This window comes from Plectropomus leopardus, chromosome 12, assembly GCF_026936395.1.
Source record: "Plectropomus leopardus strain MGB_pleo_1.0 chromosome 12, ASM2693639v1, whole genome shotgun sequence".
Classification (NCBI taxonomy): Eukaryota; Metazoa; Chordata; class Actinopteri; order Perciformes; family Serranidae; genus Plectropomus; species Plectropomus leopardus.
Genome location: NC_142187.1, coordinates 31884619 through 32001254, shown reverse-complemented (window position 1 = coordinate 32001254; position 116636 = coordinate 31884619). Strand labels below are relative to the sequence as shown.

At 39.1% G+C, this 116636-nt stretch overlaps 1 protein-coding gene and 1 long non-coding RNA gene across 3 annotated transcripts; both read left to right on the top strand.

Annotated features, from left to right (window-relative positions):
- Positions 1 to 13229: 13229 nt before the first annotated feature.
- LOC121950978 (uncharacterized) lies at positions 13230 to 19936 on the top strand. Of its 2 annotated transcripts, XR_015778138.1 has the most exons (7): positions 13230 to 14415; positions 14528 to 14582; positions 14804 to 14925; positions 15022 to 15086; positions 15323 to 15624; positions 19220 to 19328; positions 19558 to 19936. It is a non-coding gene; the product is annotated as an uncharacterized LOC121950978 (long non-coding RNA). The 2 variants fall into 2 exon arrangements; XR_015778137.1 differs by having other exon boundaries at positions 19220 to 19936.
- A 16578-nt stretch (positions 19937 to 36514) lies between these two features.
- Positions 36515 to 116435, top strand: st6galnac5a (ST6 (alpha-N-acetyl-neuraminyl-2,3-beta-galactosyl-1,3)-N-acetylgalactosaminide alpha-2,6-sialyltransferase 5a). The gene is made up of 5 exons (XM_042498198.2): positions 36515 to 36958; positions 38372 to 38581; positions 76042 to 76454; positions 88949 to 89056; positions 113756 to 116435. The coding sequence occupies exons 1-5, from the start codon at positions 36944 to 36946 to the stop codon at positions 114012 to 114014; spliced, it is 1005 nt and encodes a 334-aa protein (XP_042354132.1). The 5' UTR covers positions 36515 to 36943; the 3' UTR covers positions 114015 to 116435.
- The last annotated feature ends 201 nt before the right edge of the window (positions 116436 to 116636 follow it).

Here is a 116636-nt window from a genome sequence, read left to right as displayed (position 1 = left end):
CTCACACAAATTAAAGATGTCAGCTTATTCTCTCTTTTTTTATAATGCTGTGAAATTTTAAGAGACATATTTTGGCTTGACGTCCAGATAGGTTGCTAATTTATTCCGCAGAGATAGAAGCTCCTGACGCTCTTTAACAGTGTGCCATTGACGATGTGAGCATCACAGCACATAGAGCAATGTGCAATTAGAAACTCCACTCTCACAGAAGGAGTTAAATCATTTGTGACCCCGCAGAGGGAGAGATTTATGTGTGCAGTGAAACCATTTGAAGTTAATTGTATTCTATTATCATTTTGTGCCTGCAATATACTCTGCAGTTCATTGTATGGAGACAGAGGCGGATGCTCTCTCTCCCGCTCGCTCATATTCTCATCCAGCTTTGTGCCTCTTTGTGTACAGTATCACTGTGTGAACACATCTTCCCATTTGTCTTTGAAAGCAGCGCGCGTGTCTCCCGGTTCAGGTCATTACATTTGAATGCATCTGTTCCAGGACAGTGGAGAATAATCAGTGAAGTGCTGAGGTGTGTAGGCTGGCTGGTAGCTGTGGAGGGCTGAAGCACTCTGGCTGTGACCGTGACTCCCCCCCCCCTCGAGGCTGTGATTAGTGTCCCGGTCAGAGCCGCGGCCCAGAGGGGAGGACTGGAAAGATTCAAAGACTTCTAATTTAGGCGCCTTGATGCACAGGGTCCCTGACGACTGTAATAAACTGCAGCTGAGCTTCACAATCTCACTCCTGCTGCAGAGAGCTGTTTACTATCACACATGGCCACTCCACGTCTCTCAGTAAGCAGCATCGATTTGGTGATTTACAGGTCAAAAGACACGAGGGTTAAAACTGGCTTTTGGATGTCTTTGCAGGGACGTAGCTGAAGTCATGTCCTCTGTATTTTTGAACACTGGGGTTTTAGCTACTTGGGAGTTTACATAAAGTAGTGTGGTGGGATTTATAAGCCAATTACAGCAGTGGTATGTTTGAATTTGACTACAGTGTTAAGGCAACTGAATAAATAAAGTTTTCACCATTTATCCCGAAAAAAGCAGTTCATGGCAGCGTGAAGGAGGCTTTACAAAGGGATTTAGATCTTTATGTCGGGAAGGAAAATTCAACTGAACCGTTAAAGGAGCTGTATGCGACATTCAGAGCATTTCTAAAGCCCTTTCTGCACAGAGATCCCACGATAGGGCTGCAGTCAAGTCTTATTTGCTCTTTTATTAAGATGCATAATGCCGCCACAGTGTGTGATTTTAGACAGCATGCCAGCATTCTGGAAGCAAAGGAGACTTGTCTGGTAACACAACAGCTCTAGATTTTTATGTTTTTGTACTTTCCATTTTTTCTCAGCAGCAGTTTGTGGAGTTTGAGTGGCGTCGTAGAAGAAAGGAAAGGGAGATGCGAGGCAAGGGATTGCAAACTTTTAGACTGGCATTCTGCTGCTCCACCTGTGCCCAGAGTACACTCTGTGCTCCAAGAACATGGTGCCAGATGTTCTATGGCAGCTAATCTCATCCTTTGCTCAGAGTGTAAGGAGCTCCCGGACCTCATTGTTTCCCCAATTTGTGGATGCTTTCCGCTGTTCTTGTTTTTGTTGGCCACCACCTGCTGAAAGCTGCTCTTTAAATCTCCAGCGGGGGGTCACACACAAAACACGTCATCAAAACTTCACACCCGTCCTGTACATAGTCCTGTTCTGCTGTCTGTCCCTTTTACACAGATATTAATTTGATCCTGTTGCTATCCCGCCTCAAAGGCGAGACAACTCTGTCTCCCCGTTCTGTGATTGTACCTTTTATACAGAACGGTAATGCAGAATAAATATGTGACATTCCCGCCTTGAATAGGTTCTGTAAAACGGGCCAAAGATTCAGACTCTGAGGCGGGATTGTCTGCACACAAACATGGAGGTGGCTGAGCTGAACGTGCACGCGCGACTGCACCATCTACCACAAAAGAAAAGCTCCGATTACAGCACACACTCAGAGGAAGTGTGACTTCATTCTCTGCTCAGGACGCCATCGCTCTGTGAAATCTTTACACAGCAGATAACAGTCTGCGATTATATTAATGCTCCGAATGTTGTACACAGCTCCTTTAGATAACACTATGATACCCTGTTTTTGGTTTTTCGGTCAGAGTTATCTGAGGGTGGTGGGGTGTATTTTGGGGAACTCATGACTTCAGTGCCTCTAAAATTTTGGCTGCAGCCCTGTGTTTACATTACACATATCTATTGTTGCTATGCAGTCAAATGACTATGAGTTCTAGTCCACAATTTGATGCAAACCAGGTCCTAACTACACAAATACAAATATAGTGAAATGTGTTTCTTGAACTGCTTTTGAGAAAACGATTATACGCAACACAGACAACTACAAAAAACTAGCCTCTTTCCACTGTGCATACTTTTTTAAAGACCCTGGGAACTTTTTTAGGAACTCATGGTCAACATTTAGTTCTCAGACCCCTAAAAAGAACTGACCCTGTGGATAGCACTCTCAGATGGCCCAGGAGTTATTAGGCTGGAGTTTGTTGTACTGTAAGTGTGCCTCATTGGTCAAACACAAGCCTCAGGTGGCTTCAACTTGTGTACAAAAATCATTCAGAAAGAAAGCAAACCGTCACTGCTAGTATTAATATTAGAGCTGGCAATGGAAATTTCTTCTAGCATTATGCTCTCAGGCGTTTTCAGGTTTCACCTCATGTTGCACGTCTCTTGCAACATCATTTCAAAAAGCACGATCATGCATCTGCAAAGAACAACATAATGACTCTTTGTTGTTGTTGTTGTTGCATTGTGTGTGAAAACTGCATCTTAAACAGTGCCGTCATTTGTTGATCCATCATCAGTCCAATCTCAATCTTCACTTTTCTTCACTTGCTACAGAAGCACAAACAGAAATGTACAGTTCATTTTGTTCCTGAGTTTAGTTTTTGGGATGCTTATTGCCTAAAACTATTTGGTTGGAAAGAGGCTAATTAACATTTCAAGCTCATTTAGTTTCTGTTTTAATTTGTTTTGCCAAATCACTATTTCCGAGATCAAGAATGAACTTTTATCCACACGGGAGAGAAGTAATAACACTCATAACTCATAATTCTCCTGTTGAAGATTGTGAGACACAAAAAAAGTTAATAATGTGGACTAGGGGTGGGGGAAAAAAATTATACAGCATAGTATTGCAATATTTTTTGCATGGCAATACTGTATCAATGCACAGATGCCAACTATGATTTTTTTAAAATTATATAAATGATTAACATTTCAAATACATATGAAACCTTTGGTAGCCTACTAGAATAAATAGTCTGTTATTTTTTTTCAGTCCAATTGATACAAGTTGCTGCTATAAAAGTGAGTGAAGTGTGCTGAAGTTGTCCTTTGAGGACATAGCAGATGGACAAAAGGGTAAAAAAATCACAATATATGGCAATATATGTTATACTGCAATACGCAGCATGTTGTAAAACATGTAAGATTGATAATATTGCATCATGAGTAACAAGGTTCCCGCACATTTTATGGACAAAATTTTAAAACTTTTCCATGACAAATAATACAATATGGACAAATATGAATTCACTTCGTTACAGTTTTAACCCATTCTACTATTTTGACCTGCAAACAACCCAAACGCTGCTGCTCTCTGGGTTATCGTGTGTCAGCTGCATGTTTAGTAACATTTCTCAGGAAAAGGGAAATAAAATCTGATCTCTCTCAGCCGAGTAAGAATCCCAAGAACTTACCGAAAATGACCTACAACTCAAAACTCATTGTAAGTCCGCCTGGCTGACAAGAGCATCAGCAAAATGTAAAACTGCCCTATTTTACATTCCACCCGTTGTAGCACAGCGTATAGGCGATGACCGTAACACAGACGGGGTCACGGTTCAGATTTCCTCTGGGATGACTCGTGCTCGAGAGATGCGCAGTATCCCAGCAGCTGCGGATCAAAGTATCCTCCACACGATGTAAAGCAGAAACGTCCTACTGCATTATTTCTCCTGTTCGGGAACGATAAGATCTGGGCCTCGGGAAGACATTCTCTCTGCTCTTTGCAGAAACACAGCCCTTGATACTGGAGTCATACAGTACGTCATGCATGTTACATGATTAATGCACATTTTATATATTTCCACTCAGCCTGTGATTGTGCAGTCATCTGGCAGCTCTCCACGACTCAGTTTTACCTCTGCTGTACAGAATATACACCGTAAATTGTAAAGCGCTTCACACCAAGATGAGATTTTAACTCCTGTTCTGTCGTCCCGTGATTTTTAAGATTTATACTGTTTACTCACAACCAGAAGAAAAGCACCGCATTTCTTCTGTTCATCTTCCATCCCTTCTCTTGTTGTTTTTATTTTAATGGTTGCTTTTATTTTTCGTAGATGCAGTGGTTTGTGTGCAGCTTTTTTTTTTTTTGTTTCTGCTGCAGGTTGCGTGTTGCCAACATTTTCTGCTGCTTCAGGCTGTGCTCTCGGTTATTTTCTGATCAACAAACGCTCCATTGTTCTCAGCCAGAACACACTGGAAGAATAACCACAGATGTATTATACTGGATATTATGGAGAATACGCCCTTATATAGGCTCCCATGAATCATCTGCGGCTCACAGGAAGAGGACCGCAGACAAATACTAAAATCATGAATAAAAATGTGAGCAGAGTGGGAGGCCAGATATATCTACTTTTACTTATTTATATTTTTCCTCAGTAAGATTTATCTTTAAAGGAATATTTCAACATTTTGGAGGAAAAACAAAACGGTTATTCGTGTTCTCAGAGGGAGTCAGATGAGCAGTTTGATGATGTAACTCTCTCATGTCTGTGCAGTCATGAAGCTGCAGCCAGCAGTTTACTTTTGCTTAGTTTAGCTATGTTAAGAAGCCTTTCTAAAGCAATTAAACCATAAAAGCAAATTTTTTTAGTTGGATTTTTTTAAAAACACACAGGGAAAAGAGGCAATCAGCACCTTGACATGAACCGTCCCACAAATTGCAAAATAAATTTGAAAGGAGACAAAATTTTAAAAAGGAGAGTCATAACTAGGGTAAAATATTAAGAAAATTGTATATATTATAATTGTCATGATTTTATATTTAAAATCGGCCACAGAAAAAGTATATATATATTTGTTGTTGTATTTTATTCCTGTTTATATTATTTTACTTTTCTTTTCTGCAAATAGAGTTGTTTTTTTGGTTGGTTGTTTTTTTTTCTTTTTTTTTACTAATTTCTGTCTATTTTTGGCTAATTCCTTGTCAAGTTGCTCATTGCCTTTTGACAAAGTGCAGGTGGAGTTCTCCTTGAGTTCTTTTTTCCTCAGCAGCAGTTTGTAACTCATGGGATATATAATTGATCTGTTGATCCATTCAGAGCTGATCAGATTACAGATTTTAGACCTAACAGAATTAATGCTCTCCTGCTCCGTCTGTGCCCAGAGTACGCTCTGCGCTCCGAGAGTGTGATGCAATGAATAACCGAACAATATATACTGTATATTTCAACAGTGCTCCTAATAAACGAACAAAAAGAAAATCTATACACGTGTTTTAATCGTGGTGAGCCATCACAGATGACTATGTGGGAAACCCTGAGAGTATTATCAATCTTCTTATCTAACCCTCCAGCACAGCGATTAAGCGTATTTCCAAAAATGTTGACCTATTCCTTATATAACTTTCTCTTGTTAATTTCTAATTCTGGCTCTTTTGTTTTCAACCACAGCTTGAACTAATTATTTCAGTTTGCTTGGAAATGGTTTCATCCATCCTCTCAAACTTGAAGCAGACTCTTCTCTTCTTTGTACCTCGCTGTATATATATGCTAATGAAAAAAACAAAAAACACATTGCTTGTCCCCAGCTTCTCAGCAGCAGAAGTGGCGGTGGTATGAGCCCCGATTGTTCGCTCGCTGTATAATGCAAAGTTAAAAAGCAAACTGAAGGTCACTACCGTTAAAACAGCCGGCTTTAAAAATCCTGATTAAAAGGTCTCGGTCTGAAGGTCTGTGGAACAAAGATGTGAACTTCATTATTCCTCACCGCTTATTATTTTTGTCTCAGTTTCCTGCTGTGATCAGTCGAGATAATTACTGTTTTTTTCCAGATTTTAAAGATTGTCTGACTCAAAAACCTAAGTTTGTAGCATTTTCCCTCCTGACTGTTGTACTTGTTGCCATTTTCTCAAATGCCTCAAGTGCTTTCTTACAATGAACTTATTTTCTCTTTCCCGTGTGCATGTCTTAAATATTTTTTGTGTGTGTTGTGAAGCACTTTCCTCTTTTTTTTTATTTTCAGGTCAAGTGTCCTTGTGAAATGTGTAACTTTGGGTGTGTGTTGAGTTACATAGAATGTAATAAAACACTAAAGTTGTTATAATGAAAGTTGTTTTTGCTAACACAGCTAACACACTTCTTTTTTATCGGTGGTTAAATAACATCCAAATGCTGCATGGACTATTGCAGGTTATTGAAATGTACATTTTGTTAAAAAAAATGTAGTGATTATATGTATTATTCTGTCATTTGCTGTCTACGTATTAGCCCAAATTAGATATATTGTGAATGTTCTTATTTTTACAGACGTGTCCTCTGTGTCTTTTGTTCTCTGTGGGGATTAAAGAAAACCGAAAAACCCTGTTATACAATTAAAGTCCTTTCTAAACATAACAGAATGTAAAAAAAATGTCTTCATGTTATATGAATGGAGCCCGAGCTGAGCTGTCATCTCAAATCTGGCGTCTCATGAGATTTTTAAAACATCAGTGAGGGAGCGGAGATGTGCTGGGTTCAGACAGGTCTCAGGAGTTTCGGTGAGCAAGAGAGTTTTTTTATGTAACCTCTGCATAAATAAAGAAGTCGAGTTTTTTAAATATAATGCTCACATTCATGGTTTTTATGCTACAGTGATGAATAAAGTATAAAAGAAAGAAGAGTGGTCCGAAGCAAAGCAGCAGGCTGAGATAGCCGGACTTGTTATTCCCACCTGCCGTGTAAACACTAATATCTTTCAAATTCCACCAATTTGTACCACAGGCTTATAAATGTTAATTCTCCTTAAAATGATTTTCATATGATTTACAACAACAAAGGTTTTGCAACAAACTTAAAGCTGCCCGGATTATTATTTAATCCTCATAATTAGGTTTTTATTGAATTTATCTGCAAAGCCACAAAATGTATCTGCAAAACATTTGTATTCAGACAAATTATTTTGTTTGTCTTCCCTTAAATATCTGCTACTAAAACATGAGGTTTAACTCAATGCATTGGTTGAGATTAAAGAGAGATGCAAGCCTTGTTAAAAAAATGTGTAAATGACAAGAGAAAGGGCTTATTTATACTCCCTTTATGTACAAGAATAAATACGCCCGTTTCGAACGTAAATGTCACTGCCTGCATACTTCAGTGTGTCCTTTATGATAGCATAGATCCACCAACAGATGGAACAAGAGGGCACAGTCAAACGACAGCAGCACACTGAAGTGACGGTGGAGGACGCTCTAATCTTTTAGGGACTCTTAAAAAAGCGGGGTTTCACCTGGGGGCGGAGCCTTATACTCTGCATCACACAGCATGGTGTGTGCCTGATGCGCGTTATTGTCAGCTCGTATTGAGACCGTCTCCTCGCTTGTCGGTTAAACTCACAAGCCGTAACCTAAAAAGTTGCTCATTAACTGGATATTTGCCTTAACAGCATGATAAAACTTACAGGAGACATCGTGCCAGAGATGATTTTGCAATATATGATAATCAATTCACAAAGAATGAGTTGGTTTTTGCTCCTCGTCGATGTACCTGAGCTGTAGAAGGTCCTCTATAAGGTACCGTTATCATGCTAACAGGCCAGAATCACTTTGACTAATACAAACAACCACCATCTGCTGGTTTGAAGGGTTATTTCCTTTCCCGCAGTCACTAAAGGTATGTGCTAGCTGTAGTCTTCGAGGTGCGTTCAAGCACGACTTTCTGGCCGACACACAGGCGACGTGAGAAAATGCAACTGTTGGCCTATTTTGCCGCCAGGTCGTTGATGTTGGTGTGGTGTGTCTGGGCCTTTAAACTGCAAATCATTGCAAAGAACACTTAAAGAGAAATAGAAACTGAGATTTTTGAGATTATAACTTTTATTTTACCTTTACCAACAGTTTTCTATTCTTAATAAGGTGAATTTAGGTCTCGTGCCAATATCTCAACCACAAGAGGAAAAAGACATTTTAAACTGTTTTCAAACTAAGAAGTACTTCGTGTGATTAATAAACGGACACATTAATGTGCTTTATGGGTTGAGTTCCCCTTTACAAATGAGTTGCTGGACGTTTGCATTTTCAAGACTGTTCGAGACATGGCTTTTAATAATGCATCATTTCACTCCCATTTAAAAAAAACCACTAATCCCTAATTGTCATGCTGTTCCCAAAATGATGCCAAGTCTCGCCTTTTGTTGTATTTATCCACACACAAAGTAAGCCTGGGTAATGTTACAGCCACCCCTTCTTTTGGCTGTACTTGAATTAATTGACATTTTGCTGTTTGCCTGAGCTGTCCAACACCGACACAACGTCTCCAGCCCTGCAAGAGTGAGTCAGGTACAACAGCAGTCAAAAACAGCAGAAGTAAAACAGATAAACTGACAGTATGGAAAAGTATGTGCAATATATGTAACTGTTTTTAAAAATAAGCCTAAAAGTTAATGCAGGAAAAGTTGACAGTGTAAAGAGAGTAAAAAACTTAATAGCTGGGAGCATGGCCTCCAGTGTGAGTTATGGGAGTTTTGGACATGATGTAATTTGCACAAGGTTACACCAACAGAGAGACTAATGAGCCGTCAAGTAAAAAAAAAAACAACTTTTTGAGTCTACCTTACCTTAAAGAGAAAAAGAAACAGCCCTCCATTTTCACTTCTGTTACCTTGACTGTGTTAGACCTCAATTACATTCCAGCCCATATTTACTTGATTTTTTTTCGTTCTGCTTTTTTTTGTTTGTTTTGCTGGCAGCTGGCATGCGTTAGTATTTTCTGTTCTGTGCACAGCTTAACTGAGCAAGGTCAACGAGACAACTGGAATCTTTTCAATTCAGTGTTTGCAAATTTGTTCTTGCAGAGTGTTTGACCTCTGGAACATATTTGCAGAAGGATGTGCTCTCCGGGGCCAGATGGCGCTGCAATATGTAGCATTAGCGTGGCTCAGGGACGTGTACGGTGGTAATTATAAAATGTAAGGGAGGAAAGGAAGGAAGAAAAGCAAGATGAAGGATTTTATTTTTGCTTTCAATAGACTTTCCTGTTAGAAGCATTTTTCTGCTGCTTCTCAGATCAATAAAAACTCACATTGACATATTCTTTAAGTTAAAAAGAAACATCAGCTACAGTATGCCCCATTTCCACACCGTGGCAGGCTTTCAAATAAGTCAGTATGTGTACTAGAAAATGCTAGATTTCATGTTCTGTACATTATTGACCCACAGTGTGATAGAAAAAAACGGCGGAGCTGTCCACAGTTTGAAAGTATTTAAACAATCTGTTAATGTTAGCAAAAAAAGTTAATAAACCACCTAAATCTTTGGAAAATACCTTAAAGTTGCAGTTTTGCTGTCAGTTGTTGCTCATATTGCACCACTTCCTGTTAGAATAAGATTGTACTTTGTGCATTAATTTCTTGTGTACTGGTACAGGTTTAAAGCATATTATGACAATTAGTATACAGTACATCCGTTTACAGTTATTTTGTTGTAATTGAGAGAATCTGTTAACACGAACAGCAGCTACGTTTCTTGTTTTTTAAGAGGCACTTAACCCCCCACACATCCTCCTTACACTTAGCCCCCATTTGTAGTTTTGTTTTGTAGCTACCCATCTGTGTTTCCCAGCAGCTTTTTTGACACCACAGAAGGGTGTTTGGTAGCAGTTTGTGTTTTCCTGTGACTTTTCAGAGACCAAAAGTGGCTGTTTTGTAGAGATTTTTCTGTTTTACTAGCGACTTTTTAGACACTAAAAGTGGATGTTTTGTAGAAGCCCATGTGTACCCAGCTGGCTTTTTAAGCTTCAAATGTAGGTGTTTTGTAGCGACCCATCTATGTTCTCCCAGTTGCTTTTTTGGTTCCCAACATGGGTGTTTTGTAGCTACCTGTCTGTGTTTTCCCAGTTCTTTTTAGGCACAAAATGTGTTTTTTGTAGTGACTCATCTGTTTTTCCCCAGTGTCTTTTTAACCTCTACATGTGGTTGTTTTGTAACCATCGATTAGTTTTTTCCCATTGGCTTTTTGACACCAATTGTGGGTGTTTTGTAGCGACCCGTCAGTGTTTTTTTCAGCGGCTTAACACCAAACACGAGTGTTTTTTTATAGCACAAAAAGCAGCCCTTTTTCCCCATTTTTACAGAAACAATAATTCCTACGGGAATTGTGCTCCTAAAACAAGTTTTTAGGCACACACATGATCTTATCCTTTCAATAACCATGTTTTTTTTCCTTTTGTCTAAACCTCATCACATGTAAAACACAGCATGTTTGAATCTGTGTCTGCTGTATAATAACGTGCAAATAGAACATATTCATGGTTTGCAGAAATGTACAATACCAAAGTGTTTTATGGCGACTGGGTCGACTGATATATTAAATGAGATGTACTGAATAAAACGCCAAATGCCTCAGTGATACGCAGTTGGCTAATGCGTAGAACGCAGTACAGCAACATAAATAAATGAAGGCATTCATTTTTATATGATATAAAAGAAATTCTCAGCATTCTCAGCCTTGATGTCTAAACACATCATTCAAGGTATGTTTCTTAGTATATTTTATAACCAGCAGTTTTCTAATGAATGTTGAGAATGCAGTCAGATTTCAAAAGATGGAGATAATATGTACTGATAATAAATTTAAAAAAAAAAAAAAAGCCATCATTCCAGACGTCATTCTCTGGTGAAGTATTGCTGTTTTTTTCTTTTGTTCGTGTTTCAGACTTGCAGTCAACTGTAGCTATTCTCTATAAAGTTCTATCATTCAGCCCAATTAGGCTATTTGTATAAATCTCCATTTGCATCACATGACTTTTTGCACCCTTAAAGTTGTTTTTCAATAAACAATTGGACCTAATATCCGTTTCTGATGTTTCATTTCGGTCCAAGTCATCTGCTCTCTTTAACAAAAACACCTCTTACGTCTCCCACGTGTTTTACTGATCTGTTGCACTAATGACCGCTTTGTTGTGTGTTGACAGATGCAGCCAATTAGTCAGGTGTGTGTGGGATACATCAGGTCCAAACACATCATATCACCTTCCCGGGAGCAATGATCTGCAGCTGTGTGCGAGGCTCAGACTGTGTTTGTTTGTTTGTTTGCGCCTTTGAATGTTTGCGTCCCTGTTTCCACTCATTTGCATGTTTCATGAGGACCGTGGATGAAAATGAGCACCGACATCACACTTTTTGGACTCTGTCCTGTCCACTTGGCACAGCACTCGCGTTGCCAGATTCTGTTAATTGGTGTATTTCGCTGCTTTCAAAGTGGCCGTCCAGTCCAGAAATTGTGTCCGCTCTCAGTTTGCAGTGGAAATATATGAGAGGATTCACGTGGGAGTGTGCAAGTCCTATTTTCCTTCCCCGTCTGCTAACTCTGTAAATTATCTATAACACTGTAAAAGTGGATGAAAGATGGAGGGGCGCATTGTGTTTTAATTAATTCCATGCAGTCTTCTTAAAGGCTCTTTAACAAAATATCCCTGTAGTCACTGTGTTGCCTCATTAATGACTTGCATGAAGCAGGCATCACTTTGATTGCCACGATTTTACACCCACCTCCCCAAAGAAATATGAGTGCTACACTAATTGCCTCATGTTTATATTGATTACATCCCCCTCCTCCAGTAGTCGCTCATCCTCCCATCTTCAGTTTCTCGGAGCATATCGAGCCTGTCAGGAATCAGGAGCGTTCGAAGGATAAAGTGTACGGGCTGGCACTAAATGTCAACAATTTTCAGATTATCAGAGGCAACAGAAAACATTCAGCTGTGACTAATGAGCAGCCGTAGCTCCTACAAAATAAATCTCTGCGCTGTTGTGGATAGCTACAGTCTGTATTTGTATTCCACGGAAATTGTCGACACCAATTTAATAGCACAAATGAGTGTTTTGCAGCAACTTTGAGTCGAATTGTGCAATATATATGACCACAAGCTAAATAATATCTCAGTTAATGTGCCTGTTTGCAACCATCTCTTCCCATCCTTTCATCAACCTTGATGTAATCAAAGTTTATAACATCCTACATTTCCTGTGGGCCTGGAAGTAATTGAATTGCTCTAAAAGGTCTTATCAGTGGAAAGCCTCCCTCCGCTCATCACGATCAATCATCCTCCTCTGATGCCTATTTATATTCCTCCATATACATCATGCACCTTTTTTTTCTTTATTCAATTTCAGTGCATTTTTCTAGTTTTTATGCCGATGACGTCCTGGTTTGTGTGACAGCAGGCAGAAGTGATTGAGTGCTCTGTCAAACACTCTGCTGGGAGGTGTCAGCTGCTTTCAAGGTGCATGAGGATCAAGGGGAGTGCACTCAAGTGACTGGGAAATGTGTCCTGGAAATAAACGCTGCTTCACATTCATACAGTTACACACACACACACACACACACAGTCTCCCCTGGGAGCTTCCCAGTACACGGCAAATCTTCCAGTGTTACACGGTGTCAGCTTTTGGGAGTGGAGTGCCTCTGAGTGCACTGGTGTCCAAAGGGCCAATGTTTCTTCACTAAAGTAGTTGATTTGCTATTTCAGAGTTAACCGAACATCTCAGCTTTGCGAGCTCCACTTGGGAATTCATCAGGTGCAACTGGAGCTTTGATTCTGACTTTTCAAGACCTCAAGAATGTTTTTATTAGTGTATGTGTACAGACTACATGTAACAGTGGATGTTTCCCAGCTTTTAGGCTCCAAATGTGTGTTTTGTAGTGATCTGCTGGTGGTTTCGCAACATTATTTAGGGGCCGTTTACATGGCAACGGTTCTTGCATGAAACATTGAACTTTTGTTGCAGTTAGTTCGCACAACAGTGGCATTTTGGGGGCCTGAAAACACAAGCATTTGAAACCAGGTTCTAGAGTGTATTTTTTGGGAAATCCTTCCATTGCAGCGTAAACTGGCAACGCATGGATCCTGATAGAATAGTGGTTCTTATGTCAACTAGAATTGTACAAAAATAATACTGGAAATAATATTGTGTTTGAGTTACAGAGGAACTATAGAGACAAAAATTCCCCAAAATGTCAGGAAGCAGCACAGCTACAGAACAGTCCCTAAGTAACGGCTCTGCTGTGATCTCTGCAGATTTACATGTTGTTCTGCTTGTTGTTGGAAGGAATCAAACATCAGATATCAGTTTATTCTTTCAGCATAACCGAGCTGGAAACTCACTACAACTGAACACAAACTGCATCCAGCGTGTCCTCTCATCATGTCCTCTCATCATGTCCTCTCATCATGTCCCTGTCACACACAAACATAGGAGACACTGGCGAAAAATGAGAGCAAGTGGACATTCGGAGACACCGGTGGAGACACCGGCGGAGACACTGGCGGAGACACCAACGGAGGATGAGAACGGAGTGGACATTCGGAGACAATGACGGAGGATGAGAGGAATGCGTTCTATTGACATTCCATTGACTACATCTCATATTTCAATCGAGGAAAAGTTATATCGTGATTGATACCTTTATTGTTTTATCGCTCAGGCCTACCTTCACTCTGATTAGTTTCACCTGTCCCTCGTTACCTTCCTGTGTCTATCTAGTTTGTTTCATTCCCAATTTCTCTGGGCCAGTTTGTCTGTTTCAAGCAATTTTCTTTGTGTCTTTCTAGTGTTATTTGACCTTTTACTATATTTGTGACTTAGTGTCTTGCCTAGGGTTTTAGGAACCCTTTGTCCTTATGTTTTTGGACTCCTGAGCACCAAACTCTAACTCCAAGACTTTAACTTTTCATTGTGTCCTTGAGTGCCTCCATTGTTGCTGCCTGTTTGGAGTCCAGCGAAAGGAGCCATGGGGTACTAGAAATCCGCTGGGTCATGGTTCCCGATTAGGTTTTTGAAATCAATATCACAGGAGGAGCACCTGCGATACTAACACGGAGGCAGGATTTCTAGCTTGGCGGCTGAAAACAAGCTCAAGAGGTCAGCGAGTCCACCCTCGGCATCAAGCCCTGAACAACCAGGACTAAAACTTGCAGCTGCTACACAGACACCGCAGCTTGAGGAGGAAGCCTGTAGGGAGGTTATGAATCCTTGTTCACACAAGTGACGAAGCAAGTGTGCTTTGCAAGATGAAGACGTTCCAACATCGCCCAGACCTGGCATGCAACCCACTGATGTCCTCACCGTCCCTCCAAGACTCTCTTTGGATCTTGAAAGGCATGGTGAGTTCTTGAATTAATTCATGTCAAAATTTCTGTCAATTGGTATGTTTTCAATAAGCTTCACTCAAACTTCCACTAATAAGTTTGTTTTTTGTATGTTTGATAAATGAAGACTTCCTGCTGATGTTTGGTGCTGACATCCTCAATTACCATTTGTTTTGTCAGTGGTAAGAAACTTTTTTAATAATTCATGTAATAAATATCGATTTTTGATCATGTGTAAAGTGTAATATGGTTTTGATAATAACCGCAGTCCATGTATAGTGACCTAGATTAAATATAAAATATAAAGAAATATAATATGTAATATATATAAAAAATATATTAATAAAATGGACCTCTTGCTTAAATGCTCTTAATATTAAAATGCAACCTGTTTTCTTTGTAGCTTCCATGATGTTTCCACTTAACAACCTCAAAGTACATGAAAAGAACAAAGTCAGAAACTTCTCAACACGGAAACTATGACCTTCAGAAATCATGTCAACTCACAAGATGACTTTAAAAGCGGTAAGGGTACTCGCAATACACATCTTCAAAGTTTAAAGGTGCTTCTTGCTGCAGATGCTCTGTTTAACTCTGTGTGTCTTCTTTATTTCCTGACAGACAGAGACATAATTTGTCCCCCTGCAGCCCCACTGATGCTGTGGACAAACATGCAATTTCACAAGGTAAATTTTGAAACTCTCCCAAAGCTCTTTATGTCTTGACTGTTGGGACTCATAACTAACACTGAGCCAACATCCTGGGAATTGTAAGATTTTGAAATGTTCTGCAATAGGATACGGTGTAGAGATATTTAAATGTACGCATCACTGAACAGAAAAGTATGAAGGGTGTACTTTCATGCTCCACTCCTATGAAATGGTCTCATTACTGTCTCATTGTGAGATTTTGTGCTTTGCAGTCATGCAGCAGCATTGATGACCACCTGAGGGGGAAGAGAGGATCAGCAGCTGTAGCTCCTCGCTGTAGGCCGAGCGAAGAATAGGACTGACATTTACTGCACCGCACTGGACAAACAGCTCGTCCCCTGCCAGGAAACCAGCTCCCCAGCTGCATTTGATGAATTGTTTAAATCCTACTGCCTGCTCAACCTGTCCTATAAAGAGTCCCAAGATGTACATCTTTGTGCAGACGACCGTGAATAACATCAACGTTGGAGCATCCGAGACCTCGAGTGTTTGTGAACTGCGGGCAAAACTAAAAGTAAGGATTTAAATTTCAGGATACTTTGGTGTTTCATCTGTCAGGCCTTGAAATGCAGCATTCAGTCATCTCAATTAAAAAGTTTCTATCACAGCTGAAGGCTGGAGCTTGTCTGAGCAAAAGTTTGTCAGTGTTAAATATTCTCTGGTTTTAAAAATAAAAGATATGACAGAAGTGTTTCACCCGAAAGGTGGTGCAGCTACTGTTGAGTCATTTAAGAACTATCTTCTATCCCAGTTTAAGGCTGTCAACAACCACAGACTGTATCAATAATGGATGTAGCTACTGTGACATCACCCTTCGGTTTGTCGCATTTTGGCTGTTGCCATCTTTTTTTTGAGCCAGAAGTGACCAGCTTTAGATGAGAGGTTAGGAGTGAGAGGTGGATCTGACACACAGACAGCCTGTTTCTTAAAGCAGCCACGCCCTTAAATATGAATAACTTTACACCTTAATAGAAAAATACTCTGAAACTACGGCCTTCTGACATCACAAGCATGCAGCATAAGCGTAACAACAGCTCGATAACAGCACTAGTCCTGCCCTTGGCATTGATTGGATAATTGGTTCCCTCCACAGCGCTTTAAGCCAAGAAACTGTTTCATGTCATTACGTCACACGAATCAGTCAACTCAAACTCAGTGAAATGGGTGCATTCGTATCCAGATCATGTTATTACCACTTTTACTTGAGATCTGCGTACTTTCTTTACCAGCACATCAACAAAACTCCAATTTAAGAGGACACAAAGAACATAAGGTAGCCACTAGGGTTGTACATTTCAAGCACTTTCCTTGACCAATTATTGGTAAATTTAACAACAGATCAATCGTTTTTGAAAAAACATAAAAACATATTCTTATTTTGCTTATTTCAAAGAATGCCAACCTCACAGCAACATATTTCATACACTTTGTAAGCATTACATCTATTAATCGCTTAAATTTAGCATGTCTGATTAAATTCTTATCATCCCTGGTAGCCACTTCTTACATCTGTTGGTCCCGAATCGATCAGCGCTCATTATCTGCGTCAGGTTTAAAAGCTGGATGCCTGTTGCACACTGAGGAAGGCATACACTCCAAACGTCTGTGCTTTTTAATTTCCTGTGCTAAAGTTAGAAACTGGAAACCCGCACTTGCTCGACCTCTAAATCTAAATTTAAATAATTTTTTTCACCACGGCCTAAACTGGTGAACACTTGCTCTGGTCTCGGGCACCTCAGCAGGGAATTCTGAGGCGGTGAAGACCAGTTCTCATACAGTGGAATATATTTACTGGCAGCGCTCCAACTTCACAGGCCAGTTTTGCTAACCATTATACCACAGCCAGTCACGGTCAATCTTAAACTGCCTCCCATCATCTGAGTGATAAGTATGATTTTTACAGGCAGCGAGAGGAGATGTTCACAGTGCATTTGCAGCCATGCCAGGCAGCTGAAGACATGAAAGATTTGACTGGCTGTGCTCGCCAGCTTGGTGAAATTTTGGAATCCATTGACAGTTTGATGAATACCTCCTCTGCTGGAAATGTGCCACCAACTACAGCAGCTTTTTCAGCCCTGAAGCAAAGTAAAAATTGCTGCACAGCCTCACACAGCCGTTGTTCTCCTCCTAACCAAACATTGCATGAGCGCAGTTATCATTCCTGCCTCAGAAACACAGGATGTATGTTGAGCAGTTCATCTGTCCAATCCTCTGAGGCGGTGCTGTTCTCACACAGGGATTCTCGCGCTGCAGAGACAGAGAAGCTTTCAAAAGCCTTCTGAAAATTAGATCTGTCCAAACTGATCACATACCACGAAAGACTACTTCCACAAAAAGACTTGTGCATGAACGATGAAAGGATTTCGTGGTTCTTCAGTGGCGGGGCTGTCTATTTGTCCCAAACCTCTGCGCAGACATCTGAAAACTCATGAACTGTGATCCTGCACGGCACAACTGAGGAAACAAGGCTGGTGATTGACAGAGACTTGTTTTTTCATTGTTAGCATCAGTGAGATGTTAAAAGGCGGTGTTGTAAGGGTTGAGTCACCCAAATAACTAAACATATTTTCTCTTTTTCTTCTAAAGGAATGTGGACATACAGATAGTTTTGATTTTTAAGGACAGTGCTGTATTAAGAAAGTAAAGTTTGCAATTTGTCCTTGGACCTACTTTCTGCTGAGGAAATAGTCACAATGTGAAAACTGTCTGCATAGTGGGGACAATGTTTCTGTAATATTTCAGGTCTCATATTGTAAGAAGTCAGATTTTGGTGTCTTTATGCCTCCACATCGGCCATAGCTGTGGCTTATTATTTTGTGTTGTCCATCTGTCTGTACATGCATATGTCCACACATCCGTCCATCTGTCTGTCCACACATCTGCCCCATTCTTGCGAACACAATACCTCAAACGCACCTTGAGGGAATTTCCTCAAATTTGGCACAAACGTTCACTCAGACTCACTGTTGAACTGATTATATTTTGTTGGTCAAAGATCGAGGTCACTTTGACCTCCACTGTCTCATCCTTGTACATAGGGATAACTTGAGGTATTTTTTTTTCCCCCAAATTTGGCACAAACATCCACTTGGACTAAAGAATGAACTGATTAGAATTTGGTCATCAAAGATCGAGGTCACTGTGACCTCATAAAACATGTTTTTGGCCAAAACTTACACAAATTATGACAAAATTTCAAGTTTTCAAGTTTAATAAGATAAAATGATGAAATGATGATATTTTATGTCCTAAAAGTCAAAGGTCAACTTCACTGTGACCCAGCAGAAGGTTGATACAGGTATATTTTTTGTTTAAGTGACAGTTTAAGAAGAATCGTCTCTTTTGAACATTAACGCATGTCAACATGTTCTAGTAGAAACCCCAAATACAATAATAAACCTGGAAATTAGCTTGATATGGAACCTTTAAACAAATAAAAATCTGTGTTATTGTTCTGTAGTGACGCTTCAAAAATGAATGATAACAGTTGAAAGAGTAGAAATTAGCAATCCCTTGTTTAAAACAGGAAAACTCTTTTGTCTCTTTTTTTAAGTGGTGATTGTTTGAACAAATCACTGTCGGAGTCTTTGCAGCTGTGTTTATTAAAATACAGGTCTGTGCTACCACCAAACAAGAATTTGGACTTTTACTGACGTGCTTTATTGGTACTTCAAAGATTGTTGTCTGCAATTGGAAGAGTCAGACTAAAGTCTGATTTTGCTGAATGGCTCAAATTAATGACAGATATTTCCTCTCTCATCACCCTGATTTGCAAGAGCCAATAATTATCCAACAAGTTCTTCAAATTAAACAGCAAAATTGTTTGTGACTTCCCTCTGGAACGACACACTGAGGCGTTCTCTCTGCAGGACGACGCCATTTCTTTGATTCAAAAACTATTACAAATTGCTTTTGCAAAAAAAAAAAGGGGGGGTTAAAGGTGTAAAGGTTTAAATGCAAAAACAATTTGGTGTCATGATCCTGAATATTTGTTTGTAGTCTTGTTTCTGGTTTTATTTTGAATGGGTTTATTAGTTCCACCTGTTTCTAATCACTCTGCTCTGTGTTTTTACACCATGTGTTCACATTTTCTTTTGTCAATTTGTCAGCTTTTCTTGACAGCTGCAGCAACGTTCAGTCTGAAGTCTCCAGGACTCAACCCCGACAAACCACGCCCACTGGTGATGTGCAGGTCAACCAATAGCCAGCGCTCGTCAGGTAAACCTGATAGAAAATATTTGTGGCAAACGGGTCAAAAAGGGCATTCCCAGTAAGTTATTAAAACATTGTGTAAAAGTCCACCTTCTCTTCTTTTCTCTCACACAGCAAGCAGCTTCATCATCACTGCTGCTGTGCTCAGGCTTTCTGTTAAAATGTTCAAATATGTTGAAGTCATATATATTTAAATCTCTGCAGTCTTAATGTTCTTCTAATTGTGGCAGTATAGAGACCTGTGGGTGAGCCTGCCTAATTAGCAACACCACAGCCAACCACCAGAGGCGCACCCTCCGATAAAAGGGGCCGATCCCTCCCTGCCGGTTCTCTCTCGCTGGTCCTGACGGTGACGTCACTTCCGGGGCGGACCTTTGTGCTTGGACAGGTAACGCGGTTTGTCTGCTCACCTGCTGCTTTCGGCTCATGTGGCCCAGAGCTAATGTTTGTGTGTCATGCAGAGCGGCTGACTTGGGGCTTCCGGAGACTCCTGTGTGTGTGTGTGTGTGTGTGTGTGTGTGTGTGTGTGTGTGTGTGTGTGTGTGTGTGTGTGTGTGTGTGTGTGTGTGTGTGTGTGTGTGTGTGTGTGTGTGTGTGTGTGTGTGTGTGTGTGTGTGTCACCTGGATGGCCTGCTGCAGTGAGTTTCTCCTCTCTGTAAACTGTTGTCATGACCGCGGCTAACAAGTGCGTGATTGTAGGTGAACGCCAGCAGCTGCGCGATTCTCTCCCTCTTCCTCCGGTGTGTCATACACAGCCGACCCTGCTAACCGATCCCAGCCGACCCTGCTAACCGATCCCAGCCGACCCTGCTAACCGATCCCAGCCGACCCTGCTAACCGATCCCAGCCGACCCTGCTAACCGATCCCAGCCGCCGAGTGTGTGTGAGCGTCAGCTGCCAAACAGTGCGCGAGTGACGTCGGCATCAGCTGATCGGGTGCGGCGGGTTTAAAGCGACACATCGCCACAGCTACAGGGGCCGCTGCTGCTTTGTCTTACCGCTGCTGCTTTTGACCGCTGCTGCTTTTCTTGCTGCTTTTGACCGCTGCTGCTTGTCTTACCGCTACTTTGTTTGCAGCTTTGCTTTGCTTTGTCTTACCGCTGCTGCTTTGTCCTTGTTTTAGGTGCTGCTTTTGGTGCTATGCTTTCTGTTTTTGCTTTTCCTGATTTTCTTTGCTTCTGCACCAAGGTTTTAATCACCATTAATTCACCCATTTTAATGTAGTGATTGAATAGTGGGGTTAGATCCCACCCCACATTTGTTTATTTCTTTTATTTTTGTTCTCATCAGTTACTTATTTAGATTCTCGGCCGTTTGCCTAATTTGTTATCTAATTTCTTTGGTTTTGATATTTTGGTTGGGCAGAGGGTTATTCTTTCAGTATTTGTCTTTATTTCTTTCAATTGTGGTTGGTAGTTTGTATTGATTAGTTTCTGATTTGTATATAAGTTTTGGATATTTCTGTTGGTTGAATTTTGTTGCGACCCCACTAATTTCCTTTTGTTTTCCTCTTTAGTTGCTGAGGTCCGGTGGTGGTGGTGGTGGTGACCTGGTGGCCCCCCCCCCCTCTCGTGTGCTGTGCTCCCCTGGGTTCTGGGTTTTCCTCACTGAGTGTGTGCTGTGTGTGACTGTCATGTCTGTTTGGGTGTTTATATTTTTGGTTGGGGATTCTCCGCATCAGTCAGTAGCCCACGCACCCCGGTAAGCCTCAGCTTTAATTTAGTTCCCGCCGTTGATTTGTTCCTGTGTGAATGGTGTTTTTAGTGTTTTAACTCGATTGTTAAAATAAAGGATGCTTGTTTGAACGGAGCCGTGTCTACTCTGCCTTGAGTAAAACGAACTGCGTGCCTTAAAGGTGACATTGGTTTAAAACTAGGTTCTGGGGCGAAACTCCCCAGGTGGCGTTGTTGGCAACAATATAGTTGAAGTGTACAATCTGACCAAAAACTCTTATACTCTCACCCCTGTCTCTCGCCTCATAATCTTTATTAGTTTGTCTTGTTTCACTTGCACGAGTTACATTTTTGTGCTGAGATTTTTTATTTTTATTTTTTTCTGTTTTTCAAAGATTTACTGTTAGATGTTATTTCTGTAAGCTGTTGCATTGCGGTCTTTATGTTTTGGAAAAGTTTATGAAAAACTTGAATTCTAAATGAACTATTTGGGGTGCCCGGTAGCTCATCCTGTAGAGCAGGTGCCACATGTGCAGAAGCTGTGTCCGAACTGCAGCAGCTGCAGGTTCGACTCCAAACAGCAGCCCTTTGCTGCATGTCGTCCTCTCTCTCTGCCCATTTACACCTGTGCTGTCCTATGTAATAAAGCTAAGAAAAAAGTCATAAATATATAACGTATTCACCTTGATTGTGTCAGACTGGAAGCAGAAATCTTGGAGGCAGTTATTCAATTTCAAGTTCAAGGTTATTTATAAAGTGCCTTCTGTGCAAAATTGCAATACAAGATGCTTGACAATAAAAAGAGACTATAACTATAAGAATAACCACAATGCAAATACAATATGATTAAAATATGACAAATAAGAACATAAGAAATAAAAAGAGCAGGGGAAGGAGGTTTATGAAAATGCTAAACTAAAAAGGTAAGTTTTAAAATGTCTTTTAAAGGTGTTTAGTGGTCTCAGGCGTCCTCAGTTGCTCCAGAGGCGAGGACCATAGACACTACTATCTATCTTATCTTAAAACCTTGGACAAATAAAACCAAACATATTGGTGTTATTATATATCACTATTAGTATGACAAGGTTTTTTAAATGTAATTTAGGCTCGTTGGATTTTGATGAGAAAAATGTGGACATACCGTCCCCAAATCACAAAAAGAAAACTGACGCGCACAGATTTAGGACTTCATCCAGGTGAAGGTTGTGTCATGCTCATTGCTGAACCTCCTGCTGTAACAAAGAAATTAATAAAAAGCTGCACTGACGATTCAAAGCACATCGCTCATGATGTCTTTTTATACCTTAATATTAAATTTTTTTTTAAATTGCATTAAAAAAAACACTGAATGTGAGATTTGAGCTCTATATATTCTAGTAAGAACATACTGCCGTTTTAAAAAAGCAGCACTACCTTGGCTTCTGCACTCTCAGACAGCAGTACAAATGATTTCACACTCCCTGTTTCGCAGTCCTTCACTCTCCTGACCTCCAATAGCTCCCTCGCCACCTAGGAAGCCTTCCCCCAGCATCTGGCCCACTTGCTCCCCCCCGCGAGAGCGAGCATGTCGGGGCAGACGAGTGTGCCTCCCCGCGGGGGGGATGATGAGACAGTGCATTTACATTAGCCTAGTGAAGCAGGAGCGGTGGCGCGCTGCCAGCACTAAAGCACCGAGCATGCAGCCAGAGCATCTGGTGGGTTTGTGCTAACGTCAGGAGCGGGCACGCTCAGCCTTCACACAGACTCACCGACGACGCACACGCAGGCAGACAAACTGGCACACAGTCAGATCATAAAGTCAGATAAACAGTCATATTCAGGAAGCTAATTAGCCATTACTCATTCAGCCAAAGCATTTGTCAGCCAAAGAGGGAGGCAGACTTCTGGCCTGCACCTCAGTCTGTTTTAACCAGGGAATAGGATTAGAGAGAAGAGGGGGGGCGGTTTCATAAGGGAGTCTGGCCTCCAGTCTCTTGGCTTGGACAGCGAGGAGACCAGGTTGTTTTGTTCAGGGGGGAAATTAGACTGGAGAGAAAGTCACTTACTGTTGAAATTACCTTGGACACACAAACGGTAATCCACCTCTCAACCAAAGGGGAATTTTCCTTGGATTTCAGCGTGACTTTCAATAAAGATTCAAATGGAAGGGGCTGAGAATGGGACATTAGAGCGGCACTTTGTGAGAGGCACTTAGGTACACCAAATGTGAATTTCCATTAGCTGAAATGGAGGATGGACACGCTAATGGCAGCAAGCACGGCAACACTTTCAAACGGTTGCACTACACTGAGATTTGCTGATAACAGAGAGCAGAAATAATGCAGTTCTTTACTTAGATTGGGTTAAAAATTGTTGTAGCACTATAGCTGAAATAAGCAATAAAAGTAGCACCAATAAGCATTTATTACACCTCGCAATGATGCCCAAGCAGCAAAAATGCAGCACAATCAATTACAAAGCAGAACAGAGAAGGATTTTGGATAATGTAGAGCAGCAGCTTGTAACCCCTCAACACAACTCGGGACTGGAATCAAATACTGGTCTGTCAAACACTGCAGCCTACATACACACAAACGCAAAAGAAAAACATACTGAACCATTCAATACACAATAAATAAAGTTACAGTAAAAAAATACACTTTATTTAAAGGAATACTTCACTGACAAAATGGCCATTTTATCAATGAGACATGACATGTTAGTTTTAATTCATTAAGAAAACAGTGAACATATTGATTTATTTATTGATTTGGGGCCACTTTTAAAGGTATAGTTTGGATTTTTTGAAGTGGGGCTGCAGACAGTGTGTTACAAACAGTAAATGTCAGTCAGCACGCCCCCAGTTCAGAGAAACAGGCCGCAGTCTGACATTTAGAAACTGAGGATGGATGCATGTATTCACGCCACCTAAAAAAAGTCCCATCCAAAAAAAAAAATCAATATCAGTTTAGGTGTGTGATATATTGAGTCTTTTCGCACGTTTACCTTCCCATCAGACAACTCGTGTCCACAGGGAAGCTGCTGACAGCTTTACTTTCTCCACTGACAAAAATGTCATTGTAGCTCACTGCACACTGGAGCTCCAGGTTAAAAGCTGCCTCGATTAGTAAGTTTGACTTTGGTAATTCTAAAGAAACCCTTTTAAACCCTTTTAAACCTGGTTGACCATCCATTTTCTTGTGCTGCCTTCAGGCACCTTTCACAAGCCATTTAACTTTTGAAAAATGAGCAAATTGTTAAAAAAAAAATTTCAAAAACATGGGGAAAAATGTAATTACCAACTTGGCTAGAAATGTGACAAATAAAATGACCCAAAAATTAATTGAAAATAGTTTTATTAAAGGAGTGACAAATATTTAACTCAGGGAGATGTCTGTAGAAAACAAAAAATGTATAGGCATTGTAATTATACACGTAAAATTATGCTACAGAAAAAAAATACATTTTTTGATTTTATGCATTTCTTGCATTTTTTTCCAGGCCAAGTCTTATTTTCTCTTTTTTGTGTGTTTTTTTTTTTGGTTAATTAAAACTTATTACTTTTTTACTCTCTTTTTTGCAATTTTTTGGGCCATGTATTAAGTTGCTCCCTTCCTTCTTCTCCTGTTTTTGAAAGAAATAAACCAATGACGCTCAGGTTTCAGAGGGTTAAATGCCAAAGTCATGCATTAACACAAACTAACTCACTGACTGAAGCAGCAGCAGACCAGCAGCTTCTGTGTTCAGTGACGGTAAATCACTGTTTTTCTTAATGGAGTCTGGCTGTGAAGAGTGTTATTACAGTTTCATTTTCCTGATGAAAATTACTGTCTGACATTGAGGTAAAACAGTTAAAATACTCTCAATTTAACATATACTTAAACATTTTTTTTCTCAGGTAAATACAGTACATTTTGTAGCTGACCCCTCCCTGACGTCCACAGTTTGTAATATACTGACTCTGGTACTTAAAACAACCCCAATTTTAAAAAAACAGAACAATCCCTTTAAGAACAGTAAAACTTATGAAGTCATTTGCTCAACACTTCCCAAACATATTCACCTTCACTAAAACATCACAATTTAAAACCTGAAAGTTAAACTTAGTAATGCTTTCTTCTATATTTGGGCTTTCAGCAAAAAAAAGTTTTCTTTATGAATTCAAGTTAACATGACATGACTAACTGACAGCTAAAAACAGCTATTTCTTCAGGAGTAAAGTTGTTTTGTTTTTTTTCAAGTAGCCCACGACTAAATGACTGATCCCCCTTTAAAAACTCAACATATTGGGCTTCTTGAGAGATTGGGCAGTAGGGAGATCTTTGTTGCTCCATGTCCAAAGATTTTAATTGCGCAGTCATTTTAAAAGACCACTTCAGTGATTTTGCAAGGTTAGTTCACTTGTCATGGTTAAATAAACTTGTAAAAAAAGCAGCACAACGTCTTCTGTGTCCAGGAGGAGATTTTCAAAGTTTCTGTGTGTTACAAACCGAAGGTGTGTTGTTCGATAGAAGTGGCCTTTCAGGATGAAGTTTTGGGTTTAACAAACTCAAGGCTGTTAAGTAAAGGCTGTGTTCATGTGATGTCCAAATAATCAGAATGATGACTTTTCCACAGGGAAAATTTGCATAAACGGCCGACTTTATGTCATAAAAACAACTCACCAACTCGGACGTAATTGTAGGTTGCCGACTTTATGTCATAAATGAAAAAACATGATGGGTAAAAGTCGGTCTTTGGTCAATGGTAAAAAACTTTTCTATTAATTCACATATTTAATATAAATTTTAATCACATTTTAAGCGTAATATTGTATTAATGTTAACTGTTGTCCATGTAGAGTGACCAAAAGTAGTTAGAAACTTTCATTTTTTTAGCACAAACCCTGATAACAAATCAGATAAAGCTTTTTAAGCTATATTTTAGTGGTTTAAAATACATATCTTTGGAATTAAAGCTCACCATATCAGTTTCCTTTGCTCTTTATCATTATGAATACACTTTTAAACAGCTATCAACCTCTTGTTGAAACATTTGAACATATTTCCTTACTTGAAAAAAAAAACAATTCCAAATGTACCAATTTCTTGCAATTTGCAGAACATTTCTTGCCAAGTTACTCAGTAGCTTTTTTCCTCCATGTTTTTTTTAAAAAAGAAAACCAATTTGCTGAGGGTCTGAACACAGCACAAGAAAAGTGCTGTCAGTCCAGTTTCCAAAGAGTTATTGACTTTAAAAAAAGAAGTAGTATCAAATAGTTTACAAGAAATGGCAAAAAAGTTTCTCTTAATTTGCCATTTTTCCAGATAAGAAAGATGGAACGAATTCATATAGAGAAACAAACAGCACAAACTATCGATGTGTGCCTTGAGGTTAGTTGGTTGGATAAGTGGTCGGAGGACATTGATGCATCACCACTGAGCTGCGTTCCCATTTGCCGAAGACAGACTGTGAGTACTTGTCTCACCTCCACCACAACAAAGCGCCGGGTCTCCCTCTGTACTCATGGCCCAGTCACCCCTGAAACTAGATCCCCTCTTCCATCATGCCTCAGGGAACAATTTAATTAAAAGCCAGCCCAGAGCAAAGGACACCCATCACCCCTATTCTTGACGTGTCCACAGTCAACAAACATCGAGAGCAAATAAATCCTCCTGTGGACAATGTCCTGGCCCTGCTACACTAACTGTAAATACACACCAAGTGAACAGATTGTGGTGTAATGACTTTAATTTACTGGGTAAAAGGGCAGGATTAAATATTGTTTGGGCTTCGGGTTATTTTCATGAGAATGGTCCCGATGATTGACGTCATTTAATTGAATCCTGTCCTAGAAAACCTATCTTGTTTTCTAATTTAGTCCAACCTGAATGGGCTTCATTTTTTCATCCCATCTGGTAATGCAATCCATTCATTTCGCCTGTAATGACCTGTCAGCTGTTATTATCTTGTTAACAATGTGTTTATCACATAAAGAGTCAACCCGACGTTCCTGCAGAGATTTAAGTGGTCAAACTTTAGCTGAATGTTCAGTTTCAACTGCCACAATAGACAGTTTCCAGTAATTAATGGACCATACCACAGTTTTTGCATTATTAACTCCTTAAAGGGAAACTAAGCCAATTTTACTCACCAAAGTCTGTGGATAGGTCTCAAAGAACATCACTGCCCATGAGAAAATGTTTTTTAACCCTTAAAGCAAATTGGCTTGATTTCTTGCAAAAAAACACAGGGAGAAGGCAATGAACAACTTAACAAGACTAGCCCAAATTTAGCAAGAAATCTGTAAAAAATAAAAAAATAAAAAAAATTCAAGAAAACTACTCAAAAATAAGCAAAAAGAGTAAGAGAAGAAAAAACAAGATAATTATCTGAGAACAGTGCAGAAAATAGAAAAAAGGCATAGTCTTTTTTTAAATACATTTGAAAAAAAAATTAAATATATTATTATAGTAATTATTAGCATATTCCCTGGACAGTTTCCCCCTTTTTTCTATATTCCTAAACATTTTAGTTACATATTTTAAATTAAGTTTCAGAGAAAAATAATATACATATGTTTTTCATTTTCACCAAATTAACTTAAAAAATAAGCAAGAGATAACTCTATAATTGAAAGACTTTTTTGAGCATGTAAGTTCATTTAATTTTCAGATTCTACATAAAATAATCTCAACACAAAAGTCCCCTTACCACCTTGGAAGCGCTGAAAGTCACTGACCAGGTTTGCATTTCCTAGGATAGCGGAGGAATAACCTGCCTTAACCTTCCTTACTCAGCCTCTGATTCACCCTGACATTCTCACACATAGCCTAAAAACCTCTCACTCCTCTAGCCTAAAACAAACAAATCCAAACAACAAAGACAATGACTACTAACCAGTCATAGAGAGAGCAGAGTGGGTCAGTCCTTTACTATCCTAGGAGCTGGAGAAAGATCATGAAAGATAATTACATCTTACATCAGAGACCGTCTTTTGTGAAGGACAAGTCATCACAGCCTCATGAACAACAACCTGCTTTCAAGTGATTTAATTCCCACTTTTGGCTCTCACAATGACACTTGAAGAGCACTGTCATATGTGGTTAAAAGCCTCAAGAAAAGCTACTAAGTTGACCTTTGAGTTGTTATTTTTTTCTTTTCTTAAGTTAATGGAGGCATTAGTGAACATGGTTTTTGAATAAACAAGTCTGAAAACCAGCATTACATTATGTTTATATATATGATCAGTCATCACATTCATTTTCATCAGTTGAAACCCTAAAATGTTGTTAATTTTATTTGTGTCTGTGTTTGAGTAATGCTGCTTTCTAAATCTGTTTTTCTACCTTTCTTGCTGCCATTTTTTTTCCATTAATTTTGTCACAATGTGAAAATCAATTAGCTGACACAAAACCTTTTAATATAGCTTGAGTTGTGAATATGTTGCTCCCATTAATTTCGTGGGGGTTATAATTCTTTGAATGGTAATGGAGGTGTAAGTGCAGCCTGATGTAAAAAGTCAGCACTGCATTACCTCTTAATGACAATGTCACTTCATCCTTTCTTTCAACTTGCATTAATTGATTATTTTGGGCTACTTCAGAGCAGCAAAACAAGCTGTAAACACAACAGTGATAAATGATCACCTGGTATTTGTTGTTTTGATTATTAATATTAATGAACAATAAGAAAAGTGCTAAGAGAAGCAATAGGTCTTCACTGCCCACACCTCTCCATTAAATTACACTGAAGCAAGTTTTTATCAATTTTAAAAAGTAAAAAAATCTAGTCATAAAGATGTGGTGGGGCAGAATACTGATAAACCCGAACAAAGGCCATACAAGAGTTGAGAAAGAATTAAACAGGAGACTAGAGGTGGAAACATGTTATAAAAATATTGTAGCAAAATAAATTACTTTAACAGCAGTGTAGCTGCAGTTTCTACCTTTACATAGTACAGTTGTGACATCACAACTTCACAGAAGTCCTGACGGCTCGTTTTAAGGTTCGTTTATGAACACAGACCTTCTGTATTTCTCTTTAATCACGTGTTTTGATACTTTCACAGTATTTGCATAGCACCTATACCTGCTTTATAATGAAAAAAGACACAAAAATCAAAATGGGACCTTTAAAAAATGTTTTAATGTAATTTTTGGTGTCTATTGTGGTCCTTTAAATCTCCCTGTGCTTTCAGTCCCAATGGTGACGCATAAGAGTACTTTCCAAGAGGCATACACACACACATTTTCTGTAAAATGATAACTGAACTTCCTCGAGATTGTGTCTCCCATCCTCTCATACGCGCTGTTGCTCATTCACCCCGAACGGGACAGTGAGCCTGCATTAAAACAGGCGTCCTCATCATTTGTCACCGGGCCCAGGGGTAATGAACGGGGTGAATTGGATGTACTCTCTAATTATGGAAAGGACAAAAAGCCAGTCAGATTCCCTTGTCAAGGTCCTCCTCCTGCAGCACCACAGGGAGCAGCCATCACTCATAAATCAGATCTGTGGAGGATTAGAGAGAACATAAAAGGGAGAAATATAGCACCATGCGGACCCTAGACAATCAACCATGTAACGGCCTACGACAGGCAATAAGTAGGTGCCGAGGCCCCTCCTGCGTGTTATAGGCATCGTAAACACCTGCTGATCAGCATCCGACTGCCACGTGCTTGGCAGTAGCAGCCATCTTTCACAGTAACCTCACCCTTAACACCATCATCATCATCATCGAGCTGGCCCTGGCGATCAGACGCAGCTCCGTGAGCGCAGTAACCTCTGTGTTACGAGGCCCATTAACATCGATCAACATGCTGCTGGTGCTGCAGCTGTGTTCGCTCGTTCGCATGGCGATTGCATTTTAAATTTGTATGACTGCTCACGGCCTCATCGTCATGCTAAGAGTAGAGAGCGCCAAGCCGCCCACACACAGCAGTGATCGGCGCCTGCCCCTGATGAATACTCATAGTGAAACTTGTTTTTAAAAAATGACTTGAGTTTAAGTTCACTAAAACTGTAGTTATTTTGAGATTTTGTGCACATTTTTTTTCCTGAATGCTTCCCCCCTCGGGTGTCTCTGTGTTTGAAAGGCAGCGGTAAAGCGAGATTACTCCAGCAGAATTACAAGCACAGTCTTTTAACATCACATAGAAAAGAAACAAGCAGGGTTACTTCTTTAGCTCTGACTTCTCTGTCTGTGGCTTTACAACAGTTTCCAGAAACTCACACTGGAGGTTTGATCCCTTTATCTTACAGCAGAGTCATGTATAATGTATAAACACCCGCATACCATTCGGGCTGTGGTAATCATAGTATTTGCTTTCATTTAAATCCTTTTTGAAGTACTAAATACCACAATAAACCACATGAATTATTAGAATTTAAAGCATTTGGTAAATCCCTGTGTATGAGGACGCATCAGGCACTTTGTGTTCATATTATACTGAACATAAAATGTAAACACTTTTGACTTTGCTCCCATTTTTCACAGGTTTAAATGAACCCTTTGAAACCTGGGTCGACATCAGTTTTCTTGTGTTGCATTCAGACGCCTTTCACAAGCTATTTAACCCTTTGAAATCTGAGCAGATTGTTTTCTTTCTAAAACATACAGATAAAAGGCAATTTGGAAAGAAATATCCCAGAAATTGCAAGACATTAGTAAAAGGTACCTAAAAATAAGTTTGAAACAATAATGAAGCATTATTTGAAAATTACCCAAAAAAGGGAAAAATGTCCAGAAAACTATATTTATAATTATAATAATTTTATATTTAAAATTTTGCAGCTGAAAAAAACAGTTTTCAGCATTTTTAAAGGTAATTTTCTTGTTTTCTTTATCTTCTTCTTTCTCTTTATTTTTCTTCCTCTTTTTGTTTATAATCAGATAATCTTCTTGTAACTTTCTTTTACTACTACTTTGTGCCATGTTTGTTAAGCTGCTCGTTGCCTTCGCTCTATGTTTTTGGAAGAAATCAAACCAATTTGCTCAGTTTTCAAAAGGTTAAAAATCTTTGACTGTCGCCAATGTCGTTTCTGTGTATTTGGCAGTACATCCAACCGGCCTCATTACCACAGACCAGTAGATCTTTAACTTGTGAATTATGGGAGCAAAAACAAATGTGTTGCATTAAAATTTTGTATATATTATATGAAAGATTTGGGTTAATCTCCAGTTTTCTCTTTTATCCTTTACTCCCACCGAGGGACTGTAGATAAAAAGCAGCAGTTTCATAACTCTGTTGCCATATAGGTTTCCTGTTTTCTACTAAGTGGTGGTTGAACTTTTGCTACACTTCTGTCCTGTTTCCCTAGAGGACTTATTAGCATAAAAAAACAGGTTCTCTTTTAAGCTGTACACTGAAGGGTCCGGTCATTGTGCAGTATTACAGTTTTATGTCACAAATATTATCTTGCTCTACAGTGTAACCGCAGCCACAAAGTAAATGCATAAACACATGGAGGCTTATGCAACAGTTACCTCTAAAAGTGCCTTTTATTGCCTGTTTACAAAATTTCATAAATTTCCCCATTAAGGCGCAGAGATCCAGTTGCCCTTTCGCTGCCCTTCAGTAAGTGCACACTTCAAAGACGGCCTTCGATGAAACGATTTTTCTGATGTGCTGTTGTTGTTGTTACTGTTGTTGTCAAGCCTTCCAACCTTACGCTGTGTTATCACACATTATTCCCCCGTGACTCTGATGGCGACACTGATGTGGATTATTGCCTCTGGGAAGTCTCTCCTGTATCTCCCATGAGGACCTGTTTTTTTTTTCATAAGCAGATTACACACAATCGCTGGCAAATGGGGGTGAAACACACAGCAGACTACAGATTTAATGCATTCTTATATGAGCTTTAACTGTTTGTTCTGCGCTGGCTTAATGTGTGGAGGCCACAGACTGTCTAAATAATGGATGTATGTACATTGACGTCACCTAATGGTTTTTGGACTGCCGTTTTGAAGCTGTGAGTTTGGCATTTTGTTATCTAATAAAATATAAAAGGGTATATTACAAAAAGATCACCACACATAGAGCTGTCATAAATCTTGAAATAAGCTATCAAGACCAGGCTGTAAACATTAGCAAACAACAGCGTCTTTAGAGAACCTCAGTAATGAGTCCTAAAACACAGAAATACGTTTTAGCACCTCTGATTCCCTTGTCTCGAAGTCAATAGTTTTTAGGGATTTTTTTTTGTTAGAAGTCTGAAATAAGGCCGATGGGTAACACAAGCTAAAGAGACTTTAATGTTTTGCTGTAAAACATAAAATTCATCAGTAAATACCCCACTTACATACTTTTAAGCTTTTATGTGTCTTTAAAAAAAGACTAAACAATAAGAGACTATAATTATTAATTATTATTAATAACTATTAATGTTAGCTTTTTACTTCTGGCGATTCCTTTATACCTCAAAAATCCTGAAAGCCATGTTAATTTTTGGAGATTATCTTGCTAAAAAAAGTGTAGGTATCATAAATGTTTGTGTGCCACACAGTTTTTTTTTTTTGTTGCTATAATCCAAAATCCGGGGGATAGGGAGGGCTTGGGCACCGGCTCTTGAAAACATCTGGGCACGGCCCTGAATTTGCACGTAGTTATTCGCTAAAATGCATGATAAAGTCATTTTATCCTTATTAATATAAGGATATTAGAATTATTTATAATCTCTCATTTATTTTCGTGTGTCTACAGTATAGCTGCCCAGAACTTATTTCTTTCATCCTCATTTCTTCTTTATGAACCAGAAAAGTTTTACCAAGAGTTTTTCATCCTGACCTGGTTAAGGTGAAACCTGCTTTTATATCACCTCTTTTTAAAGAAAAATTGTAATTCTCCATACTTCTGTCTGAATCAGAATTCCCTCTCCTCTCTACATGTATTCAGACTGCAATAACGAGACTTCTAACTAAACCGACAAGACGTGGCTGCGTTTCTTCTGTTTTTATTTTCGCTCCGCTGGTCTATGTTTCAGTATCATCATTTTGAACATTTCATTGATCACCTTTCAAGTCTTGTGCTTGACGTATAGCAAACATCTCCAGTCAAATTCCATCATGAGACCTTCAGGCAGTACAGGGAGCTTTTAGTTAATCGAGAGGCCGGGCTGTAAAAGAGGCGATCTGACCTTCTCTGTGAGTTTAACATCTGTAGTATAGATGAAACTGTCAGGCTGTAGCTCCATCATTGTCTTGTTTTGAATCACGCTTTTACAAACATGGTATCACTTCATTTTTCTTTATCTTCTTTTCTTATTTCATGGTTCTAGGATCACTGTTTTTGACTTCATGTTCTCTTTTTTGTTTTAAATTTGAATGTTTTGTCTCTAAGAGAGGCTGCATCACTACAATCTTTAACACTGTAAAATATTATCGATTGGTTATGATTCATTACTTAAATCAACAGTCACTTCATAAGTTATATGACCTTCTCTGAAAAGAACTATGCGATTTGGCACTAATTACATTAACACCAACAGGCTATAACACTGTTATTTTCTTGTTTTAAATCATTTTTTTACAAACATAGTATTTCATTTTTGTTTGTGTCTCTTTTTTTTCTTGTGGTTCTATTATTAGTCCACTTGACTACATTTTCTCTTTATTTATTTTTCTTTTTATTTAGATTTGTTATTTTGTTTTGTGTTGTTTTTCAGAGAGGCTGCATCACTACAATCTTTAATACTGTAAAATATTATCAGTTGGTTATGATTCATTATTGAAATCAACAGCTACTTCCCAACTGACAGGCTATAGCTCCATTAGTGTCTTGTTAATTCCGCTTTTGCAAACATGGTTCTTAATTTTCATTCCTCCCTCTTTTTCTTATTTTATGGTCTTATTATAAGTGCATTTGCCTTAATTTTCTCTTTTTTCATTTTAATTTGTTTTATTTTCAGAGAGACTGCATCACTATGACCTAAATTGTTGTAAAATATTATCAGTTGCTAATGATTTATTACCTAAATTAATTATAATTTCCGAATAAGTTCCTTTCTTGTGTTCTGAAAATCAACATGCAATTTGGCGCTAATTACATTCAAACTGACAGGCTATACCTCCATTAGTGTCTTGTTTTAAATCCCTTTTTTACAAACATGTCACTTCATTTTTATTCCTCTCTTTTTCTTATTGTATGACCCTATTATCAATACTTTTGCTGTAATTTTCTCTTTTTTCATTTTAATTTGTTTTATTTTCCGAGAGACTGCATCACTATGACCTAAATTATTGTAAAATATTATTGATTGATTATGATTCATTACTTCAATAAACTGCAATTTCCTAAAGGATGCTCTATGATGTGTTCTGAAAAGAGCAATGTAATTTGACACTAATTAAGTTAAAAATGTGCACCTCTTAATGATTCATATGAATTAATTGACCTAGTCTTGTAATCAGTGCCTAGCAGGTATATGCAAAATATATACCTGCAAAAATGTGCTGTTTTCTACAGGCAAGCATACAGTTCAACATAGAGTTACAAAAAAAAAATAATGATTAATACATTGAACAAAAAAATTTAAACACAGCACTTTTGTTTTTGCTCCAATTTTTCACATGTTGGTGTTAAAGTTGTTAGACTTTATTCATGCACTGAATAGAGATTTTTCTGTAAAATGTTTGTCACAAGTTTGTTAAAATCCATGTTACTGAGCACTTCTCTTTTTCCTAGATAATCCATCCTCCACACGGGTGTGCCTTTTGATGAGTCAGAATAAAATGTGTCTCTAAATTGTGCAGTTTGATCATGCAGCATAAAGCCACAGGTGTCTCACGTTGTGAGGAAGCGTGCCATTGGCTGCTTACTGCAAGAATGACAACCAGAGCTGTTGCCTGTGAACTGCTTTTATGTATTTTACGATAAATAAAATGTCACCAGTGTCTTTTTAGTGAACTTGGCAGTACATCCAACCATTCAGAAACGAAAGTGTTGCATTTAAAATTTTTTAAAAAATCAGTATACAATTTACTTGGTTTCAGTAGAGCAGTTCCTTCAAGGAACTTTCTCTGAAAATCCACAGCTGCTGGTAAACTAAGCAAAAACAAAACAAAACAAAAAAACCCCTAAAAACTCCAATCAATCACACAGTTAGTACAATTTCTAGAAATTATAGAAAGTAACACACCATAAATTAAAGTGTTATAAAACTAGCAGCGGTATAATGAATATATTGAGCTAAAAACCTTCTGCAGAGCTGTTTAGAGCTGTCTCAACACAAGCAGTTGTGAATTCTAATCAAAAAGTCCCCAAAATGTGTCTTTGCATGTTCCCGCTGTGTTTTGGTTTGGAAGTTTTCTCTCTTTGCCGCTGCTCTGTGAAGCCTTTTGAACTTTGTTTTGAAAAGTATTCAGCAGCTTACATAAAGTTTATTAATATTTATGCAAAACTGCTTTTGCTTCTGCTTGAAACATTAAATGCATCATTCTCAGGGCTCCACATAGAGTTTAGGGTTTTAGTTTTTAGTTTTGAAGTGGTAGCTGTTTCAGTATAGCTTTACAATACAAATAGCCACTTATTGTACACAGTTACAGTGGCCACAGCACACACACACACACACACACACACACACACACACACACACACACACACACACAGACACACACAGCATGGACATGTATGCACTACTGAGAACCAACAAGGAAAATATGTGCGCTTTAGATTCAGCACCAGAACTGTATGTGTATAATGTTGATGCAAAATATTTTTGCTGACTTTTGTTTTAAAGCTGAAACATATATTGTGTGTTTTAGGTCTTGAATGCAGCTAAATCAAATTAATCTGTAAGAGAAAAGAAAATATTTTCAGATTAGCGTTTAAGAATGCATATTACATAAAAACATAGAAAAGATGCCTCAGTGGTTTTTAGGTTGTGTGACACCTTATTCGTGTAGCATATTTTAATTAAATCAATAGAAGACAGCTAGTGATTTAAGTAAACCAAATATACTGTGCTATGTCTGTATGCTATCTGTGTGCTTGCAAACTAGTCAACCCTTTGAAACCTGAGCAAATTGTTTTTATTAATTTCAAAAACAAGGGGTGAAGGCAACACGCAACTTAACAAGACGTTGCCCAAAAGTTTGCAAAAAATTAGTAAAAAAGTTACACAAAAATTAACTGAAAATAATGACCTATTGACATATGACCTTTTTTCTGACATGGTTTTTATATAAATTTATTATAATTGTAAATATGAATATAAGTTTTTAGAACATTTCCTCATTATTTTGGATAAATTCCCAATAATGCTGCTCCTAGGAGAGACTTAAAATCTTGAACTGAAGATGAAGAAAAGTTGAATTTCATGACCTTAGGACAACTTTAATGTTAATTAACACACGTATATTTGAGTTTAAATTGCACACTATAATTAGTTTACACAACTCATCGAAATTATGTTTGCATCTTGATCAAATTAGAATTTTTATCCTGCAACCATGCATTTAATTAGGCGGTGGAGACAGGTCTCCTGCATTACTTTTTAGAGTGCTGACGAACAGACTCGGTGCGCTTGCTCTGCAGGATTATAATCTGCTGTTTAACTCCTCGTGCATCCACCTCATGTTTCCCACAGCAGACGTCAGGAGATGACATGGCGTGGGCTCACTGCTCTCCAGAGTAATCCGAGCAGAGATTCCCATCAAACGCTGCTCAGCAGGAAATAACCATTAAACAAAACGGCCTTATCGCCCTCTTGCAGGTAGTCTCTTTAATTAACTGCGCTGCGCCTCCGCCGCTCTCCAGACCCGCGAACTCGCGGGGCTTTAAGACCCAGCAGAGGTACAATAGTGAACATCTGTCGCCTCGGTCTCCACAGTATGAATTGCGCCTGGGCTCCGCGCTGAAGACACACAGGCAGCAGCGGCAGCAGGCACAGCGCGGACGGACCGGAGTGGATCCGGGATGCGAACAGATGCCGCTGGACGATGAGAGAAAGTGGAGTGACTGAGCCGCAGCGATAAGACGCCGCAAAATGAAGACACCCATGGTAAAGATTTCTGTCATGTAGACATGTAGACAAAGTGTCAGCGCTCGCTTTTACATCCAGCATTGTTCTGCGAAAGTGCGCTCGGATCGCCATCGCGCCGCTGTGTGCGCTCTGTCGGATCAAAAGATTAGGATCTGAACAATGGACATCCAGCTGTGCGCTCTGTTCGGCACTAAGCCCCGGCTTTTTTCTCTCCTTATAATAAACACTACCGCATGGAGCACAGCGCGCTGGCTGTTTGTTTTTCCTGCGTGTAATGCAGATGCTTAAATCTAAAAAAAGTGCATTAATATTTTTTGAAGCTTTAACATTTCTTGCATTAATGTACGTTGAGAAAAAGAGGTGCACATATAAAAGATAAAAGTATCACGAGCTGCATATGCATTTGTAATTTGTTCGGGGTTTTTTTACACACGGTCAGAATATGAACTTTTACTTTATTGCTTTGCTGTAAACGATGTGCTCCTGAGAATTACATGCAAACTAAGTAAACATTATCTTTAATAACTTGACATTTTGTCAGTGCCATGGTTCCGCCTGTGCCCTTAACCCTTTGAAACCTGGAGCAGCATCACTTTCCTTGTGCTGCTTTCTGTGGCGTTTCCCAAATTAGCCTATTTAAAGTTTTTAACCCCGAACTAGGGAAAATGTAAAGGGGGAAAAAGGAAAAAACCTAGAGAAATTACGATAGTGACATTTAAAAAAAAAAATCTTAAAATAAAATCTTTTTTTAAACTTTAAATGTTTTTTAGTTGTTTTGAACTAATTTTCAAGTAATTTCTCTGTTTTTTTTAACTAATTCCGCGCAAATTTTTGGGTCATTTCTTTTTTTCAGTGCCTTTTCCCCACGTTTTTGATAGAAATCAAGCCAATTTGCTCGGGTTTCAAATGTTTAAAAAAATAATAGTGCTTTTAAAAGGTTTTAGTCCCACATGACTTCTTGACATCGTTTAATCATTTAATGTTTACAATTATATGGTACATTACATCTAAAATTGTGTTGCATTACTATAATAATCATTAGCACAATAATGGCATAATTACACGCACTTTTTCCCCACGTCATTTCCTGTAAAAAACAAACAAACAAACAAACAAACAAACAAACAAGTGTCTTTCTTTTTTTTCTTTCTTTTCTAATTTTCAGATGATATTCTTGTGCTTTGGTACTAATTTCTCGTTGATTTGGGGGTTATTTCCTCTTTCGTTGCACTTCTCCGCAAGTTTTTGAAAGAAATCAAGCCGATTTTGGTCGCACGTGACTTCCGGGAAGTTGTTGTGTTGACAGATCAGCTGGGACTAATGGCGGTGCAGACTACCTGTCAGCTGTCACGGAGCTTTTGGCTGCAGCCTAAACTCAGTCCGGTGCAAGAGGAATAATTAGTCAGCATCTGTTTGTGTCTTTTGTGACAGCGCCATGGGATAGCTGTGCTCCTCGTGCTCCTCCTGTGCGCCAGCTTGTTCCTCGTGTACAACGGCAGCTTCAACGGCGCTTCCAGAGACGCGAACGACACGCGCACCCGGCAGCATGAACAGGTGCGGCGGCCCACTGAAGCCCCCGTCAGGGTGGCCAAGCCTTACCCCCCGGTCCTCCAGGGATACAGCGGCATCATCGACCATAAGGTAAGCAGATGTTTTGGCTGCAAAGTGATCACCAAAGGCTTTGAGACAGTGGCGTGTCCAGACTTTTTACTGGGGTGGCCCAGGGGACTTGTGCAGAGGTGGGTTGAAGTATGAGCGCTGCTGTAAGTGCACATGTTGGCATAGCTTTAATTTACCATATTTGTCCAAGTATACCTACTTTAACTAACATTGCAGTGTCTTACATTCCTGTTTATAGTTTTTTAAACCATAAATAAACCTTCCAATCTCAACACAACAGAGTGACATCACACACATGTAAAATATAACTTCCATACTTTAGTAAGAAATTGTACCTCCAAAAGTAAACAGTACAGTTGTAAACAAAATTGCCAAAAAATTAGAATAAATAAGCCTGTTTGAACCATAGACTGTATATAAAGATGGACAATGTGTCCCCACTTACCCACGCTATGTTTAAGTGAAGCTAAAATATCTCCAATACGGCTGCTGCCATCTTGTGCTGGTGATGTCATTCAAAGCCGGAGTCTGTGCAGTAGTGTTATCTATGGCGAGGGAATTCCTGCCAAAACACCAATCCGACCAATCGCAAGCAGCTCCATTGAATGCGAACGCACGGATCTGCTGTGACAGCTGTCAATTTTGGTGGAAAATGCCCTTATTGTAGTATTGAATAACTCATTAAAACTGAACTTATCATAAAAACAAACACTTGAACAAACATCAGGGTGATGAGAACTACCCCCAGCGACAGAAACCATCTTTAGGAACAATTTATTTTGCGTGTACTTTGAGTTTTTAGTTTGTCCCATTCTAATTTTATTGATCAAGTCTCTTCTGTAGTGGAATTAACATTTTGTGCATACTCTTGTCTTGATGGCCCACCAGCAGGTGGATACATAAAAAAACAATTTCAGTGTGTGTAATCAGAAAAATACTGAAACTTAGGGTGGATGTTTTGCATTTTTTTTTACTTTTTCAGCTAAAAAAAAGGAAAGAATTTAATTTTAAAGCCAATATCTGCTAATACCGATGATGTGCAGATATTATTGTTCATCCCTAAGCACAACATTTATTTAAACAGAAGCTGTGGTGCCCTGAACACCCTGTTGTGTTACGCAGGCGCACTGCATGCTGATACTGCAGGATGTATTCAGTTTAATTCAAAAGGGCTCATTTGCATGGAAAAGTTATATCTACATTGCCAAAGCAAGTGTGGAGTAAGAACAAAAAAATCTATGTGCAATAACAAAAGATTTACCAGAAATCGTTTCATATTAACGTTGTTTTGATTGAGTACACCTCTGACACATGCATCAAATAGGAGAAAACGTAACTCAAAGCCTGCTGTTAAGCGTTTTTGCGAAAAACACGTCTTTCAAAGACTATAGCGAAGTGGTGCACACTGTTTAATCATCAAACAGTTCAAACCGACTGAGCAGATAGCAAATCATAAGGGGGTGGCACCTTGAGTGTCCCGGCCACCACAGGCCACTTTCTAGACACACCCCTGCTTTGAAAGTGAATCCCCTTTATGAAACCATTTTTTCGCAGCATCTTCTCTAAAACACACCTTTTCTGGTGTCTAATGACCAGCACTCGTCTATCTGCTCAGCTCTGTAGAGAGCGCCTCCCTCCTCCTGTCATTTATCACAATTTTCTCCAGCACAGTGTTGCGGCACACTCAATACCCACCTGTCGTTACTAATAACAGCTTAGGCTACAAATGAAATCCTTGGCTGCATTCTTGTGCTCTAATTGGTAAACCCAGGAGACCTGCAGCTAGGTGAACCCTGACGTCACAGCGGGGGCATATTGACTTCCATCTATTTACCAAGCCAGGAGAAAACAATCAATGTGAGTACTGGGGAGCAGAGGCGCTGCAAGTAAAGCAGACCCTAATCACCTTGTAAAGGCTTGTTTTAGGCAACATACGAGAGACGGCTCCTCGTCTCCGCAGGCAATTTGGTTGATGGGCTGTTGGGGCGGTTTGTGTAGCGGTCTGCACCGCTGAGCCAAATGATGGATGCAACAGTCTTCCAACCATGTTGTATTGAAGATGTTTGAGAATTAGAGAAATGGAAAGTTTTGGTCTGAACTCGTAGATGGATTATTGAACAATAGGCCCCTGGATACAGACATGCACCCAGCTCCAGAAACCTCCCACACACAGCAAGACGAAGACACCCAGACTGAAAGAGACACAACATTGATCATTTTCAGCCTCTGTTTTAGCTTTGTGGCTTGTTGTAGTCAACTTGTGTCCACTTGTTGTCAACTCGTGTCTCCTTAGTCGTCACTTTGTGTCTCTGGAGTCATTTTGCTGCATCTCTTTGTGAATGTCAAGTCGTTTGTTTTTTGGAGTTGTCTTGACTCTCTGGAGTCATTTTGTGGCAGGGGTCGCTCTGTGTTTCTCTAAAGTCGTTTTCTTATGGTTTTTGCAGTCGCCTCTGGGGTTATTTTGCATCTCTCTTGGGTCATTTTGTGTCTCTTTAAACTTGTTTATTGTTGTCCTCTGAATCTCTCTGTAGTTTCTTAGCGTCTCTGAAGTTGTTTTGTGATTTTTGTAGTCATTTTGCGTTTCTTTGGAGACATTTTATTTCTCTTGAGTCATTTTTTGTTATTTGTAGCCTTTTTGTGTCTCTGTAGAGTTGTTTTTTGTTGCTTTGCATCTCTCTGAGGTCATATTATATCTCTCTGGAGTAGTTTTGTTCATAGTAGTATTTTCTATTTTTTTTGGAGTTGTATCTTGAGTTGTTTTCTGTTTTTTGTTATTGCTTTTGGGGTCATTTTGTATCTCTCTGAGGTTGTTTTGTGTGTCTTTGAGCCTTTTGTGTTTTTGTGGTCGTTTTGCATCTTTGGGGGTTAGCTGTTTTGCCTTGTGTATCTCTCTGGAGTCATTTTGTGCCTCTCAGGAGTCATTTTGCGTCCTGTTAGAGTCTTTTGTGTCTCTTTGTTCTCGTTTTGTGTGTCTTTGTAGTCCTATCATCGACTTTCTGACAAGACATGTTAACAGTCACTTCAACCAGAGGCTCTGTCCAGAGGCTTGAAGGGTCACAGGGCCCCTGGGCTTGTTTTCTGGGTGGCCCCTCCAGTAGTCATGGCAGGACTGATGACACCTTGAATGGCGGGGCCGATTGTTGCTGCCATCTCTCTTTCAAGAAAATTATATGTTGGCTGAGAAAGCATGCTTTAAATCACCAGATTATGTCACAGGTTGATTTGCATATGAGTAATTTGACAGCCTCCTCCCTGCTCTTAGGGCTGTTGCTGTGTGGTTGAGGCGAATGGACAGCTCGAACATGTATCAGCCCGACAGATTTGGAGGTAAACACATTGTTCCTGAATGTCAGAAAAAGTAGCCTGCATGGTTGGGAAATGAACTTTTGCTAAATTAAACACTGGGGGCTCTGAAGAGTCACTTAATCTTGTGACAAAGTAATGCAGGTTGGCAGCAGAAGTTGGAACTATTATTCATTAAAAGAAATCTCACTGGTGCAGAAACTACCAAGTGTGGAAACCTCTAATGTTGATGGCTGTGAAAAGTTCAGCTGGCAGAGTTTTCTCAGGAGAAACGCTGCTCGTCTGTCCACTTAAGTTCCCCCTTTGAGTCACTGTGCTCTGTAGGAAATGCATGCTGGATATGTGCACAGCGAGTACACGGTTCACTTTACATATGACGTGCTGCGCTTGTAGTCATGGTGACTTAAAGTCTACGTGAGCAGAATGAATCTTAACATTTTGAACATTTCTGTGGGGAGCATTTTCAAGGGGAAATATTTGCATTTTTAGCATTTTATTTTTATCTGGTTTTTCCAGAGTTTGCCCTCATTTAATCTGTTATGGTATTTTGATTAACCAACATAATTTCTTAAGATGCACTCCAAAGGGATTTGGTGACGTCATTAAAGGGCAGTAACACAAGTGGTGAGGCAAATAAACACATTATACCCAAATCCACAGTTCTCCCATCTTTCCTTTTTTGCAACCAAAAGTGAACATTAAAGGTCCCATATTATGCGAATTTTTCAGAATCAGACTTGCATTTTGGATCTGTGCTAGAACATGTTTGCATGCATGAATATTAAAAAACACATTAATTTTCTCATACTGTCTGCCTGAATACGCCTGTATTTGAAATTTGGTCTTAAATGCTCTGTTTTAGCGCCTGTCTCTTTAAGCCCTCCTCCCAAAAAAATACAGTCTGCTTTGATTGGTCACTGTTTCCTGGTCTTCCACATCTGCACTTGGCCTCTCTGCTCCGTTGCTGCAGCCGCGTCATGACTGTAACAGCATTTTAGTGGCAGTTCCTGCCTTTTATATGGTGTATTTGTGACATCACAACTTTACAGAAGTCCTAACGGATAGTTTGAAGTCACAGTTTTTGAATACAGACTGTGTGCCTTTCTCTGTGGATTGATCGTTTTGATGCCTTCACAATATTTACATAGCACCTATTTCTGCTTTGTATTAAAACAGATATGGAAATCTGACTTTTTACAGTATGGGACCTTTTAGATTACATCTAAAACCCTAGTCACTGCTTGTGTTCTTTTATTTTTCATTATCTATCTATAAGTTGAGTTTTAGACCTTGACAGTGAGGATATGAGGATGTTTTTGGAAATTGTATTTAATTATTTAGTTGTGGTGGTATATTATATGTTGCAGAGACAGTGGAGAGATGGCAGGAATTGAGAGGAGAGAGAAACAGGGATTGATATGCAGCAAAGGTAAACTGGGAATGTTGTGGTTCATGTTTAGTGCCTTTGCCCTCTGGGTAGCCAGGGCGCCCTGACATTAGAGTGTATTTAGCCCTGAGGCTGAAAACCTCATTAGGTTAGGGTTAAAGTTTGGTTTAGGCGTGAAGCTGTGAAGGTTAAGGTTAGAATTAAGTGCAAATTACACTTTCCGTGTCCGTGTGGCCAAGAGGGTCCACATGGACAGTTTGACATTAATCACTGTGCCAACGATGATGTGTGAACACGCCTCGTTGTGCAGACATCTCATGCAGTGTGAACAGAGAATGCAAAACAGAAAGAGGCCATTTATGTCTGCGTCAGTTTTGGAGTGTATCCGGACCTCCAGGGTCCTGGGACATTGTGCCAAGTCAACTGTAAAATGAACAGTTATGACATACATTTCACATCTTTCCACTTTCAGACATTTTGGTTTAGATATTTGATACACATTTGTGTTTGTGCACAGCTTGGAGTTGCACTACACTTTGTTACAACTGTGTAGCACAGTTGCTGTCTAGAGATTTCTGTAAATTAGTTGGTGTTTGGTTGATAATTGGTTCCTTAAGTCTCCAAAAGTAGGATGGGAGTCAGAGCCTTCAGCTGCCACACTCCTCTTTTATGGAACCGTCTTCCAGTTTCGGTCTCGGGCTCTCCACTTTTAAGGTTAGACTTAAGACTTTCCTCTTTGATAAAGCTTATGATTAGGGCTGGCTCAGGCTTGCCTAGGACCAGCCCCTAGCTAGGCTGACATAGGTTTAGTCTGCAGGAGGACTTTCTATGATACACTGAGCTCCTTTTTCCTTCGCTCACTCCCTCCATCTGCAAATGCTCATGTCTTTTTACGGCATTAACTCTTCTTCTCCGGAGCATTTATGCTCCCGTGCTTTATAGTTTTCCCGGATCTTGGCTGCAATCTTGGCTGTGCCTGGATCGTGGTGATGGCTGTGTTGATGCTGTGATCCCGCCTTTGGCTGTGCTGGTGTTGTGGCTGTACCTCCGGCTCAGCCTGGATCATGGTCTGGTTGTTCTGTTGCTGTGGTCCTGTCTGTGGCTGCACTTGTGTCGTAGGCCTTGGTTGCACTGACGCCATGATCCTGCTCAATGCCATCTTCTACTGCCATTATTGTTAGTCATGCCTCCACTATTAATATACACATGGGGCTGTTATCAACACTTACAATATTTGCATGTAACATCATATGCTATCATAAATTGCATTTATTAATTTTATGTCTATCGCTATTGTTATATGTCATGTTATTGTTACTATTATTGCTCTGCATCTCTCCCTCTCTCTTCTTCTCTCTCTTTGTCTTTCCTTTATGTCATTACTGTAATGTAATTGTTATTTACGACATGTATTGCACATCTGTCCGTCCTGGAAGAGGGATCGCTCCTCTGAGTTTTTCCTAAGTCGATGTGAGGGTCTAAGGGCAGAGGGATGTTGTATGCTGTAAAGTCTCTGAGGCAAACTGTGATTTGTGATAATGGGCTTCATGAATAAAATTGAAATGGAATTGAATTAAAATTGATAAGAATTTTATCCTAATCGATTGGAAACATGCCCTAAAACAGAATATTGTGTGTGTGTGTGTGTGCGTGTGTGTGCATGTGCGTGTGCGTGCATCTCGCATTTTTGCATCTCTTTGGAGCTGGAACATCAGCTGTCTGCATATCATTTGGAGTGTATTCAGCCTTTTAGGGTCTTGGGACAACTGTAGAATGAACAGATATTATGCCCATTCCTCATCTTTTCACTTCTAGATAATATGGTGAATGTTTGATGTTGGTGTTGGTTTTGTAAGTTGGTGTTGCAAACACAGTGTTGTTTGCCACTCGAGTTGCATTAATGGACTTTGTTATAGAGCTGTGTGAAGTGCAGTTGCTGTCTCAAAATCTCTGTAAATTGGTTGGTGTGTGGTTGATAAGATTTTTATCCTAACCAATTGGAGCCATGCCCAAAAACAGAATTTTCATTTGAACTTTTAATGCTGTGACTGTTTTTAAGTGGGATGTGGATGATGGACCTGGTGTGGGAGAGAACATTAACATCCAGTTAATATTTGTCCTGAGCTGCGGTCAATATGCCAGAGGCTGTTTTAGCTTTTTGGTCTTGGAATCAAAATTATTGCACAGCTAAGTCTCACAGTCCTGTCAGAAGTCGAGCGGCGCACAAATAAATATGAAATGAGTCATTCATATTTTAAATACAGCTGACAGGGCACACGGCAGCATCTTTTTTTTCTCACCCCCTGAAATGCCAATATTCAGTGACAGTGTACGTTTTGATTTGATGAGGATTTGTCTGTAATGCGTCAGTAAATCCAGCTTTGGATGAGAATTGATTTTCCCCCTCTGACGGGAGCAGCCGAGCATCGTAAGTAAACCACCAATTTATTTTTTCTCTTGGCAATAAACTTATTGACATTTTGGCGACAAGGGACATCAATTAGGGCCACGGCTCCTCTGAACATCATTTATGCTTCTTCAAACCTGCGATTATGTCACCCTTCACGTTCTGCAACCTCAAGCTGCAATCAATTCTCTATGATTTCAATGCACGTTTGTACTCGAGCAGGTTGAAGTGCATAATGCAGTCCAACCTTCAAATATGTTACATTTAGAGGCACTGGGTCTCATTCATTAACCTGAGCAGAACAAATTTGTGTGTAAATTATTCACAGCAGGATATTTACGTGTATTCCGGCATTGGTCAATATGTTGGTAACGTTGGTCTTTCTGTAGGTACTATGCTAATTTCTTACTAGCAGGAGCGTGCTGTCAAATTACAATTAATTGGCATTCATGAACACACCTGCCCACGATCAGATCCAAGCCTCTGGTAGATTTCATGAATCCGATGTCGGTTTTTAGGTGTTTTTTGTGCAAATCTACCCACAGATTTTCTCTTTAATGAGACCCATGTTGTTGAAAACATGGATGAGCTTTCTCTGTACATATCTGGAAGTCAAAAAGTTATCTGCCTTGCCTGGCATTTGTTCTCCCGCAGCGCTGAATGATTGGTGTTGGTAAAAAAAACCCTCTGACATGAACATTTGTCTTCTTCATCTTTGCTTGCTGACCTCTCTGCCATATTGATCTTTCCAAGATATCAGCTGGCTGGCGCGTAGGGTGCAGTGCCAGTCAGCCTTTGACCGTTTCACTTTATCTTCGGCCAGAGTATTAAAACTCATCACAACATAGAGAACATTTTGAGGCGTTCAAGTTTCCTGCAGATGCTCGGCCACAATGTTAAAACATTTGCAAGAACATTTAAATTGAGCACATAAGAAAAGTTTAATTTTTTTCTCGTATGCATCTGAAATCCATTTAAATCCTGCATAGCAAGTATTTTCAATGCAACATGTTTGATTTGGGTCAGAGTGAGGGGTAATTTATTTCTAGTTATGCGGCAGCATTGGTTGGTCTGGACATGTTCTGTGGAGACTGTAGGAGGAGGAAGGACGAGATAAGGAAGCAAAGAAAGAAACTTGGGCAGGAGATGAAAAGGGAGAGAAACTCTTGAAGAGTAAGGGCATGGAGAATGAGAGGAGAGAACAAAACTAGGAAAGGGTAAGGACGGAAAGGATGATAAAAGAGAATATAGGACCCAGGAAAGGTTCAGCCTGAGAGAATGAGACAAGAGAGTGAAGGAAGCAGAAACCGAGAGCGAAAAGATAGAGAGTTGAAATCCCAAGTGGTTTCCTTTCTTCTGGCAGTATACTCCGTTTTATTTTCTCAGCAAGGAGAAAGAGGAGGAGGACAGGAAACCACTCTCCACCGTCTCTCTGCGGAGATGGGAGGACTAGACAGCGTAACCATCTCCCTCTGATTGCCTCTCTGACGCCGGTATCATGCAGATTCCTCACAGATATCATGCAAGACAGGAAGACAGGTGGAGGCGAGGTAATGGAGGAGATTTCGGTGAAGACGAGAGCGGGGAGTCTTATCAAACACGGGGGCACCCCGGTGTCATGCTAGAAAGGAATGAACTCGGCGAACTTTTCCCTTCTGACGAAGCACAAGATGTTTTTATGTGATTTAAAAGTCAGACCTTTGGCTTCCTAACAAACAAGACAAAGAGCGTAGAGCCATGCAGGCCGCTTTGTGTGACTGGAGAGTACTACACAGGTCGAAAGGATCGCAAGAAATGAAGCAAAAGCAGAGATTTCATCTATTTTTCCCATTATTCCTCTTCTACAGTGGCATTGCTGTTGTTAAGCAGGCAGTATTCATTCAGCTCTGTTTATGTTAAACAAAATGGCAATAAAGCTGAATTGAATTCAACACATTTGTCAATAAGCACTAAATACAAAGTTCAGCCGAGGCTCATGGGAATGCTGTTAGTTCAGCAGGTATTTGGACATGAACGGAGGAATTGTTTTTTTGACCTGATGTGAGGGCATCAACAAAACGATTTAAATTGATTCTGATGGGAATATCAGTCAATACGTTTACATGGCCAGTGACAGCATATGAAAGTGTCCCAGATCTTATTTGGAAAAAAAAATTATTTCTGTGTCCACACTACTCTAAAAAACATCACATCTGTGTCTCAGGAGACCAAACACTTGGATTTGGGCCACATTTTCTTTTAATGTGAACACAGCCCAGGATGCATCCTGTGGGAAATTTCACTGCAATGCATTCAATAGTTGTTGAGATATTTCAGTCTAGACCAAAGTGGTGAACTGACTGACCCACCATCCGACGCCAGAAGCTGCTACACAGCTGCATACGATCCTGCTGAGATGACAAAAGAAATTTACAAAGCAGATTCTACAGCACAAACTCTGGACAGTCAGTTTGCGACATATCTGCGCTCAGACTAGGTACGCTCTGCTTGAAGGCATGAGCCAAGGAGAACGGAGCCATCTGTGCCAAGGAGACATGACAAGGCATCTTTCTCCCAACCACAGCTTTCGTGACAGCTGGAGAAGTGAGATGTTTAATATTTCATCTCAGACAGCCACATCTTCTACAGTTTTCTTCGAGCAACAAAGCCATTTTTCACCGTTCATTAGGAGTTCGCTGTGCAATCAGCCAGCTGGATAGCGAGACAGAAAACTCCCCAATTAGGCCGTTATGGCCAAGGACTCCGCAGTCATTTTATGCAAACTAACAGTTTGTGAAGTTTGCAGGTCCGTGTGTGTGTGTGTGCGTGTGTGGTCTGTATTTGTGGAGTTTAAAACGCATACTGCACGTAACATTAGGACCAGATAACCACAATTTTAATACAGAGACCTTGTTAGAATACTAAAAACGCTCAGTTTCGACTGAAGAGAAGAGAATAGTGGTTTCGTTATGCCACAGTGGTCCCAATTGGGGCATAGTCTTGGATTTCAACTTATCTCCAGTGCATTCTGCTCCCGCCAAACATAACACAGCTTCGGGCTCTTTCCAATGCAGGCCTGGAAAGCAATTATGGATGAAGAGTGGGTGGGGGAGGGAGGGGGCGCTGCCTCTCGATAAGCATTCCCTCGACGGAGTAATCTCACACTCGGTGCCTTTTGGCATTTTGTGGTTAGGGAATCACTGGTGAACTCATACATTTTCAACATAAAGGAAGTGGAGGGAAATTTCTTGAGACGTGTGTCACGAGCTGAGTGGTGATTTCATGCCTCCGCGTGTTTTAACCTTTGGCGCTCGGTAAGCTGCAGCCTGTGGGGCGCTCTCCTCCTTATTTGGCCCCCGAGGGACCTGTGAAGGATCTGAAAAGGTTAAACTATGATAAATGGGTGATACCTTTTGGCATAACGTCAGGAGATAGATGATGAGCTGCCGCCGCCTTCTGTGTCGTTGAGGGCGAATGCGAAGAGACGGCTGGCAGGAAGCATGGCAATAAAACCCAATTTCTTTGCTTTCTCCTTCCTCTGGCTCCGCAGACCTACGAGGCCGGCTACATTACTCAGCTCTTTAGACGTGATTAATGAGCATGTCCTCCATGGCGGGGGAGAGGAATGATCAAACTGTTACTTGTATTTTGGCATAATCTCTTTCTGTATGCTAGGAGCATTGCCGCCCCCCTCCCCCCAGATTAGAAACATATTGGATACCAAGGTTATTAATCACGGAGGCCCGGGGTTTTGCCAGAACAATGAGGTTCTCGGCCAAAAATAGAGCAAAGGAGCTGTGTTAAAGTTTTTTCGTAAAACAAGAAACGACAAAACTTTCTTCACGACTGAAGAAAGAAACCTTCTGCAGCCTTGAAGTGTTTTGCTGACGTGACATTTAATCGTTGCCTGTACCAAGATGTCTGCCTTCAGTCGAAACAGTCCCAATTACAGAGTGGACTTTGATGTATATCCCATCGCCTCTCCGTCATTGAGGAGATGGGTGTCACGGTTGTTCATCGAAGGTTCTTTGGTCTCCCGTTCTCACCGACTGATTACACCTCCAGTGGTGTTGAGGAGTAAGCATTTTTTCCTGGACGCTGCTCAGAGCTGCCTGCACCTCCTCTTCCTTCCTCCCTGCTGGAGGGACTCCACATTAATTCAGGTTGTATCAACAGCAGGGTCTTTCATGGGACCCCAAAGTCTCTGTAGTGTAAAACAGGTGCCATAGATACTCCACACTCCATCTCAGGGCAATCTGAGATGACGCGCCGTCTCCTCCACTGGAAGAAGTCGAATTATACATCCAAACGGGAACAAATTAAAGGAAAAATCTGAATAAACGAGCATAGAAACAAATGCAGATGCCTGAGAGCTCACTAAATGGTTTATAAAAATCTTTTGAATCATATGCCTTCATAGTCCCCATGGGTGTCATGTGTAAAACAGTCTGTAGGAGTCATACTTAAAGTGCACGTATGGGAAAAAACTGAGATTGGTGCTTGCCAAAAAAATTTGAATCCATGAAAAGGTGTGTATGCCTGCAAGTCTGCAATTTTATTTTTAAAATATTTTCTTTCTGGATAAAGTCAAATCATACATCCAAAGGCGAACAAATTAAAGCAAAAATCTGAATAAATGAGTGTAGAAATAAATGCAGGTGCTGGAGAGCTCACTAAATGGTTTGTAAAAATCTTTTGAATCAGGTGCCTTCATAGTCCCCATAGGTGTCATGTGTAAAACAGTCTGTAGGAGTCATAACTAAGTGTACGTATGGGCAAAAACTGAAATTGATGAGCACCAAAAAAATATTCTGATTTATAACAATGTGTGTATACCTGCATGTCTGCAATTTCTTTTTTTTTTTTTTTTTTACAATTCTTTCTATTTAAATTAAATAAGAAATCAACAGGTACAAAGCCATTAAACTGTACACTTTTTTTTAGCTGGACAAAACAAAACCATATAGACAAATTAAAAAAAAAACATGTAGACAAATACATAAACAAATGAACCAGATGATGTAAACAAAGTAAAGAGAACAAACAAATAATAATAATAATAAATATAATAATAATACTAAAAAGGACCCTAGGGTCCAAGTGCAGCAGGTCAGCAGAGGTCTACAGTAGTACTGGGCCATATAACCAACCACCTGCATCACAACAATTTTTAGAATTTTGGCAGTACCACATTGCAGCAGAGCACCTCTTTAAAAAGCTGGTTTGGGCATTTTACATAAGTCTATAGCAGTCCATTGCATGCATCACCGCCAGAAGCACACACAGAATAAAGACATTCAAAAGTCGTAATGTGTATAATAAAGGCCTTGAATATTGTGAATATTTAATGGCAAGACAGCGGCAGAGTGCGCTGCCAATAACCCTTACTACACAAATTGCACTATAGCCCTGCACGTTCCCCGGTGAAAAACGGCAGCAATATTCTCAGCTATAAATTTAATCTAGTTAGTAAATCAAAATAAATCCTTAATTTACCTAGTTCAAAATAAAAACATGCTGTTAGTCCCCACAGTCTCTCTGCTGGCTGCTGGCTGTTTATAGTCCTGCAACTTGTCCCTCCACTGCTACATGTCCACCAGTAGAGAGTGCGGACTGAGCTCTGGTGGTGCGTGCTGTGCACTACATTCAATGAGTTTAATAGAAAGAGGAACACCTGTATTTATGAGGGTATTGAAAAACATACTTTCTGCATTCCTAAATACCCCTATCTACAGTAATACCGTAAAACCTCCGAACCCTAGTACCCAGATGTCGAAAAGATGTAAATGCATCTGTCCCTTCGTGGTGATCACATAATCACCTCCACAAATATAACTATATCAGTAAAAAGCTGTAGCAGTAGCGTCTTACAGCGACTCTTTGCTGTGATAATGTGAGCTAAAACTGCACTAAAATCTCCCTTTCCTGTTAAAAAAAAAACAGAAAAAGGGATCCAGGAAACAGATGGTTACACAGAAGGTGCATCAGGCTTTGTCCCGTTTATTTGATCCCTGATCGGTTTGACCTCTAAACGATCTGTATGGATGAGAGAGCGCCGTGACTGAGAGCTTATTAAAATAAGCATGGGATTTTTGTGTGTGTGTTTGTGTTAGATTATGAATAGTTATTGTTGTAAATGAACTGCTGTTATTCTTCGTCTGGTGTTTTTTGCTGTCAGATAGCTTCAGGTGAATTAACACTTGCCCCTGGATGAAGGTCGAGCGGACGTGTAGTCCAGGAACACCAAGACTGATTGCAATCAGGTTTGTGATCTACAGACACACGTGTCCAAAGCTACACATGTATAAATGAAAGCGTATGAAACTGTGCCTGGGGCCTCATTTTTATCCGATGCGTAGCTAAAACAATGTCCAGCCATAAATTAGTTTAAAATCATGTATAAAAACATGGTTTCCACAGGGGTGAAGAGGGGGTTTGACAGTCACCAGGTGTTTACAGGGGCTACTGTTTATTTATTTGGTTACTTAAAATTTACATTTTCCTAGTTTATCTTCCTCCCTTTTCTGCAAATAATAATGTTAATGTATAGATATTTGATTTTGGGTACGTGGGTATATGCATATATTTTTAACTGATTCGAGTGTTGCTTTGAATTAATAAGGAAGCTGGTTAATTAAAATGCAGTGACTCATGAAGAAGGGCTGGTATTAAATAAGTTTGTACTTCTTTTCACGCCTTTTTGAACATGTATACCAAGTCATCATGTGTTTGACCTTTTCTTCTGCTATACTTTTTTTTTCTTTCCGTAAATATTACCTTTTTGTCTGTAAAAATAATACCAGCAGATTCAGTAACATGGAGGTGAAAGGAGGTCTCGCTCCTGGTTTTTCCGTCTCTTCTCTGAGATCACACTCTGATAGCCTCCATCACCACCACAGCGGAGCTGTTAGTGAGGTTCTGCGGTGAGCGTAGACAGGAGGGAAGTGGTAATTTGAGGAGTGTGGCGGATAGAATCTGTCCGTACATCTTCCCACACTTGTTCACACTGTGTCAATCATAGCGGAAAGCTGCTGTGACGGTTGGCTTGTTTGTTTCAGTAAGTATATTTTAGCCTGCAGTCACAGCACCTCTCACCCCCGTCATCACCGAGAGCTGACGAGGGTTGTGGACGCCTCAGCGTTCAGATTTGAACCGTATTGAGATCTTGAGGACAAGCCCGAGCCGTGGCAAGTGGGTCACAGTGACACACCGGTCAGTAGTGGAAGTTTCCATGATTGTCAGGATTGATTTTAGGCGAGGAGGCGCACGGTGGAGTTGATGTGGTCAAACACTCACTGGCTCAGCACAATTTCATCAAATGAGTTCTCGATCTTCTGCAGTTAAAAAAATTGAATAGATAGGAATGTGAAGTGGGTGTTTTTCTATATTATGTGTTTTTATTTCAAAATTTTCTTTCAACAATACCCTTAATGTTACACGTGCAGGGCTGGGTGATATGGAAAAAGAGCTGGCTGTTCATCTTGGTGCTGGAGCGGCCTGTCGGACATGTCTGCACGCTGGAGCGAGCTGTCTGACATTTTAGCTTTGAACTAATGAATATACAACAGAAACACACAAAATGTTAAGAAAAGTAATATTCTCACACCTATTTTCCATATTAAACAGAGTAAAATACAACCGTTCACCTTTTGAATTCAACTTTCTCTCAGTCACGAAAGACTAAAGACGCTTTTTGCTTTGTGAACTCATAAAAAACTCTTCATTCAAACTTGACATAAAACAAAATAAAACTCACCCAAATCGTTGCGGCAACTTTTGTTGGTAAGTCCACTGTTTCAGCAATCACCAGCTCCATTTTGGTTGAAATAAATCCTTATTTCTCAAGTTAGATGTAAACCCCACAGTACGTGGCAATCCCCGCTTATTACTATAGAAAAAACACTGCCTATCTTTGTGTTAGGGCTGCTCGATTACAGCAAAAATGATAAACACAATTATTTTGACAAGAAGGGGGATTAAGTGGGGCCGGCATTTGCAATGTTCCTCTTCTTGGCTTTAATGCAGTCATTATAGTGTTTTGTCAGGTAGTTTAACATGTTTCTTGTGTTGCTTTGAGATGCAGCACGCTCTCTCATCTCGTGATTTGATCTCTCTTAAATCCACGGATGATGATGGTCGGTGACAGATGTTCTCCGTTTTGCCCATCTTCGGGCAACATTGCAGTTGCAACATTCAGGAATTTTTTCACAGACACAGACCTTTGCTGCAGGGTGTGTGCGTAACGGCATGACAGCTCTTCAAAAGTGGAGTTTGCTGTTGGTTTATGAAGTGTGATTTGATATGCAGAGCCGATATCGCATTCGATCATGTTCGTTTAATCATGGGAAGCCAAAATTGTGATTAATATTTGATTAATGGCCTAGCCCTACAATGCACAGGCTCCTTTGACTTTCTTTGTGCACATCTTTGTCTTTTGAACTGACAATCCAACCTGAAGAGTTTTATGCCGATCCAAGCTTTAGCCGAGCTCCAACTGTGAATCACTTAACATTGTGAATGGGGGAAAAATGGACTTTTACTTATGTAACCAGGGCTGCCTGGAATTTAAAAAAAAAAAGTTATTCTGTTTTTAAGTTTCAAGTGAGCCACAAGAAATGTTAACCTCCAAGGTTAAAAAAAGTGTAGTTAAATAAGAAAAAGCACATCCACATCCTTTTTCCAACTCGTCCTTGATGTGCTATAAAAAGATTCTGAGATGCATTTGAATACTTGACACCAGGCATGTCAAACTGGTCCACAGGGGGGCCGGTGTGGCTGCAGGTTTTGTTTCCAACCAAGTAACAGCACATCAGACTTGACTCATTTAATCAACTGATCTCCGTCTTCAGACAGTTGATTGGTCAAACTGTGTGCTCTTGGTTGGTTGGCACAAAAACCTGCAGCCACACCGTCCCCCTGTGGATCAGTTTGACATGCCTGCTTTACACAGTCAGACATACAGTACCTAAAAAACAAAACACCGCCACCATGCAGTCTGGTCTGTTTTTTATTATAAGATACGTTTGAGTCAAACAATTTTCAGCTGGTACTTCACGGCTGCACAAAAATGTCTCGCCTGAGAAAAAGTTTTGTTGGTGAGTCCTTGTTCTGACGTGTGCACGGCAAATTAAACTTTGCAGAACAAACGACAAACACAACAACACATTAAATAAACAATTTAATAAAAATATATTCGAGTCAGACAGCTCCTTTGTTGAATCAATGCTTTGAGATAATTTGCTCAGAATCAAGAGTCCATGATGAACCAGCCGGCAGGTCGCTTTTAAAAAAGGTCGCTTTAACATTTTTGTAATAACATAAATTAAATTACTTTTTATTGCGGAGGATATGAACACAATCTGATAAAAACTGAAATTATTTCCTCATTAATTTTTGGAACAGCTCTTGTGTGAGTCTCTCTGATCGTGTCAGCAGGGACTCACTTTTTATTTATGGAGGAACTCCTTTGAAACTTGTGCCTCGTCTCAAAGTGCAGCTATTTGCAGTCGAGATAAACAAAAGGATCTATGAATGATTTTGCTTCAACACTTGTTATCCTTCAGTTGTGTCAATCGAAGCACTCAGCTTTGGTTAATAACAGTTCAGAAGTGGCCCCTAAATACTTAAATCTCTTTCAAAATCACTGTTAATGCTTTAAAAGTTTCCGAACATCAACACTGAGCTGGGAAGAAAGTTTAATAATTAAAAAAAACAACAACAACAACACTGAAAACAATCATTTTTACGCAGAAGAGGAATTATGTCAAGACAGCTGGCTACAGCTAATAAAATTAACAGAAATCAACAGATGCGGAGGCTCATTTCAGAAATGCAAGAGTGTCTGTCTATTTATGAGCCGAAGATGACTCCATTTCCTCGGCTCGTAATCACAGCGTTAATTCCACCCTCCATCATCATCTCGTTAATAATGCAACAAAAGCCCTGATGATGATGATAGCATCAGATGCTGCGCTAATAACCGAGAGGAACAGTATCGACTGCACAGGCGTTATATCAGTTTTAATGCTTCCAGCACTTCAGAGTCACGAACTTCAGCCACAGCAGATGGCTGTGCACTGCTGGAGGGTTACCACCGGTTCCAACCTTTTTGGGGTGTGAGTCCTTTCGAGAACTGCAGCGTCAAATGTTTCACCTGACCTTTAACAGTTCCACCCAAGAGTTATTTTCTCCTAAACCTCTCACATTGAGTCATTTAAATACTTTTTTGAGGCTCAAAAAGGAAAACGTATATTTCACTTAGAAGCAAAAGAGCTCCAAGTAATGAATACAGACTTTTTTTCCTCCTTTATTATCCTCTCACAACCCAAAACCCAATTTTTTTACCTTTGGAGGGCCAGATCTCTTATTCGAAACTAACTCACACAGTGATGAATAATCTAATATTATATCAAAATTAGGTGTGGATGGATTACTGAACGGTGTTAGGGGCCCCCATGACCTTCACCTGCAAAATGTCTCTCAAATTTAAACCAAGATGAGACACAAAACAAACAACAGGCAAAACAACCCCAAATAGTCACAAAATGACCACAAATATACGCAAAACTACTAAATTAGACACAAAATTACCTCATAAAGACAAAGACGTAAAACAGCTGACAATGGCCAAGAGACACAAATGATCACAAAGAGAGACAAAACAACCATAAAACAGAAACAAAATGGCTGTGAATCTACACAAAACAACTACAAAAAGACACAAAGAAGCTGCAAGGAAACACAAAACAACCAAAAGAGACACAAATTTACCTTAAAGTGAAACAAAATGACTACAAAGAGACACAAAACAAGCACAGGGAGACACAAATTTGTCATAAAGGAGAAATAAAATGACTGTAAACCAGCAAAAAACAACCAGATTAGACACAAAATTACCTCAGAGAGACATAAAGCAACCATATGGAAAGAACAAAAGGACTACAAAGAGACACAAAAAGATGCAAATACCATAACTTCAAAAAGGTGCACAACCTCCACAAAGTCTGTGTGTCCCGCTGCTGGCGGAGGTGGTGCGGCCCTTTGCGTATTTAATCCCACAGGCCTAAATGTGGCCGTTTCTACACACTGTGGTTCCCAGGACAGTTTGTCTGCAAGATATCTTGGTTTGACTCATGTTCCAACTCCTTTTTGTGAAATCCAAGTACTCACAAATGGCAGGATAAGAAAAAGAAAGAAAAAGAAGGAAAAGAATACAGATAAGACAAAGTCCTCCCATAATCACATCTCGTCTGATCCACTACCAACTTGATGTACTAATCCTAATCTCAGATACAACAGAAAAAAGGAGTCAAAACTTAAACCTATCCACACCTACAGAGACTTCTCGTCTTCTTCTAGTACAATGTCAATCTCTGTCTTCATGTGCAATAAACTTCCTTACGGCACCACACCTGACACACAAAACTTAACACAGAAAATATAAAACTAATAATTTAAATTAAGCATAACCTTAGCATAGCTTACTTCTACACACTCTTAAATATTCTAAAACAACTTAAATCAAAACCTAAATATACCAACACAAACATTATTTTTCAAGTATAAAATATGTGATCAAGTGACTCTTAATGTGTCTCATAATGATCCATTAATGTAAACAGGGAACATTTTTCTGCAAAATTAGTAATTTTACTTACTTTGACAGCATTTAGCTGATAATGCTTCTATACTTTAGTCTGAATGCAGGACCTTCATTGATTAAAGGGATCTCTTTGTGTGTGTGTGTGTGTGTGTGTGTGTGTGTGTGTTTGTGTGTGTGTGTGGGTGTGTGTGTGTGTGTGTGTGTGTGTGTGTGTGTGTGTGTGTGTGTGACGCTCACCGTTCCTTCCCCGTGCTGTAACATGAAAAAAGCTGATCAGGGCTCATTAGGAGATAAAGCGTTGTGGGAGCAGCTCCCTGACAGAAGGCTGTTAGCATGCATGCGCACATTGTTTGTGTTTTTATGAATTCCTGCAAGGAAGAATACACACAGGATTAGACTAATGAGCCCGGCGTATGTGGGGGAGGCTCATCACCTTGGTGCAAAACCGAGAAAACAACCAAACAGCCATTTACTGATGTGAGGAATTATTTCCCTCATTGTGAAGATCAACCTGTGTGAACGTGACGCTCACTTGCATGTTCCTAATCATCAGTTTGGCTATTATCACATCTCAAGTGCGTACCCATTAAGTAAATGAATAGGCATTACCTTGGCAGTAAACATTAGCGCAGTGATTCATTTCAATAGTGTTTTTCTATTAAAAGTCGGAGTCTCTGTGAACGCAGCGGAAAATAACATAAACAAGCTCTGGAAGTTCCACCTGATCACACAAGGAATAATCCAGATGGGATCATTATTTTCATTGTTATTATTAATATGAGTTATTTGAGTTTGCGCGATCAGTGGTGAAACGCTTACTTAGATTCTTTACTTAAAGAGAGATTTCAGATCTTTTGAAGTGTGGTAGTATAAGTACTTATATAGACTGTGTATTAAATACAGTAAATGTCGGCACGCCCCCATTAGGAGGCGGGTTTCCATTAACCCTCAAATTGCACAAATTGAAACTGCGAATATAAACCACGCCTAACGGAAACACGTCAATGTTGAAAAAAATGCAATTTTTTGCAAAAAAAGTTTCTACACTTGCATGAGGTGGTTTTTCAGGCTGTTGGAAAAAGCCATATTCCCAAAAAATGCAATGGAAACACTTTTTCCACTTAGATCACAACAAAGAGTAGCGGTAGGAAGTGGCTCCTTCGGGCATGACGCAGCAGACTCTTCATCATCTGGAAGTTTAAATGTAAAAAATATCAAATCTAGGGCTGTCAGCGTTAAAGGGTTAATTGTGATGCAATTTAAGTTTGTATATAATGTGCTAATTTTTTCAAAATTGCGGCTGAAATTCCTGTCTGCAAGGGGCTGAGTTAAAGCTAGAGTAATGATATCGATATTATATGAATCAAGACGACCTAAAGAGTCCAATGGTATCAACCATGTCATGTTAGTTTGTCAGGAAAGATGCTAAATAACACTAAACGCTAGTTCCCTTGACCTTTCACCTCATCATATCTGAATTCCTAATCAACTTGAGACATACATAACCGATGTGATAATTCTAGTTTTCACGTGCAAATTGTAAATGCACATAAAACAGGCGGATGAAAAGGGGTCTTTACTGGAAACTGCTCATTTGTAAGACGCCAACATGTTCAGAAACGCTGATTTCATCTCTAAACGTGTGTTTTCCATAAGCTTGTCATGTTTTTGTAAATAGCCACTACAGTAGGTTAATGTAGAGGAGTAAAAAGTGCAGTATTTCACTCTGAAATCTAGTAGAGTGTGTTGTTGGGTCCTTTAAAAACTGTCCCTAAGCAGATTACTTGAATAAATGTAATTAGTTACTCTCTCTCACTGTCAGACACACTGTAGACACCAGCACAAAGAGCCTCAAAGACTCACTCACGTGTCTCGCTTGCCAATAAGAAATCTGTCGGCTCCCAGGAGATTCTTCCTGCTTGACGAGTGTTGTCACTGGCAGCTGGTGTTTTATGCACTCACACACACATGCACGCTCACACACACACACACACACACACACTCTTTTGGTTACTGTCTCTCATTATCCTCTGCTCCAGCACATAATGGACAAACTCCAACTAGAATATTTAGTATTGAAAATGTTTTGAGAAGGAAGCAAAGCTTTCCTCCACATAGGGACTGTAGTATTGGCGATGTTTTATTGATGTCTTCTTTGTGTTTTTCTTGGGCTTGTTGTTATATTGCGAGAACACAGCAGTAATTGCTCCTTTGGGATTTAGCTCGACGGGATTTATTACGCTCGCACTCCAAGATTTAACAGCCAGTCTCCGGTCTGGAAGAAGAAGTTTCTTGCGTTGGTGTGAAAATTGCCTGTTTGCCCTTGTTCACAACAAACTTGTCATCTCGAGTTTGACGGTTAACAGTTCGCCTGAGTGCCGTATTCAAATTTCCTCCCGCTGTCCCTACCCATGCATATATTCGCCTTCACGCTAGGATTATACTGCACCTTTTATCTCTCAGTTTCATTTTCAATTCGCTGTATCTTGTGTAGAAAAGGGACTTTTGCAGTGCAGGGGTGGACGTGATGTGAACGTGAAATGGCGGCACACACCTTCAGACATCTCAGAGTCATTACTCTCGCTTCTCGCTTCTCTTAACAAGCTGTGTTAATTTTGGCAGCTATTTTAGAAGCCTTAGTCTTTAGAAAAGAAGTGTTTATTAGTTTTAGTCACATTTTAGTCATTTTTATCCTTCGCAGTTTTAGTCAACGAAAATTCATGGCATTTTAGTCAACGTCTGTTCATAATTTTGGTCAGCATGTCTTTTATTTCCTCTTTAAAATAATCCAGTGACACGGATACAGGTGTCAGAAATTTGAATCAAGGTGACGAAACGTATAAAAATTTCATGGAAACAATTTTTATGTCTAGAAAATAATTCTGACACATTTACAAACTAACATTTCTTAAACAGTCATATTTAACCCTTTGAAACCTGAGCAAATTGGCTTGATTTCTTTTAAAACATGAGAAAAAATGATCCTTCAGCACTATATCAGAAGTTAACAGCAGTTGTTGGCTGTTGTGTTTCCCTCTCGTCCTATTTTGAAAGTCTGATTGTTCACCACTAACATTTTCACTGTGTCTCATCTCATCAACGGAAATTAAACATAGATTTGGACACAGTTTTTATTACCAAGATCTATTTTTAGCTTGTCAGCATCTCCTTTTCCTCTTTCGTTGTTCATGAATAGTTTTCGTCAAGGTTTTGACAACAAAATTAACAGTTAACTAGATTATATACTCGTTATTGTTTCGCTCCATTGTTCACCACGCTGCAAAAACCCTTAACTAAAACCATCAGTCCCAGCAACAGATCTCTCTAAAGGAGCTGATGTGGAAAAAAAACAGACTCTTGGTCAACCTTCATCTTGATGAATGATAAAATACATTTCGATGAGCCACAGTTGATCTTTTATGAATATATAGGTTAAGTGACAACATAAATCGGCGCAGAGAAGCTGTTAGTACAGCATGAACAAGGACAAAGACCTACCAACAACATAAAAAAACAGAACAGTGATTCAGCTTTACTGTGCAAGTAAAGCTCAGCTTTAAGTGCAATACACACATCACACAGCTGTCTGACACTGGAGTCTAAACACTTACAAGCTTCTGAACCTTCAGACGCTCTGGAGCCTCGTCACATGCGGACAGTGGAGGACTCAAAGGCCTCAGAAAGTACGTAAACATGACCGTAGATGCAGTCAACATTCATGAAATTATTCATGACTACATGCTTTTATATGTAATAATTACGACAGGAATATAATGCATCAGTCCACCACATCAAAAAGCGGTGTGAAGTCTTCCTCAAGCGCTGTTTGCCTGCACGCGCTCAGGAGGAGAAACCCTGCAGATGTTTTAATGATGTTTTGATGCTTGCGCTTCATAATGACCTTATCAGACATCATGACATCGGCGCGGTTTGTGAAGCGAGCAAGTGTGCATTTCTAACTTTTCCGTCATCAAAGGATGCCCCTGAAATCCCTCTTATGTCTCTCTGAAGGCCCTGGCCTACATTTCTTGGTCTCCAAAGTGCTTCTTTCTCTGACAGCCACTCCTTTTCCTTGCTCCTCTTTTTCATCTATCAGATTGCCTTTCATTTCCCTCCCCTCTTCAGCCCGCCTCTGTCTGTCAACCCCCCACCCCCCCTCTCTCTCTTTGTCTTTTTCCCATCTTTCTGCCTCCTTCTCGCCTTCCTAATGTCCCCTCTGTCATTTCCTCCTGGCTTTCTTTCCTCCTCCATCTTCTCTGCTCACCACCTCCTGCTGCAATTGCAGAGCGAAAAGACGGGAAGAGGGAGAGATCCTTTGACCTGGTAAATTGCACCTCATCTTTTGTATTCATGCCAAGGCAATCACTCCTACAGGGATGTGTCTGTGTGGTCCTCGCAGCAGCAGCTCTCTCCTCCTCTGTCTTGGGTGGAGGTTATAGGGACAAGCAGTGGCTGCAACATTGTACAGTCTGCACCAGCCGCTATCAGGCTGATATGGAGCCAATTAAGGCAAAGGAGTGTGTTGTAACAAGGCGCAACTCGATTGTCTCCAACACTCCCACTGGCTTGACACGTCAGGCTGCCTGGGTCCGTTCCTCCAGCAGCTCATGCTAATAGAAACTCACAGCAAGCGTTTCTCATCTCCGGGTCAACCACGCCGGCCGAGGTGAGGAATAGGAGGAGGAGGTTCATGTTTTTATGTGGGGTAAAAAAAAGAATGAAAGTAACAAGGTGCAGCATCCTTGTTTTCACCTTTTCCTGTGCAGGTGGTGAGGAGAGTTAAGGTTTAATGACACCGAGTCCTGCCTTCAGGGCAGAGTCCGGCTGCACATGAGCTGCAGAGGTGTTTGCTGTTTGGGATACAAGGGCATTTTAGAGCGGGGAGGCAGAGCAGGGGAGTCGAGTGAGAGACAGAAATAAGGCTGTGGATTTAGTGTGGGTGGACACAACAATAGAAACACAAAAATAAAAAAAAAAAGCAGCCCAGAATTGTACAAGTTTACCACTGTGATCAAGTTTTGCAGAGGCAGTATCACACAGATGATGCTACAAACTTGGAGGTCAAGTTTGAGAATCATAAGGTGGCTTTTCCATGACAGATTTGTGCAAAACTTAACAATATTTTCAAAATGTTGATAAAACACAATTGCGGGATGACTGCTTTTCCACTGAGTGATGTTATGAGACTTCTCCTGTGGTGATAACATTACAAGAAGCATGGCCATAGATGCTCGAAACATCAGCAGGTTTATTTCTATTGCAGCCGCTGCACTAGCCGTCATTATTTCCAATCGAAGGCATGTTATGCGAAAAATAATGGTAAAGGCAAGCTCCTTATACGTCAGAGTGGCCACGTATGAGGGATTTCAGGGAGGAGATCGTCTACGATTTCACAGAGGAAATGTGGTTTCAAAATGGATGATCTGCTCAACTTTTGAAGAGTTATGCGATGCAACAACTCTGGCAGCACCTGCTGCATCATACCCGAGGGAGCCAGGTCCTACCGACAAGCACGTAGCGTCATCACGTGCTGTGAATAAAAAAGAAAGACCTGCCTGCTGCTGTCCACTTCATATTGAAACAGTCCATCTGATTAGGGGTAACACAGTCCTAAAATTTTCAATACACTACCTATGACCATGACCACAAGAAGTTACTTGTCAGAACAACGTAACCATAGGTTTTTTTTGAATATTTTAACAAGCAACAAGTGCTGCTCTGTCCTCTACACCGACAGTCTGGGAGCCAAATTTGGCATCTTTCCTCTTTGGCTCTCCTTCCTTCCCTTGCTGTCTCCATTGAAATATAATTGATAGATGCAAGAAAACTAGACGTGATTTCACTTTATTACCACTGACAGGACAGCCAACAGTCACCTTTGGTGAGCTCAAAGAGAGGAAATGTCATTTGTTTCTTCAAGATTGGATTTTATAGTTGCCTTTATTTCGAATGTGTAAAATACAACAAAATCCGTAGCGAAAGGGATAGCTCACCATAAAATAAAAATTCAGTCATTATCTACTCACCCTCACGCCGATGTAAAGTTGGGTGAAATGGCATTGCACTCATCTCCCAAATAATGGTACACACGCTTGCACAAGACCAACGACAGCTCGAGGTATCTGCACGCCGGTGTTAACATGCTACACAGAAACCTTCACACACACAGTAGTTTTAAATCCGACAAAGGGAGTTGGTGCTCGCTGCTAACTCTACAAGTCTCTCTCTGTGTGTGGGGGAGGCCTCTGCAAGCTCTTGTTGGTCTTGTGTGAGCATGCATATGTGAACACAGCTCCCACAATAGAGCTACAGGTTACAGCAAGGCTAAAAACATGACGCCATTGACATTTTTCAAAACAACTTGGCATGTTGGGGCTTCAGGACACTTGGATTACTTCAGACGAGCAGTATGGAGACATTTTGTGGTCTCTTGTGTATTTTTTCAACGTTTGAATCCTGGTCACAGTTTGCCTCAATTGTTTGAGTGCAACGCCTTTTCCCCGTGAAACTCCACAGTGTTTTGTGGACTATAAAACTTCCCTTGACTTTCCATCGGCATGAGGGTGAGTAGATAATGACTGAATGTTCATTTTTGGATGAACTATCCTGGTAAAAACATATGAATAACAAAAAAGGGAGAAAAAAAACACAGTAAATTCCATCCACAAATTGCCTCAATTTACATGTGCAAAAATGAGTAGGAAGGAGAAGCAGAAGGACGAAGTATTGTTTTGTTTTGATTTTCAAAACAGTCTGTAGCTTTTGTTGATTTAAGACATAGATCACCACCATGGTCATCAATCTAACTGCTGGAAGTCTCTCTAGACGCCATGCTGCTAATGAAACAGTAGCTGCTAATAAGACACTTTAAGATAAAATTATTCCATTTATTTGACACCAAGTTTAAGTTTGTATTGCCACTGACAGATGCATCCTCACTGTTTTTGTCACACACATCAATTTTAAATTTTATCCTAGACAATGTTTTTGTCTCCCACTCAGGCTGCAGCAGCCCTTTATTATCTGCCCTTTATATAAATGAACAAAAACAGCATGAGCTTCTGGTTTACACTTGTCAGCCTGATGGACTGTAGCGTACATTTGGGAGTCATTACTGAATTTTTCTGGATGTGGGTTTGATCACAGTTTGTGTTCAGAAGTGTCTAGTCAACATGCCAGATGTGTATTTTGTCGTGTGTGTGTGAGAGACTCGGTTTGATGTCCTGTAAACTGTTGCATCCCTCTCCAACGGCCGTACGCTTTTACTTTGATCACAGACGTTCACACAGAGGCACATAAAATCTCCACTCTGCAGCGCTGACACACACACACACACGCACACACACACACACACACACTTCTATACTAATGAGGACACTCATTGACATAATGCATTCACAAGCTCCTTACTAAGCTTGGGCCGTATCTGATTTTTTATTCAGACAGTGAGCGTACTACTTACTTTATGCATTCTCAGACTAATAAATAGAATAATAACAATAGAAACCCAAAAAATGTTAAAGTAATACTCACACCTATTATCTGTATTAAACAGAGAAAAATAACTTTAACCTTTTGAGTTTAACTTTCTCTCGGTCACAGACGACTGACAAGGCTTAATCGCTTCCTTGACTCATCAGAAAACACTTAATTCAATCTTGACAGAAACAAAATACATTATATATCACCCAAATCACCTTGGTTACTCCTGCTAGTAATCTAGTTAGTAAGTCCACACTGGCTCGAGTTTGATCAAAATAAATCTTAAATTTGCCAATTTAGATACCGTTATTCCCCACGGTCTCGCTGCCGCCGGCTGTTTACGGTCCTGTAACGTATCCCTCCACAGCTAGGTGTCACTGTGTCTTTAGCTCAGTTGCCTGTTCCACCAGTGGAGACCGGAGACTTAGCTCTGTTGGTGCGTGCTGTGTGCTACATACGATGAGTTTAATACAAAGAGTATTTATGACGGTATTGAAAAACATACAGTACCTTCAAGATTTCCAAATATACTGGTATACTGTAATGCTGTGATACTGCCCAAGCCTATCCTTACCTTAATTCTAACATTGAATTGGTTCTTACAAAGGTAGCTGTTCAAGCTACACACACACACACACACACACACACACACACACACACACACACACACACACACACACACACACACACACACACACACACGCGCACTGGAAGAGGCCTCTTTACACTCCCGCTTGCTTTGAAGATCAGAGCTGGGCCGCCCATCTCTCCTCTTCTTCAAATGCTCTGGATGTTATCAACTCTTGTTTCACCCAGTGCCCCCAGCCCCCCTCCGAGATCATCAGCCCTGTCACTTATCAAACAAAACAAAACAAAAAAACTCTCTCCCTCCATCACTGAACTTTCATTAGTCTCTTTTTTTAGGTCAGATGCATTTTTTTTATTCTGAAATAGATAATTGCCCTCCATCAAAGATGTCTTCTTTTCAAGGTGCTCACAGAAAACTCTGCCCTAATTAAGAACAGAGCGTCAGAGCAGCAGGAGCTGTCAACCTGGAGTACCACTGCTGATCGCTGGAATCCCTAATTGCCCCTGTTTCGATATCCACTCTCCCTTTCTCTTCCCTCCTTCTCCCCTCCTCGTCTTCATTAGTTCTCTGCAGTGCTCGCTCTCCACCTCAGCTCTCTCTAATGACTGGTCAAACGTGCATGCCGGACAAACAGCTCCAAATAAGCCCTCCTCCATCGACTCTGCCCTGCAGCACTCAACCTGTGTGTACCGGCGCTCATCAGCACAGTGGAGGCAGGTCTGCCTCTCCTCTGAATACAGCGCCTTTGACTGAATTCACTTTTTCTTCCTCCTTGCCTTAGCCTCCAGCTGTTGAGATTTGACTCTAATTGGTAACCGTACTCGTGCCGCCCCTCACATCCGCTCCTCCTGCTGCTACCGACTCTAAATGCCGTTTTGTTTCTCGATTCGCTAATTCTCCATTCATTCACTCTTTCCCGTCTTTTCAGTTTCTTTACCATCTCATTTCTCCTCCATTTCTTCTTTTTGTTTTTTATCATCTCGTATCATAAATTGCACATTTTGGCTCTCACAGTAGGAACCAACTTAAGAAATTAACTGATTTTTAAGGCATTTTCCCCCTTTTTTATCTGATGTCAGAGCCTTTTTTCACAGGCAGTTATACTGAATGATGAAAAAATACATTAGCATTGCAAATACCCACTGGATTTATCCCAGCGAGATTTGTTTTAACTTTACCCCGCTGTTAGAAACAGCTGGCTTTACAGAAGGTTGTGATGCCATTTTCCCCAACCACTCTGTCCTCTGCTCCTCTTTGTTGATGTTTATTTTGTTTGAGGATTTTTAATGAAATACAGCACAATATAAAAAAATGATAGTGTGAATGAAATCACCAGGATAAATATCGTAAATACAGGGCAATCACAGGTGAAGACACTTTTTAGCCCAAGTGTAACGTTGGTTTTAAACACTACAAGGCTTCTTGAGTCACTGATATTTGTGAGTTTGGACTTTAATTTAACCAAGAAAGAATATTTGTTATTATCGATTTTGGCATATTCTTATTTTCACTTAAGACACAAGGCAGTCCTTTACAAATTAAAGAGTGAACACTATAATTAAAGCAGGATAAGGCCAGATCACATATGATACATGCATTTAATGTTGCCAGGGTGCCATCAAGGGTAGGCATCTGGGTGGATCTTTAAATCAAAACCTACATCATACTGTAGGTATTTAGGGCGGGACTTGTGTCATGTATAAATACTGCTGTGGTCTTGTTTCTTCGCCCTGTGGTGCTAACAATTATAGGCTGCAACTCTGGCTATTTTCAGATCAAAACCGGCTTTGTTCTTCCTCACCCACATGACGCTGGAGAATGTGATGAAGAACAAAAGCTGCCTTAACAACGGAACACATGAGCGGAGTGACATACAATGAATGATGCTTGTATACGTATATTGAGGTCAGAATTTCCCCTTTTATGTATTTTAAGAGCTTTTTAATGAGCACTTTGCTTCAAGCCACTATTAATTTGTGACTGTGGGTAAGAAGGCTTCTCTCTGAGGAGGCTACAGAAAACAAAGGCGTCTTTGACGAGCCTAAAGGTCAGACCCGGAGGCCCGGAGGAGGATGAGAATATTCTGTTCTGTTGTTGTATCTCTGGGCGATACTAGACAGCCAGACAGCTTCCTGCTGGGCTGCATGATTGCCGCCTCTCAGCACTCACATTTACCGACCATATCCTCCATTCCTTGAAGACCCGGCATCCTTGCTAAGCCCCTCGCTCGATCCCTCTTTCTACAGCATTCACCCACACAAAATCAATAACAACACTCGAATGCCATTTCTCCGCTCCGAGGGGGTATGGCATACGTCAGGCGTAATGGTTCACTGCAGTGTAAGTATGTCTCTTCCTCGAGGGACCGAGCCGAGTTGGGGAAGGGAGGGCGAGGAATTAAAGTTGATTTCATGCCCCCTTAAGACCTATGTGAGTTTTAACCACCAATTATTGCCTGTGTTACCCATGGGCAGCTAAGGGCTCTGCCTGCTGAGTATGAAGCCAATCAGACCGGCCGAACTGCACGATTGCCCAACTAAAATCACATAGTAATAATGTGTGATTATATGAGTAATTTTATTCCTCTTTTACGTGGCCTACAAATGCCACTCAACACCACCAGGCTTCTGACATACACACTGTGTCCAGAACAGCCTTAATAACTATGGGAACACATTCTCAGTGGTGAGCGTCGTGTTTGTTTGTTTGTTTGTTTGTTAGGCTGGTGTGAGAATATTCAAACCTGTTTCATATGAAGTCAAACACTGGACTTGACTGGTTTACCGGCTATACCAAATGACACAGCAGCCACTCCTGATTTGAACCAAATGGCACTGTAACCCAACAGAAAATGAATGTGCGACTATCATGTAGCATTGCACAAGAGCGGAGGTCTCTGTCCACACTGAATCCTTTAAATATGCATATCTGTTACGTTAAGTAAACAAACCACAGAGCTATCAGCTGTGCGCTCATGATCAGACTGGAGATATAACCATTTAAAAGATGGGTGAATATCCTTCTTGCTATCTTCCTGCATATGTAACATTACTTTTTAAATCAGAAAACATGTTTTTTTTAAATTTATTTTGAAATTGATTAAAAATTACATAAAGTGTAGCCAACAGCAAGTAACGTAAGCCTAGCTTGCTTTTTGCAACCATTTGTAGCAAAAAGCTTTCAGGTTCCCAGTGATCTCCCTCCAGCCAGCTGACGCTCGGACGTTTTGGTTTTTGTAGTGAAATCAGAAGGTTACATATAAATACTTCCTCATTTAAACTTCATCAGTCAGCTGTTTCTTGTCCACTGTGATGCTTTCAAAGCAAGCGTCAGGAATAAATCGTTATATAGCGTCTAACGAAAGTTCATCTTACATACCTGCAGTCAGTTAGGAAAACTCTTCTGCTGGCTTTGAATCTAAAATGTTGCCATTTGACACGATTTTAGTCTCTTTAAGAGAATAACTGCCGTGTCTCCTCTCATCACCCCAAATAGTAAATGAGCATGGTGTACGCTGCTCTCGCCCCTTGCTGAAAAATTCTCTGTATCATCATGCTAAAACCAGCTGCCTTGGCTCAGCAGTAAATTACACACAACCTATTGGACACTAGCGGCTCCGTTAATCCATTTGTAAACAAAATGCTATATTAATTTAGGCTCATATTGCTTATTACTAATACAATTAATGTTGGATTGATTGCTTTTACTTAGGCTACTTTTAAAATTTCCAGAATGTGACATAATGACAAATGCCGTTTCAGTGGGTTTGCATAAAATCAAACCAGTTTAGGCTCGTACATGGGACAGGACTTACAAAGCCTTAAATCAGCCCTACTCTTGTGTTTATACGGTGCTTGAATCAAACCCAGAACAATGTCTTTGGTCTCCTCCCTCCCTGTCTCAAGGATACTGCCTCCCCAGGTGGTCTGAGACTTGAGCTGCCTCCCTTTCATCTCCTCCACCATCTCTCTCAAGGTTAATCCCCGCAGCTCTGACAGGCGTGTTTTGCTCGGGTCAGGAAGTCAGGCAGGGTGAGCGGTGTGCAGACAGTGATGGTGCTGCAGCCCAGTGAAGGACGGGTTCACTGGAAACCGAGGAGGGTTCAGATGTGGACCAGAATGAGGAAACAGAGGAGGGCAGGTCCCGGCTGTCTGGGTTGTCGCTGTGGCAGGAGCAGCAGAGATGTGACTGGCTGTTGTCTGTCTGCCTATTGGGGCTTTTGTACCTTTACTAGGCCACTGTGGATGGATGGGTTGGCTTAATGAAACCAGGGCAGGCTCCTGGTGTGAGCCACAAGTGGGACAAGGTTAACCTCCGAGGCTAGAAATCTCATTATTGAGGAAAATGATTTTGTCGGTCTGTAAGCTAATAAAGTGAGCAGTAAGCTTCAGCTCTTCAAATGTACAGATTTACTGATTTTTTTCTATTTGCTATGCTGATAAAAATTTTTTAGTCAAATCAAGTTTTTCAACTATCATATCATATCATATTTAGAGACCAAAGGATTCATAGAATAATTTAGAAAATAATTAAGAGATTAATTGAGAATAATAGAGATGAATTGAGGATAATAGTGAGTGGCAGCACAACAAATATCACATACTTTATCTTCTATACTTCTCTCCCACTATTTAGTCAGTTATATAACAAATAAATGGTTTTAATCGTCCCTTTCAAACCAGCACATGGTCATTTATACAACGATACAGTTACGTCCCTAAATGCTTAGATTCAAACTTATTTACTGTTTTTGATCTTGTGTGTGTATGTTTGGGTTTTTTTTTTTTTTTACAATTCTGTGTGCCCTCTTTAAATTTGGACATTTTTGTGCATCTGTCAACACAATGCATGGTCTTCATGAGTTCCTTTTTTACTCAAAAGCAGCAGTTTGTGTAGTTTGAATCACTTGGTGGATAATTCATCAGTCAAACTTGTTGGAGCTGATCAGATCAGTGAATGATAGGAGCAGCTGCTGCAGAGGCGAGTGAAAACAAACTTTTAGACTCGGTGTAATGAACGGTTCAGTTTCAGTGCGCCTGGCGTTCTGCAGCTCTTTCTCTACCCAGAGTGTGGTGCAATGAATAACCATATCTCCCAAAATATTGACCAGTGCCTCCAGAGGCTTATTGTTGTCAGATTGGGGCATATGATGGAAAAAAAAAACCCAACTAAAATTTCAATCCCTAATCAGCTTTTTGTGGATTAAACTAAATCAATTTCTCACCCGACATCACTCATTTTCTAGGAGAAACATGAACTCAGTGGTTTTGTGTCCCGTATCTTAAAAGATGCCTTTTTGGAAAAGTCGGTGCTGCTTTTCTGTTTTCTGACTATAAAATGTGGCACAGCAAAGAAATTAGTCTTTGTTTTATGCAAACCTGAATAACATTTCTTGTCTCTAATGTCTATTTTTATGCCTTCAGTAGACAGAAATAAGCTAATGTTCATCAGAATACATAATTTAGTTTGGATATTCACTTGGGTTACATTACTGATTGCTGCTTTGATCAGGTGATGTAACAGGACTCTGACGGCGTACACTTTTCAAGAACCTTAACAGCCGGAGTTTAGACGCGGTAAATCTTGTAATTATGATCAAAGGTATTTTGTTGTGTTCGAGAGAACAAAGCCGGTGATATCAAACACATTAATGATAGATATGTTTTGAATTATGAACCATTCATCACATGAATCATTGAGCAGAGCACAGTTTTCACTGGAGTTTTGTCGAGGATAAATTCGATTTGAAAGAAATTTTCAGTCTTCAGGAGTCATGAGCCGGTTCTGAGGTAAACTATAGTTTACTTTGACTCCATCGCCTCAACCCAAATCGCCATATTGGATGGGTCACGTAATTCCGGCTGAAATAGAGAGCCTTGTCCAGACCATCAGCCTATTCCTGGGTAATAGCCTGACCGAACTCCCTGAAGAGGCCAATTCTGTCCAGCAAGGCCCACTTAAATTCTCTGTGAGACAGAGGAAGAGAGAATAGGGTCTGCACAGCCACTTAAAAGCCCCTGGGTGAAAATGGGATTTCTGACCTGCTCCACTGGTGCTGCAGCTCTACAGCCAGATTGGCTGTCAAGGCGCTGCCAGGTGGGAGAGGGGAAGGGCAGAGGGGGGAGACGGGAGGAATGGATGGATGCTGCTGCTGGTGACGGTGTAGACCGCCAGGACCTCATTAGCTCAACATTTCATCAAACACTATGGCACCGGGGTGGTTCTCACTGCTTCCATATATTTCTTTCTCTTTCGCCATCTTTTCTTTTCCTTGTTTTTATCACTTTTGTCCTTTCCAGCCTCCCTCTCTGTTTCGATTTCACCTGCTCCTCGAGGTCTCATTAACCAGATGAGGCTGTTCAGCTGGTAATCTGCCGCTAAGTCAAAGTCAGCAGATGAGGACGATAATGACACATTCCCACCCCACACACAAACACATCATAATCATTTGTTCTTGTTAATGCCATGAAAATGTACATTTGTTATGGCTATAAGAATGTAAATAACCACCATATTTCTGCCAGGGCGATATTTCAGGCTGCGTTAGAGGGCTCTGCACGACCTGCTTTGCATATCATTGCTTTTCAGTGCAGGGGGGAAATCCAAGGCACATACAAAGTACATGTGTACAGCCACTCACACAGACACATACACACACACCAAAGTCATGTGGAGCAGCTTAACATACACAAATAGTTGTATGTTAATGATTCATGTGCATGCACAAATGCAAAAGCAGGGCTTTAGGGGGAAAAAAGCCGGACACTTAATACATATATGCACGACATCCCATGTATTTCAAACAGTGGCTGGGTCTTCAACAATAACAGGGGATCATATATAGAATATTAAAAAGCAGAAAGATGTCAAAACACTTACATGCATCATTACCATGTGATTTAAATTTTAATGTTGCACTCAGATATGGCTCTATTGCTCTGATTAAAGGCTTCAACTTTTCACTTTAATGACCGAATAATCTGTCAGCTATTTACTTGTTTAATTGGTTTGTTCGATAAAATGGCAGAAAATAATGAGATGTGTTTGTCACAGTATTCCAATACATTCTCATCCCATCATATACCCATACTTGATCACTGCTGTTCATGTTTGTATATTATGCGTCTGGTATCCTCCAGTGTTGGATATTAATGTATACAGTTTTTTCAAAACCATCTATTGCGCTCTCGCCCACCCTCGTAGGACTTTGAAGCTTCTTATGTTACATCGTTACCAGCAGCGATCTAAACTAATGCTGTCCAGTGGCGTATTATAAACCTGTGAAAGCATCTGTCCAGTCACTTCATAAATCGACACCGCCTGCCAGTGTATCATACTGCCACAACAGGTGCTGTCCGGCTGACCTGTGGTGTGTAACAGTGCGGCGAAAGGTTCCTTTCGGCTGTGTAATAAACTGACGCTATTCGCTGGCATATCACATCACCCCAAAAGGTGACTTTCTGTGGTGTCTGATGTCAAATCGCTAACCAAGTGGGTGTATTTGACAAGTTTGTAATTAGAACGGGATAAATATTCACAAAAGTCCGAGTTGACATATTGCAATTACATGTTTTGTCTGACCAACAGTCAAAACCCAGAAATATTCAGTTTGTTAAATTCAGTTATAAGAAAGCAGGCAAATATTCAACAAGAAGAAAATGGAACAACTTTTATTTTTGCTTAATTTTTTTTATAATTATTGTTGCAGATAAATTTTCTGTTGGCCTTGGGCCAGTGGTGGCCCTCGGTAAAATTTAACCTGTCTGGAATGTGATTTGTAGGCTGGGGCATCTCTGCAGAACCACAATGCCTAATTTAGTAAGTTATGTTGTGACACATTTGACCTTTTATCAAAAATTGCAGCTGGAGCAATTTTGTGCAGTTTCAGAAGACTTACCTGCCCAGATTTTAGATAACATGAATGACAGAGGAGTCACAGGATGGTGACAGGTGAGAAAGTCATGTTCATCTTTAGATATCCGGTTCAGTCCTGGTGCCATGTCTTTGACATTTCAAATCTTCTTTTGGAAATCTGAAGTAGGATTAACCTTTAATTTCCTCTAAGATTGTTTCATCATTAAGCCAGTGGTAGGTCTATTTTTAGAAAATGTATAATCAGCCATGTTCTGCAAGACAATCACCCCTCTTGTCATCAGGTTTAATAGCAATGTCAGTGTCTCTGGGGCCTGGTGACTCACTGTGACTCATGTTCGAGTGAGCGGAATTCATTTTGTATTTGTCCAGGATTTCTTTTTAAACAACTTTGCAGAAAGTCTGGATGAAAGGATTTAAACACAAGGGAACGACTTAACTTATACTTTTAAACACAGATTAGTTTGTTGCTTGTGTTTCAGTATTACCAAACATATGTTTCAGTTTAATCTTCCTTAAGTCCACTTTGATTTCAAAAGAGTCAGCTGTGCATTAAGGGTTTAACAAAACATCAATCTGGATCAATATATTGATTTAGTGATCAAGAATGTATTATAATTATTATTACATTATTGATGAAAAGTGAAAACAATGATTTATGTTTACATCTTTTAGACAAACTTTAAAGAAAAGATTCCCATTGCAAGTCTGTGTCTATGTGTGGCTGTAGCCGACGACAGAGGAGACGAGAGGAGGGGTATGAAATGTGTCAACTCAAGTCAATTTTATTTATAAAGCCCATTATCATAAAAACACAGTTTACAGCGTATGACATCCCTCTGTCCTTAGACCCTCACATCGTCATAGGAAAAAAAAAACTGTAACAGAGGAAAAAAATGATAGAAACCTCAGGAGGAGTGCCTGAGGAGGGATCCCTCCTCCAGGACGGACAGACGTGCATTAGTGTGTCCCCTTGTATCATTCTGTGTCCCCTCTCTAAATTCAGAGGTTTTGCTGGGTCTGTGAACGCAGCAAATCTAACTAGATTACAAACAAGAATGGCTAAAACAGATTGGATGTGAAGTGTGTTTTATGATGAGTTCAAGAAGCGTTTAAGCCTCGTCAGTCTTCTGAGACCGAGAGAAAGTCAATCTCAAGTCAAGTCAAGTCAATTTTATTTATAAAGCCCATTTTCACAAAACACGGTTTGCCTCAGAGGGCTTTACAGCATACGACATCCCTCTGCCCTTAGACCCTCATATCACATAAGGAAAAACTTCCCAAAAAGAACCCCTGTAACAGGAGTGGCAGAGGATGATGGGATCCCTCTTCCAGGACGGACAGACGAGCAATAGATGTCGTAAATAACAGTTGAAATACAATCATGACAAAAAGGAAAGAGAAAGAGAGATAGAAAGAGAGGGGGAGAGATGCGCAGCAATAATGCAAACAGAAGCTGCCACATTACAATAACGATAGGTCTAAAATTACTAAATGCACTCTATGATAATATTGTGGGTGCTGATAAGAGTCTCATGCGTGGCTCATAATAAAGGCATCTCAAGAGGTGTACAGTTGTATTTCTTCAGAAATAGGAAAATAGTTATGAGAATATTACTTTTTAACATATTTGGGGTTCAATTGTGTATTTATTATCTGAAAAGCTGAAGGTAAGTAACATGCTCGCTGTCGGGGAGCCTAGTTTGTTTAACAGATTCGTGCACTTGAGCGGAGACATCACCCAGCCTCTGTCTCATGGTTTCAGTGCCTCTCAGTGTGTCCCTGTTCCGATGTGTAACCTCAATAATCAGCAGCGTTGGGTCCATGGAGCATTTATTGAGAGTAACACATCTTTTTTGACAAAGTCTTTAGAGTCTTTACCAATGGTGGATGCTTTCTAGACACCTTGATGGATGTGTTAATTCTACCAGTAATCAGTATTCAGATGTATTTTTTTCATAGGTGGATAATCTATATTTTTATCTCTTCGGCAGGCAAGTTGATTGACAAGTGAAGTTCAAAAAGAAAGAGAGATTTAATAAAATAAACATATATTCATATATGTACATAAGTACGTATATGGCCTTACATTCACTCATATACATTAAACAAACCGCAAGCATAAACAAATCCTCTGATCGGGTCCGTTTCATCCTGACGCAATGCGTCAACAATTTGTTTGCAGTCACCGGCATGATGAGGTGATAAAGCTTTAAATTTATGAATTAGTAAACAGATGTGTGTTTATTTAATCCACATATTCATCATGTGTATTATGTTATTATCAGTAATATCTTTTATGAATTCCCAGGTTTCAAATATGCTGAACACTTCACAGGTTTCACATTTCAGAGAAATTCGATATGAATTTTATACATCAGGACTGTTGTTTTGGAGGTAAACACACATTCCTCTGTTGTGTGCGAGTGGGAGAAAGATGTAAGGTGAATCCTTTGTAAGACCCCGGGGTTTCTACCAATCGCAAAGCAATATGACAAGCTACACATCCCCAGGAGGCTCTGTCGCTACCCATTTGTCAACAAAGCATTTTCTGCCTCAAACACATAGCAAAGCTTTTTACCAAAGTCCCCCTAGGTGTGCATTTCTGTCTGCTTTGCATATTTCTGTATAAACCAGGGCTAAACACAACTTTCAGAGCATTTTTGACTTCTGGAAAAAAAAGACTTTGTAGAGTTTATAACAAATATGTTGCAAAACTAAAAATTCTGCTGGCAGTGCTGCAGGTGTTTCCACAGGGAACGAGGAGGCCAAATATTTTGATGCACACAACATTTGTATGAGAATGTTTTTTTTTTTTTTTTGGCTGTTTACTTCATTCTTGTTTTCTCCCATCAATCAGCCTCCCAGGATGCACTGCCAGACCTGCGCCCTCGTGACCAGCTCAGGTCACCTCATCGGAGGCGGCAGGGGTGAAGAGATCGACAGCGCCGAGTGCGTCATCCGCATGAACGACGCCCCCACCTCCAGGGGTTACGCCCGAGACGTTGGCCGCCGCACCTCCCTGCGCGTCATCGCTCACTCCAGCATGCAGAGGGTCCTACGGAGTCGCCACGAGCTGCTCAACGCCAGCCAGGACACAGTGTTTATCTTCTGGGGCCCCAGCAGCTACATGAGGCGCGACGGGAAGGGCCTGGTCTACAACAACCTGAGGCTGATGAACCAGGTGCTGCCAAAACTCAAAGTGTACATCATCTCCTGGCAGAAGATGCTGCAGTTTGACGAGCTTTTCAAGAAGGAGACCGGCAAGGACAGGTGAGGAAGAGAGAGGAGAGTGTCAGTGAGCACACACTAACACATTTAGATTCTGACCACAAGATGCATGGAGGACAGAGCGTTTAGCTGATGTAGCAACGGTGGGGCTGAACAAATATACATCATCCATTTTCAGTTAGGAGCTTAAAGAGATACTTCACTGCTTGAAAGATGATCTTTTCATAACTCTAGGCTGTTTCTGCAGTAGAAAGACACAAATACTTTTGAAATTGGTGCTAAATGACCAGAGAAAAATAACTGTGGCATTTGCTTTTGAATAAAGAGATGGAAAACCCTACAAATACCAGAATGCATTGTGCCGCATTGGACCAATAAATGCTCCTACTGGTAGATGACGTAATGCAAACTTGTTGGTTTGACACAGTTGCAGCCAACTGGTAACAAATTATCTTGACCTACAGTTAAACTGTAATCGACAATATGTTTCTGAAAACATTTAAGGTAAGAAATATTTAACACTGTAACAGAATCTGAATTTGATCAGTGCTTCTTCATTTGATCTCAGTTTTTCAGCCTTCATTTTTACAAAACAGATAACAGTATGGTGCCTACTTTCTGTTCACAGATTCTCATATTACTGCCAAATGGTACACTAAAATATAATTCTGAAAACATTTTAGGCAAGAAATAGGCTACACTATAACAGAATCTTTGTTATATTTGATCAGCGCTACTTAGTTTTTCAATTTGATCACTTCCTGTTCACAAACTATTGCTGTTACAGCCAAACAGTTCACTAAAATATGTCTCTAAACACATTTTTGGTGAAAAATAGGCAATATAATAACATAATCATGTGTTTTTGATCAGTGCTGCTTAGTTTTACTTCTTGATCAGAGTTTAGTCTGAGTTTGAGAGAGAGGAAGGAGCGTGTCTCTCTCATGATCCACTTCTGTTCTCTTTGTGTCTGTGGTGGCAGCATGGTTGGCGAGCAGTACGAAAATGTGGAAGTACAGCCTGTATTGTGAGCAAGAGCCCGAGAGCCAGCGAGACTCCAGCCAGTTCTCATTCTGGAGTTGTCAAAATACTGCTGCCTTTGCAGTGCTTTAAGCATAGGATCACAATGCCAAAAGCCACCTGACGCATTCTCTTGAAACGCCGCTTGACATCGTCAGCATGATGTGCAGATGGTCGCCATCAGTTAAAAACACAGCCTGACGGAACCAGTCGCATCTGCAATGTTACGCTGCTGGACGGCGTCAGGTTGCCTCCACTAACAGCTCAATATCAGAAGCACAAAGGTCCCTATAGAGCAGTCAGGAGGGGCAGTGGATGGATCCAACAAACCCCAGACTTTCATGTTAGAGTACAGTGTTTGCTTCCCATCTGAATATAATGGGGGGGGGGGGGTCTTTCTACACCTTAATTTGTGCCTCTTTTGACTAAACCTAACCGTCCATGCCAGCATGTGCATTTGCTGAAATCCTGACATCGGTTGCCATGTGCCTTGTTGCCTAAAAATAACCACGTGCTGCGTAGTCCCACAATGCGCTTTTGTTGACATCACTGGTGGCATCCCAGAATTTCAGCAGCAGATGCAGAAGGATACCTAGAGCATAATGTGTAGACACGGAAGTCCACCCCAAAGTGGCAATATGTGATGACTTGTTATGAGAACAGAAGATGTTGGAAACTTCACCAGATGACACATTTTGCATCATCAGGTGGCGTTTCGCTGGGGGAGGAAACAGGGAGATATGTGCCCTAGTTAGATGGAACTAGTTAGATCTACCCACATGGTTATGGTACAAAACTGGCTGACAGTCGGCAAGTATCCCTTTCTTTTATTTCAAAACATTCTGAAAATCAGCTTTCATTTGATGAATTAAATATCTGTAAATGTCCTGTCAGTCCAGATTGTGTATTTGGTTTTAATAAGAATCAAGGAGGAATTTTGAGACCCTCATTTGTGCGATACAGTCCTCAGTTTTGTTGAATAATGAACTTGTTCCACGTGTAAACAAATTGTAGACACTGGTGTTCACACACAGGGGACACCGCAGAAAGAGATTAAACCAGATAATCCGTCATCTTCCATGCATGGTTGTGAATGTGTAGTACTGTGTTTGTATTTACATAGCATACCGGCGCTAACCGTTGGTAATACAGCACATTCAGTCTTGGTAGGAAGACTACTAAAACAAAGATATGAGAGTTGGCTGTCCTAAAACACGCTGGTGCATTCACAGTCTGTGTAGTATTCATAATGAAGCTCTAAAGGCGTCGCTAAGTAAATTCTGGTTTAATGAAAATGTGTGATTTTGGAGGGTCCCGCAGCTACTTGAATGCATCGCCACTAGAAACGTTTCAAAGTGAAAGCTGAAAGTGAAATAATATCGTTGCTTGCAAACAGAAAAAGAAATCTCCTTTCGTTAATGTGTGATGTACAAATGGTTTAGAAAGTCTATTTGAGTATTTGTGTCTGCAACTCCTCTCGAGCCGAGCAGTGTTAAAGGACTCAAATTTAATGAGTCCAAGCTGAGTGCTCAGTCCCGTGGCCATAAATGCTTAATGAAAAGGCTGCCCAACAAACACACACACACACACACACACTCACTCACTCACTCAGTTTGTGTGTCCCTCTCTCTCTTTGTCCGCGGTGTCGGTGGAGACTGAATCTGACTCCAGCTTAAAGATAGATGTCAGGGGGGAAATTGCTGAGTCGAGGATTTGGTGAGTAGCTCAGACATCCATCCTTCAGGATCTGCGCCTACAATCATGGTAAATGTTTACAGTGAGCGAGCGGCTTGTGATGTACTGTTATCCTTTGATAGCATTAGGCATTAATATCTGTGAGGCTTATATGAGGTCATTTCTGCTCTGTGGAGCGTGGGAAGGCAGAGAAAGGAAGCTTCAAAGTATTGCTTCGACATCATTCTAATGTTGGATCGAAGTTTTTCAAGGAATCTAAATGTATGAAATATTTTTAACTAATTTATAAAATCATTATTGTGTTTGGGGATTAGGAGCCTGTGTAAGCAACGTTAATAGCAGAGTTTCTGGGTAATCAACTGTGCAATCGGCAACCCTGCAAGCCTGTAATTGTAATTATAGGTTATGCGGTTTCAGTAAAGGTAATTAAGATGGTGTGGGATGTTGTCACATCCACCCATTTTAATAACACTGGCAGAGGAGCAATGAAAAACAGCTGTCCCTCTGCATCCTCTGTGTTAAATTGCCAAGCCGGGATGAGCCTCTACCGGTGATTAAAGGCAAATTAGCTTTTGAAATAACTTTTTTTTCCTCCGCCGTATTTTATGTTCCTGTAATCCTTTGTTGTAATCGCTAACAGTCCCACTGTGTTGCACTGTTAGGTTTTACTTGATACGTCTGGGCCGAGCGGGGATGTAGTTTGCTTGAATAAAACGTGTTGTTGGCAGGTTATCAAAAGATCACAGGTCGATCCCTTTAACAGCAAATCTACCTGCTGCATGCCAACTAAAGCCTCGGCAATCCTGGAAAACTAATCTGCAGTGACTTAAAAGGTCAAAAAGAGGATAAGAGAAGCCACAGGCCCAATATGCAACAGCTGCAGTTGAACAATTGACCAGAACAGAAACCTTACAAGGACTCCCTAAAAACGTAGTGTGTCACCTAAAAGGGCTTGATTTTGTAGGAAGCAGCAGTGTACGAATGATGAGCTGCATGCACCTGTGGAAGAAAGCAGATCCAGATGCTTATTATGAAAGTATGGGCTAGTTTTATTATTCCTCCACAGCACTGTTGCAGTAGCAGGAGGCATTATGTTTTTGAATTGTCTGTCTGTCCCATTCTTGTAAATGTGATATCACAAGATTGCTTCCGCTGAATTTATTCAAATTTGGCGCAAACGTTCACTTGGACTCAACAATGCACTGGGTTGATTTTAATGGTTGAAGATCAAAGGTCGCTGTGAACCTGTATGTCTCATTCTTGTAAACACAATATCTTAAGAACATCTTCATTGATTTATTTTTTCAAATTGATTAGATTTTGGCAGTAAGAGGTCGCAGTCAATCAGACCTTGCATAATGTTCAAATGTAATGTATCCATATAGCTGGCAGATACCGAAGACAAATTGTAGCGACTGCTGCCTACAGACGTATATGGTGCTGTAACAGGTATTATGCTTTGCCAAATGTCAACTTGGACTTAACGATAAACTGATTAAATTTTGGTGATCAGATATCAAGGTCATTGTGACCTTTTCTGCCTCATTCTTGTGAACATGATATTTCAAAAATGCCTTGATGTTTTGTTTTTTTTGTTGGTTTTTTTTCAAATTTTGTATAAATGTCCACACAAGGATGAATTGCCTAGATTTTGGTGGCCATAGGTCAAAGGTCAAGGTCACCATGATTTTGCATCCATCCCATTGTCATGAACACAATATCTCAAGAAGGACCTGAGGGATTTTCTCCAGATTTGGCACAAACGTCCACTTGGACTCAACGATGAACTGATTAGAATTTTGTAGTCAAAGGTCAAACATGTTCGGGCTGTAACTCAGTAATCTATGTACTTATAACAACAAAATGTCACAAAAATGTCAAACAGAAGAAGTGATGACATTGTGTATCGAAAAGGTCAAATGTTACCTTTACTGTGACATCATGTTCTGCAAAAACTCTTTCGTGGCCATTCAGCCTGATAACTCAGGAACAGAAAGGAGATATTTGGTCAGATGCTGCATTGGTGACACTAATGGTGAAACTGTGCTGTATGGATTTTATGTGCTGCCGGGGGAAGATGTGAGTGAAGAAATAGTGTTTTCTTAGGCATTGATGTAAACTGTAACAGCAACTTCACTGGTTTGTGGAGGCAAACAACCGTAAGGAAGCAATTGTTTTTGGAAATTCAGTTAAAATTTGTTCTACATCTGGCAGGAAACTACAAATTACAGTCTGCGTATGCCCACACAGACTTTCAAAGTGGTGTAATCAGCCAAAATAAGTGAGGTGAACCACTTAGGTGTCTGGCTCATCACAGCAGAAAAGGACAGTAAGATATTAAAATATTCTTTGATATACTGACATTTTTTGGTGGTAAAATTTAACAGCAAAATTAAGCTTTTTAATGAGCCAAGGTTATAAATCCTCATTATCTTCAGTAGCAATTAATGGGATGAAATGAAAAACAAGTAGCCCCACAACTATGTTTAGAGGCAGGAATATTATAGAAAATTAGATGAAATAGAAACAAAAAACAAACCAAACTCAAGCAGGAAAGAAAGTCTGCTGCTCAAAGAGAAGCAACATCAGAAAGTACATATAATAATAATTATTATAATAATAATAAGAGGAATAAACAACAGAAGAAAAAACATGCATTTAAAAGAGATTGCAAACAAGAGAAATGGCAGCTTTAGTGCCGCTGTTTTCACCCCGGAGAAATGCAAAGAGAAAGTGATGCAACAGGACCGGGAGCTGTGATCAGACAGAAAGTCAAGTGGCTACAGAAGTGAAGGTCCTTCAATCAGTAATCAGCACCAAACAACTCTAAATCGCTGCAGTCATTAAAGGTGTCAGGTGTAAATAAAGCGTACACTGTATATGTGCCTGCTGGTGTTTCTACTTTTAGAAGCAAAAGAACTCACAACAGAAATAGAGCTTTTTTTGCACTAATATGTTTCAGCTACGTGTCCTCTAGAGAACACAGATAATGATGTTCAACAGGTGTTTCTGCTTCAACTAATTGCACCTCATCGCACCTTCGTGTGACCTTTACCTCTCACCGGTTACACAACAACCATTATACTAAACTCAGTGACAATACATGTGCTCTTTAGAAATGAATGTGATGCAACAACAAAAACCCAAAGAGCAGCACAGTTCACTTTCTGTAATCAGCTCCCGTTTTCATAATTAGAGAGATAAACACTTCTTGACTAATTTGAATCTATGGCATTATTTTTGTCAGAGTAAATAGAGCGTGTATGTGCCTGCAGGGTGTGTGTGTTCTATTTTTTTCAATGCAAATCAACTTGTTTTCTTGCCATTGTATTGAAAACAGTCATCTGCTTTTATTAAATGCAAACTAAAGAAATAATCTCACTTTTTAATAGAAAAAATTAGATTTTAAGACTCAAGGATGAACACACAAATAAACTCCTCATTAACTGGGCGCTTTTGCAAGCTTTTCAATACCAAACTGTGTAAACACCGTTCTGTTTCGCAAGGATAAATCCGTCTGCCCACTCACAGCTTGCTTCCAGTCCTTTTTAAAGACAGCCATTGAAGCTAAGAGCTTGACATTTCACACCACATTATTCATCAGCATGTTCAGAAACAAAGAAATGAGGAAGACTTCTTAAGTGAGATTGGCTGCATACCTCCTGACTAAGACCTCGGCGCATCCACCGCAGACTGTGTGATGACAAAACGTCGTGCTTTGAACTTTGAAAGTTTTCTAATTTACAAAATGTGTGTGTGTGTGTGTGTGTGTGTGTGTGTGTGTGTGTGTGTGTGTGTGTGTGTTGTCATAGAAAAGCCTGGTGGCTGTGTTTGCATATCACAACAAATCAACATGTTCCAGACAACCTGGGTCCTGTCGTAATTAAATGAAAATGAGAAGTCTGTGCTGCGGCTGCGATAGCATCACTTTGGGTCGGCACTGTTGTTTGTCGCCTGGACAGACTCTAATAAAGATGAAAGTCGGACAAAAGTGCGTCGTCGCTATTCATCACGCTGTCACTCAGTGCTGTGCAGACAGATTGATTCGGGAGGTTTGGGGTTGTGTGGCAAGACAGTAAAACGGCAGGAAGTGACCATTTGTAGATGCATTGTTGTTGTAGGTCATTGAATTTATTATTTTACCTGTTGTATTTGAAAGTAAATTCAAATTAGTGAATATTTTGGTGTTTATTATGTTTTCGTTACAGGAGCTCCCACGCGTTTCGTCTTTACTGTACCTCAATATCACTCGTTATCATTTGTAATGATTTTATCTGAAAAAATACATGAAGTCCACATTAGTATTATTATTTGATTACCTCCACGCGTGTGACGTTTCGGGCATCGGCCCTTCCTGAGACTTGAGACAGACATCGTCTGAGGGAGGGCTGTTGCCCGAAATGTCACACGTGCGGCGGTAATCGAATACATTTTCATAGGAGCGTGTACAAGTGTGTGCACTTTATTTATTCTTTCATGTCTATTTTTACTTTACTCCAGCACCTAGTTTTTATCACTCGGATGTGCGGGCTGCTTGAATTTTTCTCACTGATTTTATTTGACCACTGTCCACCTGCAGTCTGAAGAGCCGTGAGTCATTTTGGGACGATTAAGTCCATTGAGCTTTCGTTTCATGCACAGAAATTTTTTCTAATCTAGTGTACATTTAGGCATTTGTTGAGCTCCAAATATTATGCAGTTGTAACACACTACATACTTTATTTTACATCAAAGTTGGTATGCATAGTATGTTAGTGTGCAGTTTCAAACAGAACCGTTGTGTCCATGACATGACACTGTTTGGTCCTGTTTGTAACGTCCCCCTGAACATTTCCTCACACTTCCCAGCCTTCAAGGAAGTTGTTTCTATTCCAATGTTTTCAAGCAATGGAAATATTAAAAAAACAATGCTTAACAGGCTTTTTATGTAAGAATTTCTACCTTATGTTTATCCCTCCCCTACCTGCTCTTTATGAGAGAAAATAAGAAAAACACCTTTTCAAACAACCAGGTAAACCGTCCACTCCAAATATGTGTCACCCTCATCCGCCGGAGGCAAGCAGGGTGTCGAGGTGTCTGCCTGGTTGCTGCCTTGTCAAGTCTTTCCTTATCAGGCCGGCGCTTTGTTTTTCTGTCTCGCCAAGTTAAAAACCTCCGCTGCTGTGGATGCTGGTGTGTGGGTACTGATGAGAAGCAGTAACGAGCTCACTGAAAGCAGCAGGGTGACGAGCTGGTTGAGAGATCACGAGATCCTGTCAAACTGCCCTTAAGCGAGTTTGATCCTCTGCCTCCTCACTCTTGTTCACATTATTTAAGAATATGATGACCACAGAAATGTTTGGACTTATTTTAAAACGTTAAAGGGGTTAAAGCCGAAGAAAGATGGAAATATACTTTACAGTCATTCCAGTGGCGTGACTCTACGGATGGTTGGACCACTTTGATCCAGATTGAAGTAACTCAACAACTAATTGAAGAGATTGCCGTGACATTATTTTAATAATTAATTTATCAAGAAAAGGATATCCTTATAACTTTGCTGATCCTGTGACGTTTCCTCCGGCTCCACCAGCACCAAGTTTTGTATAACTGTATAATTGTAAATATCATAAAGTTAATTAAAATCTGTTACAATAATCCTACATAAAGCACTATTACAATAAAGCTCAATAAAATACTGTTATAATGAGGTTAAATAAAGTACTGTTGTAGTAAAGTTAAAGTACAGTTAAAATAAACATGTTATGATAAAGTAAGTAATAGAGTATTGTTAGTTAGTTAGTTAAAGTGCTGTCATAATAAAGTTAAACAAGGTAATGTTGTAATAAAGTTTAATTAAGATCAGCCATTAATAAAGTTAACATACTGTTACAATAAGGTTTTTTAAAAAGTATTACAAAGCAGAGCCACTGGTGCTTTTATTTTGAAGCACCCGGCTTGTCTCCGGCTGAAAGTGTTGACGTTATTTGCCGTGAACTTTAAGCTTCCGATCATCAGTTCACCATCAGCAGAAATGCAACTGTTGCTGCTACGTCTTTAAAGATGAAGATTTATTCACAGTGAGCAGGAAGCAGACTGAAAGTAATATTTGCAAGCCGCACTGATGCTGCATTGTTGCAAAATGCGACTAAATAATCTCATTTTGGAGCCGTACAGACACAAAAACACACTCCGACTCGAACACTGTCGCTCAGGAGTGTGTTGTCTGAATTGGCAAAGGAGTGTGTGTGACGTATAACGTTTGAGTCTTTTTTTGTGTGTCTGTGAGAGCAAGAGAGCCAAAATGCCGAAGCCAGTGTCATGTCGGTGGCTTAAATAATAATTAAAATTTATACTTGATGTCTGCAATATAGTCATTTTAAACATCTCACGCGGGACAAGCTGCAAGACATCAAATATTTTCAGTATATCTCCCCTAATATCAATTTGTCCAACACTTGATTTATGACCAGATAACAGAAAAAAAAAATATATATATATATATATATTGGTGGTAAACATTATATTTGCTAAATATGACTGTTGTCTTGTGTTGAAGTCTGACTTAAGTAGAAGTCCCAAGTCTGATGCATCTATTTTTAACATTGTATTGCAAAAAAAAAAAAAATGCAGAATTAGTTTTCCATTAAGTTCATTATAAAATGACAGTAGGATTACATGCCAGCCCATAATGTCCTGCCCCGCAGCTCCTGTCAAAAGTGATTTTTACTTCTTCTGTCATCTGAGAAAGCAGAGAACTCTGAAAGTTTTGGCTCTGTACCATAAAGCAATCTCTTTTTTATTCTCTATGTGCTCTTTCTTGTCCTGGCCCATTTTCTGCAGAACTCAGCTGGGCCTCATGCAAAATAAAATGTAATCTGTGAGTCAGCCTTATGCTAAGGTATTAGAGTTAATGTGGCAATGATTTACTGATGATAGAATACTACAGATGGCACTACTTTAATTATTGAATGAGGAAGTTAAGTAGAACTCATTTAGTTTTCCCCTCATTGCTAATTTATTTTCTCTCATAAATGACTGATGATGTTGAAGCAGTTATAATAAAGGTTGCAGGGTTTACTTGTATTCGTCTTGCAGTCTCTCCACCATATTTGGCCCATCTTAAAATGCACCTGATAACTGATGCATGAACACATCCGCTGGTCACCAGTCACAATCCCAGTCGAGACGAGGTTCAGCTGTGCAGCAGTGTGAGCGTGATGAGATACACAGCTGTGCCTGATTCAGCTGAAGGATTCAAATTTATCCCTGCTGAATAATTGTGTAACATCGGCTCATACAGGAATATTTTCACGCTGGGTGCGAGAGAAACAAGTTGTGATACAGTTTTTTCTTTGTTTTTTTTTTAACACTCAAACTAATTTCAGAAATTGATTTGATGAATAATGATTGTTCCAATGATGCTTTGGACCATAACAGCGAAACCCCCCACTGTGCTCGGCAGTGATGAGAAACGTGGCCACAGGCCAGTGAGCCAGAGATCAACATCACAAAGTTTTCTGTCCCTGCAGCTTTGTGAAAACCAGAGCTAGCGGCCATGCTTGCAAACAGTACAGCACAGTAATCCTCTGATATTTCTGTTTGCATGCAGCCGTGCATACTCCAAATAACGTGCCCTATCGTGTCATTAATCACGTAAAAACATCTGGAGCTGCTTGTCATGTTGCCATTTTGCATCAAAGTTTCCAACTAGTGGTAAACTTTCTGGACCATGTGGACACAGCTTCCCTCTTATTTTCCTTCAGCTGTCTTGAGAAGATCAGCTCTTTAATATTTGTGCATTTCCAAAAACCTGTTAATCCTTTGAAACCTGAACAAATTGGTTTGATTTCTTTCAAAAACAAGGGAAAAAGATAATAACAAACTTAACAACATACGGCTGAAACAGAAGCAAGAAATTAGCCAAAAACTAAACATTTGTGGAACATTTCTTACCATTTCTGGCTTTTTCCACCATGTTTTCAGAATATATGGAATCAGTTTTCTCAGGTTTGAAAGGGTTAAACAGCTTGTATGTAAAAGGCACCTGAATGCAGCACAAGAAAACTGATGTCAATTCAGGTTTAAAAGGGTTAACATCAAAGACTTTCATATAGTTTAAAAGAAGGCGCGGCTCTTCGTGAGACCATAAATATGAGTAATACGTTTTGGTGTGTATCTCTACTCCAGACTTAAAAAATGTTGCCTAGTTGTTTTTTGTACAAGGTATCCATGACAACTGGAGAGTTTGTGAATTATCATATCGCTGCTGAATTCTGTAATTGTGGCGCCACCCAATCCAACACTGTAACACGTAATATTCACCTCAGTTTCAGTGTCTGATTTTCTTCTTCTCTTTCTAACAGCAGCGTCACCCGTTCAGACACTGTGAGACGTATCAGTTAACTTAAATAAATGCCGGGCTCTTGTCTTACAAACAGAGCTTTTCCTCAGACGAACTGATGAGGTGACCCTTTCTCTCCTCGTCCATAACAGCTGCAGATGGCTAAGTAGCTGTCTAGCTCGCTATTTCCACCATGCAACCATGTTACACTGTCAGTCACGCTTAGCAATGTTGCAACTTCAGCTACTCCATCACTCACTCACTCATGGAGTTTTGCGTTTATAAGGCTGGCCTTGCATGCTGCCGTCCAGACAAAAAGTAAGGGGATCACCAAAATCATCAAAATGCATCAACGGGGAACCACAAATGTCAGTATAAATTTTAATGGCAATATTTCCAATAGCTGTGCAGGTAATTCAGTCTGGGCCAAAGTGGTGGACTGAACATCAGTGCCCTTGCTTCACTAACGGGCAAAAACACATAAAACCGTTTCTGTGATTTATTATTTCATTAGGCCATTAATGTGGTTTACAGCCAGTTAATCATCAGGTCCACAAAACACATCCTGTACACATGTTGGCATAAGTGTAAAAAAAGCAGTCCTCCCAAGGTGACTTTGAAAGATATTCAGTATTTTTTATGCTGCAGCATGAAAGAAGCATCTGATAAACATTTCAGTGTGTTTCATATTTTATTATGTTCTCATTACAGCACATTTTAGTTAACTTTCATTAGGGCTTATTTTAAATTAGTGTCGAAACCACCAGAATGAAAGTATCAAAATTTTAGTCATTTTACTCAGTTGAAGTTTTTTCACTTTAAACTGAATTTTTCCGTGGTCCTTTTTTTTTTTTTAGAAGTGGTGCAAATTTGATAACTCTGGAGCCCGTTCAGTCTGTTCAAAACCAACAAGGGATTCTTAAAAAATGTATGGTAGTCTGACTCTAATGTTTTTCATCAGATGGCAACCCTATGAGAGACTGCTCTGATGGACATTTAGATTTAGAGAGATTTTCTAACTGAATGAAAATATCATTTCATATTTCTGTCATAAGAAAACTCAGAAAACTGTAATTATTGCTCATTTCTTTTCTGGCGTGACAAAAAGACAAACTGCAGTGTGAAAGCAGGCAGATCATTCAGCAGCCGAAGCTTTGTCATTCCAACTATCTGCACTACATGCACACCAAGACTCTTTTCTGATTAAGGGTTTGATTATTTGACAGGGTTCATTTGTATCAGTCGATATGTAGGATGGATCTGTATTTTAATGAAGCAACGAGGGAACTTGAATGATCTTCCAGGCCAGAAAATCGACCTCTGGATTTAGATAAATCTTTATTCTGCCATATTACGCCGATGTGAGATTTTCTGATTATCTTTCCCAGTTAATCACATTCTAAAAAAATCAAATATGGTACATTTTTCATCCTTGTGATCTCCCACGCATGAAATCCGTCTAACTGTCCTCTTCTCCCCCTCCTCTTCTCCTCTGCAGAAGGATATCAAACTCGTGGCTGAGCACCGGCTGGTTCACTATGACCATCGCCCTGGAGCTGTGCGATAGGATCAATGTCTACGGCATGGTTGCCCCTGACTTCTGCAGGTAAGACACTGGAGCTGAATGTAAAACATCATCATTAGCTCACCAACGAGCTCCATCACTAAGAGTTTCTGAGGCAGAGCTCCATATACAGTCGCTTCGAGTGGATAGAAATTCATAACAGCACGTCCAGCTGATAAGAAAGATTAAAACTTTGAATATATTCAGGCAGCTGATAAATAAAATTCCAGGAGAAAAGGAGAACAGTCATAGTAGATGTTGTCAAAAATAGTCATAATTTAGTATGCCAACAAAGTAAAAAAAAAAGTCATAGTATAGCTATTCAAAAACGCCATAAAAAAAGTACAACATGTCAAAGATTCAAAGAAATGTTGTGTGGTGATCAAAACAAAGGAAGTATAGATTGTTGCAAATATCATATTATAGCTTGTAATAAAAGTTATAGTATAGCTTGTCCAAAAAAGTGAAAAAGTCATAGTATACTCTGTCTTAAAAATGTCCTAGTGTAGTTTTTCAAAAAAAAGTTGAGAAAATACCATAAAAGGTTTTAAAGAAATGATATATGTGGATAAAATGTAATAATGTAGTATATCTGAAAAATGAAAACAAGTCTTAGTAGAGCTTATTGAAAATATGTCATCATTTAGTATGTCAAAATATGAGGAGAACATGCTATTGCATAACATGTAAAAAAAACAAAACAAAATATAACATGTAGTTAAATGTGATAGTATGTAATATTATGTTTAAAAAAAAAAGTTATCATGTAGAATGTCATTAGAAGTCTGTCATTAAAATGTTGTCAAAAATGGCACAAAAAAGTCATGGTTAAGTATGTCCATCAAAATAGCATAAACATATATAGTATGTGGTCCAAAGTAGCACTAAACGTTAAAAGATAGTGTTGTCAAAACGTGTGTTTTGGCTATTTTTGTGGAATGTAATGCTATGGCGTGTGTTTTTACACTATTTTATGCTGTTTCGAGGTGTCTCCAGCTGTTTTTGGGAAATGCCATTTTTTGACATTTTTGCCATACTATAGCCTTGCTTTTTCGGTCATTTTTTCAACATGCATTATTTTGGTGTGTTTGGCTATTTTTGAGAAATGGAATGCTATGGCATGTCTTGGCACGCTATTTTATGCGTTTTGGAGGTGTTTTCAGCTGTTTTTGGGAAATGCCATTTTTTTTGGCATTTTTGCCATACTATAGCCTTGCTTTTTCGGTCATTTTTTCAACACCCATTGTTATGGTGTTTTTGGCTTTTATTGAGAAATGTAATGCTATGGCGTGTCTTGGCACGTTATTTTATGCTGTTTGGAGGTGTTTTCAGCTGTTTTTGGGAAATGCCATTTTTTGGCATTTCTGCCATACTATAGCCTTGCTTTTTCGGTTAGTTTTTGAACATGCAATATTATGGTGTTTTTGGCTATTTTTGAGAAATTCCTTACTAAGGCGTGTCTTTTTACACTATTTTATGCTGTTTGGAGGTGTTTTCAGCTGTTTTTGGGAAATGTCATTTTTTGGGATTTTTGCCATACTATAGCCTTGTATTTTCGGTCATTTTTTCAACATGCATTATTATGGTGTTTTTGGCTATTTTTTTTTAGAAATTCCTTACTAAGGCATGTCTTGGCACACCATTTCATGCTGTTTGGAGGCGTTTTCAGCTGTTTTTGGGAAATGCCATTTTTTGGCATTTTTGCCATACTATAGCCTTGCTTTTTTGGTCATTTTTTCAACATGCATTATTATGGTGTTTTTGGCTATTTTTGAGAAATTCCTTACTAAGGCGTGTCTTGGCACGCCATTTCATGCTGTTTTGAGGTGTTTTCAGCTGTTTTTGGGAAATGCCATTTTTTGGCATTTTTGCCATACTATAGCCTTGCTTTTTCGGTCATTTTTTCAACATGCATTATTTTGGTGTGTTTGGCTATTTTTGAGAAATTGAATGCTATGGCGTGTCTTGGCATGCTATTTTATGCTGTTTGGAGGTGTTTTCAGCAGTTTTTGGGAAATGCCATTTTTTGGCATTTTTGCCATACTATAGCCTTGCTTTTTTGGTCATTTTTTCAACATGCAATATTATGGTGTTTTGGGCTATTTTTGAGAAATTCCTTACTAAGGTGTGTCTTGGCACGCCATTTCATGCTGTTTTGAGGTGTTTCCAGCTGTTTTTGGGAAATGCCATTTTTTGGCATTTTTGCCATACTATAGCCTTGCCTTTCCGGTCATTTTTTCAACATGCATTATTTTGGTGTTTTGGGATATTTTTAAGGAATGTAATGCTATGGCGTGTCTTTTTACACTATTTTATGCTGTTTGGAGGTGTTTTCAGCTGTTTTTGGGAAATGCCATTTTTTGGCATTTTTGCCATACTATAGCCTTGCTTTTTTGGTCATTTTTTCAACATGCAATATTATGGTGTTTTTGGCTATTTTTGAGAAATTCCTTACTAAGGCGTGTCTTGGTACGCCATTTCATGCTGTTTTGAGGTGTTTTCAGCTGTTTTTGGGAAATGCCATTTTTTGGCATTTTTGCCATACTATAGCCTTGCTTTTTCGGTCATTTTATCAACATGCAATATTATGGTGTGTTTGGCTATTTTTGAGAAATTGAATGCTATGGCATGTCTTGGCACACTATTTTATGCGTTTTGGAGGTGTTTTCAGCTGTTTTTGGGAAATGCCATTTTTTGGCATTTTTACCATACTATAGCCTTGCTTTTTAGGTCATTTTTTCAACATGCATTATTTTGGTGTTTTTGGCTATTATTTAGAAATTCCTTACAAAGGCATGTCTTGGCATGCCATTTCATGCTGTTTGGAGGTGTTTTCAGCAGTTTTTGGGAAATGCATTTTTTTGGCATTTTTGCCATACTATAGCCTTGCTTTTTTGGTCATTTTTTCAACATGCAATATTATGGTGTTTTTGGCTATTTTTGAGAAATTCCTTACTAAGGCGTGTCTTGGTACGCCATTTCATGCTGTTTTGAGGTGTTTTCAGCTGTTTTTGGGAAATGCCATTTTTTGGCATTTTTGCCATACTATAGCCTTGCTTTTTCGGTCATTTTTTCAACATGCATTATTTTGGTGTTTTGGGATATTTTTAAGGAATGTAATGCTATGGCGTGTCTTGGCACATTATTTTATGCTGTTTAGAGGTGTTTTCAACAGTTTTTTGGAAATGCCATTTTTTGGCATTTTTGCCGTACTATAGCCTTGCTTTTTTGGTCTTTTTTTCAACATGCATTATTATGGTGTTTTTGGCTTTTATTGAGAAATTTAATGCCATGGCGTGTCTTGGCACGCTATTTTATGCTGTTTAGAGGTGTTTTCAGCTGTTTCTGGGAAATGCCATTTTTGGCATTTTTGCCATACTATAGCCTTGCTTTTTCGGTCATTTTTTCAACATGCATTATTTTGGTGTTTTGGGATATTTTTAAGGAATGTAATGTTATGGCGTGTCTTTTTACACTATTTTATGCTGTTTGGAGGTGTTTCCAACTGTTTTTTGGAAATGCCATTTTTTGGCATTTTTGCCATACTATAGCCTTGCTTTTTTGGTCATTTTTTCAACATGCATTATTATGGTGTTTTTGGCTTTTTTTGAGAAATGTAATGCTATGGCGTGTCTTGGCATGCTATTTTATGCTGTTTGATGGTGTTTTCAGCTGTTTTTTGGAAATGCCATTTTTTGGCATTATTGCCATACTATAGCCTTGCTTTTCTGTCATTTTTTTCAACATGCATTATTTTGGTGTTTTTGGCTTTTTTTTTTTGAGAAATGTAATGCTATGGCGTGTCTTGGCACGCCATTTCATGCTGTTTTCAGGTGTTTACAGCTGTTTTTGGGAAATGCCATTTTTTGGCATTTTTGCCATACTATAGCCTTGCTTTTTCGGTCATTTTTTCAACATGCAATATTATGGTGTTTTTGGCTATTTTTGAGAAATTCCTTACTAAGGCGTGTCTTGGCACGCTATTTTATGCTGTTTGGAGGTGTCTTCAGCTGTTTCTGGGAAATGGCATTTTTTGACATTTTTGCCATACTATAGCCTTGCTTTTTTGGTCTTTTTTTCAACATGCATTATTATGGTGTTTTTGGCTTTTTTTGAGAAATGTAATGCTATGGCGTGTCTTGGCACGCTATTTTATGCTGTTTGGAGGTGTTTTCAGCTTTTTTTGGGAAATGCCATTTTTTGGCATTTTTGCCATACTATAGCCTTGCCTTTCTGGTCATTTTTTCAACATGCATTATTTTGGTGTTTTGGGATATTTTTAAGGAATGTAATGCTATGGCGTGTCTTTTTACACTATTTTATGCTGTTTAGAGGTGTTTTCAACTGTTTTTTGGAAATGCCATTTTTTGGCATTTTTGCCATACTATAGCCTTGCTTTTTTGGTCATTTTTTCAACATGCATTATTATGGTGTTTTTGGCTTTTATTGAGAAATGTAATGCTATGGCGTGTCTTGGCACGCTATTTTATGCTGTTTAGAGGTGTTTTCAACTGTTTTTTGGAAATGCCATTTTTTGGCATTTTTGCCATACTATAGCCTTGCTTTTTTGGTCATTTTTTCAACATGCAATATTATGGTGTTTTGGGCTATTTTTGAGAAATTGAATGCTATGGCATGTCTTGGCACGCTATTTTATGCGTTTTGGAGGTGTTTTCAGCTGTTTTTGGGAAATGCCATTTTTTGGCATTTTTGCCATACTATAGCCTTGCTTTTTCGGTCATTTTTTCAACATGCAATATTATGGTGTTTTGGGCTATTTTTGAGAAATTCCTTACTAAGGCATGTCTTTTTACACTATTTTATGCTGTTTGGAGGTGTTTTCAGCTGTTTTTGGGAAATGCCATTTTTTGGCATTTTTGCCATACTATAGCCTTGCTTTTTCGGTCATTTTTTCAACATGCATTATTATGGTGTTTTGGGATATTTTTAAAGGAATGTAATGCTATGGCATGTCTTGGCACATTAGTTTATGCTGTTTAGAGGTGTTTTCAACAGTTTTTGGGAAATGCCATTTTTTGGCATTTTTGCCATACTATAGCCTTGCTTTTTTGGTCATTTTTTCAACATGCATTATTATGGTGTTTTTTGCTTTTATTGAGAAATGTAATGCTATGGCGTGTCTTGGCACGCTATTTCATGCTGTTTAGAGGTGTTTTCAGCTGTTTCTGGGAAATGCCATTTTTTGGCATTTCTGCCATACTATAGCCTTGCTTTTTCGGTCATTTTTTCAACATGCAATATTATGGTGTTTTGGGCTATTTTTGAGAAATTGAATGCTATGGCATGTCTTGGCACGCTATTTTATGCGTTTTGGAGGTGTTTTCAGCTGTTTTTGGGAAATGCCATTTTTTGGCATTTTTGCCATACTATAGCCTTGCTTTTTTGGTCATTTTTTCAACATGCAATATTATGGTGTTTTGGGCTATTTTTGAGAAATTGAATGCTATGGCATGTCTTGGCACGCTATTTTTTGCGTTTTGGAGGTGTTTTCAGCTGTTTTTGGGAAATGCCATTTTTTGGCATTTTTGCCATACTATAGCCTTGCTTTTTCTGTCATTTTTTCAACATGCAATATTATGGTGTTTTGGGCTATTTTTGAGAAATTCCTTACTAAGGCGTGTCTTGGCACGCTATTTTATGCTGTTTGGAGGTGTTTTCAGCTGTTTTTGGGAAATGCCATTTTTTGGCATTTTTGCCATACTATAGCCTTGCTTTTTTGGTCATTTTTTCAACATGCAATATTATGGTGTTTTGGGCTATTTTTGAGAAATTGAATGCTATGGCATGTCTTGGCATGCTATTTTATGCGTTTTGGAGGTGTTTTCAGCTGTTTTTGGGAAATGCCATTTTTTGGCATTTTTGCCATACTATAGCCTTGCTTTTTCGGTCATTTTTTCAACATGCAATATTATGGTGTTTTGGGCTATTTTTGAGAAATTCCTTACTAAGGCGTGTCTTTTTACACTATTTTATGCTGTTTGGAGGTGTTTTCAGCTGTTTTTGGAAATGCCATTTTTGGCATTTTGCCATACTATAGCCTTGCTTTTTGGTCATTTTTCAACATGCATTATTATGGTGTTTTGGGATATTTTAAAGGAATGTAATGCTATGGCATGTCTTGGCACATTAGTTTATGCTGTTTAGAGGTGTTTTCAACAGTTTTGGGAAATGCCATTTTTGGCATTTTGCCATACTATAGCCTTGCTTTTTGGTCATTTTTCAACATGCATTATTATGGTGTTTTTTGCTTTTATTGAGAAATGTAATGCTATGGCGTGTCTTGGCACGCTATTTCATGCTGTTTAGAGGTGTTTTCAGCTGTTTCTGGGAAATGCCATTTTTTGGCATTTCTGCCATACTATAGCCTTGCTTTTTCGGTCATTTTTCAACATGCAATATTATGGTGTTTTGGGCTATTTTTGAGAAATTGAATGCTATGGCATGTCTTGTACGCTATTTTATGCTTTTTGGAGGTGTTTTCAGCTGTTTTTGGGAAATGCCATTTTTTGGCATTTTTGCCATACTATAGCCTTGCTTTTTTGGTCATTTTTTCAACATGCAATATTATGGTGTTTTGGGCTATTTTTGAGAAATTGAATGCTATGGCATGTCTTGGCACGCTATTTTATGCTGTTTGGAGGTGTTTTCAGCTTTTTTTGGGAAATGCCATTTTTTCACATTTTTGCCATACTATAGCCTTGCTTATTTGGTCATTTTTTCAACATGCATTATTATGGTGTTTTTGGCTATTTTTAAGAAATTCCTTACTAAGGTGTGTCTTGGCACGCTATTTTATGCTGTTTGGAGGTGTTTTCAGCTTTTTTTGGGAAATGCCATTTTTTCACATTTTTGCCATACTATAGCCTTGCCTTTCCGGTCATTTTTTCAACATGCAATATTATGGTGTTTTGGGCTATTTTTGAGAAATTGAATGCTATGGCATGTCTTGGCACGCTATTTTATGCGTTTTGGAGGTGTTTTCAGCTGTTTTTGGGAAATGCCATTTTTTGGCATTTTTGCCATACTATAGCCTTGCTTTTTCGGTCATTTTTTCAACATGCAATATTATGGTGTTTTGGGCTATTTTTGAGAAATTCCTTACTAAGGCGTGTCTTTTTACACTATTTTATGCTGTTTGGAGGTGTTTTCAGCTGTTTTTGGGAAATGCCATTTTTTGGCATTTTTGCCATACTATAGCCTTGCTTTTTTGGTCATTTTTTCAACATGCAATATTATGGTGTTTTTGGCTAATTTGAGAAATTGAATGCTATGGCATGTCTTGGTACGCCATTTCATGCTGTTTTGAGGTGTTTCCAGCTGTTTTTGGGAAATGCCATTTTTTGGCATTTTTGCCATACTATAGCCTTGCTTTTTCGGTCATTTTTTTCAACATGCATTATTTTGGTGTTTTGGGATATTTTTAAGGAATGTAATGTTATGGCGTGTCTTTTTACACTATTTTATGCTGTTTGGAGGTGTTTTCAGCTGTTTTTGGGAAATGCCATTTTTTGACATTTTTGCCATACTATAGCCTTGCCTTTCCGGTCATTTTTTCAACATGCATTATTATGGTGTTTTTGGCTTTTATTGAGAAATGTAATGCTATGGCGTGTCTTGGCACGCTATTTCATGCTGTTTAGAGGTGTTTTCAGCTGTTTCTGGGAAATGCCATTTTTTGGCATTTCTGCCATACTATAGCCTTGCTTTTTCGGTCATTTTTTCAACATGCAATATTATGGTGTTTTGGGCTATTTTTGAGAAATTGAATGCTATGGCATGTCTTGGCACGCTATTTTATGCGTTTTGGAGGTGTTTTCAGCTGTTTTTGGGAAATGCCATTTTTGGCATTTTGCCATACTATAGCCTTGCTTTTTGGTCATTTTTCAACATGCAATATTATGGTGTTTTGGGCTATTTTTGAGAAATTGAATGCTATGGCATGTCTTGGCATGCTATTTTATGCGTTTTGGAGGTGTTTTCAGCTGTTTTTGGGAAATGCCATTTTTTGGCATTTTTGCCATACTATAGCCTTGCTTTTTTGGTCATTTTTTCAACATGCAATATTATGGTGTTTTTGGCTATTTTTGAGAAATTCCTTACTAAGGCGTGTCTTGGCACGCTATTTTATGCTGTTTGGAGGTGTTTTCAGCTTTTTTTGGGAAATGCCATTTTTTCACATTTTTGCCATACTATAGCCTTGCCTTTCCGGTCATTTTTTCAACATGCATTATTATGGTGTTTTTGGCTTTTATTGAGAAATGTAATGCTATGGCGTGTCTTGGCACGCTATTTCATGCTGTTTAGAGGTGTTTTCAACTGTTTTTTGGAAATGCCATTTTTTGGCATTTTTGCCATACTATAGCCTTGCTTTTTCAGTCATTTTTTCACCATGCAATATTATGGTGTTTCTGGATATTTTTGAGAAATGTAATGCTATGGCGTGTCTTGGCACGCTATTTTATGCTGTTTGGAGGTGTTTTCAGCTGTATTTGGGAAATGCCATTTTTTGACATTTTTGCCATACTATAGCCTTGCTTTTTCGGTCATTTTTTCAACATGCATTATTTTGGTGTTTTGGGATATTGTTAAAGGAATGTAATGCTATGGCATTTCTTGGCACATAAGTTTATGCTGTTTAGAGGTGTTTTCAACAGTTTTTTGGAAATGCCATTTTTTGGCATTTTTGCCATACTATAGCCTTGCTTTTTCGGTCATTTTTTCAACATGCATTATTATGGTGTTTTGGGCTATTTTTGAGAAATTCCTTACTAAGGCGTGTCTTTTTACACTATTTTATGCTGTTTGGAGGTGTTTTCAGCTGTTTTTTGGAAATGCCATTTTTTGGCATTTTTGCCATACTATAGCCTTGCTTTTTTGGTCATTTTTTCAACATGCAATATTATGGTGTTTTGGGCTATTTTTGAGAAATTGAATGCTATGGCATGTCTTGTACACTATTTTATGCTGTTTTGGAGGTGTTTTCAGCTGTTTTTGGGAAATGCCATTTTTGGCATTTTGCCATACTATAGCCTTGCTTTTTCGGTCATTTTTTCAACATGCAATATTATGGTGTTTTGGGCTATTTTTGAGAAATTCCTTACTAAGGCGTATCTTTTTACACTATTTTATGCTGTGTGGAGGTGTTTTCAGCTGTTTTTGGGAAATGCCATTTTTTGGCATTTTTGCCATACTATAGCCTTGCTTTTTCGGTCATTTTTTCAACATGCAATATTATGGTGTTTTGGGCTATTTTTGAGAAATTGAATGCTATGGCATGTCTTGGCACGCTATTTTATGCGTTTTGGAGGTGTTTTCAGTTGTTTTGGGAAATGCCATTTTTGGCATTTTGCCATACTATAGCCTTGCTTTTTCGGTCATTTTTCAACATGCAATATTATGGTGTTTTGGGCTATTTTGAGAAATTGAATGCTATGGCGTGTCTTGGCACGCTATTTTATGCTGTTTGGAGGTGTTTTCAGCTTTTTTTGGGAAATGCCATTTTTTCACATTTTTGCCATACTATAGCCTTGCCTTTCCGGTCATTTTTTCAACATGCATTATTTTGGTGTTTTGGGATATTTTTAAGGAATGTAATGCTATGGCGTGTCTTGGCACGCTATTTTATGCGTTTTGGAGGTGTTTTCAGCTGTTTTTGGGAAATGCCATTTTTTGGCATTTTTGCCATACTATAGCCTTGCTTTTCCTGTCATTTTTTCAACATGCATTATTATGGTGTTTTTGGCTTTTATTGAGAAATGTAATGCTATGGCGTGTCTTGGCACGCTATTTTATGCTGTTTAGAGGTGTTTTCAACTGTTTTTGGGAAATGCCATTTTTTGGCATTTTTGCCATACTATAGCCTTGCTTTTTTGGTCATTTTTTCAACATGCAATATTATGGTGTTTTGGGCTATTTTTGAGAAATTGAATGCTATGGCATGTCTTGGCATGCTATTTTATGCGTTTTGGAGGTGTTTTCAGCTGTTTTTGGGAAATGCCATTTTTGGCATTTTGCCATACTATAGCCTTGCTTTTTCGGTCATTTTTCAACATGCAATATTATGGTGTTTTGGGCTATTTTTGAGAAATTCCTTACTAAGACGTGTCTTTTTACACTATTTTATGCTGTTTGGAGGTGTTTTCAGCTGTTTTTGGGAAATGCCATTTTTTGGCATTTTTGCCATACTATAGCCTTGCTTTTTCGGTCATTTTTTCAACATGCAATATTATGGTGTTTTGGGCTATTTTTGAGAAATTCCTTACTAAGGCGTGTCTTTTTACACTATTTTATGCTGTTTGGAGGTGTTTTCAGCTGTTTTTGGGAAATGCCATTTTTTGGCATTTTTGCCATACTATAGCCTTGCTTTTTTGGTCATTTTTTCAACATGCAATATTATGGTGTTTTGGGCTATTTTTGAGAAATTGAATGCTATGGCATGTCTTGGCACGCTATTTTATGCGTTTTGGAGGTGTTTTCAGCTGTTTTTGGGAAATGCCATTTTTTGGCATTTTTGCCATACTATAGCCTTGCTTTTTCGGTCATTTTTTCAACATGCATTATTTTGGTGTTTTGGGATATTGTTAAAGGAATGTAATGCTATGGCATTTCTTGGCACATTAGTTTATGCTGTTTAGAGGTGTTTTCAACTGTTTTTTGGAAATGCCATTTTTTGGCATTTTTGCCATACTATAGCCTTGCTTTTTCGGTCATTTTTCAACATGCAATATTATGGTGTTTTGGGCTATTTTTGAGAAATTCCTTACTAAGGCGTGTCTTTTTACACTATTTTATGCTGTTTGGAGGTGTTTTCAGCTGTTTTTGGGAAATGCCATTTTTTGGCATTTTTGCCATACTATAGCCTTGCTTTTTCGGTCATTTTTTCAACATGCAATATTATGGTGTTTTGGGCTATTTTTGAGAAATTCCTTACTAAGGCGTGTCTTTTTACACTATTTTATGCTGTTTGGAGGTGTTTTCAGCTGTTTTTGGGAAATGCCATTTTTTGGCATTTTTGCCATACTATAGCCTTGCTTTTTTGGTCATTTTTTCAACATGCAATATTATGGTATTTTGGGCTATTTTTGAGAAATTGAATGCTATGGCATGTCTTGGCACGCTATTTTATGCTTTTTGGAGGTGTTTCCAGCTGTTTTTGGGAAATGCCATTTTTTGGCATTTTTGCCATACTATAGCCTTGCTTTTTCGGTCATTTTTTCAACATGCAATATTATGGTGTTTTGGGCTATTTTTGAGAAATTCCTTACTAAGGCGTGTCTTTTTACACTATTTTATGCGGTTTAGAGGTGTTTTCAACTGTTTTTGGAAATGCCATTTTTGGCATTTTGCCATACTATAGCCTTGCTTTTTGGTCATTTTTCAACATGCAATATTATGGTGTTTTGGGCTATTTTGAGAAATTTAATGCTATGGCATGTCTTGGCACGCTATTTTATGCTGTTTGGAGGTGTTTTCAGCTTTTTTTGGGAAATGCCATTTTTTCACATTTTTGCCATACTATAGCCTTGCTTTTTCGGTCATTTTTTCAACATGCATTATTTTGGTGTTTTGGGATATTTTTAAAGGAATGTAATGCTATGGCATGTCTTGGCACGCTATTTTATGCGTTTTGGAGGTGTTTTCAGCTGTTTTTGGGAAATGCCATTTTTTGACATTTTTGCCATACTATAGCCTTGCTTTTCCGGTCATTTTTTCAACATGCATTATTTTGGTGTTTTTGGCTTTTTTTGAGAAATGTAATGCTATGGCGTGTCTTGGCACGCTATTTTATGCTGTTTGGAGGTGTTTTCAGCTTTTTTTGGGAAATGCCATTTTTTGGCATTTTTGCCATACTATAGCCTTGCTTTTTTGGTCATTTTTTCAACATGCAATATTATGGTGTTTTTGGCTATTTTTGAGAAATTCCTTACTAAGGCGTGTCTTTTTACACTATTTTATGCTGTGTGGAGGTGTTTTCAGCTGTTTTTGGGAAATGCCATTTTTTGGCATTTTTGCCATACTATAGCCTTGCTTTTTCGGTCATTTTTTCAACATGCAATATTATGGTGTTTTGGGCTATTTTTGAGAAATTCCTTACTAAGGCGTGTCTTTTTACACTATTTTATGCTGTTTGGAGGTGTTTTCAGCTGTTTTTGGGAAATGCCATTTTTTGACATTTTTGCCATACTATAGCCTTGCTTTTTTGGTCATTTTTTCAACATGCAATATTATGGTGTTTTGGGCTATTTTTGAGAAATTCCTTACTAAGGCGTGTCTTGGCACGCTATTTTATGCTGTTTGGAGGTGTTTTCAGCAGTTTTTGGGAAATGCCATTTTTTGGCATTTTTGCCATACTATAGCCTTGCTTTTTCGGTCATTTTTTCAACATGCAATATTATGGTGTTTTTGGCTATTTTTGAGAAATTCCTTACTAAGGCGTGTCTTGGCACGCTATTTTATGCTGTTTGGAGGTGTTTTCAGCTGTTTTTGGGAAATGCCATTTTTTGACATTTTTGCCATACTATAGCCTTGCTTTTTTGGTCATTTTTTCAACATGCAATATTATGGTGTTTTGGGCTATTTTTGAGAAATTGAATGCTATGGCATGTCTTGGCACGCTATTTAATGCGTTTTGGAGGTGTTTTCAGCTGTTTTTGGGAAATGCCATTTTTTGGCATTTTTGCCATACTATAGCCTTGCTTTTTCGGTCATTTTTTCAACATGCAATATTATGGTGTTTTTGGCTATTTTTGAGAAATTCCTTACTAAGGCGTGTCTTGGCACGCTATTTTATGCTGTTTGGAGGTGTTTTCAGCAGTTTTTGGGAAATGCCATTTTTTGACATTTTTGCCATACTATAGCCTTGCTTTTTCGGTCATTTTTTCAACATGCATTATTATGGTGTTTTTGGCTATTTTTGAGAAATATAATGCTATGGCGTGTCTTGGCACACTATTTTATGCTGTAGGGAGGTGTTTTCGGCTGTTTTTGGGAAATGCCATTTTTTGACATTTTTGCCATACTATAGCCTTGCGTTTTTCTGTCATTTTGTCAAAGGCCAATAAGATGCCAATAACATCATAATTTAGCATGTTGAATAAATGGCCCACTATCGCATACTATACCTTGGCGAAAAATGTCAAATTTTGATCCGTCCCAAAAATGGCTTAAAATGACGGTTATGACCCGGCTCCAGATGGGATAAAGTAAGCAACAATGAAACCAGATATAGTTGGTAAATTGAAAGTTATTTATTGTCAACAGTACATTGGTACTGAACAATGGACCAGTCAGTGTTGTTAAATAAACAAATAATCAAAACAACAGGAGACTGTAACCTAAAGTTTGCTTCTCACCTAACACAATCCCAAAAATAAAAGAAAACAGGAAAACAAATCTAATTAACTACTCTTAACAACAAAAATTCAGAAATACAAGTTAACAGCACCTAAAGTAGTGAACTAACAATTCTCAGAGTGTGTGTGTGAAATAATAAAATGTTCAATAAATAAGGTCTAATGTCCAACATTAAAAGAAATATACAAAAACCCAGTGCCACAGGATTAAAAACAGCTTTTGGATGCGATGTCTGAAGTCCAAGCCAGGCCGCTTATGGGGTTGTGTGTGGAGGTACTTCACTCCCATAGGCTGATATTGTGTAGCAGGTGAGCACTAAACGGTTAGTCCTCCTCGACAGCATCACACAGGAGGGTGGCATCAGCCTATAAGTTGCGTAACACTCACACACACAAGCACACTCAGAACGATACACACACAAACGAACAAATCACTCCAAAGCAGGTAACACACAAAGAGGCGTGGTGAGGCGGTAACTGTAAAGATGGCATGTTATAGCTTGTAGAGATGCATCATAATATACAAAGTGGAAACTACAAACAAAAAAAGTGCAAAAACGTCATAATTTAGCATGTTGAAAAAATAGCCAATGGCTGAAAATGACATATATTAGCTTGTAGAGGCGTGTCATAGCATACAAGGTGGAAACAATGGCCAAAAATGGCCAAAAACGTCCCAAAAATGGCTGAAAATAACATATAATAGCTTGTAGAGGCGCGTCATAGTATACAAAGTGGAAACAACAGCCAAAAAAGGCCAAAAACGTCATAATTTAGCATGTTGAAAAAATAGCCAACAATCGCATACTATACTATGGCGAAAAAAAATGTCAAATTTTGATCCGTCCTAAAAATGGCTGAAAATGACTTATAATAGCTTGTAGAGGTGCATCATAGCATACAAAGTGGAAACAAAGGCCAAAAATGGCCAAAAACGTCATAATTTAGCATGTTGAAAAAGTCGCCAAAAATCACATACTATACTATGGCGAAAAAAAATGTCAAATTTTGACCCGTCCCAAAAATGGCTGAAAATAACATATAATAGCTTGTAGAGGCGTGTCATAGTATACAAAGTGGAAGCAAAGGCCAAAAAAGGCCAAAAACGTCATAATTTAGCATGTTGAAAAAATGGCCAACAATCGCATACTATACTATAGCGAGAAAATAAAGTCAAATTTTGATCCGTCCAAAAAAATGGCTAAAAATGACTTATAATAGCTTGTAGAGGCGCGTCATAGTATACATAGTGGAAACAATGGCCGAAAAAGGCCAAAAACATCATAATTTAGCATGTTGAAAAAGTCGCCAACAACCGCATACTATACTATGGTGAAAAAAAAAGTCAAATTTTGATCCGTCCTAAAAATGGCTGAAAATGACTTATAATAGCTTGTAGAGGCGCGTCTTAGTATACAAAGTGGAAACAAAGGCCGAAAAAGGCCAAAAACATCACAATATAGCATGTTGAAAAAATGGCCAACAATCGCATACTATACTATAGCGAAAAAAAATGTCAAATTTTGAACCGTCCCAAAAATGGCTGAAAATGACATAAAATAGCTTGTAGAGGCGCGTCATAGTATACAAAGTGGAAACAAAGGCCAAAAAATGCCAAAAACATCATAATTTAGCATGTTGAAAAAATGGCCAACAATCGCATACTATACTATGGCGAAAAAAAATGTCAAATTTTGATCCGTCCTAAAAATGGCTGAAAATGACTTATAATAGCTTGTAGAGGCGTGTCATAGCATACAAAGTGGAAACAAAGGCCAAAAAATGCCAAAAACGTCACAATTTAGCATGTTGAAAAAGTCGCCAAAAATCACATACTATACTATGGTGAAAAATGCAAAATTTTGACCCGTCCAAAAAATGGCTGAAAATGACTTATAATAGCTTGTAGAGGCACGTCATAGTATACAAAGTGGAAACAAAGGCCAAAAAATGCCAAAAACATCACAATATAGCATGTTGAAAAAATGGCCAACAATCGCATACTATACTATGGCGAGAAAGAAAAGTCAAATTTTGATCCGTCCAAAAAATGGCTGAAAATGACTTATAATAGCTTGTAAAGGAGCGTCATAGTATACAAAGTGGAAACAAAGGCCGAAAAAGGCCAAAAACATCATAATTTAGCATGTTGAAAAAATGGCCAACAATCGCATACTATACTATGGCGAAAAATGTCAAATTTTGACCCGTCCCAAAAATGGCTGAAAATGACTTATAATAGCTTGTAGAGGCGCATCATAGTATACAAAGTGGAAACAAAGGCCAAAAAATGCCAAAAACATCACAATTTAGCATGTTGAAAAAATGGCCAACAATCGCATACTATACTATGGCGAAAAAAAATGTCAAATTTTGATCCGTCCTAAAAATGGCTGAAAATGACTTATAATAGCTTGTAGAGGCGCGTCATAGTATACAAAGTGGAAACAATGGCTGAAAAAGGCCAAAAACATCATAATTTAGCATGTTGAAAAAGTCGCCAACAACCGCATACTATACTATGGCGAAAAAAAATGTCAAATTTTGATCCGTCCCAAAAATGGCTGAAAATGACATATAATAGCTTGTAGAGGTGTGTCATAGCATACAAAGTGGAAACAAAGGCCAAAAAATGCCAAAAACATCACAATATAGCATGTTGAAAAAATGGCCAACAATCGCATACTATACTATAGCGAGAAAATAAAGTCAAATTTTGATCCGTCCAAAAAAATGGCTGAAAATGACTTATAATAGCTTGTAGAGGCGCATCATAGTATACAAAGTGGAAACAAAGGCCGAAAAAGGCCAAAAACATCATAATTTAGCATGTTGAAAAAGTCGCAAACAACCGCATACTATACTATGGTGAAAAAAAAAGTCAAATTTTGATCCGTCCTAAAAATGGCTGAAAATGACTTATAATAGCTTGTAGAGGCGCGTCTTAGTAAACAAAGTGGAAACAATGGCCGAAAAAGGCCAAAAACATCATAATATAGCATGTTGAAAAAGTCGCCAACAACCGCATACTATACTATGGTGAAAAAAAAAGTCAAATTTTGATCCGTCCTAAAAATGGCTGAAAATGACTTATAATAGCTTGTAGAGGCGCGTCTTAGTATACAAATTGGAAACAAAGGCCGAAAAAGGCCAAAAACATCACAATATAGCATGTTGAAAAAATGGCCAACAATCGCATACTATACTATAGCGAAAAAAAATGTCAAATTTTGAACCGTCCTAAAAATGGCTGAAAATGACTTATAATAGCTTGTAGAGGCGTGTCATAGCATACAAAGTGGAAACAAAGGCCAAAAAATGCCAAAAACGTCACAATTTAGCATGTTGAAAAAGTCGCCAAAAATCACATACTATACTATGGTGAAAAATGCAAAATTTTGACCCGTCCAAAAAATGGCTGAAAATGACTTAGAATAGCTTGTAGAGGCACGTCATAGTATACAAAGTGGAAACAAAGGCCAAAAAATGCCAAAAACATCATAATTTAGCATGTTGAAAAAATGGCCAACAATCGCATACTATACTATGGCGAAAAAAAATGTCAAATTTTGATCCGTCCTAAAAATGGCTGAAAATGACTTATAATAGCTTGTAGAGGCGCGTCTTAGTATACAAAGTGGAAACAATGGCCGAAAAAGGCCAAAAACGTCACAATTTAGCATGTTGAAAAAGTCGCCAAAAATCACATACTATACTATGGTGAAAAATGCAAAATTTTGACCCGTCCAAAAAATGGCTGAAAATGACTTATAATAGCTTGTAGAGGCGCGTCATAGTATACAAAGTGGAAACAAAGGCCAAAAAATGCCAAAAACATCACAATATAGCATGTTGAAAAAATGGCCAACAATCGCATACTATACTATAGCGAGAAAATAAAGTCAAATTTTGACCCGTCCAAAAAATGGCTGAAAATGACTTATAATAGCTTGTAGAGGCGCGTCATAGTATACAAAGTGGAAACAAAGGCCAAAAAATGCCAAAAACGTCACAATTTAGCATGTTGAAAAAATAGCCAACAATCGCATACTATACTATGGCGAAAAAAAAAGTAAATTTTTGACCCGTCCAAAAAATGGCTGAAAATGACTTAGAATAGCTTGTAGAGGCACGTCATAGTATACAAAGTGGAAACAAAGGCCAAAAAATGCCAAAAACATCATAATTTTGCATGTTGAAAAAATGGCCAACAATCGCATACTATACTATGGCGAAAAAAAAAGTAAATTTTTGACCCGTCCCAAAAATGGCTGAAAATGACTTAGAATAGCTTGTAGAGGTGCGTCATAGTATACAAAGTGGAAACAATGGCCGAAAAAGGCCAAAAACATCATAATTTAGCATGTTGAAAAAGTCGCCAACAACCTCATACTATACTATGGCGAGAAAAAAAAAGTCAAATTTTGATCTGTCCTAAAAATGGCTGAAAATGACTTATAATAGCTTGTAGAGGCGTGTCATAGCATACAAAGTGGAAACAAAGGCCAAAAAAGGCCAAAAACATCATAATTTAGCATGTTGAAAAAGTCGCCAACAACCGCATACTATACTATGGGGGAAAAAAAAGTAAATTTTTGACCCGTCCCAAAAATGGCTGAAAATGACTTATAATAGCTTGTAGAGGCGCGTCTTAATATACAAAGTGGAAACAAAGGCCGAAAATGGCCAAAAACATCATAATTTAGCATGTTGAAAAAGTCGCCAACAACCTCATACTATACTATGGCGAAAAAAAATGTCAAATTTTGATCCGTCCTAAAAATGGCTGAAAATGACTTATAATAGATTGTAGAGGTGCGTCTTAATATACAAAGTGGAAACAATGGCCCAAAAAGGCCAAAAACATCATAATTTAGCATGTTGAAAAAGTTGCCAACAACCGCATACTATACTATAGCGAAAAAAAATGTCAAATTTTGACCCGTCCCAAAAATGGCTGAAAATGACTTATAATAGCTTGTAGAGGCGCATCATAGTATACAAAGTGGAAACAAAGGCCAAAAAATGCCAAAAAATCACAATATAGCATGTTGAAAAAATGGCCAACAATCGCATACTATACTATGGCGAAAAAAAATGTCAAATTTTGATCCGTCCTAAAAATGGCTGAAAATGACTTATAATAGCTTGTAGAGGCGTGTCATAGCATACAAAGTGGAAACAAAGGCCAAAAAATGCCAAAAACATCATAATTTAGCATGTTGAAAAAAATGGCCAACAACCGCATACTATACTATGGCGAAAAAAAATGTCAACTTTTGATCCGTCCTAAAAATGGCTGAAAATGACTTATAATAGCTTGTAGAGGCGTGTCATAGCATACAAAGTGGAAACAAAGGCCAAAAAAGGCCAAAAACATCATAATTTAGCATGTTGAAAAAGTCGCCAACAACCTCATACTATACTATGGCGAAAAAAAATGCCAAATTTTGACCCGTCCTAAAAATGGCTGAAAATGACTTATAATAGCTTGTAGAGGTGCGTCATAGCATACAAAGTGGAAACAATGGCCAAAAATGGCCAAAAACGTCATAATTTAGCATGTTGAAAAAATAGCCAACAACCGCATACTATACTATGGCGAAAAAAAATGCCAAATTTTGATCCGTCCTAAAAATGGCTGAAAATGACTTATAATAGCTTGTAGAGGTGCGTCTTAATATACAAAGTGGAAACAAAGGCCAAAAAAGGCCAAAAACATCATAATTTAGCATGTTGAAAAAGTTGCCAACAACCGCATACTATACTATGGCGAAAAAAAATGTCAAATTTTGACCCGTCCTAAAAATGGCTGAAAATGACATATTATAGCTTGTAGAGGTGCGTCATAGCATACAAAGTGGAAACAATGGCCAAAAATGGCCAAAAACGTCATAATTTAGCATGTTGAAAAAGTCGCCAAAAATCACATACTATACTATGGCGAAAAAAAATGTCAAATTTTGACCCGTCCCAAAAATGGCTGAAAATAACATATTATAACTTGTAGAGGTGCATCATAGTATACAAAGTGGAAACAAAGGCCAAAAAATGCCAAAAACGTCATAATTTAGCATGTTGAAAAAATAGCCAACAATCGCATACTATACTATGGCGAAAAAAAAGTAAATTTTTGACCCGTCCAAAAAATGGCTGAAAATGACTTATAATAGCTTGTAGAGGCACGTCATAGCATACAAAGTGGAAACAAAGGCCAAAAAATGCCAAAAACATCACAATATAGCATGTTGAAAAAATGGCCAACAATCGCATACTATACTATGGCGAAAAAAAATGTCAAATTTTGACCCGTCCCAAAAATGGCTGAAAATAACATATTATAACTTGTAGAGGTGCGTCATAGTATACAAAGTGGAAACAAAGGCCAAAAAATGCCAAAAACGTCATAATTTAGCATGTTGAAAAAATAGCCAACAATCGCATACTATACTATGGCGAAAAAAAAGTAAATTTTTGACCCGTCCAAAAAATGGCTGAAAATGACTTATAATAGCTTGTAGAGGCACGTCATAGCATACAAAGTGGAAACAAAGGCCAAAAAATGCCAAAAACATCACAATATAGCATGTTGAAAAAATGGCCAACAATCGCATACTATACTATGGCGAAAAAAAATGTCAAATTTTGACCCGTCCCAAAAATGGCTGAAAATGACTTAGAATAGCTTGTAGAGGTGCGTGATAGTATACAAAGTGGAAACAAAGGCCGAAAAAGGCCAAAAACATCATAATTTAGCATGTTGAAAAAATAGCCAACAATCGCATACTATACTATGGCGAAAAAAATGTCAAATTTTGACCCGTCCTAAAAATGGCTGAAAATGACTTATAATAGCTTGTAGAGGCGCGTCTTAGTATACAAAGTGGAAACAATGGCCGAAAAAGGCCAAAAACATCATAATTTAGCATGTTGAAAAAGTCGCCAACAACCGTATACTATACTATGTCGAGAAAAAAAAAGTCAAATTTTGATCCGTCCTAAAAATGGCTGAAAATGACTTATAATAGCTTGTAGAGGCGTGTCATAGCATACAAAGTGGAAACAAAGGCCAAAAAATGCCAAAAACGTCACAATTTAGCATGTTGAAAAAGTCGCCAAAAATCACATACTATACTATGGCGAAAAAAAATGTCAAATTTTGATCCGTCCTAAAAATGGCTGAAAATGACTTATAATAGCTTGTAGAGGCGTGTCATAGCATACAAAGTGGAAACAAAGGCCAAAAAAGGCCAAAAACATCATAATTTAGCATGTTGAAAAAGTCGCCAACAACCTCATACTATACTATGGCGAAAAAAAATGCCAAATTTTGACCCGTCCTAAAAATGGCTGAAAATGACATATTATAGCTTGTAGAGGTGCGTCATAGCATACAAAGTGAAAACAATGGCCAAAAATGGCCAAAAACGTCATAATTTAGCATGTTGAAAAAGTCGCCAAAAATCACATACTATACTATGGCAAAAAAAAATGTCAAATTTTGACCCGTCCCAAAAATGGCTGAAAATAACATATTATAACTTGTAGAGGTGCATCATAGTATACAAAGTGGAAACAAAGGCCAAAAAATGCCAAAAACGTCATAATTTAGCATGTTGAAAAAATAGCCAACAATCGCATACTATACTATGGCGAAAAAAAAGTAAATTTTTGACCCGTCCAAAAAATGGCTGAAAATGACTTATAATAGCTTGTAGAGGCGCGTCATAGTATACAAAGTGAAAACAAAGGCCGAAAAAGGCCAAAAACATCATAATTTAGCATGTTGAAAAAGTCGCCAACAACCGCATACTATACTATGGCGAAAAAAAAAGTAAATTTTTGACCCGTCCCAAAAATGGCTGAAAATGACTTAGAATAGCTTGTAGAGGTGCGTGATAGTATACAAAGTGGAAACAAAGGCCGAAAAAGGCCAAAAACATCATAATTTAGCATGTTGAAAAAATAGCCAACAATCGCATACTATACTATGGCGAAAAAAATGTCAAATTTTGACCCGTCCTAAAAATGGCTGAAAATGACTTATAATAGCTTGTAGAGGCGCGTCTTAGTATACAAAGTGGAAACAATGGCCGAAAAAGGCCAAAAACATCATAATTTAGCATGTTGAAAAAGTCGCCAACAACCGTATACTATACTATGTCGAGAAAAAAAATGTCAAATTTTGATCCGTCCTAAAAATGGCTGAAAATGACTTATAATAGCTTGTAGAGGCGTGTCATAGCATACAAAGTGGAAACAAAGGCCAAAAAAGGCCAAAAACATCATAATTTAGCATGTTGAAAAAAATGGCCAACAACCTCATACTATACTATGGTGAAAAAAAATGTCAACTTTTGATCCGTCCTAAAAATGGCTGAAAATGACTTATAATAGCTTGTAGAGGCGTGTCATAGCATACAAAGTGGAAACAAAGGCCAAAAAAGGCCAAAAACATCATAATTTAGCATGTTGAAAAAGTCGCCAACAACCTCATACTATACTATGGCGAAAAAAAATGCCAAATTTTGACCCGTCCTAAAAATGGCTGAAAATGACATATTATAGCTTGTAGAGGTGCGTCATAGCATACAAAGTGAAAACAATGGCCAAAAATGGCCAAAAACGTCATAATTTAGCATGTTGAAAAAGTCGCCAAAAATCACATACTATACTATGGCAAAAAAAAATGTCAAATTTTGACCCGTCCCAAAAATGGCTGAAAATAACATATTATAACTTGTAGAGGTGCGTCATAGTATACAAAGTGGAAACAAAGGCCAAAAAAGGCCAAAAATGTCATAATTTAGCATGTTGAAAAAATGGCCAACAATCGCATACTATACTATGGCGAAAAAAAAAGTAAATTTTTGACCCGTCCAAAAAATGGCTGAAAATGACTTATAATAGCTTGTAGAGGCGCGTCATAGTATACAAAGTGGAAACAAAGGCCAAAAAATGCCTATGATTTCATAATTTAGCATGTTGAAAAAATGGCCAACAATCGCATACTATACTATGGCGAAAAAAAATGTCAAATTTTGACCCGTCCCAAAAATGGCTGAAAATAACATATTATAACTTGTAGAGGTGCGTCATAGTATACAAAGTGGAAACAAAGGCCAAAAAATGCCAAAAACGTCATAATTTAGCATGTTGAAAAAATAGCCAACAATCGCATACTATACTATGGCGAAAAAAAATGTCAAATTTTGACCCGTCCCAAAAATGGCTGAAAATGACTTATAATAGCTTGTAGAGGCGCGTCATAGTATACAAAGTGAAAACAAAGGCGAAAAGGCCAAAAACATCATAATTTAGCATGTTGAAAAGTCGCCAACAACCGCATACTATACTATGGCGAAAAAAAAGTAAATTTTGACCCGTCCCAAAAATGGCTGAAAATGACTTAGAATAGCTTGTAGAGGTGCGTGATAGTATACAAAGTGGAAACAAAGGCCGAAAAAGGCCAAAAACATCATAATTTAGCATGTTGAAAAAATAGCCAACAATCGCATACTATACTATGGCGAAAAAAATGTCAAATTTTGACCCGTCCCAAAAATGGCTGAAAATGACTTATAATAGCTTGTAGAGGCGCGTCTTAGTATACAAAGTGGAAACAATGGCCGAAAAAGGCCAAAAACATCATAATTTAGCATGTTGAAAAAGTCGCCAACAACCGTATACTATACTATGTCGAGAAAAAAAATGTCAAATTTTGATCCGTCCTAAAAATGGCTGAAAATGACTTATAATAGCTTGTAGAGGCGTGTCATAGCATACAAAGTGGAAACAAAGGCCAAAAAAGGCCAAAAACATCATAATTTAGCATGTTGAAAAAAATGGCCAACAACCGCATACTATACTATGGTGAAAAAAAATGTCAACTTTTGATCCGTCCTAAAAATGGCTGAAAATGACTTATAATAGCTTGTAGAGGCGTGTCATAGCATACAAAGTGGAAACAAAGGCCAAAAAAGGCCAAAAACATCATAATTTAGCATGTTGAAAAAGTCGCCAACAACCTCATACTATACTATGGCGAAAAAAAATGCCAAATTTTGACCCGTCCTAAAAATGGCTGAAAATGACATATTATAGCTTGTAGAGGTGCGTCATAGCATACAAAGTGAAAACAATGGCCAAAAATGGCCAAAAACGTCATAATTTAGCATGTTGAAAAAGTCGCCAAAAATCACATACTATACTATGGCAAAAAAAAAATGTCAAATTTTGACCCGTCCCAAAAATGGCTGAAAATAACATATTATAACTTGTAGAGGTGCGTCATAGTATACAAAGTGGAAACAAAGGCCAAAAAAGGCCAAAAATGTCATAATTTAGCATGTTGAAAAAATGGCCAACAATCGCATACTATACTATGGCGAAAAAAAAAGTAAATTTTTGACCCGTCCAAAAAATGGCTGAAAATGACTTATAATAGCTTGTAGAGGCGCGTCATAGTATACAAAGTGGAAACAAAGGCCAAAAAATGCCTATGATTTCATAATTTAGCATGTTGAAAAAATGGCCAACAATCGCATACTATACTATGGCGGAAAATGTAAAATTTGACCCGTCCCAAAAATGTCTTGAAATGACATATTATAGCCTGTAGAGATACGTTATAGTATACAAAGTAAAAAGAACTGCGAAAAAAGGACAAAAACGTCATAATTTTGAACGTTGAAAAAATTGCAAAAAAACGCATATTATACTGTGGCAAAAAACGTCAAATTTTGACCCGTCCCAAAAATGGCTGAAAATATAACAATAGTTTTATTTAGATAGTAACTTTACGCCATTAAACAAGCTATAATAAGTATTTTAGCCATTTTTTGGACATGTCAAAATTTGATCCCTGTCTGTTGAGAATAAAAAGGAAACCAAACATACAAATCTCATTAACATCTGAAGGCTCATACGGAGGGAGTTACATTTCTGACAGCAGCCAGCAGCGTAGCGAGGAGGGAGAGCTCAACATTTACTGTATGTACGACGACTGAATGAGAGTGTGATGTTTATATTGTTTACCTATTTTGAAAAAGAGAACACATATTTGACTGTAAAATGACGTGCGCACGTGCCCAAGGCTCTATTTTCAGAGCTTAAATTATTTATGCTCAAACTTTGTTCTTTCAATTTGGTTTTTCATGCAGTGTTGAGCTGCAGGTGGCATTTAAAGGTTATTAAAATGCGCTAAATTTGGTTGTGTAATCCTTGAAAAGATAAACAAATGAAAGTAGATCAGCCCTTTTTCCGTCTCCCACCACGAAATGAAAACACTGCGGTGTCTCATGAAACTCAAGTGACTCATTAACGTGATTATAAATGTCAAACGTGTCTCCTCTCACTTCCACTGCAGGGAGCCTCAGCATCACTCCGTCCCTTACCACTACTACGAGCCACGTGGTCCAGACGAGTGCGCGATGTACATTTCTCACGAGCGTGGGCGGCGGGGAAGCCACCACCGCTTCATCACAGAGAAGCGAGTCTTCGCCAACTGGGCACGGACTTTTGACATCCACTTCTACCAGCCGGACTGGAGCCCCCCGCCTCTCCCGGCCAACCAGACGCTGGATTGGACATTCACAGCAGCTCCAATGGTCCCCCAGAAGACGTGACCTGTGATAAAGAACATGCTTTAGAGATTCAATAAAGGAAGACTGGCGCTGAGGGCTGTCGGACCCTTAACAGAAAGGATAAAACATGATGTAGGCAAGAAAAATAGCTCCCACAGATGAAGACTGAGTCTTGTTGATCCCGCTGGACATTTGTTTTGAACATCTCTCCAGCTGCATCTTCAGCAGTGTGTTTTGTTTACCAAGTTGAACCAGTTCAAAGCTGTGCATCTATTTGTACAACCTTGTAAAGCGAGTTTATAAAGGAGGCAACATAATCACACACTTCACCCTCAGTGCATGCATTCAGTGTCTAACCATGGGTCCTCCTTGTCTTTTGTGTTTTGAGTGTTTATGCGCTGGATGTTTACCTGAAGGATCGCAGAGGAGTTGAGCTTGAGTTGGGGCTCTCCACAAAGCCTCCGCGGGGTGAAGGATCTGTTCAGGATTCACTGCTTACAGTTCACTGAAAGAAAAGAAGCATTACAATGCCCGTAATCTAACAATGTAGCGCCGGTGACAGTGTAAGCTGAATACTAATAATAGCATAGTTAAATTAGGCTATTTAAAGTGTGAATCATTACTGTTAAGACTCATTTTCGTCTGCAGTTTTAAAGATCGAGGAGGTCAGGTGGGATGAGAGTCTTTAGACGCCTGCGTCGTGCAACAAAGGCTTAAGCTCCTTTAAAAGCAGGTATGAATCACTTCGCCTGACTTTCATTTTTACTGCCTGTCAGATGTGTGTATTGTAAGCTCACTTAAGTGTCACCCAAGTCAAACTTTGCAATGCAGCAACTTCCTGGCTGAGTGACAAGTGTTTAACATTAACCGGGGGGCTTTATCTCGTGTGTGCGCACCTCCTTGCTCCCGTACGTGTATCATAAGGCTTTGTCGGCTCCTGTCACCACTTAATAGCGCAATTTATATAGCTACAAGCTGGATTTCCATGTAAATGCACAGCTATGTCACACAAGACAAGTGGGAGATTAAAATCGAGAGCAGGGAAGCAGCAGCGCCATCCATCCTACTATACAGTATTCATCTGCTGCCTCTTCCGTGAGCCTGAATCGCTTCGCAGGAGAATTACACCGTTTTTTGTGAAACTGATGAGTATGTGATCTGTCAGTCTTCTCGCGCTCTCGATTGTGTTTTATGTGCACTCTCGTCTCATTTGATGGAGCATACGCGGCTTGTAGACTACCCCTTCCTCTCTTTGAGACCCTCTATTTTACCCTCTTCTGTCCTCCATGAATAAGAATCAGGTGTCGGTGTGAAAGCGATGAGACGGGTGGTTATCTTAATGACACATCCTGGTGCTAAGTCCCTATTGATTTTGCCCTCATGTCTGTAAAGTGAGTAATGAGAGGAGGAATGCTGAGGGTCACACACATGGACGCTCGCACCGTGAGGACATGTTTCACGTCACGTTTCCTCGGAGGAGACGAGGACACGATTCCTTTTCAAACATCACAAACGGCTGCAGGAGTCTCGTGGCTGCACTGGAAGTCCTGCTGCTGACATTGTGCTGTAGCAAAGACCGAAATGTGTTTGTTTTCTACAGACTCATCTGTGAGCGGCTGTGACCAGCATGGGCAAAGTGATAAGCACTTGAATATTTCGGGGTGTTGCCTAATTAACTGAATCGCGGGATGTCATTTGGGGCCGCAGGTACGAGCTATTTTCATTTTAGATTAATTGTAGTCTATAAAATGCCAGAAAATAGTGAAAAATGCCAAATCTTGAGTTCCCAGAGCCCAAGGTGACATTTTCAGATTGCTTGTTTTGTAAAAACAACACTCTTAAACTCAAAGATATCCAATTGGCAGCGATATGAAAGAAAGCAGTAAATCCTCACATTTGACAAGGTGAAACAAGTGGAATATCTGACATTTTCTGCTTCATGAATAACTTAAAGGAACAGTGTTAAAATTTTGTGGGATTTATCGGTGAGGATTGCAGATTGCAACCTTCTGAAACTCAGAATTCCTTCAATGTTTATTGCTAAGGAGGTTTTGAAACAAACCGACTAAAAACAGTAATTAAAGCAGTTTCACATTTTAAAAAAGTGTGTTTTTCAGATGCTCTTATTGCAGAGGGGCTGCTAACTATGGTTGTCAACGCAAAAACTCGACTGTCCCTATCTAGAGCCAGTGTTTGATTTGTCTATTCTGGGCTACTGTAGAGACATGGCGGTGCAACATGGCGAGCTCTGTAGACGAGGACCCGCTTTGAACCTGAACTCTAAGCAAATTGGTTTGCTTTTTTTGTGAAAACATGGGGAAAAGGCAAAGAAAAAACAATCATTTGTTGCCTGTTCGTTTCCTGTTCATGGACTGGTTGATTATTATCACTGATGTTTTCTTTTTGCACATGATGGAAATGTATCATTCCACCCAATAAATACTTTTTATCAGTACACCTGCATTCCACAGCTTCTATATGTAAAATATAAAAATAAGATGGTAAAAATGTAAAAATAAAAAGCCGTTCTTACGTCTGCCTGCGTGTGCAGTCGCCCCGCAGACGTGGAGATGAGATATGAAGGTTTTGTAGCGGATGGGAGGCCAGTGTCTCACCTTCACCCTCCACTGACGGCAGCTGCCATTTTTACTTTTCAATCTCTCT

Excerpts from the sequence above, each read along its gene's own strand:
- st6galnac5a (XM_042498198.2), top strand. Across the intron at positions 76,455-88,948 it reads AAGGAGACCGGCAAGGACAG|AAGGATATCAAACTCGTGGC; the intron begins GTGAGGAAGAGA and ends TCTCCTCTGCAG. Across the intron at positions 89,057-113,755 it reads GTTGCCCCTGACTTCTGCAG|GGAGCCTCAGCATCACTCCG; the intron begins GTAAGACACTGG and ends CTTCCACTGCAG.